The 125173-nt window shown below is 31.7% G+C and overlaps 7 protein-coding genes across 15 annotated transcripts in view; 4 read left to right on the top strand and 3 right to left on the bottom strand.

Moving 5' to 3' along the window:
• Positions 1-1183, bottom strand: part of LOC139486375 (tyrosine-protein kinase Tec-like) — a 42833-nt gene extending 41650 nt beyond the window's left edge. Inside the window, exon 1 of one of the 6 annotated variants that reach the window (XM_071271254.1) lies at positions 1037-1183. The gene's annotated coding sequence lies outside the window, so the exon portion shown is untranslated. Of the gene's footprint in view, positions 1-824 lie in introns of all 6 variants that reach the window. The other 5 variants (XM_071271251.1, XM_071271255.1, XM_071271252.1 and 2 more) reach the window with 5 other exon arrangements.
• Positions 1184-1340: 157 nt separating this feature from the next.
• LOC139486366 (mediator of RNA polymerase II transcription subunit 7-like) lies at positions 1341-9838 on the top strand. Its single transcript, XM_071271235.1, has 3 exons — positions 1341-1434; positions 7609-7735; positions 9269-9838. Exons 2-3 carry the CDS (start codon positions 7619-7621, stop codon positions 9809-9811), a joined length of 660 nt encoding a protein of 219 aa, XP_071127336.1. The 5' UTR covers positions 1341-1434; positions 7609-7618; the 3' UTR covers positions 9812-9838.
• Positions 9839-21964: 12126 nt separating this feature from the next.
• On the top strand, positions 21965-25777 carry LOC139484414 (uncharacterized). Its single transcript, XM_071268147.1, has one exon. The coding sequence runs from the start codon at positions 21965-21967 to the stop codon at positions 25775-25777; it is 3813 nt and encodes a 1270-aa protein (XP_071124248.1).
• A 16131-nt stretch (positions 25778-41908) lies between these two features.
• LOC139486365 (low-density lipoprotein receptor-like) lies at positions 41909-74434 on the bottom strand. 3 transcript variants are annotated; one of them, XM_071271233.1, is made up of 10 exons: positions 74325-74434; positions 73643-73771; positions 73199-73327; positions 72366-72497; positions 67769-67921; positions 50444-50587; positions 46259-46399; positions 43192-43320; positions 42314-42442; positions 41909-42004 (listed from the first exon to the last, which is right to left on the bottom strand). In XM_071271233.1, exons 1-10 carry the CDS (start codon positions 74401-74403, stop codon positions 41988-41990), a joined length of 1182 nt encoding a protein of 393 aa, XP_071127334.1. In that variant the 5' UTR covers positions 74404-74434; the 3' UTR covers positions 41909-41987. The 3 variants fall into 3 exon arrangements, with proteins under 3 accessions (XP_071127334.1, XP_071127333.1, XP_071127335.1); XM_071271232.1 differs by lacking the exons at positions 67769-67921; positions 72366-72497; positions 73199-73327; positions 73643-73771; positions 74325-74434 and adding exons at positions 52127-52279; positions 56584-56715; positions 57682-57810; positions 58225-58353; positions 58874-58991; XM_071271234.1 differs by lacking the exons at positions 67769-67921; positions 72366-72497; positions 73199-73327; positions 73643-73771; positions 74325-74434 and adding exons at positions 56584-56715; positions 57682-57810; positions 58225-58353; positions 58874-58993.
• An 8162-nt stretch (positions 74435-82596) lies between these two features.
• Positions 82597-107374, bottom strand: LOC139486364 (very low-density lipoprotein receptor-like). Of its 2 annotated transcripts, XM_071271229.1 has the most exons (11): positions 107237-107357; positions 101764-101851; positions 100785-100913; positions 97734-97862; positions 95869-96000; positions 89291-89443; positions 88136-88279; positions 86958-87098; positions 85283-85411; positions 83011-83139; positions 82597-82692 (listed from the first exon to the last, which is right to left on the bottom strand). In XM_071271229.1, exons 1-11 carry the CDS (start codon positions 107255-107257, stop codon positions 82676-82678), a joined length of 1212 nt encoding a protein of 403 aa, XP_071127330.1. In that variant the 5' UTR covers positions 107258-107357; the 3' UTR covers positions 82597-82675. The 2 variants fall into 2 exon arrangements, with proteins under 2 accessions (XP_071127330.1, XP_071127331.1); XM_071271230.1 differs by lacking the exon at positions 101764-101851 and having other exon boundaries at positions 107237-107374.
• A 597-nt stretch (positions 107375-107971) lies between these two features.
• Positions 107972-117884, top strand: LOC139486363 (uncharacterized). The gene is made up of 5 exons (XM_071271228.1): positions 107972-108968; positions 109195-109344; positions 110569-113951; positions 114950-115111; positions 117536-117884. The coding sequence occupies exons 3-5, from the start codon at positions 113885-113887 to the stop codon at positions 117838-117840; spliced, it is 534 nt and encodes a 177-aa protein (XP_071127329.1). The 5' UTR covers positions 107972-108968; positions 109195-109344; positions 110569-113884; the 3' UTR covers positions 117841-117884.
• A 4067-nt stretch (positions 117885-121951) lies between these two features.
• On the top strand, positions 121952-124722 carry LOC139486362 (uncharacterized). Its single transcript, XM_071271227.1, has 3 exons — positions 121952-122112; positions 122896-123054; positions 124397-124722. The coding sequence occupies exons 1-3, from the start codon at positions 122064-122066 to the stop codon at positions 124675-124677; spliced, it is 489 nt and encodes a 162-aa protein (XP_071127328.1). The 5' UTR covers positions 121952-122063; the 3' UTR covers positions 124678-124722.
• Positions 124723-125173: the final 451 nt, after the last annotated feature.

The following is a 125173-nucleotide window of genomic DNA, read 5'->3' as shown; positions in this document are numbered from 1 at the left end:
AGATCATATCATACAGAACATATATACTAAGTTTCAAGTTGATTAGACTCCAACTTCATCAAAAACTACCTCGACCAAAAACTTTAACCTGAAGCGGGACAGACGGACGAACGAACGGACGAACGAACAGACGGACGAACGGACGCACAGACCAGAAAACATAATGCCCATAAATGGGGCATAACAAGAATGTGTCCTCAGTACACGAATGCCCCACTCGCACTATCATTTTCCATGTTCAGTGGACCGTGAAATTGGGGGGTTAAAACTCTAATTTGGCATTAAAATTAGAAAGATCATATCATAGGGAACATGTGTACTAAGTTTGAAGTCGATTGGACTTCAACTTCATCAAAAACTACCTTGACCAAAAACTTTAACCTGAATGGGACAGACGGACGAACAGACGGACGAACGGACGCACAGACCAGAAAACATAATGCCCCTCTACTATCGTAGGTGGGGCATAAAAAACACTGAATTACAGCCTCCTGACAAAGGACAGACACATACATACAGAATGTGGCAGGGTTAAACATGTTAGCGGGATCCCAACCCTCCCTGTTTTTGTTTCCCGAACTAAACATGCTAAATTCATTTTGACATGATTAGTTCAAACATATTTTGACATGATTGACAATAAATAATTAAAATTTTGATGCCAATGAAGTTAAAGTCATTGTTAAAAGGTGCTATTGATGTCAGATGCAGTTCTATTATCAAACAATTAATCTTTTGAGCTTCTCTAAACAAAAATATACAGATGTATTAAACCATGTAAAGACCACTAAAGATAATTTAATGGCATGTTAGCTTCAACTTACATGACAAATAGATAAAAAGTAACATACTCCAGTGATTCTGAGGTTAATAAATCTTAGTGATCAGGATGATTAGTGATTAAAATACTTAGGAAGTTGAACACTGGATAGATCCAGGAAGTTAAAACTACTGTTAACCAATGAAAATTTTCCAAATTTTCTCATAAGTAGCTATTGGAAACAGAAAGAGCTTTCACTAAATAAGAAATGCATACACTCGTTACATTTTGTAGTCATCAATGTTTCTTTGATAATATTTCTTTGTGGATTAATGAAGACCAAACCCTGCTGCTTTCGGTAAACTTCCAAAGAAATTGAACTTGCCCAGTTACCTCCCTGTAATCACACACAACTTGTTAAACAAAACGAAACATTAATATAAAATATTCTATATTCTATCATTTGAGGCTATTTTAAATATTTAAAAGCATTTATTTATTTATTTATTAACTAATGTTTTTATTTGATATATCGAATGTTGAGAAAATTAAATAAATATAAATGTTCGTTTTGTTAAAACAAAATCAAAGCGACAAAGACCAAAACACAAACAGGCTTACTCTTTCTGCACATCTGCATTTCATCCATCTGATCTCTTTTTGCCATCTTAAGAGTAAGCAAAATGCAATACTCCTTTATTCTTTCATGTGTAGAAAATAGTACTTGATGTGCTATATATATCCAACCACATAATAATTTATGGACCATTAATTTTTTGCATAAATGTTATTTATAGCACATTTACATTCGTATATATACTATAGTCAGATCAAATCTGTTTTTTGTATGTCATATGAATTTGTACTATGCTTTCTTTAACAATTCGTCTTTTCAGAATCTAATGCATTCTGGGTAATACATGTAATATCGTCGTGTCATATGTTTTCGTATCAACCACATTTCGTCGGTTTCGATTGTGAACGCTTTCTTTTGGGTGTGTTTTTCTATCTCTATATTTGGAATAGCAACAACAATACAACGTGACAAAGGTATTGTCACGGAATAGAAGTTCCTTCATAATATAAGTTCCAAAAGGAAAAAATATTCAAGAATATCATTTCCACAGGAATAAATATTACAGTATATGTTCCTAACGGAATACATGGTATAGAATATTTGTTCCAACATGAATACATATTATGACAATGTTTATTACAAAGTTTCCATTGGAACTTCTGTTAGGCGGAACAAATATATGTTGACAATGTGACTGTCATGTGTGTGTTGGGTCATTTTTATTACAAACCAGCGAGTTTAAATTATCATGGTTCTTAAATAAAATGGCTGTTCAAAATCAATTTATTAAATATTCTATTGACAATTCTTTTTATACATCCTTGATACATAAAGATGAAACAGTCTTAAATTTTTACATTTAATCCCAAATTTTGAAAACTGCATTTTATTTTCAAAAAATAATGTCCTTTGTAGAAACCCAGTGCCCAGAAACACAACTTTCGAGAATGCTCATTTCGGGATTTTATAGTCATTTCCTGTCGGTGTACTGATCCAATTTTTAATTCATACGAAAACATATGACGCCCATTTCTTGACATGCGAAAATTGCAAATTAATCGGAAACAATAAAAAATCGTAGTACATGTACATTTTTTTAGTAAGCCTGTCCAAAAAATCTAGATACATAAAAACATTAGACAGAACCTGCTTTTAAAATTTGAGTACTCACGTGTATTAAAAACTCAACAGTGAAACGGTAAGCAGTAAAAATAGTTATTAGTACGAAAACACATGCCACAGGGATATATATTCAAAAGCATACCACCAAAACGCTGTGATTGGTTAAAACCGTTCTAAATAATTGAATTTCAACCAATGACTTGATGTTATTTTCATTTTGGTGTACAAACAATGAGATTACCCATAGTCCTCTAGTTTCTGAGAAGGCAAATTGTGATATCCGAATACATGCTTGATACGGATAACACGAAATCCCATTATATGTGAGAATAATTGAGGGTACGTATACGTACATGTAGGAATGCCCTGTACCATCAAGAGTCAAATGGTCATTTTCCGCTATCATTAGCTTCCAATAGGCTAAAATTTTACATTCTGGGCCAAAACATTCTTTTCATGATTCTTCATGATCAATGGTCTCAAATAGTTATCGTTACTGTTATTTTTGTAAAAATTAATGTGTTAATCGTCAAAATCAGTCTCAATTTTTATCCTATCAAAGAAAGCATACATTTTATCATCATGCACCAAAAATTACCAATTACAATATTTGGCAAGATTTTTTTAATGTTAATTGTCATTAGGTACCCCCTCCCCCCCCCCCCCCCCCCCCACACACACACATTCATCAGTCATAACTCTTAAATAAGTTATCATTGTCAGGAAAGACAAATTTAAGATTTTTTACAAAATATACACCTTGGTTGCCGATTATCAAGTTTTTCTGTACAAATCTATAATTTTACCTGGCAACGTATGTTTACAAACCTTAGTACGCTAATCACTGGTCAAAACAGGTGTCATAATTTGTTGTTACATGTAATCTGTAATTAATTCATTTGTAAACAGAATTGGTCAGTATTTTTGTGATTTTACTTTTTATGAACACAATTAAAGAAAGATGACTCAAATTTCATCCATTTTCTCATTGATACTGATAGACTAACATGACATCCTTCTAACCTTGGGACATTTAAGTGTAGGTCTTTTGAGTCACAGTACAAAGATAAGAGGGAGGTTCAGCACTTTAAGTACAAAAATCATACAATTAAAAAAAAGATAGGCTTATTATATTAGCTCATCATCAGTATACCAAAAAAAGAAAGAAGAGATATGAGACAATTTCAAGAGTAAAACACAGTGCACACAGAAATGCTGCAAAAATTGTAACCCTTAAAAATCTGGTCGCGGACGAAATTACTTATATAAATGGAGTTTTTAAAAGTTGGCAGGTCTGAGATATTAGAGAAACCGTTTTCAAATGTACAAAACATACACCTTTTCAGACCCTACCCCACCCCCCAAACTTCCCTCAAAAAGTGTACATTAACCATTATCAGATTTCAAGACATGAATCAATCATCCTTAATAAAAAGAAGATCATGTCTATCTTAGTTAAGTTTATTATAGAAATTTGCATTGAAAACAAACTGAAACATACATGCTATATGTGACCTGCAGAAACGAAAAAAATCTAGAAAATAAAAAAAAAGTGCATTAAAATATGTTGACTTTTTAACCCCACTCCCAAAAACGTACACTTGAGAATTGATTTTGGGGGTTATGGTTCTAAAAGTTTGTACAATGTTGGATTACCTCCCTTACACTGCTTTTAAATTATCTATTGAAGACTTTATGATGTATTCAAATAGGTAATTATGGTTGCAAACTCCATTTGAAATTTGAATTGTCATTATGACCATATTTTGAGGGAAATAAAAAAAAATTGGAAAAAAGGGGGGGGGGGGGGTCAATTCTCACAGGTACAGTATATTGCACAAAAGCAAAAAATTTAATGTAAATTCAAATCACATAACAGGGGTTAAAAAATCCACTAGCCCGACGCCCGGGACTACATCATTTAGGCCTCGGGCAACCAAAACTTGTAACCCAATATGCCCGACGGACTAGTAACAAAAAATTCTTGGCGTATCCAAAATAGAAAGTCGAAAATCCCCTCATCACTATTCTATCTAAGCCAATCAGGTTCGACTACTTCATCCGGGATTCCCGGAATTTGTACTGATTTTGTACAAGTTTTAAAATTGAACAAATAACCTGTACTTTCAATATCGATTTGTCATTACAGGGGGTATTGTGCATTGCTTATGCATCCAGAGAAATATAATGTAACCTGATTGTACCTCCTTCTGATTAATTTATTGCAATATAAATGTGAATTCCTTTTGACAGCAGAAACCTGACTTTGCCAGATTTGAAACATGTGCACATTTTATGGACGCCATTTTTGTTTTTGTTTACATACTGTGAAGAAGCCACCAGAACGGTGAACCATGACCTAAACTTTAACAGTCTTCAGAAAACTTAAACTTGATGCAATAATATTTCATCAATCATGATTATCTTCATTGATATTCAAATGAATTCGATTTTTAAAGAAATAAAATTTATACCAAATACAGTTTCAGTTTAGAGAATCTATTTATAGCCCACAATTAGCATACCTGTGTTAAATTTAAATATTGACAATAATGTACATCATTTATAAAACAATTATAAAAGACTCAAACTATGGATGGTGTTATTTATGTATTTAAGTCATTAAAGGAGTAGGTTCAGTAAGACCCCTTTTTGGCCCCAAAATATAGCAGTTTTACAAAATTGTTAAAATGTAAACCTAAGTTATTTATTGGACAGTAGAATGCTTCTGCTACATAAATATGGGCTGTTTTTGACAATACAATGCACATATATCCGGTACTAGCACCATTAAGTCATGCTAAATTACTGAAATCCTCATAATTCTAGCATTTTAGTTAAATGTTAGACGGTTTTTGTGTAAAACAAAAGTGGCCGCATTCGTGTTCATCCTTAATATTGAAATGTACGTTGTATTTTATGATAATACATAACATATATAAAGGTTGAGGATGAACAGTCAGGGGACTTACTTAAATAAGTGATTTTCTAAATCACTGATTCAAGTAACATTATTTCCATAAAGGTTGGAAGTTAGAGTTGTCTTTCTTTAATAATCACCTATTTAGGTAGTACAAATTAATCACTAGAAGAAGTGATTTAATCTTATTGTAGCTTTAAATATAGAATACTAATGATCCAGGGACTAATTATGTTTCTGAACTTATCAGAACCAACATCTGTGTTGTCTAGGATGACCAGGTCATTTCAGGTGATGACCTTGTACTGAATCTAGGATAATGACATAAAAATCACTTGTTTAAGTATCAGACCTCAATTTCCTTCTCAAAAATCACTTCTTTAAGTATCATTCTTTTAATAACCCCCACTAATTTCAACACCCCCAAACAGTGGAATTTTTATCGCGAACAGTAGAATTTTATTACATAATCTGAAAGATGAAACCTTGAACTTCACAGGAAAAATACTCCCACTGCTGGGAAAAATCTTTGAAGAAAGTATCAGTTCATTATGTAAAGCCATTATTATAGCATTTTTTCAACTAAAATAGAATTTTCAGCTAAATGATAGCATCAAAGGCATAAACCTTGCTACTTAAAAGAAGCAAAAAGTTTATTTTTTTATAAATTTTACTAATTAAAAGATATTATTTAAACCTATGTGTTTAAAATTTTGAAAAAACTACATAATCCCAATTTGTGACAAAACCTCGAATTTTCTACTCAAATAAGTGATTTAAAAATCACTTATTTCAGTAAGTCCCCTGACTGATGAACACGGATGCGGCCACTTTCATTTTTACCAAAAACCATCTGAAAAGTGACAATTTTCGGCATATTAGGTAGATTTTTCATATTTGAGCTTGAATCGGATAGTTTTTAATGACTAAATCTGTTAAAATCTTTTACATAAACTAAATTACTCAAATAAATAGACACTTAAGTGTTTAAAAAGTGGTCAAAATCTTTCGTCAGATGAACCTGAAATTTGAGGCCAAAATCGGTCCTTACCGGACCTTCTCCTTTATTTTTATAAATAGAATTTTAAAACTGAAAACAAATATGAGCATTACATAATTAACCAGCTGATAATTCTTTTACACAAACGTGATGATGTACAAAAATGAATCTGATTAAAAACCCTTCAATCCCTTTATATACCCATGTATAGCAGTGGTCAAGACTTGTATCATCTCCGGATTTGGTCAACTCAGTGAATATTCAATTATCGATTAGTTGAATATATCTGCTAATGGGATATTTTTTGCTGACATATAAACCCCAAGGGTGACTGGGGTATAGAAATATGGTCACTTGGTCTTCTCCCGACCGGCAGTAAAACGCTTGCCGAAGTGGGGCGTCCGTTTGGCTGTGCGGGATGTATCAAGTTCGCAGTCACGTCCGGTCAGAAGGGGGACGTTAAATCCGATGCCTCGTGTAAAGAGAGTGCCACACTCTTTGCACTTTAAGAACCCTTGCAACAACTCTTTTGTGGGGTCCGTAGGTGGCCTGTTGTAAGGCAAAATTTCTGTCCCTATCCAAGATACCATCATTTTCCAGTGGCAGTCCAAATTTCCCCGACCATCATCCCAGAGGGCCTCTATCATATCAACCTACATATTGTGTTTATTGTGAACTTGTTCTCGTCCTGAATATGCATGAAATATTTGCCACTGGATGTTAAGCAACCAACAATCAATCAATCATTTGCTGACATAAGTTTTGGGTATCCAATTTGCAAAAATCTACTGTACAATGGATACAAATTGTCAAGTTTATAGAATTCATTGTTATTGCAGCAAACTCTGAATTTGTAAGGCATTCTAGGGCTAGCAGGTCAGTTTTGTTGGGCTAGTAGTTCTTCCAACAGGGCTAGTAAAATCCTCCTACCAATAAGCCCTGGGCTAGTGAGCTATTACAAAAATTTTTAACCCCTGACATAACCAATTCTAAGTTCTTTGAGTACAGTTATTCTGTGTCTGAAACATATTATGTGTCAAATATTTAATTACAATCCAAATTCAAACCTGTATGATGTATTAAGTGGAATATTGTGTCCATTTTGGCCCTAACTTTTCAGGGTTGGACATCTGCGGTCATATCCAGCTGCGCTCAGTGAAGCAATTTATTTAATTGTGTTTTTGTATTGTTTTAAATAAGATAATATATATAAGAAATTGTTTTTTCAGGCATTAGAAGATGGCAGAAAATCAGGGAGTGAGTGCTTTTCCATTGCCTCCTATGCAGTATGTACATTTATATACAGATGAAAATGTAAAGAAAGGGAGGGCACCACCTCCACCTCCAATTTCTCAGGTAATTATAGATTCAGACAGCAAAGGTACCACCTCCATCTCCTGTCTCATATAATTACACATTCTGACAGGCATGACAGGAAGGGTGCCACTTCATCCTTAAATCTTCTGAAATAACTTATTCAGTCATATAGGACACCAACTCTACCTTTTCTTTCTCTCAGGTTATTACAAACTCAGACAGGTTGAGTACTATCTTCACCTTTCATCTCTCAGGTAATTACATATTGAAATTGTGAACACACCCTTTACCTCCAGTCACTCAGGTACATGTTATTACACATATAGACAGGCAAGGCGACTTCTGGCGCAGAGAGAATTAAGGTAAAGACACAACCTTAATCTCCAGTCACTCGAGTAATTACATTTTTAGACATCCGCAACTAGTGTCCAATTGATACATCCTGTCACCATGTGTTTTCCCCCTTTCTTTTGAATTTTGTAACAGAGCAATGACATCATGAGTAATACATGTAATATATATCTACTTTGATTTGTTGAAAGTAGACTACAGTACACCTTTCACTTAGAGGTTATACATGTTATTGTAATGTTTATTTACTGACACAGATATTGATACATTATTTTAAAGGTAAAGTTTTCTCCCTTTAGCCATTTATGTATTGTTTGGTTTCGTCTACAAAAGTCCCTGACATCAGTGACCCTCAAATAAAAATAAGAATATTTAAAAGGCAAGGTAATCTAGTCCTTGGTAGGAAAAGAGAATCTGTAAATAGTGAAAATTATTACAAGATTTACTATTAGAATAACATGGCCTATATCAGATGGAGTTATTGCCTTTCATTAAGGAATGACTATAAAATTTTTCCTGTCTATGAAGAAATAACATAAAATATTTGGTGCACACAGAATAACCCATGTAGCGTGTTATTTTTGAAAGTGTGCACTACATTTTCGATGTTATTTCGAATGGACAGAAAAAAATGTTACAGTCATTCCTTATAATTTAATTCTAAATTCCATTTTAAGCCAGGAGCAAATTGTGGAAAAAAGGTTGATGACTTCACAGTAATATGACAAAATATAATGTCTATGAGGTTTACATCCAAAGTTAAATTATATCAAAATGTTTATCTAGTTTGTTACTTTTTATGGGGAGAAAAACTATGTCAGTGATTCTGGCTCCTTTGTGCCTCAAGTTGGTTAAAAAAACAACTTGAATATATACAGAATGATTTTGTGTCACGATATCACAGTAGCATGGGTTCGAATCCCGGCGAGGGAAGAACCAAAAATTTGCGAAATTAAATTTACAGATCTAACATTGTTGGGTTGATGTTTAGACGAGTTGTATATATATATATATGTATATATATATATATATATGAACACACAATTTTCATTTTGAAAAATTAAAAACAATCTGCATGCATCACATAAAAATATTCGTACTATGTCATGTATGTGCCAAATTTAGTCTTATTAATTGGCCATTTTATCATTTCTAGGTTAGCAGTCTGTTTGTAAGCCTTTATTTGTATATCAGTATCATTTTGTTGTATTCTATTTTCAGGACAATTACACTATGTTTGGGGTACCATTTAATGTGGATGATCAAATTATACAACCATTGGAATCTCAAGGATTCCGAAGACTACATCCGCAAAGTTTTGACCACAAGAGGGAGCTGAAAAAACTGAATCATTCAATTCTGGTTAACTTCCTCGACCTTATGGATATTCTCATCAAATCACCAGACTCTCAGAAAAGGACCGAAAAATTAGAAGATCTAAATCTGTTGTTTATACACATGCATCATTTAATCAATGAATTCAGACCTCATCAAGCTAGAGAAACATTACGAGTCATGATGGAAAAACAGAAAAAACAAAGACACGAAATAGCGGAAAGATTTCAGTTACATTTAGAAAAAGTTAAAGAACTTATTCAGTCAAGTTTACAAAATATCCCTGACGATTTAAGTTTCGATTCTAAAACTTTAGTAAAAACTGAACTTCTCCAGTTCTCGTGTCAGCAGGAAGACGTGAGTGTAAAATCTGAACCATGTGACCAACTCGATCGTATGATGTGTGACATTGTAGATAGTATGACTTAATGAAAATAAACATCAAAAATCTGTTAATAGCAATGTATAGTTTAAAATCTGTTAGAGATTATTTCCTAGTGCATGTAGATTAAGAATTTGGTTAGCTTGCTTGCTTTGTATGTATAAACATTTGTTCAAGCATTGTAATAGATAAAGATAGACCTCTTCAAACAATATAACTACCGGTAGAAGGAAAGTTATACCTGTATACATCTTATTTAGATTTGATTGGACATTATCTGATAATCAAATTCAACTTCTACAAACAAAGCAAGCAAGCCAACCAAAGTCTTAATCTACATGCATTAGGAAATTAGCTCTAAAGAGAAATAAGAAGATGTGGTAAGAGTGCCAAATAGACAACTCTCCATCCATTTCACAATGTGTACAAATTAAACAATAATTGTTCAAGATACAACCTTCAACATAAGCATTGGCTTACACCAAACTGCAAACTATAACAATGTATAAAGGGCACCAACATACAATGTACTAGTGAAAATCAAACCGAAAAAAAGACTAAAGCTTTACTTTTATAAACTGGGAAATTCTAATGCAAAGGTTATTTCTACAATTTAATATACAGTAAATTCAGAAATGAATACAGTTCAGTATTTTTCGGTTTTAATACATTGGACTAAGTGAGAATTGCAATACCAAGAACTTGCATTCTAAAATCTTATCCATACATGTGTACCAGGAATATAATTTAGGAAGATTTTCCTTTTATAAAAATTATTTACTTCAACTTCGTACTCTTATTTGGCCTTTTTAACTTTTTTTTATTTGAGCGTCACTGATGAGTCTTTTGTAGATGAAAAGCGCTTCTGGCGTTTGTACAAAATTTAGTCCTGATATCTATGATGAGTTTATTTACAACCACTGGGTCTATGCAACTGCTGGTGGAGATTTATTTCCCCAAAGGGTATCACCAGCCCAGTAGTCAGCACTTTTTGTGCTGACATGAATTATCATTGATATGGTTATATTTATAAATTCACTGTTAACAAAATTTAGAATTTTTGAAATACTAAGGCTTTTCTACCTCAGGCATAGAATACCTTAGCTGGATTTGGCAAAACTTTTAGGAATTTTGGTCCTCAATGCTCTTCAACTTCGTACTTTATAACCTTTTTAACTTTTTTTTTTATTCAAACGTCACTGATGAGTCTTTTGTAGATGAAACGCGCTTCTGGCGTTTGTACAAAATTTAGTCCTGGTATCTATGATGAGTTTATTTACAGTATAAATTGAACAATTCTTGTGTTGCCTCCCTGATGATTTCAGCATATAGGGATCTTTATAAGTGGTGAAGTTGAAATAATTCTATAGCAAATTTTACAGACACCATGGGCTGTAAATTGCCTGCCCTGTTGAGCTTTTTTTGGTGGTTTATCAGATTATTTTGGCTGTCCCAGTCGAGCTATTTTACTTCGTTTCAGAGACACAATTTTAAAACTTTAAAATGAAAATGCATACTTAATAACTCATTACTTTAATTATCAAATTCAAAATTATTATAACGTAACACTGTTTGTTTACACTGACATTTTTAGCTCACCTGGCCCGAAGGGCCAAGTGAGCTTTTCTCATCACTTGGCGTCCGGCGTCCGTCGTCCGTCGTCCGTCGTCCGTCGTCCGTCGTCGTCGTCCGTCGTCGTTAACTTTTACAAAAATCTTCTCCTCTGAAACTACTGGCCCAAATCAAACCAAACTTGGCCACAATCATCATTGGGGTATCTAGTTTAAAAAATGTGTGGCGTGACCCGGTCAACCAACCAAGATGGCCGCCACGGCTAAAAATAGAACATAGGGGTAAAATGCAGTTTTTGGCTTATAACTAAAAAACCAAAGCATTTAGAGCAAATCTGACATGGGGTAAATATGTTTATCAGGTCAAGATCTATCTGCCCTGAAATTTTCAGATGAATCGGTCAATCGGTTGTTGGGTTGCTGCCCCTGAATTGGTAATTTTGAGGAAATTTTGCTGTTTTTGGTTATTATCTTGAATATTATTATAGATAGAGATAAACTGTAAACAGCAATAATGTTCAGCAAAGTAAGATCTACAAATAAGTCAACATGACCAAAATGGTCAGTTGACCCGTTTAGAAGTTATTGCCCTTTATAGTCAATTTTTAACCATTTTTCGTTAATTAAAGTAATCTTTTACAAAAATCTTCTCCTCTGAAACTACTGGGCCAAATTAATCCAAACTTAACCACAATCATCTTTGGGGTAGCTAGTTTAAAAAATGTGTGGCGTGACCTGGTCAACCAACCAAGATGGCCGCCACGGCTAAAAATAGAACAAAGGGGTAAAATGCAGTTTTTGGCTTATAACTCAAAAACCAAAGCATTTTGAGGAAATCTGACAAGGGATAAAAATGTTTATCAGGTCAAGATCTATCTGCCCTGAAATTTTTAGATGAATCGGTCAATCGGTTGTTGGGTTGCTGCCCCTGAATTGGTAATTTTGAGGAAATTTTGGTGTTTTTGGTTATTATCTTGAATATTATTATAGATAGAGATAAACTGTAAACAGCAATAATGTTCAGCAAAGTAAGATCTACAAATAAGTCAACATGACCAAAATGGTCAGTTGACCCGTTTAGGAGTTATTGCCCTTTATAGTCAATTTTTAACCATTTTTCGTAAATTAAAGTAATCTTTTACAAAAATCTCCTCCTCTGAAACTACTGGGCCAAATTAATCCAAACTTGGCCACAATCATCTTTGGGGTATCTAGTTTAAAAAATGTGTGGCATGACCTGGTCAACCAACCAAGATGGCCGCCACCGCTAAAAATAGAACATAGGGGTAAAATGCAGTTTTTGGCTTATAACTAAAAAACCAAAGCATTTTGAGGAAATCTGACAAGGGATAAAAATGTTTATCAGGTCAAGATCTATCTGCCCTGAAATTTTCAGATGAATCGGTCAATCGGTTGTTGGGTTGCTGCCCCTGAATTGGTAATTTTGAGGAAATTTTGCTGTTTTTGGTTATTATCTTGAATATTATTATAGATAGAGATAAATTGTAAACAGCAATAATGTTCAGCAAAGTAAGATCTACAAATAAGTCAACATGACCAAAATGGTCAGTTGACCCCTTTAGGAGTTATTGCCCTTTATAGTCAATCTTTAACCATTTTTCATAAATCTAAGTAATCTTTTACAAAATCTCCACTGAAACTACTAGGCCACAATCATCTTTGGGGTATCTAGTTTGAAAAATGTGTCCGATGACCTGGCCATTCAACCAAGATGGCCGCCACGGCTAAAAATAGAACATAGGGGTAAAATGCAGTTTTTGGCTTATAACTATGAAACCAAAGCATCTAGAGCAAATCTGACAAGAAGTTAAATTGTTAATCAAGTCAATATCTATCTGCCCTGAATTTTTCAGATGAATTGGACAACTGGTTGTTGGGTTGCTGCCCTCCAATTGGTAATTTTTAAAGAAATTTTGCCGTTTTTGGTTATCTTGAATACTATTATAGATAGCGATAAACTGTAAACAGCAATAATGTTCAGCAAAGTAAGATCTACAAATAAGTCAACATGACCTAAATGGTCAATTGACCCCTTAAGGAGTTATTGTCCTTTATAGTCAATTTTTAACAATTTTCATTAATTTGGTAAATTTATGTAAATTTTTACCAAATATAGTTCTCTGTTACTAATGGGCAAAGTTCATTATAGATATAATTGTAAGAAGCAAAATCGTTCAGTAAAGTAAGAACTTCAAACACATCACCATCACCAAAATAGAATTTTGTCATGAATCCATTTGTGTCCTTTGTTTAATATGCACATAGACCAAGGTGAGCGACACAGGCTCTTTAGAGCCTCTAGTTATTTCGGTTAGGCTTTGTCAAATGCTAAGGGGATTTTTCTGTGCCCGGACAAATCCTACCTTATAGATGTAAAAAGTCAAAGTGCCTTTAAAAATAATATATGATTTTAACAAATTTTTTCTTTTCAGTGTTTTTTTCTTCTTTTTTATTTGTCAGTCTGCAATAGGAGGCCACTCCCTACATTACCTCTATGTAATTTAGCGCCCTGGACACCATTTCTAGTTGGTTGACTATTATGGAATAACCGTTGTCTTTTGTAGACGAAACGCACGTCTGGCGTATATGCAAAATTTAGTCCTGGTATCTATGATGAGTTTATTTAATTAGACTTCTTACCCGGTTTGTACTAAAATAAGCACCACAAGGGATGCCACATGTAGAGCAGGATCTGCTCATCCCTCTGTAGCACCTTTGATAACCACTTTTTGGTGGGGTTTGTGTTGCTGTCTTTTTATGCCCCATTTATGGGCATTATGTTTTCTGGTCTGTGCGTCCGTCCGTTCGTTCGTTCGTCCGTCTGTCCCGCTTCAGGTTAAAGTTTTTGGTCGAGGTAGTTTTTGATGAAGTTGAAGTCTAATCAACTTGAAACTTAGTACATATGTTCTGTATGATGTGATCTTTCTAATTTTAATTCCAAATTAGAGATTTAACCCCATTTTCATGGTCCACTGAACATAGAAAATGATAGTGCGGATGGGGCATTCGTGTACTGGGGACACATTCTTGTTTTTAAGTTGTTTTAGTGTACTATTGTTTTTTAGCCATGGCCTTTCAGTTAGATTTTTTTGAAATGAGTTTGAATGTCCATTTAGTATCTTTTGCCTCTCTGTTTTCAAAATAAGGAAACAGCCAATGAGACAGCTATTCATCAAAGGACAATAACTAAAAGAAAGAATGGGTTACCATTATATCTTCTTCTATGAGCAAGGTCAATACTGGATAGTGCATTATGTAAAGCCAAAGAAAACAAAATGTAAAATAATACGAAATAATTGTTTGAATATATTAGAGAAATATCTTGAATTATTTACTTTTTAAAGTTTAGGAAATGTGTCATTATACTTGAAAAAATTAAGATTTATTTAATTTCAATCGTGCAAAGGATATTTTTCTTGGTACCATGAAACAATTTTAAGTGCCAAGCAACTTTGACATTTTGTTTTCTTAACAATAATTTGATAATCTTCGATAAATTTTGCTAAATTTTGTTAATAAAGTTGGTTTATATACAATAGTTCAAGAAAAATACAAAAATGTTTTTTTTAAACATAAGAGTTTTCTTATTCAAAGAAATTAATGAGAAAAATGAGATGTGACTTTTTGTCCGTAACGAATATGTTTGGCTCGTAAATGAGCGGCCACTACACATCACACTTGTGAAAATTCGAGGTGCTGATGTTGGACCGAAGCACTGCACCGGAAATTGGTTACACTGATTGTTGACACAAAATCTTAGATACTTTTTGTGTGTTTCGTGAATTGTATGTGGAAATATGCATCTTTTAAGTCGAGAGAAATTGTCCAATCTCCTTTTTGTACCAAGTTAAAGGCACTGTTTAGAAGTGGTTTTTTTTTCTGGAGATTTAAAACGGGTCTCAAATCGCCTGTCTTTTTTTGGTACCAGAAAAAAACGTACTGTAAAAACATAGTTTTTATACGACCGCAAAATTTGAAAAAATTTTCGTCGTATATTGCTATCACGTTGGCGTCGTCGTCGTCGTCATCCGAATACTTTTAGTTTTCGCACTCTTACTTTAGTAAAAGTGAATGGAAATCTATGAAATTTTAACACAAGGTTTATGACCACAAAAGGAAGGTTGGTATTGATTTTGGGAGTTTTGGTCTCAACATTTTAGGAATTAGGGGCCAAAAAGGGCCCAAATAAGCATTTTCTTGGTTTTCGCACTATAACTTTAGTTTAAGTTAATAGAAATCTATGAAATTTTGACACAAGGTTTATGACCACAAAAGAACGGTTGGGATTGATTTTGGGAGTTTTGGTTTCAACAGTTTAGGAATTAGGGGCCAAAAAAGGGCCCAAATAAGCAATATTCTTGGTTTTCGCACAATAACTTTAGTTTAAGTAAATAGAAATCAATGAAATTTAAACACAATGTTAATGACTACAAAAGGAAGGTTGGTATTGATTTTGGGAGTTTAGGTCCCAACAGTTTAGGAATTAGGGGCCAAAAAGGGACCCAAATAAGCATTTTTCTTGGTTTTCGCACCATAACGTTAGTATAAGTAAATAGAAATCTATGAAATTTAAACACAAGGTTTATGACCATAAAAGGAAGGTTGGTATTGATTTTGGGAGTTTTGGTCCCAACAGAATAAGGGGCCCAAAGGGTCCAAAATTAAACTTTGTTTGATTTCATCAAAATTGAATAATTGGGGTTCTTTGATATGCCGAATCTAACTGTCATGACTGTGTATGTAGATTCTTAACTTTTGGTCCCGTTTTCAAATTGGTCTACATTAAGGTCCAAAGGGTCCAAAATTAAACTTAGTTTGATTTTGACAAAAAATGAATCAGTTAGGTTCTTTGATATGCTGAATCTAAAAATGTACTTAGATTCTTGATTATTGGCCCAGTTTTCAAGTTGGTCCAAATCGGGGTCCAAAATTAAACTTTGTTTGATTTCATCAAAAATTGAATAAATGGGGTTCTTTGATATACCAAATCTAACTGTGTATGTAGATTCTTCATTTTTGGTCCTGTTTTCAAATTGGTCTACACTAAAGTCCAAAGGGTCCAAAATTAAACTTAGTCTGATTTTAACAAAAATTGAAATCTTGGGGTTCTTTGATATGCTGAATCCAAAAATGTACTTAGATTTTTTATTATGGGCCCAGTTTTCAAGTTGGTCCAAATCAGGATCTAAAATTATTATATTAAGTATTGTGCAATAGCAAGTCTTTTCAATTGCACAGTATTGCGCAATGGCAAGAAATATCTAATTGCACAATATTGTGAAATAGCAATTTTTTTTTAATTAGAGTTATCTTTCTTTGTCCAGAATAGTAAGCAAGAAATATCTAATTGCAAAATATTGTGCAATAGCAAGATTTTTTTTTAATTGGAGTTATCTTTCTTTGTCCAGAATCAACTTAAATCTTTGATATATACAATATACAATGTATATTCACTTTTTACTACCAACTGATAAATTAAAATAATCTTTACCATTCAGTGAAAACAAGCAGTTTTTTTTACATCTTAATATTTTATGATGTATTTAAATGAGTAGTTATTGTTGCAAACTCCATTAGAAATTTTAATTGAGATTAGTTTTGGAATAAGGGAAAGGGGGATGTGATTAAAAAAATTGGGTTCAATTTTTCTCATTTGAAATTTCATAAATAAAAAAGAAAATTTCTTCAAACATTTTTTTGAGAGGATTAATATTCAACAGCATAGTGAATTGCTCTAAGAGAAAACAAAAATTTTAAGTTCATTAGAACACATTCATTCTGTGTCAGAAACCTATGCTGTGTCAACTATTTAATTGATTTGTAAAATCTTGACATTTGTTTTGTGTAAAAAAAAAACATGTAATGTCAAAAATTTGATCACAATCCAAATTCAGAGCTGTATCACGCTTGAATGTTTTGTCCATACTTGCCCCAACTGTTCAGGGTTCGACCTCTGCGGTCGTATAAAGCTGCGCCCTGCGGAGCACCTGGTTTTGTTTTACAGGTACATTTTCTATAGTGTATTTTCTTTCAAAAAGTTGATCTATTTCTGTTAGCAGAATAGGTAAATCTTTCGCAGGAACATGTGTTTTCTTTATTCCTGCTTGTGGTATTTTCCCCGAAAATTCCAATTTGTAACCCTCTTTTATTATTTTTTAAACCCAACTGTCGTTTGTTATTTTTGCCAAAAGGTTTTGAACGACCTCCTACAGGTATTTCCGGGATCTGACATAAACAATTTACCTGCTTTTTGTAGTCAGTTTGATCTACCTTTGCCAGGAAAAAAACTTTCTTTTCACCATCAGCCTCTTTTCTACCAGAACCAAAAGGCTGAAATTAGGCTTAAATCTACCTTTGTTTTCACTAGGCTGAGCTGCTATCTTTGGAAGGCGAAAATTTGAAAAGTCAGCCTGTATTTTAGTACCAGTTATAATAGACCTTTGCTAATCTACTAGCACATGGGCTATCCCTGACAGACCTAGCACACTAACAGCTACAGTTGAGACGCTAAAATAAAGGCAACAGTATTATACCGCTATATATTTATTCGAAATTCATAAATCGATTGAGAAAAAAACAGATCCGGGTTTCAAACTAAAACTAAAAGAAACACATCAACTATAAGAGGAGAACGACGATACAACAGAAACACAGCACTAAAATGTAACACACATAGAAGCAAACTATAGTATAACAATGGCAATGTTCCTGACTTGGTACAGGACATTTAAAAAAAAATGGTGGGTTGGACCTGGTTTTGTGACTAGCTAAACCTCCCGCTTTTATGGCAATGTTAAATATAACATTAAAATGACAACATTACGTGACAGGACTACAATACAAATAAATGTGAGAACATATAGGACAGAGAAACACACGCATAATAGATAACAAAAGGTATCAGGTTAATTATTTAATACGCCAGACTGCGCGCGTCTCGTACACACAAGACAAACCAGTAACGTTCAGATCAAAACAGATCGAAACTCAAAACAAGTATAAAGTTGAACAGCAATGAGGACTAAAGTTCCAAAAAGTTGTGCCTAGTACGACTAAGGTTTTCTGCTTTTGAATAAGAACATTCTTATTATATAGAATAGTTCATACTTTTTTAGACAGTAAATTTATAAAAATAACTATATAATAGATATACACCTAAGTGATGAAACTACAGAATAAATAAGAATACATAAAACAACCTATACCAGAACATAAAATGCCACAGCCGAGTAAGCAGAAGAGATCAACGCACAAAGTGACGTCACATTTTAATTTTTAAAAATTTCCCAAAAAATAGGATAGCATTAGGATAGAATTCAAAATAAGGTTCGTGATACTGATATAACATTAAGTAATAACAATGAAAATTACAATACTGATATAAAATTGTGGTAGTAATTAGATAATCAATTGTATTATCTAGCTATGTCGGTGTTTCTTCTTAATCAACCTGTAAACCAAATATATAGTATACATTTAGTTGACCCAAACTAAAATCTAATAAATGAACTGGGTGATTAATAAACTTTATCATAACACGCGAATACAACAGAAATAATAAGATTTACTACAAACGATTAGACATTTGACAAAATCCGATGATAATAACAAATATAACATCAAAACTAAATACATGAATTTTAAATAGAAAAGTAACGTGACACGTCACACAATATACCACTCCTTTAGCCCCCCCACAAAAAAAAAAAAATTATCTTTAATTTTTGACCCCCCATTTTAAAGAAAAAAAAACCTTTTTACATCCAAAATTAAAAATTTACCAACATTTTTGTGTGATTTTTAACTTCAAAATTAAGAAGAAAAAAAACACACTTTGTATTTATACCCCCCATAAAAAAAATAAAAAAAATTTTTATGTAAAGAGCACACCAAAACCTTAATCCTGGTTTTTTTTATAAAACTCATTTTTTCCCCTAAGGGGAGTAGTATAGTACTTGAACGACTCCAGCACCCCCCCCCCCCCTTCAAAAAAAAAAAAAATTTGACCCCCAAAAAATTACCCTCATTTCAAGTAAAAGAGCCCTAAATTTTCATATAAAACAAAGCAAAAAAACACCCCAAAAACACCAAATTTTCTTACTCCCAAAAAAAAAACCGGGATAACAGGCAGAGAAAGAATTCTGTGGGATTTAAGAGAAAAAATAATTTCCCCAGTGCGCCCCAACCTTTTTAATTAATTTTATCAATATAGTCTAGTAATAAAACGGATCAATACTACTACAACTTAAATTGCTTTTTACATTTGTGAAGTGCTATAGACAAAATCGATCATTGGAAATATTTACATGGTTGTCAAGAGTATGTTTACATGTTGCCTAGACAATGTTGTCATCACATGTAAACATATAGCAGACTGGTGCGGTCTTTCGTTTCAAATTAACAGTGGTGAGACATTAATTTTACCTTCAAATCAGTGTGAACGTGAAGCAGATATGGAATCAGAACAACAATGGACTGTTACCCAAAAACAATTGATTAATGATTATAGAATTTACTATCACAATATGGGATTGTTGGTTAACGAAATTGATTCAAATGGACCAACCGGAAAGATGCCGAAGCTTCCTAAAAAACCTAAACAACGGCTTAGTGACGTTTATGGAAAAGTGAATAAGGAAAAAATGACCCCCCTAGAACTGCACAAATATCTAACAGACAACATTGCTGATATTAACCGCACAACTTCTAGAGAAACATTCTGCGACGGTTATTTGCATTTTGACAATGAGAGTGAGACGATCATTGTGGAAAAATTAAATAAAGGGATACGAAATTTAAAACGGCAGGATGCTCAAACACTTTTAATTCATATTAATTTTGGACAGTTTTTAAATCTTACCAAAGCCTGGCTGGAAAATGAAAGGAAAGAAGGAAGAATTCAACAATCTTGGTCTGCATGGTTAAAAGAGAAGACAGGGTATTCCGATGACCACGCGAGGAAGCTACGTGCTCTCGCAAAGGTTCTTCACGGATACCCTAATTTTTTAAATGTGGGATTACCTCTAAATTTCATTTTGAGAAAACTAAAAGAAATTGAAATCATGCTACAAATTCCAGATTTCAATGCATTCTGGAGAGTACCTGTGGTTCTACCAACCACCAATACTCTTCAATCATCGCAAGACGATACACTTACACTGACTGCTTCCGAGTGACTTTTTTAAATGCTATATTTAGAAACTTAGAACTTTCTCAATCTGTAATTGTGTTTTTAATATAGTATATGTGATATTGATTTTCTTATTCCATATAAGGAGTAATTATACATGATCAGTGGCTGGGACAACTTTGTATATATTCCGTATAAGGAATGACTATTTCTCAATGCTATATTTAGAAACGGTTATGCATAACCGGGTAACTTTTAGTGGATGTGACAGTTCTAACTTTGAACAGTGATATTATGTTTATAGTGTTTGATTTGTATGTATTCATTGCACTTTTGTTTTCAAATTAAAATTTTGAAACTGATTATTGTTTTGGTAATAAATTAACCGTAAGTAAAGGAGGAGCGAAAAACCAAAGGGACGTTATATCTCATAAGTAAAAAGTAAATCGACAAAGCCATGGCTAAAAAAGAAACAGACAAACAGACAAACAACAGAACACAAAATACAACACAGAAAAAAACCTAAAGACTGAGAAACACGAACCCCACCAAAAACCGGGGTGATCTCAGGTGCTCTGGAAGGGTAAGCGGACCCTGCTCCACATGTGGCACCTTTCATTTAGAAAGATCTAAAACTTAGTCATCATTAATTCTTGTTCATAGAAAGCACCTGTTATTTCTTCGCCTTTTAAATCAATTATTTTATAAGTAAAAGGAATTGTATTTAAAACTTTTTCAATTACAAATATTTCTTTAGTCCAACGAGTAGTATAACCCTTTTCAAATTTACCCTTCTTTTTTGTTATTCTTACTCTAGTACCTGCTTTAAATTTAGGTTTTTTAATTTTCTCTTCCTTTTCTGGATATAAATTTTTATACACTGTTAATTCATTTTTTAATTTACTTGCTTGAACAGGTGTCATTTTAATTGAAGAATGTACTGTATTATTATAATTTTTAACTAATTTATCTAATATATCATAATATTTTAAAGTTTCATTAGCAGTAAAGTATTTATACATATGTTGTTTCATTGTTCCTATCCATCGTTCCACTACACTGGATTTTTCTTCATTCTCAGTTGAATATAACTTTATGTTATTATCTTTTAACAATTCTTTTACTTGTCGATTATAAAATTCGGATCCTTTATCTGACCAAATATATATTGGTTTTCTTTCTTTAAATAATGTTTTAAATGCTTCACTCACTGCTACTCCTGTTTTATTTTTCAATGGAATCAACCAACCATATTTACTAAAAACATCTATAACTGCTAATAAATATTTATAGTGTTTATTTTGTTTTGAATATTGTTGTATATCTATCAAATCAACTGCCCATGTTTGATCTATTGAATTAACATAAACACGTCTTTTAGGAAAAGATTTTATAACTCTATGATGTAATTCATCTGCTAATTTATTTGTTAGATTTGTTTTAGACATTTTTAAGTAACTAAAATGTTTTCTTAAAAAATGGAGGCAAAAAAGGATAAAATTTTATCCAAGCTAGGAGATTCATATAAACTTGTTTTGACAAAAGAATATAAACATAAAGCAAGTATTTATGTATTTAATTATAAAATTAGTCTAAAGGATGAAAAACAAGAAACATTTACAAATGCTTTTGATCACATGGTAGACTATTCCATAAAAGATTACCCTAATGGAAGAATTAAAATAGTACCTATTCATGAAATCATAAGTACTAAACATAAAGGCTGGCCTATAAGAACATATAATACAGTTAAAAAGTTATTCATGGATCAAATGGAAAGATTATTAAATAGTGCTGAAGAATTAAATTTAGAAGAAGTTATTTTTGAAGTTACTATTATACCCAATAAAAGAGGAAAAGGTAAAGCTTTAAAAATATTAGATGTCATAAATAAAAGAAGTATTATCCAAATAAAAAATGATGATACAATATGTTTATCAAGGGCAATTGTAACTTCTTTAGCTTCAAACAAGTTGTTAGAAAATTTTACAAACTCACAATTAAAACACATTAAAGAGGGTAGACCATTACAAAAAAGAGTTGCTGAAGATTTACATGAACAATCAGGAGTAGAAATAAAAGAAGAAGGTAATAATTTAGATGATTTAAAAGCTTTTGAAAATTATCTTAATATTAGGATAATTGTTTTTACATCAAATAGTACAGAATATATTGTATATAATGGTAATGAAGAATATAATGAACAAATATATTTATATTATCATGATGAACACTTTGACACTATAACAAATATAACAGGATTTTTAGCTAAACGTAGGTTTTGTAAAGTATGTTTAATTGGTTATACTGAACAACATACATGCAAAGATAACACAGTAACAACTATCAGAAATCAACATATTTGTGATAAATGTAACAAAACATATACAGGCCCTATAGGGAAAAATCACAAATGTGGTGAAAAAATATGTTTAATATGTTATGAAAAATACACGGAAAGTAATGAAGAACACTTATGTTATATGAAACCATCAGTACCAAAACAAGTAAAAAATAATAAATATATATATTTTGATTTTGAAGCAAATCAAGAAACAGGAATACATATAATGAATTTTTGTATAGCTTACGATTTAGAAAATATTTATTGTTTTAAAAATAACTATGTAAAAGTATTTAAATGTGATTTCAATATTGATAATTTAAACTTGTTAGAATTAAACATAGATGATTGTTTTAGTGATGTAGAAAAAATTCCCTTTAGGGAATATGAAACCCCTATAGGAAATTCTGTAATAGACAACTTTTGTAAATATTTCATAAGAGACAAATTTAAAGACTACACTTTTATTTCACATTATGGAAAAGGTTATGATATGCAACCGATTTTAGGATGGATAATAAAAAATAAAATTGAACATAGTATTATTTCTTCAGGATTAAAATTAACATTTATATTTATTAAAGGAATAAATTTAAGATTCATAGATTCTATAAATTTTACATTATGTGGATTAGCTGCTTTCCCAAAAACATTTGGATTTGTGGGTAACAAAGGTTATTTTCCACATTATTTTAATACAACAGAGAATCAAAAATATAAGGGAATTTATCCTGATAAAGAATATTTTGGTTATAATACTATGACAATTAAAAATAAAGAATTATTTGATGAATGGTATAATAAAGTTAAAGAAAAAGAATTTAAATTCTATAAAGAAATATTTTATTATTGTCTATTGGATGTATTAATTCTTGCCAAAGGTTGTACCTTATATAGAAAATTATTTTTAAATATAACCAATAATTGTATCGACCCATTTCAATATATTACAATTGCTCAATGTTGCACAAAAATATTTAAAACATTAATGTTGACAAATGAAACAATTGGAATTCACAAAAAGATGACAATTAAAGAAGTACATTCACAAAAATCAATACAATGGTTAGAGTATATTTCTTTAGAATATAATATAATGATTCAACATGCTAAAAGAGGAGGTGAAAAGAAATTATTCATTAATAATAAATGTTATAAAGTCGATGGTTATTATTATGATAGAGAAAATAAAATGCGTAATGTTTATGAATTTTTTGGATGTTATTGGCATGGATGTACAAAATGTTATAGTCCTGAAGAAATATGTAAAAAAGATAGAAATAAAAAAACTATGAAAGAGTTATATGACCAAACTAAAGAAAGACTTAAAACTATTGAAGATTATCTAAAACCAAATGTAAAAATTCATACAATATGGGAATGTGAGTTTGATCAACAAAAATATCCTGAAGTTGATCCACATTTAAAACCTATTGATAAAAGAGATGCATTTTATGGAGGAAGAACAGAAACTATACAATTATACAATAATCTTTCTGATTTAAAAGGTAGATATGTAGATTTTTGTTCTCTGTATCCATCAGTAAATAAATATTGTAAATATCCTATAGGACATCCTATTACATATACAGATATTTCTGTAGATGATTATATAAAAAATCCCCATAGGAATTATTTCGGAATAATGAAATGTAAAATATTACCACCTAAAGGATTGTATCACCCTGTTTTACCTTATAAACAATCAACTAGTGATAATACACATAAATTACTTTTTGGATTATGTAGAACATGTATGAATAAAATATCTTTTAAATGTCCCCATAGGAAACACATAGATGCGTCAAGTGATCCTACTTTAAATAAACATGATAAAATACATGAAATAAAAAGATGTAAAGAATGTAAAAATATTAAAAATGAAAAATGTATACATTCTGATGAGGAAAGAGTTATAGTAGGTACATGGTCTACAATAGAAATAGATAAAGCAATAGAAAAAGGTTATGAATTACAAAAAATATATGAACTAGAACATTTTGAAAAAACATCTACAGATATATTTAAACTTTATGTAGATACGTTTATGAAATATAAACAAGAAGCTTCAGGATGTAAATGTGATCCTAAATATTGTAAAAATGATTGTAAAAACGATAAAGAATGTAAAACAAAAATACAATACATTATAGATAATACTGCTTATGATTTAGATATTGACAAAGTTAAGTACAATTCAGGATTAAGATTTATAGCTAAAATATGTTTAAATAATTTATGGGGACATTTTGGTATGAGAGATAATTTTACACAAAAAGAATATTGTTTTACTTTAGAACATATAACTAAAATAGTATTTAATGAAAAATATAAAGATATAAGTACTATGATATTAGATGAAGATATTGTTTTAACAGAATATAAAAATAAAGAAGAATACTCTAAACCTAATCCAAGTGTAAATGTTTATATAGCTTTGTTTACAACAGCACATGCTAGATTAAAATTATACAAACTATTGGATATTCTACAAGAAAGAGTTTTATACATGGATACAGATTCTTGTATTTATAATGATGATGGTTCTGAAGCTTGTAAAAAGATAGAAAGTATGATGGGAAATAAATTAGGAGATTTAACAGATGAAATTGTTTCAAAACATAACGCTAATCATATAAAACAATTTATATCTGCTGGTCCAAAAGATTATTCTATGAAACTAGATACAGAAAAACTAGTTAGCTGTTGTAAAGGTTTTAGATTAAATGCTGAAGTTGAAGAAAAGATTACATTAGATAAAAAAATAAAAATAGTTACTGATGAAAATGAAAAATATGAAACTGTAAAATATGACAACATAAAAATAGGAAAAGATAATCAACTTAAAACAGTTAAACAAGTTAAAGCTTATGATTATATGTTTGATAAAAGAATGGTATATTGTGAAAATGAAAATCTAATTAGAAGTTTTCCTTATGGATATTAAAAATTATATAATTTAAATTTTCATTTTAAAAAATAAAAGACTAAAAAATGATTGAAGCTTATACTGAGAAAGATGATCCTGACGCTAAAGTTATATTAGGAAGAATAATGTTATCAGATTATCAGATATGTTGTTTAAGAGATGATGGAGAATGTCCTTTGACTCCAAAACAAATGGAAGTAATGGAAAAGTTTGATGGTAAAAAGTTATCTAAGTTTCCTCCTGGTTGGGATGCTTTTATTAGACCAGATAAAGTTTATGAATATGTTTTTGAAAAACCATGTCCTGAAATTTCTTTTTAAGAATTTTTTATTTTATTTTATTATTTCTCTATACCCCCTAAAAACAGAAAAAGTACAGGAATAGTACATACTTTTTTCTGCAATTTTGCTGTTTTACCAGGAAAAGTAAAGAAATTAGGGATTCTAATTTTTATCAATTTTTTATTTTAATTTCCAAACAATAAAACCAGTTAATGCCATACCACCAACAACAAATGCAATCTCTCTATTTTTCTGGTCTTCTGATGGAGTATAAAAATCACTTAATGTAGGTTTAGGTGATAATGAAGTAAATTTTTTATTCGTGACACGATAGTATAGTTTCATTGCCTGGTCAACATCATCAAAAGTCTGAACCGCATGATGTTCCTTTTGTAATTGTTCATTTATAAAATCTAATCTTTGTATTCTTTTTTTATTCCATTCTGCTTGTGCTTTTTCTAATTTTTCTATAGCTTTATCATGTCTTATTTTCTCTTCATTTGCATTACTACCCATATGTGAAAATAAATAATTACTCCCTGAAAATGCAAAAGCATTTGTTATTGCCCCACCAAGCATCATTGTTAAAGCACTTGCCATTTTATAAAAACAAAAATTACTTCATAATATCAGCAGGTATAATACCTTGCTTAATCAACATATCTTTTGTTGCCATTGCAAGTAATATATCAATGGATAACATTACAACATCATTCATATTAAAATCCACTTTTGGTGCTGGCCTCCTTAATACCTTTTTACCTATTTCTGCATATCCAACTGTTAGCAATGTTTCCACTCCAGCATGATATAACATATTTGCTATTTGTTTTCCGTCTTTTTGAGTTGTCATTTTAATGTACTAAATTTAATTAAATTCAAAAGGATCAATTTCTTTCTTTTGTTTTTCTGGTTTTGTTATTTCTTTAATCATTCTTTCTGGTGTCTTACTTTGGTTGTAAAAAAACAATCCCAATCCAACAATACTTATAGAAAAAAGTACAAATTTATAATCAACTAGGGAACTGGAGTGTTTCTCAACCGAAGGAATATGTTCGTTTGATTCATAATCTGTTTCTGTATCAGAATCTTTTGTTATTTGTTTGATTTTTGAATTTTCTTTTTTTAATTTTTCCACTTCTTTTTTTCTCAATTCTGCATTTCTTATTCTTACTTCTGCACCTTTCTTACCAGCAGCTACTCTTTTTGGGTCTTTTGGTTTGGGTTTTTTAAATACTTCTTTTTGTTCAGGATTTTCATTCATCATTTTTTATGTCATTTTTTTCATCTTTTTTTTGGAAATCGAGCGAAGCGAGTGGTTCGATATGTCTTGCTGTTGTTAATATTGCAGTAAAAGGAGCAAGATACATTCCATATCTATAGTACAGTTCACAACATGTATTAGTTAAAGCATTATTGATAAAAGGATCTTCCTCTAAGTCTTGTATCAAAATTGGTGGATTAACAACTTTGAAAAACTTTGATACACCCATAACATATAAATTTATAAAAGAGTTTCCTAATGTCTTGGTCATACTAGCTCCCAATCTTGCTTCATATTTGCAGTATAGTTTGTTTATTTGTTCTGTTGTCATTTTATCAATATCTGACAGTTGTAATTCTTTACCCAGATATTGTTTACTACTCCCACCAGCAACAACAGCTGATAATCTTTCGCGTTTTTTTTCTTGAAGGGAACCGTTCACTTCGTTCGCTTCATCATCAATATTTATGTGTTCCACAATTTGCTCACTTAATAATTCTTCAGCATTCATTTTATACGTTTCAAAAAACGGATATAATTTATTTTTAACTTTAAAAAAATTAAATACAACATATCCAACCAATGATAAGACTGCAGTGTTTGTTGCAATTGTTAGTATTTCCAACAGCATTGCTTTTTTTATTGCTTATTTTTGGTTAAATTACTTAAGAATTACTTATTTTGGTTAAATTACTTAAGAATTACTTAAGCATTACTTAAGAATTATTTTGCTTATTTTGGTTAAATTACTTAAGAATTACTTATTTTGGTTAAATTACTTAAGAATTACTTAAGCATTACTTAAGCATTACTTAAGCATTACTTGAGAATTGCTAAAAAAAATCAATTAAGTAACCAATAATCAGTAGGTTGATCTGTCTTTAATATTAATTTACGATGTTTCTTTTTTTTAAGTTCTTCCTTTATTCTTTGTCTTTCTTCCAAAGTAGGAATAACATCATTTTCTCTTAGACAATTATCAAAACTATCTCTATCTTTTGTGTAGAACATGCATAACCATTTTGTTTGTTCTCTTAAATCTTTTAAAACAGAGTTGTATCTCTGTGAAATGACCCACACTGATTGTTCCGCATGTCTTCCTGAAAATGCAAGCTCGGACAGCATATCTTTTTTCTTTGTTAGTTCTTTTGTTGCACTGCAGTCATCAATGATATATAATGTTGGATGACCAGCATATTTTTTAAAGAACATTCTTAGTAGTTCTTGTAGCTTCTCTTCTTTATAAAGGGAACCGTTCGCTTCTCTCACTTCAACAATAGGATTAACAATTATTAAATTTTTTGTTTTTGGTTTTCTAACATCACCAATCCATTCACGATTTTTGTATGCTTTGTTCCATTGGATGGTTGGACAAAGTATGACTATATATTTGAAAACTCCACTATATTCTTTTTCTAATAAATCAAGAACAAACTCTGTTTTTCCACATCCTGTTTGTCCACATATAATAGCACAATGGGGATATTTTGGTAATTCATAAAGGGAATCGGAGTGTATCTCTTCCATTTTTAAAGGGGAACCGTTCGCTTACTAGTAATTAACTTCTTTAAATCTTCCATCTTCAAAATTAATTTGTGCATCTTGTATAACAAACAGATAAACATTTATTAATTTATTTGCTCCTGCTGTTTTTGTTATTTGGATAGTAATACCTTCAGAAGCATTTTCAATTCTTCTACCTGAACCGTGTAACGAATTGTCATCTGTTGAACGTAAATCTAACCATAATGCATAATTAGTTGTAAGATATTTTTCTAATGTTGTATAGGATAAATTTAAATCCTTTAAAACTTCTTCTGTTGTTTTATTTCTTTTTGAATTTAAAGCAAAGAATTTATTTATTTCATCCCATTGTTGATATGCTTTCATTCCTTGACTGTATAGTTGATTTGGAACACCTTCTATTGTCATTTCTACTTTTGTTATGTTAGGATTATAATAAGTTTCGGTACTTGTTCTTTCAGGATCTTCGAACAACATTAGAATTCCTTTCATACTTCTAGCTGGAACATTTAAATTTATATTCCACAATGTATCAGATTTGTTTTTGGTTATTTTTCTATGTCTTAGTATTCTATCGTACAAAATAACCATCTTACCATTAACTTGTTGTCTTATCTGCCTTGCTAATTCTGCATCAGTAACCATATCAAATTCTAAACAAATGTTTTTGATTGTATAACTTGCAGATGTATCTGTTGATTTAATAACATTGCTATAATTATTAAATGTAAGTTCATATTCAAGTCTATCACCAAGACCTGCTTGATAAAAAGGCATATGAGTTTCTAATAGTTCAAAATCAAGTGGGATACAAAATCTTGCACCATATGCAGTTGCAATTGCTTCATCGCCTATGTCTGATGCTTTATCATCCGCACCAACTCTGTGTTTTAACATGTTTGTTTCACCAATACCTTGGTATGCCATATTTAAACGTTCAGATGTAGATTTCCATAAATCAACATAACAATGATAAATATCACTATCATCAATTGACATAATTTCATTTCCACTTATACGAATTGTTGTTTTTTTAACTATTGTTCTTCCTATGTTTTGATATATAGTTGCATTGTCGTCTGTAGATGTGAGTTCTATTTCAAATGCCAATCTGGTTGTTCCAGGAACAATAACATCATTATTGCTTAGATTGGGGAATCTCACTAATAGCTGTTGATTTTGATCAATAGTTGAAGGATTATTTGTTATTGATACACTTTGACGAATACCTTTCACACCACGGGGTTCTCTTATTTTTCTGTAAGGATTTAATTTGTTTCCGTATGCCGACATTTTTAAGGATTAAATTTGTTATAAAAATAATTCAATTACCACTGATACTAGAGTATTGATACATGTATAATTATTAGTCATACTAATAAAACTTATTAAATCTCCAGCCTTAACTTCAAAAGGTGTATAAAAGTTATTAAAACCGTGTGTGACACCATTATCCAAACTCATTTTGTAGCTAGTTGACTTATCATTAACAATCATCTTAATGGCTATAATATCTGTGCTTGTTCTTAAACTTACTAAACTAATACCCAATATTTGTCCTGGAAAGTTCATTACATAATAACCACCACCATCACCAAAATTAAACTTTTTATTTCCATGTATTGGACCATCAATTCCAGCATATATACTTATTATTTTTCTGTCTGGTTTATTTTTAATATTACTAACTATATTTTCAACATTTAAAACTCTGATGCTTAGGGCAGCGACACTCCGATGTAAATTTTTATCCTTAGTATCCATTGTTTGAAGCTCACTCTTCATATTTAATATTTCTTTTTCTACGTTTTTTTTTTTGACACCAAGTATGCTCATTTTATTAAATAAATTATATAACTTCTAAAACACAATTAATTGGTAAATGATTAATTATCTTGTTATTATTTTCATCTCTTATTTCTAATTTCAATTCTGTTATAACATCATTTACTAAACACTTATATTCCGGATGCTCAAATCTCGCTGTTATAACTTCACCAAACTCTTTATTCTCGACTGGAATAACAGCCAATAATGTACTTGGCTTACCATCAAGATAATTATGAGAAGTGCTAACTTGTTCCAAATGGATATATAATGATTTATGGATAGCAAAATCCACAAATTTGTTTCCATAATGTAATTCATTAGGTTCAAATTTACGTTTATTATTAAATCCTAACATATTTCCCAAACCCTTACTTATCTTTAACTCAGTAGTAGTGTTTAATGAAGCGATACCATTTGCTTCATTTACGGATAATACAATATTTTCTTTTTGAAATTCATCCACTATTTGTTGAAAACTATAATAACCATTCATAATCCTTTGTTGTTCCTCTCCGGTTTTTGTTATAAACCCATGATAAACATTATACCAACCTATACTGTATCTTATAAATTTCAAACCAATACGTTTATTTCCATTTCTGTTATTTATGTATTGTTCTAAGTTTATTGTATTATCAATATTTGAAATAGTATGAAACATTTTTAATATAAAAAAATGATAACAAAAGAATTTAAATATAATCCTAATGTTTCATATAATCCAGGTATTAAATATTCTGAAAAAGATCATCAATTAAAAACAAATCTTGTAAATCAAACAATATTTGTAAATCAAAAAGAGAACTTTAAAACATCTTTTCCTGATTTATTTCAAAACTATCAAAATCCACCAATACATACTAATGAACCATGGAATACATGGATTCATTCTTCTTTTGATTGGTGGCAATGTCAGTTAAATTTTGCAGTTTGGTGTGCAAGTACAGGGTGTGGTGTTTCTTATAATGATCATATACAAAATACTTCAAATCTTACAAAGTCTTTTTATATGTTTCATTTATATTATTGCATTGCAAGAATGTTAAAAGAACTTAAATCACCTTTACCAACAGATTCTTCTTTCTGTTATTACAAGAACCCATATGACAAAGCTGCATACCAAAAATTATGTGATGAATTTAATATTTCTCCAAATACAGATTGGAGACAAAAACTAGAATCATCATGTCAAGGATTAGGAAGTTTTGAGCAATATTATAAACCAAGTGGTGAATATAGACAAAATCATAAAAAGGATGGTCCATTCTTTAATATTCGTGATACAATTTATCATGAAAAAGATATAAGTATGGCTTGGACAACATTTATTTTAGATAAATCAGAAGGTTTTACACGAGCAGGTATTGAACGTATTAATGAAAGTATTAAAATTTACGTATGGGCTTTGTTGGGTGCTCAATCTCAAACAAAAACAGAAATTTTAAAAGTAGGAACAGGATTTGATGCACAAAAACAATTCTTAGCAAATGTACAAGATGTTATTAATAGTCCTATTGATTTACCCACTCAGATATCAAATTATCAAAATGTTTTAAAATACGCAAGAAGTAAAGTTGATTATGCTTATGGACTTGGTTTATATATGTCTCCCAGTGATATGGTTTTACAAATTGGAACTATTGTTGGTTATAATAATAAAATTATAATTGCAACAGAAAATCAAACACTTGGGTTTAATGATGATTTAAATAATAAAAATTTTGATCATGTTGATTTTAAACCAAAAGAACCTGTAAAACCACAAGAACCTATAAAACCTGAAAAGCCTAAAGAACCAAAAATAGATCCAATAAAAAAAATTGAACATGAAGATCATGAAGATAATAAACAAGCAATAATATTTGTAAGTATTGTAATAGGATTTACAGCACTTTATTTTTTAAAATAATCTCTAGCAGCAGTAAACAATAAACTAACAACTAAAATAAGCAATGCCCATAAGTTGTTTGCAAACCAATTTACTACGTCTTTTGTTGCAGACAATAACCAAGAAACAATAGAACCTATAATACCTGGTAATGCAGCTGCTAATTTTCCTGCAAGAAAAGATAATAATTTTCCAAGATTTTTTAATTGTTTTTTTTATCCAGTCTTGTACACCACCACCTTTTGATGGAGGAGAAGGAGCAGGAGAAGGAGAACCAGTAAATGCCTCAACAATAACACCAATAATCATTCCAAAAGCAGTTAAAACACTAACTATTGTTATTCCTTGTTCTCTGAATAATGTTCTTATTCTTTCACCTAATGTTTTGTCTTCGTTTAACATTTTATGTATTGTTTGTTTAAATCTGTTCACTTGACTACGTAGTTTCTCTTTATTAATATTAATTACTTCTAGTCTTGCACTTCTCTCAGATTCTAACTCTCTTATTCGACTACTTATTCTATCTATTTGAAATTCATCATTGTCTTCTTTAGCTTGTTCTAATTTGGTATTTTCTTTTGCTAAGTCTTTATTTGTTTCATTCAGTTTTGTTAATTCATTTGCAATCTCTTCTTTTACTGATGTCATTGCACTGATTATACCATCCATCTCTCTTTTTGTCATATATGTTTGTGTTTCTTCATTTATGTAAGATGTTCCTTGTTCAATAAATGAAGTTTCTATTTCTTTCACATGTGTTTCTTCATTACTTGCTATTTCTAATAATTCTTGTCCTTCTTGTTGTGTAGATATTTCTTGTAATGGAATTTCTATATAATCGAGTTCACGAATTGGTGCTTTTATCGTTCTTTGAAAATCTTGAAAATCTGCTCTAGCTTCTCTTAAATTATCAGATATTTTAAAATCATCTACACCTAAAACATCCCTGACAAAATTAACACCGTATTCTTTTTGAAGAGTGCTAAATTTATAAAACTTTAATACTCCTTTTTTAAAATATGTTAATGCAATATTATTACCTTTTTCATCTTTTACATATAATATTTGGTTTCCTTTATAATCTTCTCTAACTAAAAAACCTATTTCACTACGTGTTGTTTCACCATTATTTTTATAAAATTGTTTAATCATTTTTTTTATAGTTTCTTTTTTACGAATTTTAGCATCATTTTCTGATAAAGCTCTTGAATTTTCAAATTCATTATTTATATAATTTTGAAACTCTTCATCATCATTATCCATTAATGGTGTTTTTTCTTCATCATCATAATCATCATCATCATAATCATCTATTTTAAACTCATAACCCCCTTCTGCCATTTTTAATTAAATAAAATAAAAATGCCATTTTTAATTAACCAAATATATCTGTTAATAAACAATAAAAACTACCTGTTAATATTAATTTTTCTACTAACAAAAAGATATTTGAATATTTAAATTCATTATCAACCATTATTTGTAGATTTTCTATAATTTTATCTTTTTGTTTTTTTGTAAGTCCATTTATTTTCGCTTGACGCTCTTCTTCTTCATCTGAAGAATCTTCTTGTTCTAAAATATATTGAATTGTTTTTTTAGCGCATTTCGATTTTTCAGTTTCCATTTATTTAATAAAAAAATCACCCTGTGTCTAAAAAATCGATTCATAGTTTGGTGGATTTTCCCTAAGGGGAATAGAAGAAATTATAACTTTATTTATAAAAATTATAGATTTTCCATTTTTTTTTTTATTTCGTTTCTTACTCTATTTTCTGTTTCTTCTATAAGTTTTTTTCTTTCATCTTCTCCTAAAGTAGTTAAACTTTTTCCTTTTAGGAAATTTTCCATTTTTCCTTTTTGGGAATTTTTTTTCATTTCATTAAATTTTTCTTGCTCTTCTAAAATAAGTTTAAATTCTTCTTCACTTATTTTGTTGTCAGTTAAAGACCTAGAAATTAAATCTTTAATACTATTTAATTTACATTCTGCTAAAGTTTTTATTTCGTAATGTTTTTTAGCTTTTAAAGTAAGCTTTCTTCTTATTAATTTTATAACACCACCAATACTTCCGCATGCGACTGCTGTTATTTGTAAAGGTAATAAAATAGGAATAGCAACACCTATACCTGCAGAAATAACTGATGCTGAAATTAAAGTTGTATCTATTCCATCTGTAAAGTTTACTCCTCTTTTATATTTTTTATATAAAGAATTTCTTTTGTCTCTTTCATTTTTTAAAGAATTTTCTATTTCTGAAATTTTTTGTAATCTATAGTTTTGTCCATCTTCTATAGGTAATTCTGGATATAAATCAGGAGCTGTAGGTTGTTTCATTTTTTAAAGTAAAAATTGATTTTTTTTTTTTTTCTCTTAAATCCCACAGAATTTTTTCTCTGCCTGTTATCCCGGTTTTTTTTTGGGAGTAAGAAAATTTGGTGTTTTTGGGGTGTTTTTTTGCTTTGTTTTATATGAAAATTTAGGGCTCTTTTACTTGAAATAAGGGTAATTTTTTGGGGGTCAAATTTTTTTTTTTTTTGAAGGGGGGGGGGTGCTGGAGTCGTTCAAGTACTATACTACTCCCCTTAGGGGAAAAAATGAGTTTTATAAAAAAAACCAGGATTAAGGTTTTGGTGTGCTCTTTACATAAAAAAATTTTTTTATTTTTTTTATGGGGGGTACAAATACAAAGTGTGTTTTTTTTTCTTCTTAATTTTGAAGTTAAAAATCACACAAAAATGTTGGTAAAATTTTTATTTTGGATGTAAAAAGGGGTTTTTTTCTTTAAAATGGGGGGTCAAAAATTGAAGATAATTTTTTTTTTTTTGTGGGGGGGGGCTAAAGGAGTGGTATATTGTGTCACGTCTTATAGCAAGTCGAATTCACACTCAGCAAAACAGTCACAATCTGAAATAAGTCACGTTCGGTAATTAAACGATCAGACGACTAATGGCAAACCACAATTTAACACGTGGTAAAAATGCCTTTATCTCGTTTGGACAAAGACACATCGTATGGATCAACCAATTAGTGATGGTGTCCATAAAATTTACGGAGTGTCATTTTTAATCAGTCCTCCTCATAAGTTTGTTGGAGCTGTTTCTGCGGTATGTGCACACTCCTGTATATGAAGTCCGTATAGTGCGAACATGCACGAGTAAAACGTATCAACTGAGATATGTAAACACCATACGAAAGAGCAGAGGGTATGTTACTGCTGATAAATGGGAAATTGATAATTGGGAAGTTGAAATCGTCCCGTTTAGGGAGCTACCATTTGATTTTTATGGGGGTTGGGGGGGGGGGGGAAGGGCTAGGATGAAATTTGAAAAAAATAGGCAGGATGAGACACTTGCAAAAAAAAAAAGTCAGGACTACAATTTAGGTAATAAAAAGTCAGGATAAACTAAAAAAAAAAAAAAAAAGCAGGACCGAACAAAGTGAAAAATAAAAAGGCAGGACAGAGATTACAGCTAAAAAAAAATGCAGGACAAAATTTTTCATCCTAGCCCCCCCATAAAAATCAAATGGTAGCTCCCTTATCATAGATTTTCGTGTGATGTTGTCCATCTCTGTCAATATTGAGGAAAAGATCAAGGTCTGAAGCAGTCCTTCTTGTATCAGTAGTATCCTTAATTTTAAGTTGAAATATAGGTTATTCAATGATAAGACATCACCAATATATCGGAAAGTAAAATTAAGGAATTTCGCAAGGTGCTTTTTCTTTTTGTCTTTTAGAAGATTCTGAATGAATTCTGCTTCATAAGAGTACAAAAAGAAATCGGCCAGTAGGGTGCACAATTAGTTCCCATTGGAATACCGACTGTCTGTTGAAATATAAATTATTCAAACTCAACAGTCCAGCATTTTGATAATATCATCATCAGTATATTTTCTGGTAGATTCAGTATGGTTCTTAAAAAATATGAATTATTGTAACCCAAAACAAGAAATTTGTATCTCCGGTTCCCATTTTTATAGAAAAGGCTCTGTTTAATGAGTTGGTGAAGTCGATTTTACAACTGAGCATGGGGAATAGTAGTGTAAAGCGTAGAAAAATCAAAAGTCTCCATGTTGCTGCAAAATTGGAAAGATTGTAATCGAAGATTAAGTAGAAGATCTTTCGAATTTTTGAGAATCAACATCTGGTTAACACCACTGGTAGAATATATCTCTATATAACATTTTTGAAGCCCATCTTCAAGTCTCACCCCTTGTGGAGACCCCTCGCTTCACATTCCCAAAATGGTATATTTATGTTATACAGGCTTATTTTTTCTCTATGAATTACAAAACTGAATGCATCTCTCATGATGTTCAGAATCTATATGAATCAATCTGATTTAGCTTTCAGTTCAAAAACTGTAATATTGAATACCAATTTTTATAGTATTCTTAACCTTGAATTTCTGATAATAATTTTTATAGTAATCTCATCATTGTATTACTGAATATCTTTTTATAGCATTCTCATATTAGAACTTTGAATATAGAATATCATTTTTAAGTATTATCATGTTTGAAACTTTGAATATTGAATATCTTTTTTTTTGTGGCATCTCATTTACACTATATTGTATATTATCTTTTTGTTTTAACTTTTAATATTTGTATTTTCTCATGACATTTTTGAAGGTATACTTATCCCAAGTCCTTAGGGACACTCATCTGTAACCATATTAGTGGACTTTGATGGAATTTTATCACTGGTCATTTCTAAAATTTTATTCATCCCAAAGCATTTCGGGGAAAATTTTATCAAATACAAAATTCAGCGCCAGATTGATAGACCCTGCTACTTACTACTTGTAAAAGTACCACATGGGCTATCCCTTATGCAGACCGTGCACACCCCGTCTGCAGATGAGACGCCTAGTCTCATACCCTTCGTGGAGACCCCTCGCATCAAATTCCCGGCTGGCCTATTGTCGGGCAGCAGGTTCTTCCTCACACTACAGGTTGCAATTTGACTTGCTCGGCAGGAACTCCTAAATTCTAAATTATGCTGAATGTGTCTCAGGGGGCAAATGTTTTGTTATTGAATTTATTCTTTTAATAAATATTAATCATTTGAAAGTGCCGTCTGTTTTGTGCCAGTATGATATATTTGGACTATGCTTTGGTTTACACACAGATACCCCCTTTATCACTTATACTTACATTTCATTATTAGAGAGTAGGTATGGATCGATAATGCTCAATTTCATTGGGGACTTTGTGGATTGTGATATTATATTTGAGTTTGGCTATCAAGAGAGTTACATCAGAACTAAGAAAACATTGCACCTGTAAGGATTTGTTTCATTCCAATACCAACAGGAAATTATATGCATCTTTACAAACTTACAACTCCCGTTAGCGCCATGTGTCGCATATGGCGCGAATATCTTTACATACGAGGAGACAATTACAGATTATAATAAACCACCAATAAAAACCTTCAAAAAGTATGTATACATAATGGGACAACAATTAACAGTAACACATCACAAAATTTACACCATACACAAATAAAAAGACAATATTGTGTGTATAAACTTTGTTAAATATCTTAAGTCATATCATGGTTTGCATATACACATGAAATCAACAACAAATTCACCCCACAAATAAATAAAGATCTACAGTGCTAAATTATCCAAATTTCCATGAATAAGTTTATAATATCCCCGAAAAATATAAGAATATATTATCAATTTGCATTATTTTTTGGTCCAAATAAAGGCATATTAATACTTCTCCTTTGTAGTTTACGGTGATTTTTTTGAAAATAATATCAATTGTCCCCGAAATGTATGCTGCATTGCTTTATGTCTCTATTCAATCTTTTTTTTAGGAAAATTGCTGGTAAAGTTGTTGGATGTTTACTTTTTGTGAATATGCTGTTGATTTTAAGGTAATTGTAAATATAGAACGAAAAAGTCAAAGGAAATTATGACGGTCTCCTAATATTCAACGGACATCTAAGAATGGGCTCTTTGTGTTACTATGTTACATATACACAATTTTGACTGCTGTATCCCCATTTATGATATTTTTACTTATTATAAGACGATATATGTCTGTGATTAACGGATGTCAAGTTGGTTCAATATTCAACATTCAACATTCAATTTTTTTTTTTCTTGTATCCATTTTCAACATTCAACATTCGATTGATTTTAACATTCAACATTCAACATTCGATTTCAATATTCAACATTTTTTTTTTCTTGTATCCATTTTCAACATTCAACATTCGATTTCAACATTCAAAATTCTATGTCAATATTCAACATTCAACATTCAATTTTTTTATTTTTTTTTTATTTTTCTTGTACCTCTTTTCAACATTCAACATTTGATTTCAATGTTCAACATTCAACATTCAAATATTTTTTTTCTTTGTATCCATTTTCAACATTCAACATTCGATTTCAATATTCAACATTCAACATTCAAAATTTTTTTTTTTTTTCTTGTATCCATTTTCAACATTCAACATTGGATTTCAACATTCAACATTCGATTTCAACATTCAACATTCGTTTTCAACATTTGATTTTCAACTTTCAACATTTATTTTCAACATTCAACATTCGTTTTCAACATTAAACATTCGTTTTCAACATTGAACCTTCGTTTTCAACATTCGATTTTCAACTTTCAACATTCGTTTTCAACATTCGACTTTCAACTTTCAACATTCGTTTTCAACATTCAACATTCGTTTCCAACATTCAACATTCAATTTTTTTTTCTTTGTTCAACATTCAACATTCGATTTCAATATTCAACATTCAACATTCAAAATCTTTTTTTTTTTTTCTTGTATCCATTTTCAACATTCAACATTGGATTTCAACATTCAACATTCGATTTCAACATTCAACATTCGTTTTCAACATTTGATTTTCAACTTTCAACATTTGTTTTCAACATTCAACATTCGTTTTCAACATTAAACATTCGTTTTCAACATTGAACCTTCGTTTTCAACTTTCGATTTTCAACTTTCAACATTCGTTTTCAACATTCAACATTCGTTTTCAACATTTAACATTGGTTTGCAACATTCAACTTTCGTTTTCAACATTCAACATTGGTTTTCAACATTCGATTTTCAACTTTCAACATTCGTTTTCAACATACAACATTCGTTTTCAACATTCAAAATTGGTTTTCAACATTCAACATTCGTTTTCAACATTCAACATTCGTTTTCAACATTTGATTTTCAACTTTCAACATTCGTTTTCAACATTCAACATTCTTTTTCAACATTCGATTTTCAACTTTCAACATTGGTTTTCAACATTCAACATTGGTTTTCAACATTCAACATTTGTTTTCAACCTTCGATTTTCAACTTTCAACATTCAACATTCAACATTCGTTTTCAACATTCGATTTTCAACTTTCAACATTCAACATTCAACATTCGTTTTCAACATTCAACATTCGTTTTCAACATTCGATTTTCAACTTTCAACATTCGTTTTCAACATTCAACATTCGTTTTTAACATTCAACATTCGTTTTCAACTTTCAACATTCGTTTGCAACATTCAACATTGGTTTTTAACATTCATCATTCGTTTTCAACATTCGATTTTCAACTTTCAACATTCGTTTTCAACATTCAACATTCGTTATAACATTCAACATTCGTTTTCAACATTCAACATTCGTTTTCAACATTTAACATTGGTTTTCAACATTCAACATTGGTTTTCAACATTCAACATTCGTTTTCAACATTCAACATTCGATTTTCAACTTTCAACATTCGTTTTCAACATTCAACATTAGTTTTCAATATTAAACATTCTTTTTTAACATTCAACATTCGTTTTCAACATTCAACATTGGTTTTCAACTTTCAACATTCGTTTTCAACATTCAACATTCGTTGTCAACATTCAACATTCGTTTTCAACATTCAACATTGGTTTTCAACATTCAACATTCGTTTTCAACATTCAACATTCGTTTTCAATATTCAACATTCGTTTTTCAAAATTCAACATTCGTTTTCAACCTTCAATTTTCAACTTTCAACATTCGTTTTCAACATTCAACATTCGTTTTCAACATTCAACATTCGTTTTCAACTTTCAACATTCGTTTTCAACATTCAACATTGGTTTTCAACATTCAACATTCGTTTTCAACATTCGATTTTAAACTTTCAACATTCGATTTCAATATTCAACACCCGTTTTCAACATTCAACATTGAAAACGAATGTTGAATGTTGAAAACGAATGTTGAATGTTGAAAACGAATGTTGAAAGTTGAAAATCGAATGTGAATGTTGAAAACGAATGTTGAATGTTTAAAACCAATGTTTAAAATTGAAAATCGAATGTTGAAAACGAATGCTGAATGTTGAAAACGAATGTTGAAAATTGAAAATTGAATGTTGAAAACGAATGTTGAATGTTGAAAACGAATGTTGAATGTTGAAAGCGAATGTTGAATATTGAAAACCAATGTTGAATGTTGAACACAAATGTTAGATGTTGAAAACGAATGTTGAAAATTGAAAATCGAATGTTGAAAACGAAGGTTGAATGTTGAATACCAATGTTGAATGTTAAAAACGAATGTTGAATGTTAAAAACGACAGTTGAATGTTGAAACCGAATGTTGAAAGTTGAAAATCGAATGTTGAAAACGAAGGTTGAATGTTGAATACCAATGTTGAATGTTGAAAACGAATGTTGAATGTTAAAAACGAATGTTGAATGTTGAAAACAAATGTTGAAAGTTGAAAATCAAATGTTGAAAACGAATGTTGAATGTTGAAATCGAATGTTGAATGTTGAAATCCAATGTTGAACGTTGAAAATGGATACAAGAAAAAAAAATATTTGAATGTTGAAAGTAAAATATTGAAATCGAATGTTGAATGTTGAAATCTAATGTTGAATGTTGAAAATAGATACAAGAAAAAAAATAAAAAATAAAATAAAAATTTGAATGTTGAATATTGAAATCGAATGTTGAATGTTGAAATAGAATGTTGAATGTTGAAAACGGATACAAGAAAAAAAAATTTTTTTAATGTTGAATGTTGAATATTGAAATTGATGTGTTGAATGTTGAATGTTGAAATCGAATGTTGAATGTTGAAATCGAATGTTGAATGTTGAAATCGAATGTTAAATGTTGAATGTTGAATATTGAACCAACTTGACATCCGTCTTAGACTAGCTTGCTACACAACCATGCTCAATCTACTATTTTCTTCATAAAAAAAATCCTGTACCAAGTCAGGACTATGACCATTCGTTTAATTTGTTTGAGCTTTTGATTTTGACATCAAACCACTATGTGGATAACTTAGAACCACAACAACGATTAAATTGCAATCATAATTCACATGTGTATTTCTTTATTTCACGAAACGATCCTTCCTTAGGCTTTTACTTTACAACCGTCTTCTTGTCGTTTTTGCTATTTGAACCAAGCAGCTGAAATAAATGATATAATAGATTTTAACAAAATTTAATTTGTTTTATGTCACCTCAAAATCGTTTAATTTCGTCCCCGGATCAGATCTTATAATGTTAAATCAGTGTCAGGAATATGACAGTTGTTGTCCATTCGTTTGATGTGTTTCAGCTTTTGATTTTGACATTTGATAAGGGACTTTCTTTTTTAAATTTTCCTCCGAGCTCAGTATTTTTGTGATTTTACTGTTGAATCCTGGCGAGAGAAGAACAAAAAAAATCGCAGATTTGACATTGTTGTTGTGATATTTACATATACTTTTTATTTACCTTTGCAAAATTCATCATCTTCATCACTGCCATCCGCACAATAAACTTCATGTCCATCACACAAAGATGCATAAGGAAAACAATGGAAACCATCTCTACATTTAGTAAAGCCAGATGCACAATTTCTCTCTACAATGAAAGAACTATTCTGATTAACGAAAATAAGATCTCTTCAAAACAAATATAATATGGCTATGCTGTGTAGGAGAGTTGATTTTTTTTAACGATATGTAATAACGTACAATCATAGTGGTGTAACCTGTGTAAGAGGGTTTTAACGATATTTATCATATGTTTAGTAGTAAATACAATAGTTTGAATATCTGATAAAAAGCCTGCTGTTTAATCCATATCGCGCAACTTTAAAGCGCACCCTTTATCGCATACCCTTTATCACACCCCTACTTTTTTTTCTTTTTTTTTACAGTCAGTTTTTATTTATTTTTTTTATTTTAATTTTTACTGAAGAAATATTTTTCCTCAAAATAGGTACGGTCATTCGGGTGTGACGCAATTTATTGAATGGCGTCATTGTTTGGTATGTACATGTGACGTCAAGAACGTCAAGTTTTCATATTTTTTGGCACACTAAATGCAACTATAAAAAATACAAAACACACGAAACATAAATAGGCCACTAACGGTGAAGTATCGAATACTTTTATTATTGTTTTTTCGTTTATTTTCATGTTGAACATAGGTTTCTGTAGTCTCTTTAATATTTCCGACAGATGGTTTTTTTTTCCATTGATATTATCTGTTGACAAATCTGTTTTGTCGTTTTGGTCTTTTATGTTTTCGTTTTTGGCAATTGTTTTGTTTTTGGCAATTGTTTTGCTTTAAATCAAAATTGCTAGACTGATATACAAAACTCATACCTTTGCAAAAGTCTTCATTTTCATCGCTACCATCTGGACAAACGTGCCTCAGTCCATCACAAAGGTACTCATCGGGGAAACAATGAATACCATCCCTACATCTAGAGTGCCCCGAAGCACATGCATGTACTGTAATGAAACGTTTGTAATTGTAACTATAGTTTCCTGAATTACTGAGGCCAAGTGCGACGTTGCTAATTTAAGGTTTTCGTTTGAATGGTTTTTACACTAGTAATTTTGGGGCCCTTTATAGCTTGTTGTTCGGTGTGAGCCAAGGCTCCGTGTTGAAGGCCGTACATTGACCTATAATGGTTTACTTTTATTAATTGTTATTTGGATGGAGATTTGTCTCATTGGCACTCACACCACATCTTCCTATATCCATTATCATTTTCAAAATTTTAATTTCCTTGATTTCAATTATGACAATATTTGTCCTGAACTACTGTCGAGTCTAAGTGCAACGTTGCTGATTTAAGGTTTTCTTAAAATCGCATCATTATTTTTAACATTTTGATTAACCTCATCAAAATTCTATTAAAATGTAAACAAGCTGCTGTGTTGAATGAGATATTCTGATATGACGTGCTTCTTTCGCTTTTGTAAACAACATCGTGACAAAATTCTCGATATATTTATACTTAGCGCAGACTCAGAGATACATAATAATGAATGTTACATAATAATGAATGTTACAATATACCTCCCACGTAAATCCACATGTGTCCGAGAATATTTACAAACGCTTTACCGATATTTTTTTTTTAAACTGAAATTGAAATAAGACTACAACACTTTTATTCTTATTTGAATGCTTTAAAGAAAAAAAAATAGAAATCTACAAATCAAAATAGAATAACATTAAGCTAAAGTTTATGATTGCTTTTGGCGCATTTAAGTCATTTCAAAACATGACGTCATACATATGAAAATGCTGAAGCTGGAGGTTTTTCCATTACGTAAACCATTGAAATTCGTATACTGTTACATTAAAATGATTCTTTGAGGTAGGTGTTGTTTTATGCTAAGGTCACACGTAATTCGAATTAGATTCGCATTAACTAATTCGAATTAGATTCGCATTAACTAATTCGAATTAGTTTAATTCGCATTCGGAACGTTTCACGTCCTAACGTCAATTCTAATTCGAATTACAATGCACGTCAAATTCGCTGTACTGTCCAAACGACGTTAACTTTTAATTCGTATTCACAAAAGCGTATTTCTAATGCGAATAAGTTAATTCGAATAAGCCAATTCGAATCAATTCGAATTAAAAAAGAAGAGTGCGTGAACGCGATTTGCGAGTTCGATTCGCATTCGATTCGAATTCACTTCGAATTTAATGTCCGTGTGAACAGATTTCAGCAAGTCAACATGGCTGATCCTTAGATACGAGATGCCATATGATTTGACCATAACTGACGAGAAAAACATTAAGATAAAAAACATGAAAAATAACAAATGTTCGGTTTAATAATTAAAAGAATAAAGTTAATTTTCTTCTAGCGGTTATTTACGAATTAATTCATGTAAGCTACAGATTTACTATGAAGTTTGAGCTTTGTCTAACAGGGAGTAAAACAGAACAGAAGCACACACGGCATTCCCACCCTCGCTTCAGTTTTTAAATGACCGTATTTTTCCTATAAGAATCGAAATAATTCATGGAAGCCATAGATTTGTTGGAAATTTACACATGACCTGGGCCGTGATATTCAAATTTTATCCTGAGCGTTAGCGAGGGATAAAATTAACGTATATATCACGGCCTTGGCCATGTGTCAATTTTAGTGTTGTCAAATCGTACATTTTTGCGTAACTGGTTACTCGGAAAATCGTTCGACCGATTAACCGGTTAACCGGTATAGCTTAAATTGGGATTTGAAAGACTTATCCTACAATAGATATAAGATGTGGTATGAGTGTCAATTTAACAACCTTTCATCCAAGTCATAAATTTACGCTTTTAGAATTGAATATAGTCCTTTGGCATTATGAGGCTTGTCTTTGAGGATTCCTGGCGAAGTTTGACTTTTAATAATCAAATACACCGTATCAACTATAGAGTCTGTACCAACTTCAGATTGAACAATAAAAAAAACCTTCTTGATCTCGTAGAATTGAATATGTCTGAAAACGATTATTCTTTTCTTTTCTCTTGTTGTCTCCGAAAATAATGTGGAGTGTTTCAATTTGAAATGATTTATATTAAATAAGAATATGTGGTATGATTGCCAATGAGACAATTCTCCACAAGAGACCAAATGACACAGATATTAACAACTATAGCTCACCGTATGACCTATTGCTTTGCTTTGCTTTGTTTGCTTGTTTCTTTAAGCATGTTACTCGTACTATCACATATACATTGAGTACATTCACATTGGTTTACATTTCACACTTTTTGAGTTAGCATTTCGTTTAAAGTTAGACTAAGTCTTGCAAGACGGAGGTTGCACATTTAGATGTAGGTCTACACAAAAAATAGATCAAAAACGAAATAATGAAGTTAATCGTAAAATTTAATTGCATTACTGATTTACAGTTACTGTTAAAAAAACACGTTTACTAATTATGTTTTTTTTAAGATCCTGCCCCGAGCTGAGAGACAAGTTCTAATTAATTTTATGTTTTTATGATTAACAATAGCAATCAATCCACTGGAAAATTGATCTGTCTTATTAATTACCACGACGACAATTTTTAAATAAAACATAACTATTTAATGATTTTAATACAAATTTATATCAAATCTACCAAAATTGAAAAAAGTCCGGTTAACCGGTTAGCGATTTTGGTATTCGGTATTCGGTCGTTCGACCGGTTAACCGGTTAACCGGTTAACCGTTGACAACACTAGTAAATTTATAACAAGTGTTTGGCTTCCATGAATTATTTCTTAATCAGACATGTATATGCTTTTATTCAACGCGTTATTTCTTTAATGACAGTTTATTCATAGGTAGCGAAATTATTCAGCAGCCTAAAACCGGTTGAAGCATTCTTATTCATTACTTCAATTTTTGATTTTTTAATTCATGAAGTAATATAGAAATTTAATTACATTTACAAAACTCAGGATCCTCATCACTTTGATCAACACAATCAATTTTAGGAGACCATCTGTATCCGTCACACAGACGATTGCGATGAATACACTGGATACCGTCTCGACATTTCACATAGTCGTTGGCACACTCGTGTACTGAAAAAGATAAATACAGCAAACAAAATTTAGAAAGACTAAACTTAACTTGCATCTCACTTTATTTTTTATATACAAACCATATATACATTTGGTACGCCTCAGCAAATCCGTATGGTAAAGTTCTGAACCACAACTACCTCATGTCGAAGAACTCTTTTACCAATTGAAAATTTTCTTGAGATCCAGATTCGTTTGAACACCACAGTTCTAGTTTTATGTCAATTATGTGTACTTGCTTATTCACGGCCGTCACTCGGCTAACCCAGAGATTGGTCGGTTAATCTATATTGAGTATGCGGCTATATCGGCGGTTGGTCTGTTAATCGGGTTGGCTAAAGTCTGTTAATCGGGTTGGCTAAAGTCTGTTAATCAGGTGTTATCGAGAAAATCATTGAAAGTTCAGCATGTTTCATTGTATAACTTTCTAAATATATTTTCATCATAAAAAGTATTCATGTCTAACAAAACAATTCAATGTACTGAATTCAGTGGTGTAATTATTATTTTTCTAGCTTTGATGTACGATCTATAAAATGAAAAGGCGGGCTACTCATCAATAAATTTATACACATTTTACACACATAAAATGTACACAAAATGACACATTGGTTAAATTTACTTGCATTCAATATTTTGAACATCGAAAAGAGAAAGGCATTATGTTTGTCAACCATATTGATATCTTTGTGTGAAAAATCTACACGAAAATCTGTATTTTGGTGACATAAATAAATCTTTATTTAAAACCTGGTCTGTTAATGGGTCGGATGTATACAACCCGGTCTGTTAATTGGTCTGTTAAGAGTTATGAATGGCAATAAAAGTATAATTTTATTGCTATATGGGGTGTTATCGGATCAAATGAGTAGGCTCAAGACGAGCGGCTAAAATATACGAAAACAACACATGAGCAATGAAACATAACATATACGGAAACAACACATGAAATTGAAAATTGATAAAAATGGTTTCAAAAAGTGTAATATTAAAGTAATATTAATTTCATCCAAGAATGATCGCATATGTCATGTTGATTCTGTTTAATTGTCATGAATGACACAAATTTGTCATCTACATTGGTAACCAGTATATAAATCAGAGATAAATGTTGTAATGTAACTAAACATCAGTAAGGAGAATATATTAGGATGACAAAATATATAAAAAATAAAGAAAGAATAATGAGTAAGATAAATAAAATGTAGAAAAAAATGACATAACAATTTAAAGAATACAGAAATAAGCAATACCCCCAATCCGGACCTCATGGTATACACGAGAATCTGGATGGAAACGCAAAATATAGAATAATATATAAGGACAGTAGAGAGTGATACATTCGCGTTTTCGCGTTTTCGACTTCGCGATTTCGCGTTTTCGACTTCGCGATTTCGCGTTTTCGCCCTATAGAATATGAAAAGCGAAATCGCGAAACAACTGTAGTTCTCCTCTGCACTTATGTAGAAAGGAACTAAACGGAATAAAATGAATTGAAACTTAAAATAACCAAATGTAGCTGCATTCGCTCCTTTCCGTTTACTTCTTTAGAGTGATTTGTAAACAACATATGATTGAGTAATAGAAGAAAAGAACCAATTGGATGATGCTGACGAATTAGGGTTTAACGTCCAGTAACAAAGATCATGTTCATATGTGTCACAGTGAACGAGAACAAGTTATATGTACCCTGTGTTGTATTAGAAAGACACTTTCAGTCGGAATTGAGAACGTGCTTCTTCGAACAGACACAAAAATTAAGGCTAATTGAAAACGTCAATAAACAATTCATGCATATTCCAAAGGCCAATCCATATCACGCTATATTGAAGTGACACACCCTTCAATAAAATGCATAGAAAGTCAAAATAAAAATGCTCTTTCTAGGATACTGTGGCACCGTATTGTCATTTTTGTTTACTCAAGAACAGCTCATTCTTAAATTTTTCAAGGGGAAAATATTAAGGTAGCAAAATTATTGTCGTGGCCAGATAACTCTTAACTGACACAATTTCGATTGTCCAACCCATTAACAGACTTTATTCCCATAATTTTCACTAAAACGTGGTATTATTCACGTTATTTTACAATTATGAAATATATATTTACTAATGTCAATTTATTTTCAGAACCACAGTACTATTTTTTGTCCTTTAAATGATATCTAAATTTGTTTGTTTCGCCATTTATTAAAAAAATTGCTATGCGTATAAGCATAAATACTACATAATTGCGCGACGTCTTTTAGTTTTACTGAAAACTGCGCAGACTAAGAAATGTTTTACAAGTTCAAAATGTTCTATGATAGATATCATTTTGTCAGACACTTTTCATTTTTTGATTTGGTTCTTATAACATGCCAAAAATCTGTATATTAGAGTTTAACATTAAATTAAGCGTTTTACTCTTAACAGACGTATAACCAACCCGATTAACAGACCAACCGCCCATATAGCCGAATACTCAATATAGATTAACCGATCAATCTCTCCTTTAGCCGAGTGTCGGCCGTGTTATTAGACAAAGAAACTTTCAAGTCTAGTTTAATTAATTGATAATGTCGCATGCCGTACAAAATAGACCACGCGGGATTAATCAAAAACATTTGTTCACAATATAGAAAAAAAAACAGATTCACATAACAAGTATTCCGAAACGTTTTCATGTATATCGAAATATTTATCAAATTATTAATCATATAATTGATTCCGAGTATATGGAAAGCCTGTCTGTAGTTTTGTTGTCGTCCATTGCATCTTTCTTATTCAGTAGTAGTCATTGGTAGTTATATTTACCACATTACCATACTTTGTTCTTTCATTGTATATGTACCTCCCAATCTTGAGGGATACAAAAACGAGGAAAAAAACAGATTTTTTTTTAACTGTACAATTCTTGTATTAAAAAAATAATAATGTGGAAGCTAGCATCAGTTGAAAAGTAAACAAGTTGTCATCTTTTGATTACCACAACAAGACAACTAGCGCTTATAAAGGATTTGCTTTTATTTTTTTTATTCGAGCGTCACTGATGAGTCTTTTGTAGACGAAACGCGCGTCTGACGTGTATATATAATTTTAATCCTGGTATCTATGATGAGTTTATTTTTTATCTTTAACCTAGATTTCGAGATTTTTGGAACGTCTGAGTCGTATACAGATTTACATTTATTCAGACATTTCATCAAAATGGCTGCTGAAAAATGACGTTCTGGGTATGTTTACATCCAACATTCATGTATTTAGTTATGATGTGGTCTTATCGTTTGTAGTTTTAATCCTATTTTTTATTTACTATTCGTATGTAAAAGTAAAGATATTTGATCACCTAGTTCATTTGTATGATTTCAGTTTAAAGCAACTATATGCACAGGACTTATTTGTAAAAACAGCTCGCATGATTTGATTTAGAAGAAACAATCGATTTCTCGTAATTGTTATAACATACACCAAACAACAGCATTACAAACTTAATCCCGATTTATATTCAGTTTTGTAAAAGAAAGTTACCTGTGACATCACTTTTTGGGGCGTTGATACATCCGTGTGACGCATTACTCGTAATTTTATTATAACTGTCGAAAATTAATTCTAGGTGTTTGTTGTTATTCTGTAGTCAACTTGTCGAAATGTACAAATGTATTTAATTGTTCATGTATTTCTCTTTCCTGAGTATTCTAACAGTTAGTTGTACTGAATTGTTGTCATATAATGTCATGTCAGCGGTATTTGTTACATTGCAGTAAAGTGGGTTCAACCCACCAACTTTTTCTAAAAATCCTGTACCAAGTCAGAACATGACAGTTCTTATCAAATATTTCGTTTCTATGCATGTTGCAATGGTATTTATTTTTGTTGCAAATCAGTGTTACTGTTTTCCGTTGTTTTCCTCTTATAGTTGATGTGTTTCCATCGTTTTCAGTTTGTAACCCGGATTAAATTTTTTTAATCGATTTATGACATTTGAACAGCGGTATTCTACTGTTTCCTTTATTTGTTACCTTAATCAGATAATTGAGTAAATAAAAAAAAAGAAAACACATACCCCTACAGAATGCCGGATCTTCATCACTCCAATCGTTACAGTTATACCAGGTACCCCCTCTATAGTCACCATCGCATAATCCCCACAAAGGAAAGCATTCATTACCATCACGACATTTAATATAGCCTTCACTGCATGTTTGGTCTGTTATCAAAGTAATATAAAATACAGATTAAGGAAAGCATTCATTACCATCACGACATCTAATATAGCCTTTACTGCATGTCTGGTCTGTTATCAAAGTAATAGAAGAGACAGATTAAGGAAAGCATTCATTACCATCACGACATCTGGTATAGCCTTCACTGCATGGTTGGTCTGTTATCAAAGTAATATAAAAGACAGATTAAGGAAAGCATATTATGCATACAGTTATCCAAAGACACATAAAACAGCTGTGTTCCACTTAGATCTTGATATTTAAAAAAAAATCATACAATTTTGGGGCCCTTAATAGCTTGTTGTTTGGTATGAGCCAAGGCACCGTGTTGAAGGCCGTACTTTGACCTATAATAATGAACTTTTATAAATTGTTATTTGGATGGAGAGTTGTCTCATTGGTACTCATACCACATCTTCCTATACCTAGCTTGGATTCCCCTTTTACCACTTTACCTTTGAACGCGGTATTTTTCTTATTATCTTTGATAACTTCTATTAATAGTATTATTTTATCAATTTTAAATATTAAGAAAATGGTCCCTGTTCCAAAGTGTTTGCATATTGAACCCAAAAGAGGATTTAAAGATAGTTGTCTATTTAAATTATGATGCGTTTCTGATAAAAATTGAATACACTAGTCCACCGAAAAGAATTTCAGGATTTCCAAATTACTGAACTCGTCCGCAGTTATGGAGTTTTGAATTATGGACCATGACTTAAATATGTTAAGGAAGTGGGAAACAAACTTCATGTCCAAAGTCAGGAGCCAGTAATTCAGTGGTTGTCGTTTGTTTATGTGTTGGCACTTTGTTTTTTGTTCAGATTATGTACATAAATTAGGCCGTTAGTTTTCAAGTTTGAATTGGTTTACATTGTCGTTTCGGGGCCTTTCATAGCAACTGACTATGTGGTATGGGCTTTTCTCATTGTTGAAGGCCGTACGGTGACCTATATATATTAACTTCTGTGTCATTTGGTCTCATGTGGAGAGTTGTTTCGCTGGCAATCATACCACATCTTTTTTTTTTATATTCATGCACTTTGCAGTAAATTAAATGGCATTTATATTAAAAAAGAGGGACGAAAGATACCAGAGGGACAGTCAAACTCAAAGATTGAAAATTAACTGACAACGCCATGGCTAAAAATAAAAAGACAAACAGACAAATAATAGTACAGAAGACACAGCATAGAAAACTAAAAACTAAGCAACTCGAACCCCACCAAAAACTCGGGGATCTCAGGTGCTTCAAAGGGTAAGCTGATCCTGTTCCACATGGGGCACCCGTCGTTTTGCTTATGTTATTTCAAATCCGGTTAATAGTCTTCTTCGGTAGCACGGAACATATCCGATATCATCTGTGAAACGGTTATTTCATAACGGTCAACCAACTCGTGATGGCGTAAAATTTACAAAGGGATGATTTCAACATCACCATTTGGAACTACTGGTTTAATAGCTTTCTTTCGAGCAGCAATCCTTTATCAATGAAATCATGATAGATGATAGATGATAAATACTTTTACAAAAATCTGGGTCCTGGTCACTTTCATCATTACAATACGCAGGGTCGTCATCACATAAGCCTTTTGCCTCGAAACATTGTTTTCCGTCCCGACATTTCCTCCAACCATTCCAACCACCCCAGCCATCAAATTCAGGACAACTTTGTTCTGTAATTAGTTTTACAAATACTAATATAAAAAAGTAAAACAACAAAAATACCGAACTGCGAGGAAAATTCTTATGTAGAAAATGATGGAGAAAACATGGTTTTACAGCTGGCTAACCCTCTCATTTGTATGACAGTCACATACAATTTTATTTTTTTCACTCGAAATATAATTGATATTCTATATAAGTTTCCAACAATACGAACATCATTTGGCTTTAAGCGTTCGTTATGAAGATAAATTTACTTAAACATTTCGGATGCATAGACATTTATACAAATATATTTTTCAATATTTTTAACAACCCGTTACTTCCTTTCTATCATTTCTTTATCTTTTTACGTTACTCTACAGCTAGCTCAAAGTACGTTGATTTTGTTGAACGAAGAACTGATTTCTCAAAAGATGCTAAGAAAGGGCTATGAATCAATCAAATTATGGTCATCACTCAAGAAATTTAACGGTCGCCATCATGAGCTGATTGGCCATTATGACAAAAGTGTGTCAGAAATCATATCTGTTATTCTTCCTCAGTCATAATAACTTTTCATCATTACCGAACTGAACAAAGAGATAACACGACGGGTGCCGTATACGGTGCAGGAAATGCGTACCCTTCCGAAGCACCTGATTTCACTCCCGGTTTTTAGTGGAGTTCGTGTTGTTTCTTATTTATTGCTTATAACAGTTGATGTAAATGTCCTTTGGTTTTGTGAGTCTTTGTTTACTCCTTGGTTTTGATTGTTATTGTCTTTGGTTGTACGACAATCTGATCTTTTACACGTTTTATAAGATATTTTAACATTAAATCGTTTAAAATTTATTACGAATTGATCCTCTCTGCAGGATAAATACATCATTCTGCGATTAACCTCTTTCAAAAACCCAGTTCCACCGCTGAGAATAACCGGCATCAAATACTCTTACGAAAATAAAAGAAAAAAACATTTGAACTTAAAATCAAGAAAGGTCCACAATAAAACACCCATAACCATCTAATTGTGGTTAAACTATCATGACTTAGCAAACAATTTCAGTTTTTGAAACAATTACTTGTTAAATTTGATGAATTCTAAAGAAATCAAAGAAAGTTTCATTCGTGTCTTTCAAGTAAAACAGTCTTATCCATAGACCTGCAATCCATCAGAAACACTACAAACCTTATGTTAGTAAAAGAGGGACGATATATACCAGAGGGACAGTCACACTCATAAATCGAAAATAAACTGACAACGCCTGGCCAAAAACGAAAGAAGACAAACAGACAAACAATAGAACACATGACACAACATAGAAAACTAAAGAATAATCAATGCGAACCACAACAAAAACTAGGGGTGATCTCAGGTGCTCCGGGAGGGTAATCGTATAACGTCCGAGCTCACCGTGCTTTTCCAAATCGGTTTACGATATTCGAATATCGGTAAACTAATTTTGTCATAACTTAAAACACCGTTCTCTTGAGTAACTTTCGTCTAGTTTGGAGTTTAATTTTTGAATAATTAAACACGCATTTTATTGTCAGAACTTTAGTGGTTTAATGATGAGTGTGTCCCTTCCCAGAACTTTGTTTTTTTGCATGTATCAAATGGCACACTCTAAATGGATGTCTTATATTAAGATGTCTGATCAATACCTTGGTATAAACATAGTATCAACTTTAAGGAAACTATTGTATTAATTTTTTTGGATGATGAGGAGGACCAACAATTTGATTTGAGAATATAAAAACCAACAGATGTTAAAATCAGGACAGTTTGGGAGGAATCTTCTCAAACGAATAAGCTATGTAAAGTCGAAGATTGAAATAAATATTTCTGTTGTTAAACAGATACATAAGAATAATGTGCTCTAAGATTTAATCAGCAGGTAATGTTCACTGTTGGTCATGATTATTGTATTGTTATTCTTTCAGTCTGATTCAATACACCTATAATCGAGTGAATACCGGGACAAGCACGGATAAAGCTAGCTCATAACAGCTTTATTTAATCATCCAAAGGAGTAGGTCCGGGAAGGGCCGATTTTTGCCTCAAATTTTAGGTTCATCTGACGAAAGATTTTGGACACTTTTTAAACACTATTGTCTATTTCAGTTGACTCAATAAGTTTATGCGAAGGATTTTAACTAATTTACTCATTAAAAACGCTTCGATTCAAGCTTAAATATGAAAAATCTATCAAATACGCCAAGAAATGTCACTTTTCAGATGTTTTTTGTCAAAAATGACAGTCGCCGCATCCGTGTTCATCCTCAACCCTTATATATGTTATGTATTATCATCAAATACAACTTACATTTCAATATTAAGAATGAACACAAATTCGGCCACTTTCGTTTAAGACGGAAACCGTCTAAAATTTAATAAAAATACTAAAATTGTAAAGATTTGATTTTCAGTAATTTAGAATGACTTAATGATGCTAGTACCCGATATAGTGCTTTGTATATTTAAAAACAGCCCATATGTATGTAGCAGAAGCATTCTTATTCCAATAAATAACTAAAATTTTACATGTTAACAATTTTGTAAAACTGCTATATTTTGGGGTCAAAAAGAGGCCTTACTGGACCTACTCCTTTCCTAAATATATACACGAATAACCTGTATTTAAGTGACATTGACATTATGCAAAAGTATATCTCCTACACATGTTGACTTGGTATTGACACATATGGACGGTTTCAAAAGAGGAGCAAACATAATCGAAAAGAAACAAACACATTATGGCTAGAAAAAAGAAAAAGACAAAAAGACATATAATAGAACATAAGAGTACTAGAATATAGGCAAATCGTGATTATTTCAGATTTATAATTGTCAATTTTGTATTTCTTTATAGTTTATCTATATTGATTATTACGCTACGCTTATACATGTTTTGAGTATACGGACTTAATTTACATGTGTATGCACCTGGCATTAAAACAGGATTTTGAGAAAGAACAACTGAAATCGACAGTACATTGTTTTTACGGTCTTGATCTAGAATTCCTTGATCGACATAAATAAAGGCAACAGACGTATACCGCTGTTGGAAATTCATAAATCGATTGACAATTAAAAACTACTCGGGTTACAAACTAAAACTGAGGGAAACAACTACGACACAACAGTAACACAACATTAAAATCTAACCCACAGAAACGAACTATAATATAACAATGGCCATTTCCCTGACTTGGTACAGGCCATTTTTATAACAAAAAGGTGGATTGAACCTGGTTTTGTGGTATGTCAAACCTTCCGCTTTTATGGCAATGTTATATATAACATTAAACTCATATCTTTTTGATTGAACTCACTTTCGACATGTTTTTAGAAGTTAGAATAGACAAGAGATCTGTAATCTTACCGATTGTTTTCTTTTTCTGATGGTGATATTTTTTTAAAGCGTAAATTGGCATTGCTGTGGTGCATTAAAACAGATAACGGTTTCTCGTAACATGTCTAACTCATTTTAGAGTTCGTGTGGTCTCCTCTTTTTTAATTTGTTACATTGATATTTCTCTCCCTAGTCGCTTTCGAGATCTGAACATCGATACTGTAGCCTAAATTGTACTTACTAGACATGGTGAGCGTTATGTAAGTGAAATAAAAATGAAATAATTCGAAGGTACACCTGCCATCATACTTAGACATATAAATTCTGCTTTTGACCCGATCAATCTATACTCTATAAAAAAAAGAAGATGTGGGATGATTGCCAATGAGACAACTGTCCACAAGTGACCAAAATGACACAGACATTTACAACTATAGGTCACCGTACGGCCTTCAACAATGAGCAAAGCCCATACCGCATAGTCATCTATAAATGGCCCCCTTATGACAATGTAAAACAATTCAAACGAGAAACTAATGGCCTTCTATAAATACAAAAATGAACGAAAAACAAATATGTAACACATAAACAAACGACAACCACTGAATTACAGTCTCCTGACTTGGGACAGGCACACACATAAATAATGTGACGGGTTAAACATGTTAGCGGAATCCCAACCTCCCCTAAGCTGGGACAGTGGTATAACAGTACAACATAATAATGATGTCTGCTGATTGGGAAAGCAGTATTTCATGTGAATCTCTAAAGGGTAATCATTTACATTCATATGTTTGTCTTAAATGGATTTTTTGAATTTGAATATACGTAAGCTATCGATTATCGGCCTGACAGACAAAAATAAGGATAAATATGCATGGAATTGCACGAGGTCGCACGATCACCAAATTCTTTCATAATTCCAAACGGCGAATGCAGATCATTTTTTCATATACTAGTACCTAAAATTTACTCACGTTTACAGAACTCTGGGTCTTCGTCACTATGGTCTGGACAATTATATGTTCCTGCACGATCACAGAGCCATTGAGACATGAAACAGTGTACACCATCCCTACACTTAGTGTAACCAGGCTCACAATTTTGATCTATTACAAAAACAGATACTCAAATGAATGGTTTTACACTAGTTAGGGCATTTTATAGCTTGCTGTTCCGTTTGAGCCTAAGCTCCGTATTGGAGAAGGTATGTTTAAATATCTAAGAGGTTATTCTTAGGTTGTAATCTGAATGGAGAGTGGCCTTATTGGTACTCACACCTCATCTTCTTATACTGTTGAGTCATTAGTATTCGTCGGACACCAATTTTCATGGATTTCTTTGACACAGGGACAAAACGAAGTGAAATGATCAACGCTATGCAAATTTTTCAAAAGAAATGCATGTTAACTTTGTCAACACTACGAATACAATTATCCATGATTATGCAAGTTTTCCTCTTTCCACAAAAATTGGTACCCACGAAAATAAATGAATCTACAGTTATCTAGATACTCAAATTCCACAAACTGAATGGCCACAGGTACAAAGAGGGTAACATAATAATTTATCTAACTATACATAAAGTCAAATACAGACAACAATGATAAACAAATAGGAAAAAAACCCATTATAATTATATAATGAGTGTTATTCATTTTTTAAATGCAAATATTCTACATAGGGAATAGCTTTCTGACAGCTACATCAATAGACAAATACAATATATATTAAATTCATCAATAGACATTTACGAAATACTGATAACTTTTAATATCAGTAATCCAGATTCAAATGGCAACATTTGCATATATATAAAACAGAAGATGTGGTATGATTGCAAATGAGACAACTATCCACAAAAGACCTAAATGACACAGACATTAACAACTATAGGTCACCGTACGGCCTTCAACAATGAGCAAAGCCCATACCGCATAGTCAGCTATAAAAAGCCCCGATAAGACAATGTAAAACAATTCAAACGAGAAAACTAAAAAGCATGTCGATCTTATTGGTTATATTTCCCATCTTACATACATATCAAAGATAATATATAAAAGTTCAGCCCTTACCTCTACAAAAGTCAGGATCTTCGTCACTTTGATCAAGGCAGTAAGTGTTATCCCCATCACACAGATCTTGTAATGGGAAACATTGAATCCCATCTCTACATTTAGCATGAGTGGAAGGACAAGTCTGTGCTGTAGAGTGTGGTGTTAAATTAAAGTAAATATGTAATGATACCATATGGTAAACATTGGATCCCATCTCTACATTTAGTATGAGTGGAAGGACAAGTCTGTGCTGTATTGTATAACATTAATTATGTAATGATACCACTAAATTGTTTTACCTTACTGACAGACAGCATCGTAAAATTTAATGATAGATTATATCAGGAATATAAGCGGCATAATTGAAGAAGTATTTTGTATTTTGTTGTGTTGCCAAGCAGGCTGTTTGCGAAAATGCATTAATATCAGTGGTACAACCTTTTGCATTAGCGACAATCTATACGCGAGAATCACTAACTACTTCATTTAAACATTAAATAAGTATTTCAAACAGATCAAAAGTTTAATGAATCGTTATTGTCCCATTTTATTTATAACTACCTCTGCAGAACTCAGGATCTTTGTCACTACCATCTTTACAGAGCGCTGCCGTACCATCGCATAATGATGCAAGAGGGAAGCATCGAATCCCGTCCCTACAACGGATATAATCATTTGGACAACGTCTGTCTGTTTGAGAAAAACATAATTGATGAAATAGTCATATCCTGTCACAAACACAATTTTACGGTAACTAAATATCTCTTTTTAAATCTGAGGATTGTTTTATATTTTCAGTCCTTAACACGTAAACTGATGTTTTGATAAGAAGAAAAGGATAAAATTACTACACAAAATATAAGTCTTCATGATTTATTAATGAAATTGAGGATTAAACGTCCTTTGAACACACATAACAGAAAGGTAGTCAAAGTGGTAAACAATTAATGTTAATCGGACTACTCTTTTATCATCTCATAATTTCAAAGTTTACAATACTTCTGAATCGAGGTTCTTTTTCCAATTAAAGTGTTCAAATACAATTCTGAGCATGTACGCATGCACGTTATGTATACTTAAGGTCTTGTTTGGCCTACATTAATGGTATTTCTATCCCTAAAATGAATGTGACTGCAATTAAAAAAGAACAAAATGTTGTGCTCGGTCGTTTTCATGAGACAAAGTTCACATTTTTATAATTCATACAAACCTGCAGTGTCCACTCTGCTTTTCAAAATGCAACTGTTCACAAAAACAAGAAAAGCGTAGTATACGAATTTCAGCGTCATGTTTTGCAACCTAAAAGATAACACTGAAATGTCGGTACACTTGTTAAAAGAAAAAAAACAACATAAAAAATACCGAATTCCATGGAAATGCATCGAAGTATCGTTATATATATATTTATTTTGCATTGTGAGTTAAAGGTTGTAATCAACACACCTACCTTCATCTGTATCTGTATCTGTATAGTACTGGAAATGAACTCAAAATACTGAGTAAAACTTATCCAGGAAGTTTGTGTGCGCCCCTGATGTAAATAGTCGCGCGTATAACTGCCTTAAAACTTTCCACAGTTCAATTATAGTTCTTGGCAGTATTTGGTAGTAAGTTCAAATAAATGATTTTTGAAGTTCTGGATTGTTCATTATTGAATTCTATGTGTTGTTCAGCGGGGATTGCTACCAGGTCTTTCACTATTTTGTATTTCGTTATAAATTTTAACCCAAGAAATTAACAGCCTTCGTCTTTTAAGGGTAAATAATAACATCAGATGTATGTTTCATTATAACATTGTATAATACTTTATTCTAATTGGCTAATTGCACATCACATGTTATTCCTTCAGCAATTGCATACCTCAATAAAGGTTATCATCCATGATAACACGTAGTCATACAATAAAGTGCACAGGTGAATTAAATTAAAAAATATATACAATTCGTGTTTCTGTGATCATAGCTAAAAAATGTAATTATAAGTATTGAATGCTTCTTTTTGTAACCTCATAGGGTTGTAAAAGCGTTTCATACAAAATGTACTCTGGTCAACGCTTTTACGCCCCAATGAAGTTACAAAAAGAAACATTCAATTCGTAAATATTAATCCGACAAAACAAGTACTTTTCTTTTGTTTATAAGGAAGCGACAGCACGCCTCCGGGTTTGGGAATTTCTGGCTGAATAAAAACCCAATCGTGGCCTTGGGTGTTTTCTACTCTTTCGTCGCATTGTTGTCTATTTACACATTTTGCATTTCCATTCACAAGTTAATTTAAAACAGAAAGTAGATCGGAGCCAATTTATTTCTTTGAAAGTAATGCTTGGACACAGGATCTATACTTTTCAAAGTTACGAAATGAAAATTGAGCGAAAATTGCTTTATTTTTTTATTGAGGGAGGATACTTTCTCGACAAAAGTTGATAATGTGGTGATGAATCCAAATCTATATCCATATATTTTCGGACTTGATAAGGGTATTGTTTTGTTACTGTACTGACATATCGCTTATTTGCATTACACCAGATTTTTTTTTTTAAGTTACAGTAAATAGGTGAAATTAGGTATTACACGTAATTACTAAACATTTCAGTAAATACCTGTAATCACTAGTCATTTTAGTAATTACATGTAATTACTAGTTGTTTCAGTGCTTACAGGTATTTACTTATTTTTTTGTTGTCGTTTTACAGCTATTTACTAACTTGCTATTTTTGTTAAAAAATTAAAGACTTAATTCAAGATATCAAATAAGAAAGTAAAGGGTAAGGATTTTGAGGGCTTACTTAAAGGATCAAGGATTATAGGGCACATTAAAAGTGCTTCCTCGTTAGTGTTTGTGAATTGAAACTGGAAAATGGTTGTTTTATAAGTTTTGAGCATGCAAGACAATGATATCAAACCAAAATTGAGACATACAATTTTGAGAAATTCATAGGCAACTTAGCCAGCTCTTTTTTTAAGAAAAACATTAGATTATGGCAAATTTGGTTAAATGATCTTGAGAATTCTTAAAATCTCATAATTTTGTTATATTAAAATCTCCATCAGGAAAACTCATATCAACTTGTCCAATGACATGAGTTAAATTTCTTTTACAACATAGGTTTATGTCAGACATTTGCGATGAAGCTGCCATTCTTCACAAACAAATTTATACAAATTGATGGCGTTAAGAGCCACATTTTCATAGTTCCGTGTTTTTATGAGTTTTTCAAGACCTCCAAATTTAAGAAATAATTCTATCCTGCCATGTTCTATGCTCATTTTAACATGGGTAGGCATTATATTTGTTAATATCTTAATACCGAGCGTTAGCGAGGTATTAAATGTTTACAAATATAATGCCTACCCATGTTAAAATGAGCATAGAGCATGGCAGGATAGAATTATTTCGATTCTAATAGGAATATTTGAACTTTTTCACTTCGAAGCGGACCTATAGTAGACACTCGGAATGTCGCCATTTTGATTTCATGAACCAAAAACGTTATAGAAAATCAGCAGTTTATCAATAAAAAAAGAACAGAAACATTTAAACTTACTTTTAGAATGTTTTTATTTAATTTCCTAACGAGCAACACCAACAAAAACGTCTATTTTGATCTCTGGCATTGTTCAAAATTCATCTGATGTTGCAATTTCAATTGTGACGTCAATCACGTGCAGCCCATGTTCTATTTGAATTAGAACATGGCTTTGTACCCAAAGCTTAAGAAGAACGTCATATTAGAATGAAGCTTATATACCTCCAACAATATTTTATCATCGTTTCTTCCTGTATAAGAATAATCTTTTTGTGGATTTAATAAGTCAACTAAACGGCCCATTTCTTTTTTAATACTTTCAATGGTGACATTTTTCTCCTTTTTGTCGAGCATTCGTTTTTTTGTCGCAAAAGCGAGAAATAGCGAACCAACATTAATTCCGTCAACAGCGGCGTCCACAAATATTCGCTCTGTGGTTAAAGTTTTTTTTAAATTGTTTTAACTTTCTTAAATTATCCTGGATTTCTACCAAACATGAATAAAAGCTTGTTTATGATCAACAAATAGATTTTCAAGAAGTAAATTTTGCAAAAAAAAAGGTTTTTCCGTATTTTACTTATAATTAGACTTAGTTTTTATGCCAGTTAACATTACATTCACACTGTGATTAAATTTTATTAAATTTTAATAACTTTCTCAAAATATCCTGGATTTCTATGAAAATTGAACAGAAGCTTGTTTATGATCATATTAAGATAATATCTAGAAGTAAAGTTTGTAAAAAAAACTATCCTTTTTCGTATATTATTTAATTAAACGGACTATTTTTTTTCAATTAACATAACATACACTCTGCAGTTAAAGTTAAGATTTCCCAAACCATCCTGAATTTTTAACAAATTTGGACAGAAGCTTATTACAGAACTAGTCAAAAGATAGTACCTAGCGGAATTTTTTTTTTCTCCCTATTATTGGTTGGCCTGCAGCAGACTCACAGCAGAAGTAGGCAAGACACAGTTTTAGGAATTTAAATTGAGAAAGGAAATGGGGGAATGTGTCAAAGCGACAACAACGCGACCATAGAGCAGACAACAGCCGAAGGCCACCAATGGGTCTTCAATGTAGCGAGAATTCCCGCACCCGTACGTGTTCTTCAGCTGGCCCCTAGAAAATATGTATACTAATACAGTGATAATGGACGTCATACTACACTCCGAATTATACACAAGAAACGAAAATTAAAAATCATACAAGACTAACAAAAGCCAAAGGCTTCTGACTCGGAACAGGCGCAATATTGCGGCGGGGTTAAACATGTTTATGAGATCTCAACCCTCCCCTAAACCTGTTACCAATGTAGAAAAGTAAGCGCATAACAATACGCACATTTAAATTCTGTTCAAGAGAAGTCCGAGTCCGATGTCAAAAGATGCAACAAAAGAAAATAAATAAAATGACAATAATAAATAAATAACAACAGACTAATATCAGTTTACTGACATTACTTGTATTTACTAAGTGCCTCGCGAATTACATGAAATTCCTAAATTTAAGTTACTACATGTAATTCATAATTCACCAATGTACTGTAACATATACATGATATATCTATAATACTAAAATTACGAGGTCCAATTTGTCAGCCGTCATCACGTAAAAACGACGAATCAAAGAATTCAACTTTATATATAACTAATATAGTACAAAGGTGTATATTAAAAATTACACCACTCCAGGCCTTTTTGTTTTCCACGTAATTAATATTGCCAATACATAAGAAGTTCCGGGTCGAGTCCGATACCGATACCAATAGTATATTCACCTGTTACCGATTACCTTATCTGCATGTACGTTCCGCATCTGACAGGCGCACCACCAAACGGTGTATTCAGGATTAATATGCTGTATAGTATTACACGGGTCATAATCACAGGGTTGACACTACTTAATTGTCAAATTGTTACCTATTGTAGTATTTTAATCAGTTAGACTTTCTAAGATAAAAATACGAATACTAAAAATCTGGACTAAAATAAGGCGTATAGGTACAGTTTTCAATTTGTTAGCGGGCATGACGTAAAACAGCGAATCAAAGAATTCAATATTTATAACTAATATAGGACAATGCTGTTGATTAAAAAATACTCCATTCCAGGACTTTTTGTTTTCCAAATAATTAATATTATCAATAATTGATAAGTTCCAGTTCGACGGGTTCAAACAGAAAGATTTGAAAGCAGAGAAAACTGTGTATCTTATAATCAGCACGACTTTATCAGATGACAATACTAATACTAAAATAAGGCTTGCGCATAGTTATATACTTTAATTCAGTCACGGACCCGCGATATACGGGTGTGTTTTAGTATAAATATATATAAATAGATAAGACCGTTGTTTTTCCGGTTTGAATTGTTTACACTAGTAATTTTGGGGCCCTTTATATCTTGTTGTTCGGTGGGAGCCAAGGCTCCCTGTTGAAGGCGGTACCTTGACCTATACATGTAATGGTTTGATGGTTAAGTTTAATAAGTTGGTATTTGGATGGAGAGTTGTCTCATTGGCACTCATACCACATCTTCCTTTATCTAAATACATGATGTATTCTGAAATTTATGTTGAATACCGATTATTTTACCTTATTTTTGTGATTTTTTTATGATCATCAATGAAAATAACAAACCGGTTTTTTTGTCTGTCGAAAAAAAGTCTTTTGTAAATCTATATATAACTCACACCACCAAAATAGTAGACATTGCCCAAATAATGCTATATTAGTCGTTATAGTTATAAATACAAATATAGCTAAAAAAAATTATTTAAAATTAGAATTGGTTGAGATGATTACTGTAATCTTATTGAACAGGAAAGACAGAGTTTGCTTATTTGTAGCTCAAACACTTATTTGTTATATTTGTAAAATTTTAACATACCTTCAGCTGAAACTTCAGAAAATAATAAGGGACATGACATTACTTAAAATTAAATATCACGGTATTTATCCTGGTTGTATGATTATACTATTATCATTTAAAAATCATGTACATAATTTTGATCATTAAATAAGCTACGATGAAGTATGGTAATTTGGTGTCTGGTGGAGAGTTGGCCATCATACCACATCTTCTTATTTTTTACCTATTTATCTAAAGTATTTAAGATAATCGAAATCATTCTTTTCTCAAGGGTAAAATTACGAGGGCCTCAATTGGGTCTACCGACTACAGAATGACGAGGGTCTCGATTGAGTCTACCGAACACAGAATTACGACGGTCTCGATTGGGTCTGCCGATTACAGAATTACGAGAGTCTCGATTGGGTCTACCGAACACAGAATTACGAGGGTCTCGATTGGGTCTACCGACCACAGAATTACGAGGGTCTCGATTGGGTCTACCGAACACAGAATTACGAGGGTCTCGATTGGGTCTACGGAACACAGAATTACGAGGGTTCGATTGGGTCTGCCGACTACAGAATTACGATTTGGGTGTACCGAACACAGAATTACGAGAAACTGTCTTCAATTTTATGGTGTCTTGGTTTATGGTCTATCCTTAAAGTGCTTCATTTATCAAGTGATATTTTCGTTTTTCTTAAAACATTTTATAATCCACAATTGGTACAAATAAGAAGTGTATGCAATAAATGACGTCATTATCAAATACTGACCACCTAGCTCATTATGCGCTCAGTGACTAGCAGTATCGAAAACATTAACATAACTAAAATACTGAACTCAGAGGAAAATTAAAAGTCCATAATCAAATGTCAAAATCAAAAGCTCAAACACATCAAACGAAGGAATAATAACTGTCACATTCTTAATTAGGCATTTATGTAGAAAATGGTTGATTAAACCTAGCTTGATTGCTTACTAAACGTCTCACATGCATGAAAGAGGGACGAAAGATACCAAAGGGACAGTCAAACTCATAAATCTAAAACAAACTGACAACGCCAAGGCTAAAAATGAAAAAGACAAACAGAAAAACAGAAAAACAATAGTACACACGACACAAAATAGAAAACTAAGGAATAAACAACACGAACCCCACCAAAAACTAGGGGTGATCTCAGGTGCTCCGGAAGGGTAAACAGATCCTGTTCCACATGTGGCACCCATGACCGTCTCATTACTTTCGGAAACGAATATAAAACTTTATAAAACTTAAAAAGTAATTGAGGTAACCAACTCCCTCAACCCAAATTTAACTTATCTGGATTTGGCTTTTCTTTGGGGGTCCCTTTCGGTCACAAAACATCTCAAGTATGCAAATGCAAGTATTTATGACACTTTATGCTGTTATATCAATACAATTTAAAAACACATTTGACAGGATATCCCTGAAAGGTTAGTTTTGCTGAACAAAACAGGGAAATCCACATGGGGCACCCGTCAATTTACTTATGTTATTACAAATCCGGTTAATAGTCTAATGCGGTAGTACGGAACATATCCGATATCATCTGTGAAACGGTCAACCAACTCGTGATGGCGTAAACTTTACAAAGGGATGATTTCAACTTCACTATTTGGAACTCCTGGTTTAATAGCTTCCTTGTGAGCAGCAATCCTTTATCAATAATTGTACGCATGCTCCAGCTGTATGGTGGCAGTGAAATTTTCTTATTAAAATATTTCTTAAAAAAGTTAAATTAATTGGATTTATACAGCATTTATTATGATTTTGTTGGATGTTCTATCTTGACACAAGTTATGCCAAAACGAAGAAGAAACAAAAAACTGAAGCGATCGACACCAGATAAAGGAAATAATTCATCAGGAAATTCTATCTCGGACAGTTCTTTGTTTACAAACAGTACAGTTAATAGAAAGAGTGACCAAAACAAGGTAGTGTTTAATAAAAATACGTTTAGTACATTTAAAAACAGTTCACCAACGAATAGTTACGATCAAATTTATACTATGAATCAAGGTTACAAACTAAAACGTAAAAAAGCACCAGGATATGACAATATTTTAAATGAATTTATTAAAGAATGTAAAACTGTCCTTTTGCCGTTACTATGCAAGCTTTTTAATGTTATGTTATGTAGAGGATGGTTCCCAGAAGTATGGGTTACTAGCGTATTAGTACCACTATTTAAGAAAGGCTCGATGAATGATACGGTTAACTATAGAGGAATATCACTGATTTCTCACGTTGGAAAATTATTCACATCGGTGATACATACGTATTACTGGATTGATGAAATGGTGTAAAGAAAACAGTATTTTGATAGATGCGCAATTCGGCAATTCCAGGATATGGTACAAGGGACGCGATCTTTGCTCTTCATTCTGTTATAGCTAAATCTTTACGTAATGGAAAACGGTTATATTGTTGCTTTGTTGATAATGTTAAAGCTTTTGATAGCATTTCACGGCAACAAATGCCAAAGTGTGGAATAACTGGTAATCTATTGTGTTTAATTAAATCTATCTTTTCTAAATTCATTGATAAGGTTGTATTTATAAATTATCTGTTTACAAAATTTAGAATTTTTGAAAAACTAAGGCTTTTCTGGCTCAGGCATAGATTACCTTAGCTGTATTTGGCATAACTTTTTATATGAATTTTTATTTGGCCTTATTTTTTAATTATTTTTTTTTAACTTTTTTGGATTCGAACGTCACTGGTGAGTCTTTTGTAGACAAAACGCGCATCTGGGGTATAAACAAAATTAAGTCTATGATGAGTTTATTGAAAACATGTGTTAAATTAGATGGTCAGTTTTCAGAGTGTTTTAGTTGTAACGCAGGATTGATGCAAGGGGAGTCATTATCCCTTTTTTATATTCACTCTATGTAATTGATATAGAAATAGAACTAATCAAACAGGGTATTGAGCCATATGAAGTCAGAATGATAAATTTATATTTGTTCATGTACGCAGACGATACAGTTCTTTTTAGTGAAAGTGTTATTGAGAAAAATGAAAAATACTGTGAATGAGTGTTCAACACAGTATGGGCTACATATAAATTTAAGTAAGACAAATTTGTAAATATTCGTAATAGAGGTAAAATAAAAGATAAAAAAAATGGTATTTAATTGGTAAAATAGTAGAAGTATGTAATGAATTTGTTTACCTCGGTTAATTGTTTAATTATAACGGTATATTTACTGTAACACAAAAGACACTAACTGAACAGGGTAGAAAAGACACTTTCAGCTTACGTAGCAAAACATATGATGAATTTTTTTATATATAAACTTTGCTATCTTTATTTGATACATATGTTACAAATATAATAAATAATACCTGTGAAGTCTGGGGCTTTCATAAAGCCGAAGATATAGAAAAATTGCATTTATATTATAGGAAAAGAATTTTAAAAGTTAGAAAAGAAACTGTTAACAACATGGTTTATTTTGAGTTGGGCAGAGTGCCCTTGTATATATTTTAAGAGATATGTGAAAATGGTTACCTACTGGTTGAGATTGTTAGACACTTAATTCTTTCATTGATTTGTATAATTTGTGCATAAATGTTATATTATGCTGTATATAATCTATTGGATATTTATATTGTGTAAATCCAATAAGCTGTATTTGCTTACGGAAATAGTATCATTATCAGGAAAATCATGATAGATTAAATGCTACATACTTTTACAAAAATCTGGGTCCTTTTCACTGTTATCATTACAGTACGGCCTTTCATGATTACATAAGCCCATTGCGTTGAAACATTGTTTTCCGTCCCGACATTTCCTCCAACCATTCCAGCCATTCCAGCCATCAAATTCAGGACAACTTCGTTCTGTAATTAGTTTTACAAATACTAATATAAAAAAGTAAAACAACAAAAATACCGAACTGCGAGGAAAATTCTTATGTAGAAAATGATGGAGAAAACATGGTTTTACAGCTGGCTAACCCTCTCATTTGTATGACAGTCACATACAATTTTATTTTTTTCACTCGAAATGTAATTGATATTCTATATAAGTTAACAATAAAACGAATATAATTTGGCTATAAGCGTTCGTTATGAAGATAAATTTACTTAAACATTTCGGATGCATAGACATTTATACAAATATATTTCTCAATATTTTTAACAACCCGTTACTTCCTTTCTATCATTTACGTTACTCTACAGCTAGCTCAAAGTACGTTGATTTTGTTGAACGAAGAACTGATTTCTCAAAAGATGCTAAGAAAGGGCTATGAATCAATCAAATTAAGGTCATCACTCAAGAAATTTAACGGTCGCCATCATGAGCTGATTGGCCATTATGACAAAAGTGTGTCAGAAATCATATCTGTGATTCTTCCTCAGTCATAATAACTTTCCATCATTACCGAACTGAACAAAGAGATAACACGACGGGTGCCGTATACGGTGCAGGAAATGCGTACCCTTCCGAAGCACCTGATTTCACTCCCGGTTTTTAGTGGAGTTCGTGTTGTTTCTTATTTATTGCTTATAACTGTTGATGTAAATGTCCTTTGGTTTTGTGAGTCTTTGTTTACTCCTTGGTTTTGATTGTTATTGTCTTTGGTTGTACGACAATCTGATCTTTTACACGTTTTATAAATAAAGGCAACAGTAGTATACCGCTGTTCAAAACTCATTAATCCATGGACAAAAAACAAAATCGGGATAACAAACTAAAACCGAAGGATATTTTAACATTAAATCGTTTAAAATTTATTACGAATTGATCCTCTCTGCAGGATAGATACATCATTCTGCAATTAACCTCTTTCAAAAACCCAGTTCCACCGCTGAGAATAACCGGCATCAAATACTCTTACGAAAATAAAAGAAAAAAACATTTGAACTTAAAATCAAGAAAGGTCGACAATAAAACACCCATAACCATCTAATTGTGGTTAAACTATCATGACTTAGCAAACAATTTCAGTTTTTGAAACAATTACTTGTTAAATTTGATGAATTTTAAAGAAATCAAAGAAAGTTCCATTCGTGTCTTTCAAGTAAAACAGTCTTATCCATAGACCTGCAATCCATCAGAAACACTACAAACCTTATGTTAGTAAAAGAGGGACGAAAGGTACCAGAGGGACAGTCAAACTCATAAATCGAAAATAAACTGACAACGCCTGGCCAAAAAAACGAAAGAAGACAAACAGGCAAACAATAGAACACATGACACAACATAGAAAACTAAAGAATAAGCAATGCGAACCACAACAAAAACTAGGGGTGATCTCAGGTGCTCCGGGAGGGTAATCGTATAACGTCCGAGCTCACCGTGCTTTTCCAAATCGGTTTACGATATTCGAATATCGGTAAACTAATTTTGTCATAACTTAAAACACCGTTCTCTTGAGTAACTTTCGTCTAGTTTGGAGTTTAATTTTTGAATAATTAAACACGCATTTTATTGTCAGAACTCTAGTGGTTTAATGATGAGTGTGTCCCTTCCCAGAACTTTGTTTTTTTGCATGTATCAAATGGCACACTCTAAATGGATGTCTTATATTAAGATGTCTGATCAATACCTTGGTATAAACATAGTATCAACTTTAAGGAAACTATTATATTAAATTTTTTGGATGATGAGGAGGACCAACAATTTGATTTGAGAATATAAAAACCAACAGATGTTAAAATCAGGACAGTTTGGAAGGAAATCTTCTCAAACGAATAAGCTATGTAAAGTCGAAGATTGAAATAAATATTTCTGTTGTTAAACAGATACATAAGAATAATGTGCTCTAAGATTTAATCAGGAGGTAATGTTCACTGTTGGTCATGAGTATTGTATTGTTATTCTTTCAGTCTGGTTCAATACAGCTATAATCGAGTGAATACCGGGACAAGCACGGATAAAGCTAGCTCATAACAGCTTTATTTAATCGTCCAAAGGAGTAGGTCCGGGAAGGGCCGATTTTTGCCTCAAATTTTAGGTTCATCTGACGAAAGATTTTGGACACTTTTTAAACACTATTGTCTATTTCAGTTGACTCAATAAGTTTATGCGAAGGATTTTAACTGATTTACTCATTAAAAACGCTTCGATTCAAGCTTAAATATGAAAAATCTATCAAATACGCCAAAAAATGTCACTTTTCAGATGTTTTTTGTCAAAAATGACAGTCGCCGCATCCGTGTTCATCCTCAACCCTTATATATGTTATGTATTATCATCAAATACAACTTACATTTCAATATTAAGAATGAACACAAATTCGGCCACTTTCGTTTAAGACGGAAACCGTCTAAAATTTAATAAAAATACTAAAATTGTAAAGATTTGATTTTCAGTAATTTAGAATGACTTAATGATGCTAGTACCCGATATAGTGCTTTGTATATTTAAAAACAGCCCATATGTATGTAGCAGAAGCATTCTAATTCCAATAAATAACTAAAATTTTACATGTTAACAATTTTGTAAAACTGCTATATTTTGGGGGCAAAAAGAGGCCTTACTGGACCTACTCCTTTCCTAAATATATACACGAATAACCTGTATTTAAGTGACATTGACATTATGCAAAAGTATATCTCCTACACATGTTGACTTGGTATTGACACATATGGACGGTTCCAAAAGAGGAGCGAAAGGTAGCAGAGGGACATTCAAACTCACATATCGAAAAAGAAACAAACACATTATGGCTAGAAAAAAGAAAAAGACACAAAGACATATAATAGAACATAAGAGTACTAGAATATATGCCAATCGTGATTATTTCAGATTTATAATTGTCAATTCTGTATTTCTTTATAGTTTATCTATATTGATTATTACGCTACGCTTATACATGTTTTGAGTATACAGATTGAATTTATATGTGTATGCACCTGGCATAAAAAACAGGATTTTGAGAAAGAACAACTGAAATCGACAGCACATTGTTTTTACGGTCTTGATCTAGAATTCATTGATCGACATAAATAAAGGCAACAGTAGTATACCGCTGTTTAAAATTCATAAATCAATTGAGAATTAAAAACTATTCGGGTTACAAACTAAAACTGAGGGAAACATATCTAATATAAGAGGAGAACTACGACACAACAGTAACCCAACATTAAAATCTAACCCACAGAAACGAACTATAATATAACAATGGCCATTTCCCTGACTTGGTACAGGACATTTTTATAACAAAAAGGTGGATTGAACCTGGTTTTGTGGTATGCCAAACCTTCCGCTTTTATGGCAATGTTATATATAACATTAAACTCATATCTTTTTGATTGAACTCACTTTCGACATGTTTTTGAAGTATTCGATTTTTTAGATGTTAGAATAGACTAGAGATCTGTAATCTTACCGATTGTTTTCTTTTTCTGATGGTGATATTTTTTTAAAGCGTAAATTGGCATTGCTGTGGTGCATTAAAACAGATAACGGTTTCTCGTAACATGTCTAACTCATTTCAGAGTTCGTGTGGTCTCCTCTTTTTTAATTTGTTACATTGACTTTTCTCTCCCTAGTCGCTTTCGAGATCTGAACATCGATACTGTAGCCTGAATTGTACTTACTAGACATGGTGAGCGTTATGTAAGTGAAATAAAAATGAAATAATTCGAAGGTACACCTGCCATCATACTAAGACATATAAAGTCTGCTTTCGACCCGATCAATCTATACTCTATAAAAAAAAGAAGATGTGGGATGATTGCCAATGAGACAACTGTCCACAAGAGACCAAAATAACACAGACATTTACAACTATAGGTCACCGTACGGCCTTCAACAATGAGTAAAGCCCATCCCGCATAGTCATCTATGAATGGCCCCGATATGACAATGTAAAACAATTCAAACGAGAAACTCATGGCCTCCTATAAATACAAAAATGAACGAAAAACAAATATGTAACACATAAACAAACGACAACCACTGAATTACAGGCTCCTGACTTGGGACAGGCACACACATAAATAATGTGACGGGTTAAACATGTTAGCGGAATCCTAACCTCCCCTAACCTGGGACAGTGGTATAACAGTTCAACATAATAATGATGTCTGCTGATTGGGAAAGCAGTATTTCATGTAAATCTCTAAAGGATAATCATTAACATTCATATGTTTGTCTTAAATGGATTTTTTTAATTTGAATATACGTATGCTATCGATTATCGGCTTGACAGACAAAAATAAGGATTAATATGCATGGAATTGCACGAGGTCGCACGATCACCAAATTCATTCATTATTCCAAACGGCGAATGCAGATCATTTTTTCATATACTAGTACCTACAATTTACTCACGTTTACAGAACTCTGGGTCTTCGTCACTATGGTCTGGACAATTATATGTTCCTGCACGATCACAGAGCCATTGAGACATGAAACAGTGTACACCATCCCTACACTTAGTGTAACCAGGCTCACAATTTTGATCTATTACAAAAACAGATACTCAAATGAATGGTTTTACACTAGTTAGGGAATTTTATAGCTTGCTGTTTCGTTTGAGCCTAAGCTCCGTATTGGAGAAGGTATTTTAATATCTAAGAGGTTATTCTTAGGTTGTAACCTGAATGGAGAGTTGTCTTATTGGTACTCACACCTCATCTTCATATACTGCTGAGTCATTCGTATTCGTCGGATACCAATTTTCGTGGATTTCTTGGACACAGGGACAAAACGAATTGAAATGATCAAATCTATGTAAATTTTTCTAAAGAAATGCATGTTAATTTTGTCAAAACTACGAATACAATTATCCATGATAATCCAAGTTTTCCTCTTTCCACAAAAATTGGTACCCATGAAAATAAATGAATCCAAACTATACATAAAGTCAAATACAGACAACAATGATAAACAAATAGAAAAAAAACCATTATAATTATATAACGAGTGCTATTCATTTTATAAATGCAAATATTCTACATAGGGAATAACTTTCTGACACATACATTAATAGACATATACAATATATATTAAATTCATCAATAGACATTTACGAAATACTGATAACTTTTAATATCAGTAATCCAGATTCAAATGGCAACATTTGCATGTCGATCTTATTGGTTATATTTCCCATCTTACATACATACGTATCAAATGATAATTTATAAAAGTTCAGCCCTTACCTCTACAAAAGTCAGGATCCTCGTCACTTTGATCAAGGCAGTAAGTGTTAGCCCCATCACACAGATCTTGTAATGGGAAACATTGAATCCCATCTCTACATTTAGCATGAGTGGAAGGACAAGTCTGTGCTGTATTGTATAAAATTAATTATGTAATGATACCACTAAATCGTTTTACCTTACTGACAGACAGCATCGTAAATTTAATGATAGATCATATCAGGAATATAAGCGGCATAATTGAAGAAGTATTTTGTGTTTTGTTGTGTTGCCAAGCAGGCTGTTTGCGACAATGCATAACATTAATATCAGTGGTACAACCTTTTGCATTAGCGACAATCTATACGCGAGAATCACTAACTACTTCATTTAGATATTAAATAAGTATTTCAAACAGATTAAAAGTTTAATGAATCGTTATTGCCCCATTTTATTGATAACTACCTCTGCAGAACTCAGGATCTTTGTCACTACCATCTTTACAGAGCGCTGTCGTACCATCACATAATGATGTAAGAGGGAAGCATCGAATCCCGTCCCTACAACGGATATAATCATTCGGACAACGTCTGTCTATTTGAGAAAAATATAATTGATGAAATAGCGATATCCTGTCTGAATATTAAACTTATTTTTAAACTCAGTTTTTTAAACACAATTTTACGGTAACCAAATATCTCTTTTTAAATCTTAGGATTGTTTTATATTTTCAGTCTTTAACACGTAAACTGCTGTTTTGATAAGAAGAAAAGGATAAAATTTCGACACAAAATAGAAGTCCTCATGATTTATTAATGAAATTGAGGATTAAAAGTCCTTTGAACACACATGACAGAAAGATAGTCAAAGTGGTAAACAATTAATGTTAATCGGACTACTTTTTTATCATCTAATAATTTCAAAGTTTACAATATTTCTGAATCGAGATTCTTTTTCCGATTAAAGTGTCCAAATACAATTCTGAGCGTGTACGCATGCACGTTATGGACTTAACTTCTTGTTTGGCCTACATTAATGATATATATATATCCCTAAAATGAATGTGACTGCAATTAAAAAAGAAAAGAAATGTTGTGCTTGGTCATCTTCATGAGACAAAGTTCACATTTTTATAATTCACACAAACCTGCAGCGTCCACTATGCTTTTCAAAATGCAACTGTTCACAAAAACAAGAAAAGCGTAGTATTCGAATTTCAGCGTCATGTTTGCAACCTAAAAGGTAACACTGAAATGTCGGTACATTTGTTAAAAGAACATAACTAATACAGAATTCCATGGAAAGTCCGTAATCAAATCGGAAATTCAAGAGCTCAAACACATGAAACGAATGGATAACAACTGTCATATTCCCGACTTGGAAGAGGCATTTTCTTATACATTGTGTTTTTATATGAGCTCTTGGTGCATCGAAGTATTATTATATATATTTATTTTGCAATGGGAGTTAAAAGTTGTAATCCACACATCTACCTTCGTTTTTTTATCTGTATCTGTATCTGTATCTGGAAATGAACTCAAAATACTGAGTTAAAGTTATCCAGGAAGTTTGTGTGCGCCCCTGATGTAACTAGTCGCGCGATATAACTGCCTTAAAACTTTCCACAGTTCAATTACAGTTCTTGGCAGTATTTGGTAGTAAGTTCCAATAAATGATAATTGTGGAAAAAACGAATTTTTATAATTGCCAGTATTTGTTGGTAAAAGTTTTATTTGTTTGACGTTTGAAGTTCTGGGTGGTCTATTATTGAATTCTATGTGTTGTTCAGTGGGGATGGCTACCAGGTCGTTCACTATTTTGTGTTTCGTAATAAATTTTGACCCAAGAAATTAACAGCCTTCGTGTTTCAAAGGTAAATAATTACATAAGATGTATGTTTCTTTATAACATTGTATAATACTTTATTCTGATTGGCTAATTGCACATCACATGTTATTCCTTCAGCAATTGCATACCTCAATAAAAGTTATCATCCATGATAACACGTGGTCACACAATAAAGTGCACAGGTGAATTAAATTAAAAAATATATACAATTCGTGTTTCTGTGATCATAGCTAAAAAATGTAATTATAAGTATTGAATGCTTCTTTTTGTAACTTCATAGGGTTGTAAAAGCGTTTCATACAAAATGTACTCTGGTCAACGCTTTTACGCCCCAATGAAGTTACAAAAAGAAGCATTCAATTCGTAAATATTAATCCGACAAAACAAGTACTTTTTTTTGTGTATAAGGAAGCGACAGCACGCCTCCGGGTTTGGGAATTTCTGGCTGAATAAAAACCCAATCGTGGCCTTGGGTGTTTTCTACTCTTTTGTCGCATTGTTGTCTATTTACACATTTTGCATTTCCATTCACAAGTTAATTTAAAACAGAAAGTAGATCAAAGCCAATTTATTTCTTTGAAAGTAATGCTTGGACACAGAATTTATACTTTTCAAAGTTACGAAATGAAAATTGAGCTAAAATTTTAGTTACAGTAAATTGGTGAAATTAGGTATTACACGTAATTACTAAACATTTCAGTAAATACCTGTAATCACTAGTCATTTTAGTAATTACATGTAATTACTAGTTGTTTCAGTGCTTACAGGTATTTACTTATTTTTTTGTTGTCGTTTTACAGCTATTTACTAACTTGCTATTTTTGTTAAAAAATTAAAGACTTAATTCAAGATATCAAATAAAAAAGTAAAGGGTAAGGATTTTGGGGGCTTACTTAAAGGATCAAGGATTTTAGGGCACATTAAAAGTGCTTACTCGTTAGTGTTTGTGAATTGAAACTGGAAAATGGTTGTTTTATAAGTTTTGAAACTCCCTAAGAATCATTTCAGCATGCAAGACAATGATATCAAACCAAAATTGAGACATACAATTTTGAGAAATTCATAGGCAACTTAGCCAGCTCTTTTTTTAAGAAAGATATAAGATTATGGCAAATTTGGTTAAATGATCTTGAGAATTCTTAAAATCTCATAATTTTGTTATATTAAAATCTCCATCAGGAAAACTCAACTTGTCCAATGACATGAGTTAAATTTCTTTTACAACATAGGTTTATGTCAGACATTTGCGATGAAGCTGCCATTCTTCACAAACAAATTTATACAAATTGATGGCGTTAAGAGCCACATTTTCATTGTTCCGTGTTTTTATGAGTTTTTCAAGACCTCCAAATTGAAGCTTATATGCCTCCAACAATATTTTATCATCGTTTCTTCCTGTATAAGAATGATCTTTTTGTGGATTTAATAAGTCAACTAAATGGCCCATTTCTTTTTTTATACTTTCAATGGTGACATTTTTCTCCTTTTTGTCGAGCCTTCGTTTTTTTGTCGCAAAAGCGAGAAATAGCGAACCAACATTAATTCCGTCAACAGCGGCGTCCACAAATATTCGCTCTGTGGTTAAAGTTTTTTTTTAAATTGTTTTAACTTTCTTAAATTATCCTGGATTTCTACCAAACATGAATAGAAGCTTGTTTATGATCAAAAGATAGATTTTCAAGAAGTAAATTTTGCAAAAAAAAAGTTTTTCCGTATTTTACTTATAATTAGACTTAGTTTTTATGCCAGTTAACATTACATTCACACTGTGATTAAATTTATTAAATTTTAATAACTTTCTCAAAATATCCTGGATTTCTATGAAAATTGAACAGAAGCTTGTTTATGATCATATTAAGATAATATCTAGAAGTAAAGTTTGTAAAAAAAACTATCCTTTTTCGTATATTATTTAATTAAACGGACTATTTTTTTCAATTAACATAACATACACTCTGCAGTTAAAGTTAAGATTTCCCAAACCATCCTGAATTTTTAACAAATTTGGACAGAAGCTTATTACAGAACTAGTTAAAAGATAGTACCTAGCGGAAAATTTATTTTTTTCCCCTATTATTGGTTGGCCTGCAGCAGACTCACAGCAGAAGTAGGCGAGACACAGTTTTAGGAATTAAAATTGAGAAAGGAAATGGGGAATTTATCAAAGCGACAACAACGCGACCATAGAGCAGACAACAGCCGAAGTCCACCAATGGGTCTTCAATGTAGCGATAATTCCCGCACCCGTACGTGTCCTTCAGCTGGCCCCTAAAGATATGTATACTAATACAGTGATAATGGACGTCATACTACATTCCGAATTATACACAAGAAACGAAAATTAAAAATCATACAAGACTAACAAAGGCCAAAGGCTTCTGACTCGGGACAGGCGCAATATTGCGGCGGGGTTAAATATGTTTATGAGATCTCAACCCTCCCCTAAACCTGTTGGCAATGTAGAAAAGTAAGTGCATAACAATACGCACATTTAAATTCAGTTCAAGAGAAGTTCGAGTCCGATGGCAAAAGATGCAACAAGAGAAAATAAATAAAATGACAATAATAAATAATTAACAACAGACTAATAGCAGTTAACTGACATTACTTGTATTTACTAAGTGCCTCGCGAATTACATGTTATTCCTAAATTTAAGTAACTACATGTAATTCATAATTCACCAATGTACTGTAACATATACATGATATATCTATAATACTAAAATTACGAGGTCCAATTTGTCAGCCGTCATCACGTAAAAACGACGAATCAAAGAATTCAACTTTATATATAACTAATATAGTACAAAGGTGTAGATTAAAAATTACACCACTCCAGGCCCTTTTGTTTTCCACGTAATTAATATTGCCAATAATTAAGAAGTTCCGGGTCGAGTCCGATACCGATACCAATAGTATATTCACCTGTTACCGATTACCTTATCTGCATGTACGTTCCGCATCTGACAGGCGCACCACCAAACGGTGTATTTAGGATTAATATGCTATATAGTATTACACGGGTCATAATCACAGGGTTGACACTACTTAATTGTCAAATTGTTACCTATTGTAGTATTTTAATCAGTTAGACTTTCTAAGATAAAAATACGAATACTAAAAATCTGGACTAAAATAAGGCGTATAGGTACAGTTTTCAATTTGTTAGCGGGCACGACGTAAAACAGCGAATCAAAGAATTCAATATTTATAACTAATATAGGACAATGCTGTTGATTAAAAAATACTCCATTCCAGGACCTTTTGTTTTCCAAATAATTAATATTATCAATAATTGATAAGTTCCAGTTCGACGGGTTCAAACAGAAAGATTTGAAAGCAGAGAAAACTGTGTATTTTATAATCAGCACGACTTTATCAGATGACAATACTAATACTAAAATAAGGCTTGCGCATAGTTATATACTTTAATTCAGTCACGGACCCGCGATATACGGGTGTGTTCTAGTATAAATATATATAGATAGATAAGACCGTTGTTTTTCCGGTTTGAATGGTTTACACTAGTAATTTTGGGGCCCTTTATATCTTGTTGTTCGGTGGGAGCCAAGGCTTCCTGTTGAAGGCGGTACCTTGACCTATACATGTTATGGTTTATGGTTAAGTTTTATAAGTTGTTATTTGGATGGAGAGTTGTCTCATTGGCACTCGTACCACATCTTCCTTTATCTAAATACATGATTTATTCTGAAATTTATGTTGAATACCGATTATTTTACCTTATTTTTGTGATTTTTTTATGATCATCAATGAAAATAACAAACCGGTTTTTATTTCTGTCGAAAAAAAGTCTTTTGTAAATTTATATATAACTCACACCACCAAAATAGTAGGCATTGCCCAAATAATGCTATATTAGTCGTTATAGTTAAAAATTCGAGACAACAGAAGTTTATTTATGAAGAAAATACAAAAATAGCTAAAAATATTTAAAATTAGAATTGGTTGAGATGATTACTGTAATCTTAATGAACAGGAAAGACAGAGTTTGCTTATTTGTAGCTCAAACACTTATTTGTTATATTTGTAAAATGTTAACATACCTTCAGCTGAAACTTCAGAAAATAATAAGCGACATGACATTACTTAATATATCACGGTATTTATCCTGGTTGTATGATTATACTATTATCATTTAAATATCATGTACATAATTTTGATCATTAAATAAGCTACGATGAAGTATGGTAATTTGGTGTCTGGTGGAGAGTTGGCCATCATACCACATCTTCTTATTTTTTACCTATTTATCTAAAGTATTTTAGATAATCGAAATCATTCTTTTCTCAAGGGTAAAATTACGAGGGTCTCGATTGGGTCTACCGACTACAGAATTACGAGGGTCTCGATTGAGTCTACCGAACACAGAATTACGACGGTCTCGATTGGGTCTGCCGATTACAGAATTACGAGGGTCTCGATTGGGTCTACCGAACATAGAATTACGAGGGTCTCGATTGGGTCTACCGACCACAGAATTACGAGGGTCTCGATTGGGTCTACCGAACACAGAATTACGAGGGTCTCGATTGGGTCTACGGAACACAGAATTACGAGGGTTCGATTGGGTCTGCCGACTACAGAATTACGATTTGGGTCTACCGAACACAGAATTACGAGAAATTGTCTTCAATTTTATGGTGTCTTGGTTTATGGTCTCTGATAAAAGTATATCCAGAAAAGTGCTTCATTTATCAAGTGATATTTTCGTTTTCTTAAAACATTTTATAATCCACAATTGGTGCAAATAAGAAGTGTATGCAATAAATGACGTCATTATCAAACACGACCACCTAGCTCATTATGCGCTCAGTGACTAGCAGTATCGAAAACATTAACATAACTAAAATACTGAACTCAGAGGAAAATTAAAAACGGAAAGTCCATAATCAAATGTCAAAATCAAAAGCTCAAACACATCAAACGAAGGGATAATAACTGTCACATTCTTAACTAGGCATTTATGAAGAAAATGGTTGATTAAACCTAGCTTGATTGCTTACTAAACGTCTCACATGCATGAAAGAGGGACAAAAGATACCAAAGGGACAGTCAAACTCATAAATCTAAAACAAACTGACAACGCCAAAGCTAAAAATGAAAAAGACAAACAGAAAAACAGAAAAACAATAGTACACACGACACAAAATAGAAAACTAAAGAATAAACAACACAAACCCCGCCAAAAACTAGGGGTGATCTCAGGTGCTCTGGAAGGGTAAGCAGATCCTGCTCCACATGTGGCACCCATGACCGTCTCATTACTTTCGGAAACGAATATAAAACTTTATAAAACTTAAAAGTAATTGAGGTAACCAACTCCCTCAACCCAAATTTCACTTATCTGGATTTGGCTTTCCTTTGTGGGTCACTTTCGATCATAAAACATCTTAAGTATGCAAATGCAAGTATTTATGACACTTTATGCTGTTATATCAATACAATTTAAAAACACACTTGACAGGATATCCCTGAAAGGTTTGTTTTGCTAAACAAAACAGGGAAATTGTTCAGTAAATAGTAATCGATTGATAGTTTGACATGTTTTTGTCCACTACAGATCATAACAGTATTGAATATCTTTATTTTCCGGGAAATGTTATTCACCTGTTTCAGTTTGCATTTTTTAGTTGACCAAGTCTTGACCCTAATGATGGTCGATCGACACATTGAGGCAATTCGACTAAATTATATTCATTGTCATTTTTTATCGTTGACGTGACTATTTGTAGTGTTTATGTTCCAGACCGTATGAGAAATTTGGACTGTATGCGTTCTTTTTCAAAATACTCATTCGGTCGGACCGTACGCGTAGGGTCTGACTAATAATAAGAAGGTGGTGAAGTTTATTAAATACAAATGCATATAGCAGATCAACATAACGTAACTTTCAAATTGATATAAAAAACAGTGCAATTGTAATTGAAATAAAAACTTTATATTTTAACTATTTAACAAACTCACGCTAATAAATCTGTTTATCTCTTGTATAAAGCATGTCGATCAGTAATAGCTAATAGTTATCAAAGGTACCAGGATGATAATTTAGTACGCCAGACGCGCGTTTCGTCTACATAAGACTCATCAGTGACGCTCAACATTAATTGAATAAAATCACTGATATGGAAGATATCGGAGGTAAACATAATGTGAGAGAACAACTGTTTTCGAATATTTAGCAACTTTACAAAGAAATGCAAATGCAAAGGAAGATGCATGTCAACTGCAAACATTTAAATGTAAAAAAATATTACGTTACTTGTGGAAGCAAGCGTCATCTTGGGCGAGAATCCCAAAATATATAGGATTCAGATATACAATTAAAAAACTATTTAATTTCAATTGTTCGTTTGTCCATCTAATTGTAATAATAACAATTTGTAAAACTTAAAAAAATATTGTGATCAATGTGTATGTTTAGCTCGTACTGGACCATACGCGTATACTTATACGGCCCAACGTACGCGTGTCGCCTAGGGCGGGAATATCTTTACATTCTTACAATTTCCGTTAGCGCCATGTGTCGCCTAGGGCGGGAATATCTTTACATACTTACAACTCCCGTTAGCGCCATGTGTCGCGCGAATATCTTTACATAGCAGGAGACAATTACATCACCCCTAGTTTTTTTGGTGGGGTTCGTGTTGTTTATTCTTTAGTTTTCTATGTTGTGTCGTGTGTGTTGTTGTTTGTTTGTCTTTTTCATTTTTAGCCATGGCGTTGTCAGTTTGTTTTAGATTTATGAGTTTGACTGTCCCTTTTGTATCTTTCGTCCCTCTTTTACAGATTATAATAAACCACCAATAAAAACCTTCAAAAAGTATGTATACATAATGGGACAACAATTAACAGTAACACAGCACTTAATTTACACAACTTCAAAGACAAAATTGTGTGACTAAACTTTGTTAACATCTTAAGTCATATCATGGTTTGCATATACACATGAAATCAACAACAAATTCACCCCACAAATAAATATATACAGTGCTAAATTATCCAAATGTCCATGAATAAGTTTATAATATCCCCGAAAAATATAAGAATATATATATATATATACGGTGACCTATCAATTTGCACTATCTTTTGGTGCAAATAAAGGCATATTAATCCTACTCTTTTTGAAAATAATATCAATTATCCCCGAAATGTATGCTGCATTGCTTTATGTTTTTATTCAATCTTTTTTTCAGGAAAATTACTGGTAAAGTTGTTGGATGTTTACTTTTTGTGAACATGCTGTTGATTTTAAGGTAATTGTAACTATAGAACGAAAAAGTCAAAGGAAATGATGATGGTCTCCTAATATTGAACGGACATCTAAGAATGCGCTCTTTGTGTTCCAATGCTACATAAACACAATTTGAATTGCTGTATCCCCATTTGTGACATTTTCACTTGTTACATAGATATAAGATGATTAGTATCGTTTTCAGTATGATGGAAATTTATGACCATTCGTTTAATTTGTTTGAGCTTTTGATTTTGACATCAAACCACTATGTGGAAAACATAGAACCACAACAACGATTAAATTGCAATCATAATTCACATGTGTATATTTTTATTTGACGAAAATATCCTTCCTTAGGCTTTTACTTTACAGCCGTCCTCGTGTCGTTCTTACTATTTGAACCAAGCAGCTGAAATAAAGGATATCATAGAGATTAACAAAATTGAAATTTGTTTCATGTTACCTCAAAAATGTTTAATTTTATCCCCGGATCAGATCGTGAAATGTTAAATCAGTACCATATGACAGTTGTTGTCCATTCGTTTGATGTGTTTCAGCTTTTGATTTTGACATTTGATAAGGGACTTTCCTTTTTTGTATTTTCCTCGGAGCTCACTTTTTTTTGGTGATTTTACTGTTGAATCCTAGCGAGGGAAGAACAAAAAAAAATAGAAAATTTGCAGATTTAACATTGTTGTGGTGATATTTACATATACTTTCTATTTACCTTTGCAAAATTCATCATCCTCATCACTGCCATCCGCACAATAAACTTCCTTTCCATCACACAAAGATGAGAAAGGAAAACAATGGATACCATCTCTACATTTAGTGAAGCCAGATGCACAATTTCTCTCTACAATGAAAGAACTATTCTGATTAAAGAAAATGATTAGATTTCTTTTTAAAAATTAAACATAGTATAGCAATGATGTGTAGGAAAATCGATTATTTTAACGATATTTAATAACGATAAATACAATCATAGTGGTGTTACCTGTGTAAGAGGGTTTAACTAAATGATATAACGATAAGTACAATCATATTGCTGTAATCTGTGTAAGAGGGTTTTAACTAAATGATATAACGATAAATACAATCATAGTGGTCTAACCTGTGAAAGAGGGGCTTAACTAAATGAAATAACGATAAGTACAATCATAGTGGTGTAACCTGTGTAAGAGTGGATTAACTAAATGATATAACGATAAGTACAATCATAGTGGTGTAACCTGTGTAAGAGGGGTTTAACTAAATGATATAACGATAAGTACAATCATAGTGGTGTAACTTGTGAAAGAGGGTTTTAACTAAATGAAATAACGATAATTACAATCATAGTGGTGTAACCTGTTTAAGAGGGTTTTAACGATATTTAACAATAAATACAATCATAGTGGTGTAACCTGTGAAAGAGGGGTTTAACTAAATGAAATAACGATAAGTACAATCATAGTGGTGTAACCTGTGAAAGAGGGGTTTAACTAAATGATATCACGATAAATACAATCATAGTGGTGTAACCTGTGTAAAAGGGGTTTAACTAAATGAAATAGCGATAAGTACAATCATAGTGGTGTAACCTGTGTAAAAGGGGTTTAACTAAATGAAATAGCAATAAGTACAATCATAGTGGTGTAACCTGTGTAAGAGGGGTTTAACTAAATGATATAACGATAAGTACAATCATAGTGGTGTAACTTGTGAAAGAGGGTTTTAACTAAATGAAAAAAATATAAGTACAATCATAGTGGTGTAACCTGTTTAAGAGGGTTTTAACGATATTTAACAATAAATACAATCATAGTGGTGTAACCTGTGAAAGAGGGGTTTAACTAAATGAAATAACGATAAGTACAATAATAGTGGTGTAACCTGTGTAAGAGGGTTTAACTAAATGAAATAACGATAAATAGAATCATAGTGCTGTAACCTGTGTAAGAGGGTTTAACTAAATGAAATAACGAAAAGTACAATCATAGTGGTGTAACCTGTGTAAGAGGGGTTTAACTAAATGAAATAACAATAAGTACAATCATAGTGCTGTAACCTGTGAAAGAGGGGTTTAACTAAATGAAATAACGATAAGTACAATCATAGTGGTGTAGCCTGTGTAAAAGGGTTTTAACTAAATGAAATAACAACATGATCGATGTGTATCGACAAAGAATCGTAATCTTGAGTTATATCCTTTACTAATTGAATGAGTGCAAATGATCGGCATAAAATAATACAATCGTTGTCGTTAGTTAGAACAATAAAATGCAACTATTCATTACTACTTTCTAAATTGTTAGTTAGTTAGCATAACATACGTATATTGGGTTAATAAATAAGTTTTTATAAAATATGAAAAAGTAAGATCACAAAAATACTGAACTCAAAGGAAAATCCAATCGGAAAGTCCATAATCACATGGCAAAATCGAATGACAAAACACATCATAAAACGAATGGACAGAACTGTCATATTCCTGACTTGGTAATATTGTAAAACAGAAATTATTTTCCTTCTTGCGAAGCTTGAATTCCGTGCTGGTATTTGGCATAACGTTTTGTCTTGTATACCGTGCTGGTATTTGGCATAACGTTTTGTTTTGAATTCCGTGCTGGTATTTGGCATAACGTTTTGTCTTTTTTTTTTTGTTATATCCACTCTTTTACGTTTGTATTATGTTTTACCCTTCTAAATACCTGGTATCAAGCATTGCTAAAGATTATCTCTAAGTTACCTTCTTTTCGTACAGAATACAATGTATTTTTGTCATAAGAAACATACAAAGGCCATGAACAGTGAAGTATAGACGACTTTTATTATTTGTTTTTTTCGTTTATTTTCATGTTGAACATAGGTTTCTGTGGTCTCTTTAATATTTTCGAAAGATGATTGGTTTTGCCATTTTAAACTTCTGTTATGTCTCTCCAATCTTTTATGTTTTGTTTTCGGCAATTGTTGTGCTTTAAAATCAAACTTGTAAAACTAATGTACAAAACTCATACCTTTGCAGAAATCTTCATTTTTATCGCTTCCATCTGGACAAACGTACCTCAGTCCATCACAAAGGGACACATCGGTGAAACAATGAATACCATCCCTACATTTAGAGTGCCCCGAAGCACATGCATGTACTGTAATGAAACGTTTGTAATTGTAACAACAGTTTCCTGAATTACTGAGGCCAAATACAACGTTGCTAATTTAAGGTTTTCCTTTGAATGGTTTTACCCTTGTAATTTTGGGGCCCTTTAATTATAGCTTGTTGTTCGGTGTGAGCCAATGCTCCGTGTTGCAGGCCGTGCATTGACCTATAATGGTTTACTTTTATTAATTGTTATTTGGATGGAGAGTTGTCTCATTGGCACTCACACCACATCTTCCTATATCCATTATCATTTTCCAAATTTGTATTTACTTGATTTCAATTATGACAATATTTGTCCTGAACTACTGAGTCTAAGTGCAACGTTGCTGATTTAAGGTTTTCTTAAAGTTGCATCATTATTTTTAACATTTTGATTAACCTCATCAAAATTTTATTAAAATGTAAACAAAATGCTGTGTTGAATGAGATATTCTGATATGACGTGCTTCTTTCGCTTTTGTAAACAACATCGTGATAAAATTCTCGATATATCTATACTTAGCGCAGACTCAGAGAGACATAATAATTGATGTTACAATATACCTCCCACGTAAATCCACATGTGTCCGAGAGTATTTACAAACGCTTTACCGATAAATTGAAATAAGACTACAAAAACTTTAATTCTTATTTGAATGCATTATAGAAAAAAAATTAGAAATCTACAAATCAAAATAGAGTAAAATTCAACTAAAGTTCATAATTGTTTTTGGTGCATTTAAGTCATTTCAAAATATGACGTCATACATGCTGAAGCTGGAGGTTTTTCTGTTACCATTGAAATTCGTATACTATTACATTAAAATGATTCTTTGAAGTAGGTGTTGTTTTATTATTTATTCTAATGCATTATTCGCATGTTTACAGATTTCAGCAAGTCAACATGGCTGCTCCTTAGATACGAAATGCCATTTTTAGGATTTGATCATAAATTACGAGAAAAACATTAAGATTAAAAATAACAAATGTTCGGTTTAAGAATTAAAAGAATAAAGTTGATTTTTTTCTAGCGGTTATTTACGAAGTAATTCCTGCAAGATACAGCTAGATTTATTAGAAAGTTTAAGCTTTGTCTAACAGGGAGTAAAAAAGAACAGCAGCACATACGGTATTCCCACCTTCGCTTCAGTTTTTAAATGACTGTTTTTTTCCTATAAGAATTGAAATAATTCATGGAAGGCACACAATTGTTGGAAATTAACACATGACCTGGGCCGTGATATTCGAATTTTATCCTGAGAGTTAGCATAGTTAGCGAGGGATAAAATTAACGAATATGACGGCCCTGTCAATGTGTAAATTTACAACAAGTGTATGGCTTCCATGAATTATTTCATAATCAGACATGTATATGCTTTTATAGTAATTTAAAATTCAACGCGTTATTTCTTTAATGAAATTTATTCATTGGTACTTTGAACAATGTCTAATGTAAACAAAGATTTTAATACTCTTCATAAGTCTGCAGTTTACTCTTTTTTACTTTCGGAAAGCGAATTTTAATTTATAAAGTAATATAGAAATTTATTTACATTTACAAAATTCAGGATCCTCATCACTGTTATCAGCACAATCAATTTTAGAATACCACCTGGTTCCGTCACACAGATGCTTGCGATTAATACACTGGATACCGTCTCGACATTTCACATAGCCGTTGGCACACTCGTGTACTAAAAAAGATAAATACAGCAAACAAAATTTAGGAAAATTTACTGCAACTAAACTTAACTTGCATCTCACTTTATTTTTTATATATAAACAATATATATATTTGGTATTCCTCAGCAAATCCGTATGGTAAAGTTCTGAACCATAACTAGCTCATGTCGAAGGTGTCGACCGCGGCTTTTCACCAATTGAAAATTTCCTTGAGATCCAGATTCGTTTGAACACCACAGTTCTAATTTTATGTCAATTATGTGTACTTGCTTATTAGACAAAGAAACTTTCAAGTCTAGTTTAATTAATTGATAATGTCGCATGCCGTACAAAATAGACCACGCGGGATTAATCAAAAGCATTTGTTCACAATATAAAAGAAAAAAACAGATTCACATAACAAGTATTCCGAAATGTTTTCATGTATATCTAAATATTTATCAAATTATTAATCAAATAATTGATTCCGAGTGCATGGAAAGCCTGTTTGTAGTTTTGTTGTATTCCATTGCATCTTTCTTATTCAGTAGTAGTCAATGACAGTTGTATTTACATTACCATACTTTGTTCTTTCATTGTATATGTACCTCCAAATCTTGAGGGATACAAAAACGAGAAAAAGAATAGATTTCTTTTTTCAATTGCACAATTCTTGTGTTAAAAAAATAATAATGTGGCAGCTAGCAGCATTTGAAAAGTAAACAAGTTGTCATCTTTTGATTACCACGAGAAGACGAATTATGCTGTAAAAGGATGTGCTTTTATTTTTTGATTCCAGCGTCACTGATGAATCTTTTGTACCAGAAACGCGCGTCCGTCGTATATATATAATTTTAATCCTGGTATCTATGATGAGTTTATATTTTATCTTTAACCTAGATTTCGAGATTTTCGGAATGTCTGAGTCGTATACAGATTTACATTTATTCAGACATTTCATTAAAATGGCTGCTGAAAAAAAGACGTTGAACAGCGGTATTCTAATGTTTCCGTTATTTGTTACCTAAATCAGATAATTAAGAAAATAAAAAAGACAGAAAGCGCATACCCCTACAGAATGCCGGATCTTCATCACTCCAATCGTTACAGTTAAACATGGTACCCCTTCTACTTCCACCATCGCATAATCCCCACAAAGGAAAGCATTCATTACCATCACGACATTTAATATAGCCTTCCCCGCATGTCTGGTCTGTTTTCAAAGTAATAGAAGAGACATATTAAGAAAAGCATTCATTACCATCACGACATTTAATATAGCCTTCCCCGCATGTCTGGTCTGTTTTCAAAGTAATAGAAGAGACAAATTAAGGAAAGCATTCATTACCATCACGACATTTAATATAGCCTTCCCCGCATGTCTGGTCTGTTATCAAAGTAATAGAAGCGACAGATTAAGGAAGCATTTATTACCATTACGACATTTAATATAGCCTTCCCCGCATGTCTTGTCTGTTATCAAAGTAATATAAGAGACAGATTAAGGAAATCATTCATTACCATCACGACATTTGATATAGCCTTCACTGCATTGCTGGTCTGTTATCAAAGTAAAATATTGAATTAATTAATAATTTGGTTTACATCGTTATTTCTCATTGTTGAAGGTCGTACGGTGACCTACAGATATTAACGTTTGTGTCATTTGATCTCTTGTGAAGATTTGTTTCATTGGATATCATACCACATCTTTTTTTATATTCATGCACTTTGCAGTTAAGGAAAGTGAAATTCTTAATGGCATTTATATTAAAAAAAAGAGGGACGAACGATACCAGAGGGACAGTCAAACTCAACAATTGAAATTAAACTGACAGCGCCATTGAAAAAAATAAAAAGACAAACAGACAAATAATAATACAGAAGACACAGCATAAAAAACTAAAGACTAAGCAACACGAACCCTACCAAAATCAAGGGGATCTCAGGTGCTTCAAACGGGTAAGCTGATTCTGCTCAACATGGGGCACCCGTCAATTTGCTTATGTTATTACAAATCCGGTTAATAGGCTAATTTGGTAGTACGAAACATATCCGATATCATCCGGGAAACGGTAGTTCCATAACGGTCAACTAACTCGTAATGGCGTAAAATACGAAGGGCTGAAATCAAACTTCACCATTTGGAACTCCTGGTTTAATAGCTTCCTTGTGGGCAGCAGTCCTTTACTAAGGAAATCATGATAGATTAAATGATACATACTTTTACAAAAATCTGGGTCCAGGTCACTTTCATCTTTACAATACGCAGGGACCCCATTACATAAGTTATTTGCGTTGAAACATTGTTTTCCGTCCCTACATTTCCTCCAACCATTCCAGCCATCCCAACCATCAAATTCAGGACAACTGTGTTCTGTAATTAGTTTTACAAATACTAATACAAAAAAAATACCGAACTGCGAGGAAAATTCTTATGTAGAAAATGATGGAGAAAACATGGTTTTACAGCTGGCTAACCCTCTCATTTGTATGACAGTCACATGCAATTTTATTATTTTTCACTCGAAAATTGATCTTCTATAGAAGTTTACAATAAAACGAATATAATTTGGCTTTAAGTGTTCGTTATGAATTAAGATGAATTTACTTAAGCATTTCGGATGCAAAGACATTTATACAAATATATTTCACAATATTTTTAACAACTCGTTACCTCCTTTCTATCATTTCTTTGTCATTTTACGTTACTCTAGAGCTAGCTCAAAGTACGTTGATTTTGTTGAACGAGGAATATTGCTTTCTCAAAGGTTGCTAAGACAGGGCTATGAATCAATCAAATTAAGGTCATCACTCAATAACTTTTACGTTATCATGAGCTGATTGGTCATTATGACAAAAGTGTTTCAGAAATCATGTCTGATATTCCTCCTCAGTCATAATAACCTTCCATCATTACCAAACTGAACAAAGAGATAACACGATGGGTGCCGTATACGGTACAGGAAATGCTTACCCTTCCGGAGAACCTGATTTAACTCCGGATTTATAGTGGAGTTCGTGTTGTTTTTTATTTGTTATTTATAAGTGTTGATGTAAATGTCCTTTGGTTTTGTGAGTCTTTGTTTACTCCTTGGTTTTGATTGTCATTGTCGTTTGTTGTACGACAATCTGATTTTTTACACGTTTTATAAGATATTTTAACATTAAATCGTTTAAAATTTATTACGAATTGATCCTCTCTGTAGGATAGATACATCATTATGCGATTAACCCTCTATCAAAAACCCAGTTCCGCCACTGAGAATAACCGGCATCAAATACTTTTACGAACATAGAAAAACACCATTTGAATTAAAACCAAGAAAGGTCCACAATAAAACACTAAAAACCATCTAGGTGTGGTCAAACTATCATGACTTAGCTAACAGTTTCATTTTTTTTAACAATTACTTGTTAAATTTGATAAATTGGAAAGAAATGAAAGAAAGTTCCATTCATGTCTCTCAAATAAAAGAGTCTTTTCAATAGACCTGCAATCCAACAGAAACACTACAAACCTTATGTTAGTAAAAGAGGGACGAAAGATACCAGAGGGACGGAAGATACCAGCGGGACTGTAAACTCATATATCGAAAATTAACTTACAACACCTAGCCAAAAATTAAAGAAGACAAACAGACAAATAATAGAACACATGACACAACATAGAACACTTAAGAATAAGCAACTCGAACTCCACCAAAAACAAGGGGTGATATCAGGTGCTCTAGGAGGGTAATAGTATAACGTCCGGGCTAACCGTGCTTTTCCATATCGGTTTATGATATTCGAATATTGGTAAACTAATGTCGTCATAACTTAAAACACCGTTCTCTTTCATCTAGTAACTTTCATCTAGTTCGGAGTTTAACTTTTGAATAATTAAACACGCATTTTATTATCGGAACTCTAGTAGTTTAATAATGAGTGTGCTCTTTCATAAAACTTTGTTTTTTGTGTATGTATCAAATTGCACACTCTAAATGGATGTCTCATCTTTAGATGTCTGATCTATACATTGGTATAACGATAGTATCAACTTTAAGGAAAATATTAGATTAAATTTTTTGGAAGGTGAGGAGGACTTACATTTTAAACATGCAACATCTCAGCAATTTGATTGGAGATTATAGAAAGCAACAGATGTTAAAATCAGGACAGTTTGGGAGGAAATCTTTTCAAACGAATAAGCTATGTAAAGTCGGTGATTAAAATAAATATTTCTGTTGTAATTGACACATAACTCACATGTCGAAAACAGAAACAAACACGTCATGGCTGAAAAAACAGGAACAAGAACAAGACAAAAAGACAAATATTTAAGGAATGACTGTAATATTTTTATGTCTATGAAGAAATAACTTATCAAATGTGGTGCACACTGAATAACACGCATAGTTGTTTCTTATAATTTAATTCTAAATTCTATTTTAAACAGGCGTAAATCATGAAAAAACGTTGATGACGTCATGGTCATATGACAAAATTGTGTCTATGATATGATAAGCAAAACGACGTCAGCCAATCAGAAGACGCGTTACATCCAAAATTAAACTATTAGTACATAAGAGTAGTATAATATATAATAATCGTGATGATTTCAGCTTTTTATATAGTTTATCTACCTTAATTAATACGTTACGCTTATACATGTTTGAAGTATATGGACTTAATTTACATGTGTATGCACCTGACATAAAAAAAACCCCAGGATTTTGAGGAAGAACAACTGAAATCGACAGTACATTGGTTTTACGGTCTTGATCTAGAATTCCTTGATCAACAAATATAAAGGCAACAGTAGTATACCGCGGTTAGAAATTCATAAATCGATTACAAACTGAAACTGAGGGAAACACATCAAATATAAGAGGAGCACTACGTCACAACATTAACACAACTTTAAAATGTAACACACAAATAAACGAACTATAATATAATAATGGCCATTTTCCTGACTTGGTACAGGACATTTTAATAAATTCAAAAGGTGGATTGAATCTGGTTTTGTTGCATGACAAACCTTCCGCTTTTATGGCAATGTTAGATATAACATTAAAATCATATCTTTCTGATTTATCTCACTATCGACATGTTTTCGAAGCATTCGATTTTTAAGATGTTAGAATATACGTGAGATTTGTAATCTTACCGATTGTTTTCTTTTTCTGATAGTGATATTTTTTAAGAGCGTTAATTGGCATTGCTGCGATGCATTAACACAGATAACGGTTACTCTGTCGACGTAACATGTCTAACTCATTTCAGAGTTCGTATGATCCCCTCTTTTAAATTTGTAACATTGATCTTTCTCTCCCTAGTCGCTTCCGAGATCTGAACATCTGTACTGTAGTCTGACTTGTACTTTTTGTACACGGTGAACATACTACATGCATTTACTTTTACGTTTCTAGACCAAAATGCAATTTGAATTTTGAGATATTTAGAAAAATCTAGGAATACAAATTTTTGAGGAACCACCAAATTCAGCAGTCTTACATTATTTAATAACTTTGTCTCTCCATCTAAAATTCCTATGCCATACATTGTTATTACAATAACCAAATGATAATTTCATATAATCAATGGATATGAGTTGTAAATATAGAGAAATATAATTGCTTATTGATTATGGTTGAAAGAAGTCCATTTAAAGTGCTGCAAAACAGATATTATAAGGTACATAATGGTTTGTATCCCATGGTAACCAAAAGCAGATCTAGTGTTAACTATTTTAACTGTTGAGTATAGAATTCAAACTCTTTTATTTATGGGCGTTTTTTTTAATAAAAACGTGATTTCTTGTCCCAGCCACTTTAAAAAAAATGTGTTTGATCTTCACAAGTAATTTTTACCTTGAATTAGATTTAACATTTTGAAGCAATTTTTAGAGGATTTATAAGGTATTGATTCCTGAATGGTCCAAAACAACCAAAATGACATGTGCCTAGACCGCCTTTTCGACATATTTATTCTAAAATATCGTAAAAAATGTAGAAATAAGTGTTATTATTACTTAATATAAGTTCTTTAATAATTCAAAAGTATGTTTAGAGCCAACATATTTTAATGAACAGCTTTGAACATAGGATTTATAATTTCAAAAGGTGTGTCCCTGACAAAAAAATGTCCACTACGAAACGAAGTCATTAAAATTTGCTAATAAACAGTTTAATAAAATCAATGTTATTTTGTTTGCAAGAGATATAAACATTAGGGTCTTACAAAAGAAGTGATGCTTTTGTAACGGCAGTTAAATTGTTGGTAAGAAAAATGAGCACATAAAATGGACCAGACTGATACCGTATTTTTGTTAATGTCCACTACGAAACGGATCAAATGTCCTCTTGTATCTGGTTTTAAAATTATGAAAAAATATCAGAGTACAGCTTAATACATGCTTTGATGAATTCAATCAGTCGTTTTACTACTGTAATATAGGGATTGTGAGGAAGAATAAAACATGTCAATGTGTCCCAAACGGTCACCTAACAAACAAGTGTGGAAGAAAAACGTTTCGTAGTGGACACTACAACTACCATGTATAAAAAAGAAGATGTGGTATGATTGCCAATGAGACAACTATCCACAAAAGACCAAAATGACATTAACAACCATAGGTCACCGTACGGCTTTCTACAATGACAAAGCCCATACCGCATAGTGAGCTATAAAAGGCCCCATTAAGACAATGTAAAACAATTCAAACGAGAAAACTAACATCCTTATTTATGTAAAAAAAACATCGGAAATGTAACCCATAAACAAACGACAACCACTGAATTACAGGCTCCTGACTTGGGACAGGCACATACATAAATAATATAGTCTGTTTACTCTTTTTTCAATTATATTCGTGCAAAACAAATAACAAGGGATAGTTTCATGTAATGTTTAGTATGTTTTTATTAACATAGAATAGGGTTGATGTCAACTACGAAACTTTTTTCCGCTACAAAACGGTTTTGTCAACTGCGAAACGCATCAAAATGTCCACTACGTAACATGAGTTGTACCTTCATATGTTAATTACTGTCTAATCTTTATCGATAAAAAATGGTTCTCCAATTCAGAAAAAAATGAGATCGTTCTAGTATATAAAGTAAACAAACTGGAATGTCTATAGGAGACATTTAAAATTGCAATAAGATATGTGTTTAGAGGCAGTTCGTATTGGAAAAATGGTTCCAGTACACAAATTATGAATATAATATCATTTTGAAGAGTATCTAAGTTTGCAGTTTTAGTTTACAAACAGGTCCATAATAGAGGTATTCAAAATAATTCTTGAAATAAAATTTTAGACAAGTTGATTTTCCTTCTTTTTTTTTTTTTTTTTGGTGTCAAAGTCACGCGTTTATTGAAAAACGCCCTTATATGTATCCAATACCTAGAAAAACCATGTATTTGATACTGATTCTGAATTAATTCACCAATTTCAGATCGGTTGCTAGGGCTTTTCTTTATAATGCTATGGTCCTTCAGCCATTCAAATTAAAGCTATTATATTTTTATCATTTTCAAAAAAATGATATTGTCTGTTAAATTACATTAATATTAAAAAAATAGCAAAATCTTGATAATGAACAAGTATTGTTTTTGTCATTTTTATTAATTTTAACAGTTTTGGTTGCTACGGTAACAAAAAAAATACAAAAATACCCAGACTTTTTTTTCTGCTTTTAATAATTCAATATATGAACTTTAAGATGCAATCATAGTTTATAATGAACTTGCTTGCCCAATGTAAATTTTTCTTGATTTAAAATATGATATTTAAGCCATTTTCAGAAAATGTCAAAATACAGATTTTTGCCCTTTTTTAAATACCATTTTAGCCTTAATAAAAAAAATATTTCACAACCTCAACATCAAAATATAAACTTCAAAAAATGCTAATTTATATGTTGATTTTTTTTTTTTTTAAATTTTAAATTGTCATTATCATAAAATTGCTGCAACCAAAAAGTATACATTTTCCAATTTTCATGTCTGATTTCATCATAAATTCCTGAAAAAAAATGGCTGCATGTTTCCATAGCAATCGTTAAAAAAAATGAAATAAAAAATAGCTTGCAAACTTTATTTCAATCTTAGCTGCCTATTATATAAAAAAATAAAGCAGTTCTGAGACATTCATGAATCACCCCCTGTCTGGATCTTACAAATAACTGTACTTAAGTGCTAGTTCACAATGAAATAATCCGAAGGTACACCAGTCATCATACTAAGACATATAATTATGATTTCTACCCGATCAATCTATACTCTTACTACTCCTAAATTATGTCTGCTGACTCGGAAAGCAGTATTTCATGTGAATCCCTTAAGGGTTAACATTTACATTCATATGTTTGTCTTGAATGTATATTTTGAATTTGAATATACGTAAGCTATCGTTTATCGGCTTTACAGACAAACATAAGGATTAATATATATAGAATTGCACGAGGTCGCACGACCACCAAATTCAATCATGATTCCAAACGGCGACCGTAGATCCTTTTTTGAAATCCTTATACTGTTTTGAGCATATACTTCTGATAGTAAAATCACCATAATGAAAGCTTGTAGCTCTACAGCATACTTTTTTGCTCTTTTCTAGAATATTAAAATACCGAATAACTTCAATATCAATATCAATGCGTTCGTTTATATTCTATTGAAAGTTTCAATGGAAGTCTAAGAGAGAGAGACAAAAGATACCAGAGGGACAGTCAAACTCAGAGATAGAAAATAAACTGACAACGCAATGGCTAAAAACAAATTTCAATGGAATTGTAACTATAATTTACTCACGTTCACAGAACTCTGGGTCTTCATCACTGTGGTCCGGACAACCATATGATCCTGCACGATCACAGAGCCATTGAGACATGAAACAGTGAACACCATTCCTACACTTAGTGTAACCAGGCTCACAATTTTGATCTATAACAAAAACAGATACTCAATTGATTTTATAGCTTGCTGTTCATTGTGAGCTTAGGCTCCGTATTGAAGACGGTATTTTGATTTATTAGGGGTTATTCTTAGGTTGTAACCTGAATGGAGAGTGGTCTTTTTGGTATTCACACCTCATCTTCTTATACTGTTGATTCAGTAATATTCGTCGGATACCAATTTTCGTGGATTTCGTGGGCACAGGGACAACACGAATTTAAATGTTCAACGCAATGCAAATTTTCTAAAAAAAAATGCATGTAAACTTTGTCAAAAACCACGAATTTAATATCCACGAATATGCAGATTTTTCTCTTTTTCACAAAAATTGGAACCGACAAAAATAGATGAATCCACAGCTATCTAAATACTTGAATTCTCAAAACTGAATGGCCGCAGGTAAAAAAAGGATAACATAATAATTTATCAACTTATACACGAGATCAAATACAGACAACAATTCATAAAATAAATAGAACATTATAATTAAATAACGAGTGCTATTCATTTTTAAATGCAAATATTCTACATAGGAATCAACTTTCTGACACCTACATTAACTCTTTACCATTCGGCAAAAATTGCACTATTTTTGCCGCTGAGGAACGATCAAATTTCAATCAATCATAACTTTCTTATTACTATTAGTAGGCTTATCAACTAAGACTTTATAGAAAATAGTTTTTCAGTAATATTAATGGCAGGTTTGTAAAAAAATATATCATCTTTGATCACGTGATAATCAGTCCAATGTCACGTGACAACAACAAAAAACTCAGAAAATTGTAAAATGTCGATACAAAATGTCCTTTTTTTAAGTTTATTTATAGAAATAGTATCAATAGAGCATCCAAATACAATGTTAGAAATAACATCTCTAAAAAAAGAACCCTGCATTGTCTATTTATGTGAGAAACATAAACATGCTATTTGGGTGATTTGGGTCAAAAAGGCTATTTTCGAGCTTTCTGGGTAAAAAACGTAGCTAAACTGTGCAACTGAAGTGCATCCACACTCTAATCCCTACAATCATTTAAAAGACAGAAAAACAGAAGTCTGGCCGCTTCTAAGAAATTCTAAGAAATAGTTGCTGAAAATTACTGACATGTTGACAATGTTCACTGTTTCTATTCGTTTTTTGTAGAAATTAATTAAAAAAAATAACTCAATGAACCTTCATTTTATAAAGCTCAACACAAACCTGAAAGAAAAAGATCCATAACGGACCGATTTTTTGCGGTTTATAGCAACCAAACACAATATTTTCATAATTCGAGATTAGCACAATTCTAAAGTTTTTTTGTATTAAATTTTAGCTGTTTTTTTTCAAACGATAATATCTTAATTGCTTTATTCAACCACAGAGATCAACCCCAAAACACACAACAGCAATTTATACGTGTAGCGGAAACTCACAGGTTTCATTTAGGCCCTTGGTGAAATCTGTTGATAGTCAAATGGCAAATAATTTAAGTATTGAATCCAAATTTTACGCAAAAAAGTGCTTATGACCCGAATTCGGGTTATAGTAACGGTAGAGAGTTAATAGCCATATAAAATATATATTCTATTCATCAGTAAACATTCACGAAATACTGATAACTTTTAATATCAGTAATCCAGATTCAAATGGCAACATTTGAATATCGATCTTATTGGTAATATTTCCCATCTTACATGCAAACAAACCGTATGATGATATATAAAAGTTTCGCCCTTACCTCTACAAAAGTCGGGATCTTTGTCACTTTGATCACGGCAGTAAGTCGTCTTGCCATCACACAGATCTCGTAATGGGAAACATTGGATTCCATCTCTACATTTAGCATGAGTGGTAGGACAAGTCTGTGCTGTAGATTATAGTGTTAAATTAAAGTAAATATGTAATGATACCATATGGGAAACATTGGATTCCATCTCTACATTTAGCATGAGTGGTAGGACAAGTCTGTGCTGTAGATTATAGTGTTAAATTAAAGTAAATATGTAATGATACCATATGGGAAACATTGGATTCCATCTCTACATTTAGCATGAGTGGAAGGAAAAGTCTGTGCTGTAGAGTCTAGTGTTTAATGAAATTAAATATGTAATGATATCATATGGGAAACATTGAATTCTATCTCTACATTTAGCATGAGTGGAAGGAAAAGTCTGTGATGTAGAGTCCAGTGTTTAATTAAAGTAAATATGTTATGATACCATATGGGAAACATTAAATTCTATCTCTACATTTAGCATGAGTGGAAGGACAAGTCTGTGCTGTAGTGTGTAGTGTTTAATTAAAGTAAATATGTAATGCTATCATTTTGGAAACATTAATTTCTATCTCTACATTTAGCATGAGTGGAAGGACAAGTCTGTGCTGTAGAGTCTAGTGTTTAATTAAAGTAAATATGTAATGATACCATATGGGAAACATTAAATTCTATCTCTAAATTTAGCATGAGTGGAAGGAAAAGTCTGTGCTGTAAAGTGTAGTGTTTAATTAAAGTAAATATGTTATGATACCATATGGGAAACATTAAATTCTATCTCTACATTTAGCATGAGTGGAAGGACAAGTCTGTGCTGTAGTGTGTAGTGTTTAATTAAAGTAAATATGTAATGCTATCATTTGGGAAACATTAATTTCTATCTCTACATTTAGCATGAGTGGAAGGACAATTCTGTGCTGTAGAGTCTAGTGTTTAATTAAAGTAAATATGTAATGATACCATATGGGAAACATTAAATTCTATCTCTACATTTAGCATGAGTGGAAGGAAAAGTCTGTGCTGTAGAGTCTAGTGTTTAATTAAAGTAAATATGTAATATATCATATGGGAAACATTAAATTCTATCTCTACATTTAGCATGAGTGGAAGAAAAAGTCTGTGCTGTAGAGTCTAGTGTTTAACTAAAGTAAATATGTATTGATACCATATGGGAAACATTAAATTTTATTTCTACATTTAGCATGAGTGGAAGGACAAGTCTGTGCTGTATTGTAGAATCAAAGTCAATATGTAATACCACCGAATCTTTGTACCTTACTGACAACAGCATCGTAAAAGGAGTAGGTTCAGTAAGACCCCTTTTTGGCCCCAAAATATAGCAGTTTTACAAAATTGTTAAAGTGTATACTTTTAGTGATTTATTGGACAGTAGAATGCTTCTGCTACATAAATATGGGCTGTTTTTGACAATACGATGTTCATATATAGAGTACTAGCACCATTAAGTCATGCTAAATTACTGAAATCTTCACAATTGTAACATTTTGGTTAAATTTTAGACGGTTTCCGTGTAAAAAGAAAGTGGCCGCATTCGTGTTCATCCAAAATATTTAAATGTAAGTTGTATTTGATGATAATACATAACATATTTAAAGGTTGAGGATGAACACGGATGCGGCCACGTTCATTTTTGACAAAAACCATCTCAAATGTGACATTTTTCAGCCTATTTGGTAGATTTTTCATATTTGAGCTTGAATCGGAGCGTTTTTAATGGCTAAATTGGTTAAAATCTTTCACATAAATTAATTGAATCAAATAAAATAGACACTTAAGTGTTTAAAAAGTGGTCAACATCTTTCGTCAGATGAACCTGACATTTGAGGCCAAAATTGGTCCTTACCGGACCTACTCCTTTTATTTCATGGCATTACAGGAACCCAAGCGGTATAATTGAAGAAATATTCGTCGTATAATCGTAATCCGTACTCCTTTTGCTAGATGTTTTCAAGTACTTACGTTTTTGTTTTGTCATATTTTCATTAAGCCTCTCTCACATTTTCCAAACCACAAAAAGCTGATTTTTTTCAGAACGTATTCAGAAAATACTAATTATGGTATTTGTTGTCAGATTTTATTCTGTATTTATAATTTATAGTGTAATATTTTATTATTACAGTGAGCTTTTGCTAAACTAGAAATGACTTGTAAGTAAAAAATATACAAACTTGATCTTTATGTTTTCCTTTCACTATGGTCATTTTGAAAAATTTAATAACACTCGTCAATTCTGACTGTCTTATCTATTATGATCAAAGAATCGTTAATGATTATTGCATCATCCAGTACTAGAATCCTTAGCATGATTAGCACAACCGATAATATATACGAAAAAAACTATCCACTTCATTTAGGTAAACATTAAAGTCATATGAAACCTCAAATTTAAAAAAATCATGCATATGTTTTTTTATAGCTAAAAGGATAGTTTTCATTATACAACTTTTGTACATATACTTTTTTCTGAGGAAAATTCTTTAATTTGTCCACATTTTGAAGAAGTTTATTTGTTTTTAATTGCTTGCTTCCAGGAAGCAACTCCCCGACATATTTTCCGTATGCATAGTGACCTGAGCGTAACCCTCCTCGTAAAAATCCGGCGATCGAAATACGCATGGATCTGTCATTAAAATAAACAATTATCTGATTGTACATGTTAAACACGTGCTCAATACTCATGCTTTTTATTATTTATTTACTATAAGGTGACAATCGGTAAACTTCGGCTTTAAAACACGGCATTTAACGAGCAGCCATATTTGTTAAATCATAACAGACAGAGAGAAAAAAAAATGACGATTATACGATATATTTGCGTAAAAAATGAAAAAATCGTGCACAGAGTTCTAAGTTTATGATACATACATGCATTGGTTCAAGAATTGGATAATCATTATTTTTCCCCACTCACTGGTGTCATATGACTTTAAATAATGATTTCATAGAGATGAAGAGTTTAATTGACCTTTATTGTCCCATTTTCTATATACTTACCTCTGCAAAACTCGGGATCCTTGTCACTACTATCTTTACATATCGCTGTCGTACCATCACATAATGATGTAAGAGGGAAGCATCGAATCCCGTCTCTACAACGGATATAATTATCCGGACAACGTTTGTCTATTCAAAAAAACATATACTAAGAATTTGCGAAAGCCTGTTTAAAAATGATATTTATGTTACATTATCATTGTGATATGTCAGTGTGACGATTACTCATTTTCTCTTTTTTAACTGACCGTTTTACTTGTTTAATATTTTCAGTTCTTTACATGTAAACTGCTGGTTTGATAGGCAGAAAAAGAAAATCTCACTGCCTTAAATATAAGTCTTCATAATTTATTATACAGTTATGGGATTAAACGTCCATTGAACAGAAATTGGTACAACTTTATATAATAAAAGTATTATTCGCACAACGTACAAAAAGATAAGTCGAAGTATTAAACAATTACTGTTAATCGGACTACTTTTTTTCATCATCTGTTAACTTAAAAGTCAACAATACTTTAGAAACGAGACCCTTTTTTTTCGATTAAAGAATTACAATTCTGAGCGTATATTCATGCAGTAACATGAGCAACACGACGGGTGCCACATACGGAGCTGGATCGCTTACCTTTTCGGAGCACCTGAGATCACCCCAAATTTTTGGTGGGATTGGTGCTGCGCAGTCTTTGGGTTTCTATGCTGTGTCTTTTGTACTGCTAGTATTATTTGTCTGTTTGTCTTTTTTTATTTTTAGTCATGGCGTAGTCAGTTATTATCGATATATTACTTTTGCTGTTTCTCTTGTATCTTTCGCCCCTGTTTTATCTATACTTAATTTCTATTTTGACGTGCATGAATTTTTTTCCTATATATCAATAAAATCATTTTGGCCGCATTTAAAAAAGAAGAAAAACAATGTGCTTAGTTGTATTCATGATTAACTGTCAACAAAGTTTACATTTTTATTACATATACAAACCTGCAGCGTCCACTCTGCTTTTCAAAATACTGCAGTTCACAAATACAAGAAAAGCGTAGTATACGAATTTCAGCGTCATGTTTGCAACCTAGAAGATCATGAAATGTCGGTACACTTGTTCAAAGTAAAAACATGATAAATAAATACCGAATTCCATGGAAAATTTCAAAGTCCGTAATCGATTGGAAGTTCAAACACTCAAACACATGAAACGAATAACAACTATCATATTTCCGAATTGGTTTAGTCAATTTCTTAAACTACAAACCATTAAAAGTCTGAAATGGCCTTTATCTGTACTCGACTGTACTGATTTTTACTCGACCAGTCTGAATTCGTCTGAGATTTACTTGATAATACTCGACTGTAGTCTGAACCATACTAAACAGTCTGAATGTGTACTTGACCAGTACTTAACCATTTTATACGAGTCTGAACCGTACTCGACCTAGTCTGAACCGTACTTGACCTAGTCTGAACCATACTCGACCTAGTCTGAACCATACTCGACCAAGTCTTAACCAACCTAGACATATTCTTTGTATCTATCAACTGAATTTTATCAATTTAGAAATTTTTAAATAAAAATGAAATTTGAACAACAACTTGAAATTACAAATGTATTCAATACAGTATTGAAATTAAAATTTCACAATAATCAGCCATAATATAACTTCAACTCAATATTAATCAACACTTACATACTAATGTATATCAACTTTTAAAATATAAATAAAACAAGCTGATCAAATAATCTAAAAAAGTGAGTTGTGACTAATATTTTCAATATTATGCAAAATTTTATGATTATTTCGTAAGTATTTTATGGTAACAGGACTATTTTCACCATTAACTTAAGCCTAGTATAGATTTGTGGTGTCAGTTGAGTTCAGGTAATAAGGCAGTGAATGTTTTTTATTAAGATATATATAAAATAGTATATAAAACAACTTATTAAATTTTTTTTAAAAATGAGAGCTTAATTGTTTTGTTTTATTAAACCAAGAATTTAATTTAATCATGATAATAAAATTTCCATAGCAATCCTTGATAACCTTTTTAAAAAAGGAAATGTATTCCAAAGTAACAGTAAAAAAATATTTCAATTAATTTAAGTATTTTTTTGTTCTCAAATTAACATTAAATGCGGCGTAAAGTAACCAACAATCAATCAATCATAAAGCACTTTAATATGTTCTTATTACCTCAGTACATGTGTGTTTTACAGGTAAAGAGAAAGCCCTATTTTCTTAAATTCGTGTATTTCTTATCATGTATATTCGACAGGACTTGTTATTTAATTTAAACATGCAATTTTGAATCAATGTTATTTAGAATTTAAAACCTCTGGCCAGGTGTGATCTTGTTTATGAATTTGACCCCAAGCAGAGGTTATACTTTATATTTCACCACTAATCAGAAAAACAATTTTATTTATTTATTTTATTTTATCCCTTTTTTATATAAGCTATATATAACATAATTTTTTTTATCCTAAATATAATATGAGATATATTTCTTTTATAAGGTTATTTTTTTTATAAATTTTGTTGGCTGTTGTTATATATATCAGTTAAAAAGAAATTTATTTTAACAGTTAAAAAAGTAGAGGTTTTTTGGTCTAGTATGGTTCAGACTGGTCGAGTATTGTTCAGACCTTTGGTTTAGTATGGTTTAGACTGGAAAAATAGGTAGAGTACATGTTGAGAATGGGTTAATATAAAAAAGAAGATGTGGTATGATTGCCAATGAGACAACTATCCACAAAAGACCAAAATAACACAGACATTAACAATTATAGGTCACCGTACGGCCTTCAACAATGAGCAAAGCCCATACCGCATAGTGAGCTTTAAAAGGCCCCGATAAGAAGACTGTTTCAGACTGGTCGAGTAATAGTTCAGACTATTTTCAACGGCAAGGATAAGGGTCAAGTACGATTCAGTACAGTCAAGTATGGTTCAGACTTGGGTCGAATAATGTCAAGTTAAAGTCAGACTAATTCAGACTGGTCGAGTAAAAATCAGTGCAGTCGAGTACAGATATGAGGCAGGCATAACCTGTGAATGGGGACGAAGTCTGTATGTATTATTTTCTTACCTCAAACATGTTAATATTTATAAAGGAAACGGAGATACCGTAACGTTCCCGATTTCGGTTCTGTGGTTAGGGATTTAGCTGTGACGTTGTTTAAATTATGACGTCATATTCAATGTAAACAAAAGAAACGCTTCCATCAGGTAACGTTTTTTTTCAGTGCAGTTTTTGCTTCGTTGACATCTAAAGCCGCCTACGAGTTTGTGAATTTCAGACTGAATCAAAAACCCAATCGTTACCTTGACTCTTTTGTCGGATTGTTGTCTATTCACACATTTCGCGTTTCAATTCTTAATTCTATTTAAAACAGAAAGAGGATCTGAGCCTTTTATTTCCTTGAAAGCAATTATACATGGACACAGGATCTATATTTAACAAGGATTATGAAATGAAAATTGAGCGAATATTGCAGTTGTATTCAGGGAGAATTATTTGTCGACAAAAGTTTGTAATGTGGTAATGAAGCCAAATCTATATCCATGTATTTGATTACGTCTTGATAAAGGTTACATTTTTGAGTCTGTACTGACATTTTGTTTTTTCGCATTAAATTACATAAACATGAATAATTCTGTAATTTATGATGAATACAATACTTAATACCGATTATTATATTTTATTTTTGTGATCTTTTTGATGGTAATCAATGAAAATAACTGACCGCTTTTTCTATCCAAAAAAATTTTTTGTAAACTTAATATGAAACTCAAACCACCAAGAAGGTAGACATTGCCAGAAAAATGTTTTTATTAGTTTTTATAGTTTTCATGTCGATACAACAGAATCTTATTAATGTTAAAAACTCATGTTTATAAAGAAAATATCAAAATAGTTAAAACATAGATTTAAAATTAGACTTGGTTTAGATGATAACTGTAATCTTTATCAACAGGAAAAACATATTTTGTAGCTCAAAAACTTATTTGTGTATTTTTCATATATTCGTAAAATGTTAACATACCTTCAGCTGATACTTTGAAAAATAATACATGTACATGTTTAAACAAAATAAATCAACCTTGAGAAAACAGCTTGAAGTATGAAAACATTTTCGCTAAAATTTGTCACATTCACAAAAGACGAACTATTATACAAAAGATAAATGAACTAGCTGGAACAGATTTATAACAGTATGTTTTCACACATATCTTGGTCACGAACCTAAAAATTATAACAATAAACGTTATAGTCGAAATTTCACAAAATTAATGAAAATTAGAGTACATTGTATTAAAAATGTACCTCGAGCTAAAAATTCTAACATTGTAGTTCAGTCAAACTATAAAGATTTAACTTCAAACTAATTGCAACAGAAAATGTTTTATTTCTAATTTATAGCATTAAGCCCTTAATATACACAAAAAAGATTTAAATTAGAACTGGTTGAGATGATAGCTATAATCTTAATGAATAGGAAAGACAGAGTTTGTTTATTTGTAGCTCAAACACTTATTTGTTATATTTGTAAAATTTTAACATACCTTCAGCTGAAACTTCAGAAAACAATAGGAGATATGACATTACTTAAAATTAAATATCACGGTTTTTATTCTGGTTGTATGATATACCATTATCATTTAAATATTAAGTACATAATTTTGATCATTAAATAAGCTACGATGAAGTGTGGTAAATTGTTCTCTGGTGGAGAGTTGTCTCGTTGGCCATCATACCACATCTTTTTATCTTATAATATCCAAAGTTAATTATGATAAATTTAGCCTATTTATGTAAAGTATCTAAGATAGTCGATATCATTGATTTCTTAAGGGTCTCGATTTGGTATCCCGAACACAGAATTATGGGTATCAAAGTGATATTTTCGTTTTCTTAAAACATGTTATAATGTACAATTTGTGCATATAAGAAGTGTATGCAATAAATGACGTTATTATCAAACACTGGCCACGTTACTCATTATGCTCTCAGTGACTAGCAATATCGAAAACAGTAAAATAACCAAGATAATGAACTCAGAGGAAAATTAAAAAATTAAAAACGGAAAGTCCATAATCAAATGTCAAAATCAAAAGCTCAAACACATCAAACGAAGGGATAATAACTGTCATATTCTTAACTAGGCATTTATGTAGAAAATGGTTGATTAAACCTAGCTTGATTGCTTACTAAACGTCTCACATGCATGACCGTCGCATTACTTTCGGAAACGAAAATAAAACTTTATAAAATTTAAAAGTAACTGAGGATACCAACTCCCTCAACCCAAATTTAACTTATCTGGATTTGGCTTTTCTTTGTGGGTCCCTTTCGATCATAAAACATCTCAAGTATGCAAATGCAAGTATTTATGACACTTAATGCATAACTTTCAAATTGATATAAAAAGTGCAATTGTAATTGAAATAAAAACTATTTAACAATTTCACGCTAATTAGATCTCGTTGTTCGTTAGTCCATCTTATTCTAATAATAACAATTTGAAAAACTAAAATAAAAAAATTGTGATAAATGTTTGGGTTTTTTTTAATTTCTTGTTTACAAAACTTTGAATTTTTCGAAACACTGAGGATTTTCTTATCCCAGGCATAGATTGCCTTAGCCGTATTTGGATATTTGTATATGAATATTTATATATGAGCGTCACTGATGAGTCTTATGTAGACGAAACGCGCGTCTGGCGTACTAAATTATAATCCTGGTATCTTTGATAACTGTTTGTTTAAATTTAACCCATATGATGACATGTATGGTTAGCTCGTACTGGACCATACGCGTATACTCATACGGTCCGACCGTACGCGTATGGTCGGTCCGCACGAGTATACGTATACGGTCCGGACCGTACGCGTACGGTCCAAATAATCATATGGTCTGGAACATATACATGATATTCAACTTTAATTAAGTGATTTAAGGGCACTTGTTGCAAAGATAAGTAGGGTTTAATATCTACATTAATCATTGAAGAAGATCATGACAAAGTCCACAACACGTGGTCATAGAAAATTTATGAAAGCCACAGCAAATAACCTACATGTATTTGCTATACAAATTATATTTGTACACCCTTGCTTTCATTTTGTTATCTTTAAGTTGTTTACGATGCATAAACATATAAAGCTAATACGGGTTATAAGACTATTTCTAACAATTAACTAGACTTTTTTTTGAAATAATTGAAAATAGAAAAATTTCGGTTCACTTTTAGAGAATTATTAATAATATTTTGTTCATGGGCAATTTTAAGAATTTGGTATCATCCTTAGTATATATCTAATGCTTGGTCTGATACCAAACTGTATCAATTTATTTGAAAATATGAAGTCAAGTTATAAACAGTATTATATTGTTAAATGCACTGTTTCTGAAAAATGCTCACATTAGTAAGTGGTATTACCTAAAAGCATATACTTACAGTTCGATACTCCACCTCCATAAATGACGTGATCCATACTGAGGAAGATCATTGTGAAACACAAGACAGCATTGGAAACTTCCATGAATAATATGACTTGATTTTTAAACTCCTTCCCTTTACATAGAAGGATGTTAATATATAATAAAATTGAGAATGGAAATGGGGAATGTGTCAAAGAGACAACAACTCGACCAAATAAAAAACAACAGCAGAGGGTCACTAACAGGTCTTCAATGTAGCGAGAAATTCCCGCACCCGGAGGCGTCCCTCAGCTGGCCCCTAAACAAATATATACTAGTCCAGTGATAATGAACGCCATACTAATTTCCAAATTGTACACAAGAAACTAAAATTAAAATAATACAAGACTAACAAAGGCCAGAGGCTCCTGACTTGGGACAGGCGCAAAAATGCGGCGGGGTTAAACATGTTTGTGAGATCTCAACCCTCCCCCTATACCTCTAACCAATGTAGAAAAGTAAACGCATAACAATACGCACATTAAAATTCAGTTCAAGAGAAGTCCGAGTCCGATGTCAGAAGATGTAACCAAAGAAAATAAACAAAATAAACAAAATGACAATCTCGCTCGGACACACACTCCATAATCTAGTATATTATAAGAGCACAACTGTATCAATTTATTAATACCACTTACAAAGTACCATTCACTTTATTCTCTAATAAAATAGAGGAAACTCTATTTTATCTAATTTGATTTGTAGCGCACTTGTTGTCAACTGTGCACCGTGACTTCTGACAAGTCAATTATGTCATTTTATTCATTAGAATTTTTCATTAACTTAAACCTATTCTAAAGGCTTGTATACCTAACAAAAATAAATAACGCATCACATCGTAACATATATAAACTAGTTTCACATTTTTTATTTGTTTTTGCTACAAAATTATAGAAATCTAGTATATTCAAGTGATAGCCTTGAAATAAAAGCACAGGAAAAAATAATTTTTAGGGCAACAATTGGGTTAATGAGGGTAAATTTTAATATAAATTTCCTTTGGGAACAGTAAATCATCCAATTCAAACTTTATAAAATATTGCACACAGAGGAAATAATTGAATATAATTTAGAGAGCTCATTTCACATGTTTCACTAACACATTTAGGAAGCTTTGAATCTAGAAAAGGTATCAACGGTTAATGAATATGCTGACGTCACGACAATGGTTCAATGTATTATTATTTTATCTATGTACGTATTTCTCTGTCTTGAGCGTCTTGCGGTTATTTTGTAATGCAATCCTTTTAGGTTAATATTATCACTTTTCGTTTTCGATGTGTTTTGTCATTTGATTTTGCCATGTGAATAGGGACTTCCCGATTTGATTTTCCTCTGAGTTCAGTATTTTTGTGATTTAATTTTTTGTTTGTTTTGGATATAAATATTCATTTTTAATATTTTTGTTTTGTACATTTTAAACAGGTTGTTAAGTGTACCGAAAAACATGGGATAGTGATTTACTTGTTTACCTGTTAGTATGTTACGATATTTTTGAAGGATGGTACTTAAAAATATGACAACCTACCATCCTCAGCTATAGTTAGGTTTCCTGTGTACGCACTGAATCGCCATGTATATTAATAGTTTACAATAATGTACATTATAGAATAACTTAACACTGAATGTTGAACAGAACAAAATGAATTTATACCTAATTGTTATTTTCTTAATTGGACATTTAATGTATAGTTCAGTGCAGGCTAATGGTAAGATTTTTATCATTCATAACAGTTAGGTATATTTAATATAGATTAATATAGACCAAGATAGTCTTCATGCTTCTTGACAATCTGTATTTTTTTTATCAAACTTTAAATGCATTTATGGTAAAAATTAATATATTCTTTAATGATAAATATTCTTCTTTGACGGAGTAGTGAGTATATACAAAATGTAGTGACATATTATCAACTTTTTTATTTTATTTCACAGGAACTCGATGCATACAATGCATTGATATTATACATCAGTCCGCAAATGTTTCAACAGAATGTTCTACCAAAGAACCATTCACTTCCTGTGATAGTTCGACCAAAGGATGTGCTGATTTCAAAGGAACTGTCGCTTTAGGGACAATTCGAGGTGAATACATTAATCAATCATGTATTTAAAGTAACGAATGTATGGACGCGCTGTCAAATGAAAACACTTGTTAAAATGTACTTATAGCTTGTATTTCCAGTTAAATATTGTTTTATGATCATGCATAAGTCATGTTAATGTGGATATCAGCCGGATTTTTTGCTTTTATTTTGCATGTGTTCGTGTCGCTAACACCATATTATTCTGTGAAGTGTTATATATATTTTGATAGATAGATAGATACTTCATTCTCTAAACATTAAAAAAAGTTTACAGAGAAACATACAATATAGATACAAATACAATAGTTGAGGTAAACAAATACAGTCTTATCTTTTTGTCAAGGTGTTTGCAAATCTAAACGGCCTAGTTAGCCACAAAAGGTCAAATTGTATAACAACTGTATACGTGCAGTACGTTAACACGTTCAAGTAATATGACTAAAGTTTTGCTTAGATAATAATCGGATATCCGAAGACATTTTTATACACTTTTTATACCGTAGCCTTTGGCGGCAAACTATGCAGCTTTAGATATGCTCTCTTTTTTTCACACGTGACTTTTATTGTAAACATTGTTGAATTTTGAATTCACCTGCACCCTTCAATGTTTCTATTATGTTCATACAAATAAATAAAAATTATGGTTAATCGTTTTTTCAACAACAAACAAATAAATGTTGATGCTCGATCTTAAGATATGAATTGTATCTTAATGTGCTCTATACACTAATGTATGATAACTGTTAATAAGATGTTTTTTTTTCTTTCGCACTTAATGCGCATGACAATTACACATACATTGGTGAATAATTTCGAAACATGAGTAAACTATCACATGTTCCACCTGTTTTTAAATCTCGTAATATGACCCTCGGATGTAACACTTAATTATGATGATACACGAAGTAAGTGGTAAACAACGCGTTAACCTCAAGTACTTCATCTTATGTTCATAAGGTTAAAGTACACAACAGATTATTGAATACTTGAAACATATCAAGGGTTTTATAAGATTTTTGATTTGGCATTTTAAACTTCATTTAATAAAATTATGAAACCAAAACATAAGACATTTTAGTGGGCAAATTATTAAATAGCACTACATGGATAAAACCAGGGGATTCCGAATATCTGGTAAAAATCCATAAAATCAGAGGAGCGAACATCCTTACATCTTTAGTGAAAACCTCTTCAAATGTTGTGTTCCTTTTTATGTTTACAGCAACAGACAGTGTCACTGTAAGATTCCGCTACTGTTCATTAGATTCACGCACCACTTGCTACAATATCACTCAAACCACCAACTTTACAAATGAGCCATCTGGTATTATTCAAGCATTTATAAGAAGACTGCCAGTTCTTAGAAGTAAAGGAATTTTGTTAGGACAACCACAAGAGGCAGCTGGACAAATATGTATAAAAGGATTTTCATCACTCAATGGGAATAGCACGCTAATTCCAAATGTCATCTTTTTTATACTATCTTTCATATTTTCTTTGATGTGTATGAAATATTAAACAACCTACCGAATTAGAATGATGACCGATTCTGTACTTTCATGACTGACGACGTCTTCCAGGGCACACAGAATCATCACTATATTTGGTTGGGATATTGTTGCTCAGTCTTGTGTACTGTTTGTCTTTTCATCATTTTTCTGTATTGCCATGCATTGCATTGTTAATTTATTTTTTTCGACCTATGAGTTTGAATATTACTTTAATATATTTCGCCTGTCTTTTACAGAAGCTTTTCTATGATAAAACGATACTAGATAATGAATATAGTTACCAAAGGTACCACATACAGTTACAGTCTTTATTTTTAAGACATCGACAACTTAGGTTAGCTTCCTTGGAATGTTACGACACTATGCCATTTGCTTCTTGGTGGTCAAGAAATAGCAATTAAAGAAAACAAGTCCATTTGATTTCATTTTTCTTATATAATTGAAAAATGAATCTAGTTTTTTGGCAGTCAACATAACACTTGCAAACTATCAGTATACCAATCGCAGACCTGAATCAACCGGATTCCTCAAAATCCATTATACGAATTGATTTTTCACCTCTCTCGACTGCCATATGAAGGAAGCAAAAAAGTATACCGAAGGGAGATAGAAACTCATAAGTCGAACAAAAAACTAACAATGTCATTTGAAAAAAAAACATAAAAGACAAACAACAGAACACAAAACACAAAACACAAAGTTAACCAACTCAAACCATACAGAAGAGCAAGGGTCAACATCAGGTTCCTGACTTAGGACAGGTACAACATTGTACAAACAAATACAGTGGATTTAAAATTTAATAGACCTTCACCTAACCGAAAACAGTTGTGTTACATCACAACATAGAAAGGCACACTATAAAATACCAATTGAAATGGCTGAATTTAATCAAAAGATATATACAAGTAAACAAAACTCTAATATGACGACCTATTATCGTCAACTAGTATAATTAGAGTATATCTGATTTAGGCACATATACACAAAACTGGCTAATCCGCGTTACACCCAACCTAATTATACTACCAGGTAATCTCATTTTCGACATCAAAACCAACAGTTCTAAGAATCAGATCAAATATATGTATCTATATTCTTAAACAAAATAAACAAATCAGTCCATTTCAATTTAGTTTTCGTGGTAAAATTTCTTAAACCGAAATTCAGCGAAATGTTATCGTCTTTCCGTGGCAATGAAACAATGTTTCCGTAAAGAAAAACATCTAATGTAAACACTGGACGTTTTAAAAGCTCCTTTGTCGCACCAGAATGCAATGAAATTACATTAAAAGAACATATATAGTTGAAAAATATTATTTCGTTGTAACTCTATTGTTGAAATATATAATATTACTAATATTATCATATCAGGGTACAAGCGTAATAGCTAAAGCAGATCGTGTGTGTATAATTTTAACGGTTAACAAAATTACCGCATTTGCACTATTGGAATCGAAATAATTCATGAAAGCCGTAAATTTGTTTTCATTTAACGATGGTTTGGGCATTTATATTCGAATGTTACACTCGCTGTCGCTCGGAATAAAATGGCATCAGCTACTTATATTAAAAACAATTTCCCATTTTGTTTAAACATATTTTATTTTGAAGTGTCTAGAAGACATGTCGGAAGGATGTTAAATGTCGTGGTGCACTTACTACATGTATTTTAAAACATGTAAATGTAAATCAATTCTGAACTTGCAACAGTCGTACTAAATTATGAGCCAGATACCGAAGAATATCACCAGCCCAGCAGTCAGCACTCTTTTGCAGTAATAATATATCATAGCAATAGTTTGTTTGTGTTATTTAACAGTAAACAAAATATTAATAGCAATCATTGTCGTACGTCCGGGCTTGATACAGACATTGTCTTGTAGAAGATAGGGAATTGAACTTGGTTTTAAAGCCAGCTAAACATCTAACGTATATGACAGTCGCATAAAATTCCATTTCAGTAATACATGTATATTGACAACAAATCATACAGACATAATAGGTACAAATGTCAAAAAGAAGGGTACAGCATTGTGTAATAATCTTATTTACTATTGTAACAAACAAAAATGTCAACAAGAAAAACAGCAACAAATATAAAAGACAAGAGTATAACATTTTACCATAACACAACAACAATGACGGTATGTATAAATACCGATCCTGTCAAATGCTCATTGCCCAAATTTACTAAACAGGAATATAAAATATTCACAAAAACAAAGAAAATGATACTATAAAACATTATTAAATGATACACAACGTCAATATCTAGAATCTACACTTAAAGGCAATTGTATATTATTTGTGAAGTTGATACAGAATATTTATCAAAAAAGTCTTGGCAGCTTCCGATCAACTCTTTTAGAAAAGATAATGTTCATTCAGTTACAAAACAAAACAATTGTGAAAGGTTAAATATAATTAATCACATGTTGGGATATAATTTAAAAAAGGAAACATAACAAAAAAAAAAGTTCCAAGGAAATTGCAAAACAGAAAGTCACAAAACAAATAGCAAAATAAAAAGCTGAAACACATCTATGCTTAAGAGATTGGCTCTATTTTTTCAAAATGATTTTCGCATAATATTCAGTTTGCGTTCTTATATTTCGACACGTCTTTCTGTATGCGTTCACCATATAAAAACTGCTTTGTTCACGCATCGTTGGAAATATAATGCGACTGTCATACAAGTGAGAGGTTTACCTCTATAAAACTAGGGTCAATCCACCATTTTCAACATTTTGAAAAATGCCTGTACCAAGTGAGGAATATGACAGTTGTTGTCAATTCGTTTAATGTGTTTTATCATTTGATTTTGCCATTTGATTAGGAACTTTCCGTTTGAATTTTCCTCGGAGTTCAGTATTTTTGTGATTTTTCTTTTTATTACAAATTTGTATAAATGAATTATAAATGCGCAATTAAAAGAGCAACAACATTGACAAGACATATCCTGTGATTATTAACTTCCGGAATAAGTTTTTAACAAATACTACTTTACTTTTTAATTTGAGGAGAATGGCGTACTGTTGTTACATGTTGCTTATTATTGCATTTTTACTGTGTGGAGGACTGGCGGATGGTGGTAAGATTTAACTAACTGGTATAGTACATCCGGATGGCACCAGTAGATATAAGGGGATTCTAGGGGGTCGTTCCCATTTATGGAACTACATATATAATAAATGCATACGAGTATCACTCCATATGTTGGCTTCCTAGGGTACATCCCATTTTCAAAATCCTGGATCTCCACCTGAACCGCAGATACTGAGATTGGGTGACAACATAATTTTATATCTTTTATTTTTATTATTTCGGGATGATAAATTTTCCTGTATGTGTTATATTGCGGCATTAATATCTTTGAGAAAGTAAGTAATCGAGTTGAGAGTCTATATTGAGAAATGTATATCATGCAACAATTGGATTTAAAATATGTTGTCTTTGTTATAGGGGGTTTTCTTGTATTTGGAGCATTTATTCAAAGCGATTGTTTTTAAATTTTTCAATTGCGTTTTTTGAAATACTTTTTTTCTTTTGATATACCATATCAGATCATAACATTAAAAGTGGCGGATTCAGGAGGGTTTCGGGGATTGAAGATCCTCCCCTTTTGAAAATGGATGGATCCTTCTGTCCATAGTGGCGGATATTATGGTTTCCGGTGGTTGTACCCCTCTTTTGAAATATCAATGCATTTGAATGAAGACATATGGTTGGAACCCCCCCCCCCCCCCACCAAATTATCCTGCGTTGGGAAACCCCTTTTGAAAAGCGTCCTGTCCATATCATAGATAATTATAAGATCTGTAAACTTATATTTTTTTACTATGAGTGTTTATAATGCATATGGTAATTGTTGTTGGAAGCCCAAACAGGAAAAAGTACAAATGTATTCACAATGGCATGCCCTACAATTTAATCATAAAGCAATACAAAACTGGCATAATATGAAGTTGCTTTCAGACAAGCAATATTCAAAATCAGTTCTTCGTTGAATAAAAAGCAGCAATGAAAATCATTGTGGGATGGCAATATGAAACTAATAAGATTAATAAATTATGTGTTTTCCCATTTCAGCGATACAGTGTAAACAATGCGCTGACATAAAAAATATTACATCACCGATGAATGCAACAGACGACTTACCAACATGTCATTCTGCGTCACCGACACCGTGTAATGGTACAGCTTTTGGATGCGCTGAATTCAATGGGAAGGTGTCCTATGAAAATCTAAACGGTTGGTTAAGAGATTATTTACATTTGCACAGGTTGTACGATTACATGAAATACTGTAGTTATTAGCCATTTTGGCTATATTCATTTAAGTAACACAGGTCAAAATTATAGGTTGTGTCTGTTTAATATGTGACATTTTATTGACTTTAAAAATTTGCGGTAAAAAGAAAATGTTTATTTGATTAGTTTAATCGTAGCTCTTATAGTGTAATAGAAACTTTTTATGGAAGTGTATTCATTCCCAAAGGCACTTGGGTACAAGATCATAGATATGTACAAACAAACATGGTTTTTTTTCAAAAAAAATGAATAAATCTATTTTGGGTGTAACACGTCTTTTGATTGGCTAACGTTGTTTTGTTTATCAGCTCAAAGGCATAAGTTTGTCATGTGATCGTGACGTCATCAAAGTTTTTCATGATTTACTCTGGTTAAAAATGGAATTTAGAATTAATTATAAGAAATGACTTAATCCTTATTTTTGAATCAGTGTCATTCTATATCAATGTTTCATATGACTCTCAATTATTTGAATTTAGAAAGAAGCTAAATCTACAGGCGGCTTAAAATTAGAATATCTATAAAGTTTTAGTCATGATCGTGAAAAATCAAGAACCACATTTTTAAGATCGTGAAAAGGGTCGTGAAAGATCCGATGTTATATATTGTGCAACTTATTGAAAGTGTTCAAAACAATTTTCAAATGTGTGAAACTTTATTATCGTCTGGAAAAAAATTATGTCATTATTGTAAGTTAAAAATGTCTCATATGATATAAAAAATGTTTATGAACACTATGTATATCTATGAGAGGAAGATGTTTATGGTTTGTTTGTTTTTATCTAAAAGACGGAAACACTTTTGAAAAATCATTTTCTTTGGTCAAAAAAATATACAAGGTTTGAGAAATATCTTTTTGAGCTGGAATTTCAATGGAAAGTGATGATTGATTCCGGATATTTCCGATTTTTATTATCTGAAAATTTAAGGGAAATACGCTTAAAACTTAATTTTTCTTTGACAATGAACATATTATGGTTTTCATTTTTATGTGCCAGGATTTAAACAACAATTTATATATTAGATATTACACGGAATTTCAGATTGATTCCCATAGTCAAATTTTCGATTCAACATAGTTGAAAATATGAATAAATAGAAATTTAAAAAAAAAGAAGGCAGTGACTATTTTGCCAGCTCTGATTAAAATGTCATCCATTTAAAAATCTGAGATTTTATTCTCATGCATAAATGCAGTATTAGACTGTGACAGATTTTATAGAATTAACTTCAACTGCATGTTTTGATATAATTACTTTTCAACAAACGGATGCTCAATATTTTACTTTATAGTTCTTGTTATAAAATCTTTTTGACCGATAAATTGAATATTGTTAGATTTTTTTTAAATTTTATTTAACTACATTTATATCAGTTATTATTGAATTCTTATGACAGTGCATACTTTCGAAGTAATATTCAAAATAATTAAATTTCGCTTTTTACAAAAAACAGCAAAATAACAAGTTCACTTTATTGCTGTTGCCGGTAAAATATCCATTTCTATAGAAATAGCCTTCCTATGTAAATTTTAAAATTGTTTTTATGCACATTGAACGACAAATTTATGTGACGTATACAATTTTCTGACGTCAGACACTCAAATCAATGAATGTGTTCGTAGATAGTAGATGATTCTGTGTTCTGTAAAATTGTTCCTTTTAAAATTGTTATGCGATGATGACTGATGTACCCATATTTTGACTATTTTATTTATTGTGTCTGTTTAGTTAACGCATCAATGTAAATATATCGGAAATTGATGAGACTGTCATTAAAGTGAGAGGGTTAGCGCTATAGAACCAGGTTTAATCCACCATTTTCTACATTTGAAAATGCCTGTACCAAGTCGGGAATATGAGTTATTGTCCATTCGTTTTTTATGCGTTTTGTTATTTGATTTTGCCATGTGATTATGGACTTTCCGAATTGATTTTCCTCTTCTAAGTTCAGTATTTTTGTGATTTTACTTTCTACTTTGCTGGTTTCAATTGAGATATTTTAATCAGAGCTGGCGAAATATGATATATTCTATTTTGCCAAAGCCAGCAAAATAGTCCCTGTCTAACAAAATCACAAATTTGAAGAAGCACTTTTGGTTCTAGCATTGGACCGAAATACATTAAATGAAACATGATATTATCATTTGGCTTTTCAAAATCTAAAGGATTATAGGTAATTTTATTGTTCGTATACCAAAATGCAAAATAACGTTATGTCATTGGTTGCCTTTCCATTGTTTAGAACATTTTAAACAAATCAAAACGTTTAAGTGTGCGTTTTTGAAAATACTATCCAGAATGCATTAGATTCTGAATCGGTTAATTAAATATCAGTGGCCAAATTTCTAAATTATTTTTTGCAGGGACAACAAATGCGACCATTAAGTACCAATACTGTACAACAAATCGTCAAACAAGCTGCTACCGATATACAAACACAAATGTGATAAACAAAGGAAACAGTAGTATAAACGACACATCAGGGCTTTCGAATGCATTTTCGGAAGAAACGCTAGATCCAGCAAAACTAGGGTTTGGATTGGGACAACCTCAAGGTATAAATGGACGAGTCTGTACGCATGGTTTCCAGTCACCTGCAGTTGTAAGCGGACAGAATAAACTGTTCCCAAGTGTTGTCATTCTTTTATTGGCATTGATTTGTCATTAGGCTGTCATCTGTGAAAAAAATCTCAAATGAAACAATAAACCATATGTCTTTATATAAACTATTTTAACACAACTGGCATTATACACACGGAATGGAAAAATATTGTTATTATCATCCTTTTTTAGCAAAACTATATATAAAAAAAAAAAAAAAAAAAAAAAATGCGAATATTCAATCAAACAAAACATAATAAAGAGTTTGTTGTGCCTAAATTAACAGCCACATTTTGGTTTCACCTCTTTTTTACATGGCACTGGCTACGCTTACATGGAAATGAAACAATTATAAAAAATATTGTTCCATTGAAGACTAACTGCCGGTATACCCCTAGGGTTGGGTAAGGATCCGATTACATGGAAATGTAACAATACTTTTTGCGTCTACGGTTACATTGTGGTATTCTGGCAAAAGTGCACTTCAATGTACAATACATTTGTAAAACTTAAACCTTCTATAGTTGTGTTGCTAAATTGTTTTAGCCAATAAGAACAAAATAACGATCGCAAAATATCTGGACACTATAAATGAATATAGTTTCTGCCAGTTTCTACCTTTATTACCAGTTTAAACCTGTTGGTAAATGTTAACAATTACTTGTATTTTTAAGTTTTAACGGGGTTTTTTTCATGTCAGCTTCCAACAAACACATGCAACGAGAATAAAACATCGCAAAGTAAAAAACATTTTTCACCTGAATTATGACAGACATCGAAAAATACTTTTAACTTCAATAAGGGATATTGCAGATTGGAATGGAACAGTATGAAATATAGACGTGCACAATGATACATCATTCATCTGGCTGCTAAGAGTGGTTTACCATAACACGTCGGACTAAAATATGATCCCAAAACAACAAACTCTATTTGTAGAATCTTTCATTGTAAAAAATATTGTAGTCACTCTAAGTCTTGTAAAATAAAATAAAAAGTGTGACATGTGTGATGGTCATGGGGAAGAATGTTGACTCTTTTTCTCTATTTTTTTCGGTTTTGTTAGTTTTCTTTCTATTCTTTTATATTAACTTTAGTCCTCTTGAACGAATTTCCGAATCCAGCAATATATGTTGACCTGTGTTTAGCGCAAATATACGCTTGAAAAGAACAAAAATGAATATTTCAGGACTATAGAATTCCATATCAATACGTCGTATTACTCCAACTCTTAAATATAAGCGTTTAGTGATATCCATACATCTTTACAGTATGTGGTTCCTGTATAAAATACACAAACATTGAAACAATACCAAAATATAGATCTCTTTATTCTTCCCTTTAGTACTAAGAATTCCGAATGTAAAAAAGAAGATGTGGTATGATTGCCAAGGAGACAACTCTACACAAGAGACCAAAATGACAAAGAAATTAACAGTTATAGGTTACCTTACGACATTCAACAATGAGCAAACCCCATACCGCATAGTCAGCTATAAAAGGCCCCGAAATGACAATGTAAAACAATTCAAACGAGAAATTAATGGTCTTATTTATATAAGAATGTATGAAAAACAAATATGTTACACATAAACAAACGACAACCACTGAATTAAAGGCTCCATAATGGTTTAGTTAAAGTCATCTCTCTTAAATATTTACGTCAGTAATTATGATTTTGTTATTTTGCATTTATAGGATACCTATGTCACACATTACCGATATTCTAGGAGTTGAACTTACTAAACAGCCCTCTTTTTGTCTGTTTTAATTTCTCCGATTTTTGTTTTCCATATTTGAAAAGTGCAAGACTCTGTATAGTTGTTTTACTTACAAAGTTGTATAAACCATAAGTGGATTCTAAAAAATTCTCTAGAACTTCTAGATAATTTCAAACCACGATCTTCCACTGAAAGAAATTCTATCAAAACTTTTGATTTTTTGTACTTTTCTTACTTTTTATTGTTAGCATATTTGTAGAAATTGAAGTTAGACTTTTCAGAAAAATAAATACTTTGGGAACCTACTGTGTGCATCTCCTGGTTCCTAGAAGCTGGATCATTTGGCTTCACATTCATAGACAATAACTGTTACGGTCTTCAAATATCCGCTGTATTTGTACGAGGCTAAGAAATAGGTAAAATGCGAGCTTTTGCGAGCTATTGCTCCTGTTACGAACCGTGTTTGTTTGTGTTATGAAATACATAAATACTCACATTTTTTGCATTTATTTTCGATTTGAAATCCCTTGATGCCCGCGTAGTAATATTAAATTCACATATTCAGCTGAAGACGGGTTCTCAAAAAAAGAATTTTGAATGGTCCGCAATAATACATCGCTCAAGGTGAATAATTATCTGTTTTAACATAACAATTAATTAACAATAAATTAAGAAAAACCAGATGCTCCGCAGGGCGCAGCTTTATGCGACCGCAGAGTTCGAACCCTGAAAATTGGGGCAAGTATGGACACAACATTCAAGCTTGATACAGCTCTGAATTTGGATTGTGATTAAAAAGTTGACACAACACAGGTTTTTGACACATAATGAATGTGGTCTACGAACTTAAACATAAGAACTTTAAATATTTTAAAATAGACATTGCCTATTATGGTCCAATATTCAAAATCTATATACACGATAGATTCAGCATATCAAAGAACCCCAAAAATTCAATTTTTGATGAAATCAAATAAAGTTCAATTTTGGACCCTTTGGACCTTAATGTAGACCAATTTGAAAATGGGACCAAAAATTAAGAATCTACATACACAGTTAGATTCGGCATATCAAAGAACCCCAATTATTCGACCCTTTGGGCCCCTTATTCCTAAACCGTTGGGACCAAAACTCAAAAAATCAATCCCAACCTTCCTTTTATGGTCATAAACCTTGTGTTTAAATTTCATAGATTTCTATTTACTTATACTAAAGTTATGGTGCGAAAACCAAGAAAAATGCTTCTTTGGGCTCCTTTTGGCCCCTAATTCCTAAACTGTTGGGACCTCAACTCCCAAAACCAATCCCAACCTTCCTTTTGTGTTCATAAACCTTGTGTTTAAATTTCTTAGATTTCTATTTACTTTTACTAAAGTTATTGTGCGAAAACCAAGAATAATGCTTATTTGGGCCCTTTTTTGGCCCCTAATTCCTAAACTGTTGTGACCAAAACTCCCAAAATCAATCTTAACCTTCCTTTTATGGTCATAAACCTTGTGTTTAAAATTCATAGATTTCTATTCACTTATACTAAAGTTATAGTGCGAAAACCAAAAGTCTTCGGACGCCGACGACGGACGACGACGACGCCAACGTGATACCAATATACGATCAAAACTTTTCAATTTTTGCGGTCGTTTAAAAAACAAATAGCAAAACATTGTCCAATTTGAAACAGAAATGTACGAGTTGTCGTACGCTTCAGACTTGACAATCATTAAACATGCATACAGAATCATACACATTCAAGTTTTATCATCGTAGAAAAGACTGCTGTTCATGCGTTTATGTTATCAGAAAATTTGTGTAATTCGTATTGCTCTAAAAAAATGTTTGAAAACAAACAGAACGATTAACGTATTTGTTAATTCAACAATACGTCATTTGAATGCGACTGCAATACATATTCTGAGGTTTCACAGGTTCAATATTCAGTCCTACAGTGGGCGGAGCTTTCAAACGATATCTGTATAGTATACCGATACAACATAACGATATCTGTAGGGTTGTATCTAGATAGTAGGACACCCAATTGCAGGATAAAGATATTTATTTTTTTTCAAATTTTAAATATTTTTTACTGATAATCACCTGTTATATCAACCGTTAAGGAAACAACTAAGTGGGCTCCGATTTTTACAGTCTCATTTGTCGGGAGAAAGAATTCAGAACAAAACTCCCGTTACAAATAATTAACACCAATATTTATGAATATCATCTTTTTCTGTACAAACGTACATGTAATTATCATCTATCTATACATTTATACCTCACACTATATTTAATCATTTGAATAAAGAATTCATCCTATCTGGGGTTTTTTCTTATTATATACGTATACACTCATTGTCCTAAAATAACAACACATCTTTGCTATGTGAGCTGTAATTATATAAAAACTTAACAATTACTATAAATGTGTATAAGTGCATGAATCATAATAATACGCAAAATAAATAAAAAGAGCGACAACATCGACAAGAGATATCCCGTGATCATTACCTTCCTGAATAACATTTTAACACATATTACATATTTTTTTAATTTGAAGAGGACGGCATGCAGTAACATGTTGCTTATCCTTGCATTTGTACTATGTGGAGGACTGGAGGTTAATGGTAAGTATAGATTATCTGCACATTAAAACCTGGTGGCCGAGGCATATTTAGGGGGAGCAAGGGGACTAGCCACATGTATGGAACTTTATATATGATAAATGCATAGGCTTTTTTTTTAGAGTAGCACTCCTAATGTTGGCATTCTAGAGGCATTCATTTGTTTTTGAATCCTGGATGCGTACCTAGATGCTGAGATAGAATGACACTCTGATTTATCAACCTTTTACCTTTAATATATTGGGCTGGCACAATGATGATTCTAGTCTATTGCGGTAATTAAATCTTTGAGAAAACAAGTTTAAGAGGGCTTATATTTTATTTCTTTAAAGATTAGGCAAAATTTATATAAATTTCAATAAAAAATATTCAGAAAAGAATATATCATTCAACAATATATATTAGAATATAATGATAAATGTTGTCTTTTCTAACCGAGTTCCCTTGTGTTGTACCATTTACCTCGTCATTTTCTAATTCATTTTTTTCTAATAATAATATTATAAATAACTATTTATATAATTTTTAGACTTGAATGAAATTAATATGAATGTTGATAATACATATGGTTATTGTGTTTGGGACAAAAAGAAACAATTACTAATGTGATTCACAATTGCTTGTGCAATTGTATTAGAAAGAATTACAAGTCAGGCATAATTTTCAAAACAAGCAATATTTAAAATAAGTTCTTTGATGAATAAAAATAAATAGCAACGAAATTCATTATGGGATGGCAATATGAAGAAAAAAATAGAATTAAAAAATGTTTTTTTCCCATTTCAGCGGGACAATGTAAACAATGCGCTGACATAATACATACAACACCGATGAATTCAACTGAACAATTACCAACATGTGTTTCTGCGCCGCAGCCGACACCGTGTAATGGTACAGCTATTGGATGCGCAGAATTCAATGGGAATGTTTCCTTTGGATTGAAAGGTCGGTTGAAAGGTTATTTACATTTGAGCAGTGATTAATTAGTTTTACAATTATACAAAACACTTTTAATTAGTAATTAGCTACATATTTTGGATGCGCAGAATTCAATAGGAATGTTTCCTTTCAAATTTAAAAGTTTGGGTAAAAGGTCATTTACACTTGCGCAGTGATTAATAAGTTTTACGATTATACGAAATATTTTAGTAATTAGCTACTTTTATTTATTTTACACATAGCACAGTTGAAAAATGTAGATTGTTCATGTTCAATATGTTAAATTTTATTGATTTATAAAAAAAAAGGTTTTAATATATTTCATTTGTTCATTTGATCAGTATCCTTTGGTTGTAACAGTAATGATTTTTATGAAAGTGCAAGCATTCCCAAAGTGCACATGGGTACAGGATCATAGAAAATATCCCCATTACTATTAAAGAGTGAGGGGAGACAGGAACATCTTTACAAAAGTTCTACAAAAAGACCATTGATTAAATAAATATTTCATAAAGAAAGGTATGAAGCTGAATCAAGAAATTTTGTAAAGGATTTATGAAGTCCTCGAATATTTTGGGATGATTGATCACTTTTTGTCCAAAATCTATTTAGAACCTGCTAAAATCTTAGGATAAAAATGAATTTTAAACGAGAAGTGATGCGAAATTGTTATCAACAACAAAATCCTGACCATGTAATATCAAAGTTAGAAATTTTGCTCGCTAAACATTTTAAAGTAAATTGAATGATATAAAGGTGAGGTAAGCTTATTTGATTTTTTATATATTTTGAAACTGCAGTTTTCCTTCAGAAAAAAATGAAGCTCGTGCGTATAGAGATTTGTACTTTTAAACTGCAAATAATCATTCCTTTACTGAAACGGAAATGAAAACAAGTGAATAAAACAAATGACATGGTTTGTTTAAACTTTTATACCAATGCAGTTGAAGATATTCAGATTTTTACTTCAAACTGTGAAACTAGCTGATAATTATGAAATAAATTTAAAATGACAATCAATGTTTAATATACCTGATGAGTAGATAGATAGTTTGGTATACATATGTTTTATCACATATTATGATTTCATCTGTATGTGAAATTCTAACAACAATGTTTATATAGATACATCACGGAATTTCAAATTGAATCCCATAATCGAATTTTCTATAAAAAAAAGTTAAAATATGAATAAAAGGGGCTTTAAAAAATCACAAATTTGAAAAAATCTTTTGTTCTAGTAGTAGATCGAAATAGTTTACATTAAGTATGTGTAATATGTATTATAAATTATTTATCGGTTTAAAATTTTCTATCAACTATTTAATACAGCATAATTTTTTGGCAGGGACAACAAATGTGACTATAAAGTTCCAATACTGTTCAGCAAGAAACCAGATTATCTGCTACGATGTGAACATCCGAAATGTTAGAAACGAGTCATCGGGTCTTTTCAAGGCATTTTCGGAAGACGCACTAGATCCATCAAAACGAGGGTTTGGATTAGGACAAATTAAAGATATAGACGGAAAAATCTGTACGTCTGGTTTCCAGTCACCAGTTGTAAACGGACAGAATAAACTGTTCCCAAGTGTTGTCATCCTTGTATTGGCATTGCTTTGTCAATAGGCAATCGTATATGAACATTATTTCAAATAAAGCAATATAACTATATCCATTTATATTAGATTCGCGTACAAAAACTGGCAGTATTCACACAGAATGGGAAATTATATTCATATCATATTGTAACTATCATCCTTTTGAAAAGCAAAACTATTTAAAAAAATATTATATCTTTGCGATTATTTAATCAAACACAAAACCAAAAGAGTGAGGTCAAAATTAAAAGCCAAATTTTTGTTATCACATCTTTTTAACAATTCACTGAACACGATGCATGCTGCCCATTAAAGGGTCAATAAGTAAAGGTAACATACTGAAGAAAAAAATATCATGTAAAGACTCCACATGCACACACTTGGTATACGTGTATTACTCAGAGGTGCGTTGTACGCTGAAGTGTGATGGTCAAGCTGAAGTGTGATGGTCATGCTGAGGTGTGATGGTCACGCTGGTGTGATGGTCATGTTGAAGTGTGATGGCCATGTTGAAGTGTGATGGT

This window comes from Mytilus edulis, chromosome 8 (genome assembly GCF_963676685.1).
Source record: "Mytilus edulis chromosome 8, xbMytEdul2.2, whole genome shotgun sequence".
Taxonomy (NCBI): domain Eukaryota; kingdom Metazoa; phylum Mollusca; class Bivalvia; order Mytilida; family Mytilidae; genus Mytilus; species Mytilus edulis.
The sequence above is the reverse complement of the archived record's forward strand: the minus strand, read 5'-3'. Positions and strand labels throughout refer to the sequence as shown.

Bases quoted from the DNA above. Each gene is read 5' to 3' on its own strand.
- LOC139486363 (XM_071271228.1), top strand. From the start codon at position 113,885: ATGGCGTACTGTTGTTACATGTTGCTTATTATTGCATTTTTACTGTGT. The intron at 113,952-114,949 runs GTAAGATTTAAC...TTCCCATTTCAG, and splicing joins TGGAGGACTGGCGGATGGTG to CGATACAGTGTAAACAATGC. The intron at 115,112-117,535 runs GTTGGTTAAGAG...TATTTTTTGCAG, and splicing joins GTCCTATGAAAATCTAAACG to GGACAACAAATGCGACCATT.
- LOC139486362 (XM_071271227.1), top strand. From the start codon at position 122,064: ATGTTGCTTATCCTTGCATTTGTACTATGTGGAGGACTGGAGGTTAAT. The intron at 122,113-122,895 runs GTAAGTATAGAT...TTCCCATTTCAG, and splicing joins TGGAGGACTGGAGGTTAATG to CGGGACAATGTAAACAATGC. The intron at 123,055-124,396 runs GTCGGTTGAAAG...ATTTTTTGGCAG, and splicing joins TGTTTCCTTTGGATTGAAAG to GGACAACAAATGTGACTATA.
- LOC139484414 (XM_071268147.1), top strand. From the start codon at position 21,965: ATGGAGGCAAAAAAGGATAAAATTTTATCCAAGCTAGGAGATTCATAT.
- LOC139486366 (XM_071271235.1), top strand. From the start codon at position 7,619: ATGGCAGAAAATCAGGGAGTGAGTGCTTTTCCATTGCCTCCTATGCAG. The intron at 7,736-9,268 runs GTAATTATAGAT...TTCTATTTTCAG, and splicing joins CTCCACCTCCAATTTCTCAG to GACAATTACACTATGTTTGG.
- LOC139486365 (XM_071271233.1), bottom strand. From the start codon at position 74,403: ATGACGCTGAAATTCGAATACTACGCTTTTCTTGTTTTTGTGAACAGT. The intron at 73,328-73,642 runs GTAGTTATCAAT...TATACAATACAG, and splicing joins AGATCCTGAGTTCTGCAGAG to CACAGACTTGTCCTTCCACT. The intron at 42,443-43,191 runs GTATGAGTTTTG...CTTTCATTGTAG, and splicing joins AAATGAAGACTTTTGCAAAG to AGAGAAATTGTGCATCTGGC.
- LOC139486364 (XM_071271229.1), bottom strand. From the start codon at position 107,257: ATGGAGGTGGAGTATCGAACT. The intron at 87,099-88,135 runs GTATGCGCTTTC...TATCTTTTTTAG, and splicing joins AGATCCGGCATTCTGTAGGG to TACACGAGTGTGCCAACGGC. The intron at 85,412-86,957 runs GTAAATAAATTT...GTTTCATTACAG, and splicing joins GGATCCTGAATTTTGTAAAT to TACATGCATGTGCTTCGGGG.